The sequence below is a fragment of the Ovis canadensis genome, chromosome 18, assembly GCF_042477335.2.
Source record: "Ovis canadensis isolate MfBH-ARS-UI-01 breed Bighorn chromosome 18, ARS-UI_OviCan_v2, whole genome shotgun sequence".
Classification (NCBI taxonomy): domain Eukaryota; kingdom Metazoa; phylum Chordata; class Mammalia; order Artiodactyla; family Bovidae; genus Ovis; species Ovis canadensis.
In genome coordinates this window covers 14,513,839-14,658,017 of record NC_091262.1, presented here as the reverse complement: position 1 = coordinate 14,658,017, position 144,179 = coordinate 14,513,839, and the positions used below count along the sequence as shown (strand labels likewise).

The 144,179-nt window shown below is 39.1% G+C and overlaps 1 long non-coding RNA gene and 7 other non-coding genes across 8 annotated transcripts; all 8 read right to left on the bottom strand.

The window, feature by feature from the left end:
- Positions 1–70,833: 70,833 nt before the first annotated feature.
- LOC138423318 (uncharacterized) lies at positions 70,834–113,830 on the bottom strand. Its single transcript, XR_011250230.1, has 5 exons — positions 113,690–113,830; positions 113,274–113,318; positions 103,554–103,693; positions 72,289–72,365; positions 70,834–70,870 (listed from the first exon to the last, which is right to left on the bottom strand). It is a non-coding gene; the product is annotated as an uncharacterized lncRNA (long non-coding RNA).
- Positions 71,550–71,616, bottom strand: LOC138424037 (small nucleolar RNA SNORD109A). The gene has a single exon (XR_011250611.1). It is a non-coding gene; the product is annotated as a small nucleolar RNA SNORD109A (small nucleolar RNA).
- LOC138424075 (small nucleolar RNA SNORD115) lies at positions 101,333–101,413 on the bottom strand. The gene has a single exon (XR_011250644.1). It is a non-coding gene; the product is annotated as a small nucleolar RNA SNORD115 (small nucleolar RNA).
- On the bottom strand, positions 103,418–103,498 carry LOC138424070 (small nucleolar RNA SNORD115). The gene has a single exon (XR_011250638.1). It is a non-coding gene; the product is annotated as a small nucleolar RNA SNORD115 (small nucleolar RNA).
- Positions 105,488–105,566, bottom strand: LOC138424073 (small nucleolar RNA SNORD115). The gene has a single exon (XR_011250641.1). It is a non-coding gene; the product is annotated as a small nucleolar RNA SNORD115 (small nucleolar RNA).
- Positions 113,555–113,634, bottom strand: LOC138424074 (small nucleolar RNA SNORD115). Its single transcript, XR_011250642.1, has one exon. It is a non-coding gene; the product is annotated as a small nucleolar RNA SNORD115 (small nucleolar RNA).
- A 1,806-nt stretch (positions 113,831–115,636) lies between the features above and the next one.
- Positions 115,637–115,717, bottom strand: LOC138424071 (small nucleolar RNA SNORD115). Its single transcript, XR_011250639.1, has one exon. It is a non-coding gene; the product is annotated as a small nucleolar RNA SNORD115 (small nucleolar RNA).
- A 6,656-nt stretch (positions 115,718–122,373) lies between these two features.
- On the bottom strand, positions 122,374–122,412 carry LOC138424076 (small nucleolar RNA SNORD115). The gene has a single exon (XR_011250645.1). It is a non-coding gene; the product is annotated as a small nucleolar RNA SNORD115 (small nucleolar RNA).
- Between the last annotated feature and the right edge of the window lie 21,767 nt (positions 122,413–144,179).

The window sequence follows — 144,179 nt, the reverse complement described above, 5'->3', positions numbered from 1 at the left end:
CCGAAGGCTTGAGTTCAGTCTCTGGTCAGGGAACTAAGATCCCACAAGCTATGCATTGCTCCCTCACCCACTGCCCCTGCCCCACAGCTAAAAAGAGATTCATTTTATGTGACTCTTAACCACAGTAATAAAAATTAATACTGAAGGCATACAAAGCATGTTTCCAAGCCACAGTGGAATTAAATTTAAAAATTGGTAAATAAAAATCTCTGGAAAATCATGGATATTTGAAATTGGTTATCAAACACCCACATACACAAAAATCAAGAACAAAATTAAGATAAATTTTGAATTAGATGAAAATGAACATGTAAAAGTACATAAAAACTTTTGAAAGTCAAGTAATTATTAGGGCAAAATTTATAGCACTAAGCATCTATATTAGAAAAGGAAGGTCTCAAATGGATGACATTAGCTTCCCACCTCAACAAACTATAAAAAGAAGAACAAATTAAGTGCAAAATAAGCAGAAGAAAGGAAATAAAAAAAGAATAGAGCAGAAATAAATTAAATATAAAACAAAATAATAAAGTAAAATCAATATACTAAAAGCTAGTTCTTTGAGAAAAATCAGTAAAGTTGACAAACTTCAAGTCAGATTGATCAGGACAAAAAAAGGGAGAAGACAAAAAATAACTATTTTAAAGACTAAAAGTGTTGATCTCACTTCAGATTCTATTGATGCTGAAAGGAGAGCAAATGAATATTGTGAACATTTTGTCAGTGAGTTTGACAACTTAGATGAAATGGTCAAACTCATTCAAGAAGAAATAGATAAACTTGAAGAGCCCTATGTCTATTAAAGTAACTGAATATGTAGCTGGAAAATTATCCACAAAGAAAACTTCAGACACAGATAACTTCCTTGCTGAATTCTACTCAACATTTAAGGAAGAAGTAATACCAATTCTACACAAAAATCTTCCAGAAAATTGAAGAGGTAGAACACTTTCCAAATCATTCTGAGTCCAGTGTTAGCTTGATAGAAAATGCAGACAGATATTTTTTAAAAGAGAAAATTATAGACCTATAACCCTCATGAACATAGATACAAAAATTGTTAGCAAAATTATAGCAAATCATACCCCAACAAAATATTAAAGAGGTAATATTACAAGACCAAGTGAAGTTTATCTCAGGAAAGCAAGTTTACTTTACCATTTGAATGTCAATCAATGCTGCTGCTGCTGCTACTGCTAAGTCGCTTCAGTCCTGTCCGACTCTATGCGATCCCATAGACTGCAGCCCCCCAGGCTCCCCTGTCCCTGGGATTCTCCAGGCAAGAACACTGGAGTGGGTTGCCATTTCCTTTTCCAATGCATGAAAGTGAAAAGGGAAAGGGAAGTCGCTCAGTCGTGTCCGACTCTTAGCGACCCCATGGATTGCAGCCTACCAGGCTCCTCCACCCATGGGATTTTCCAGGCAAGAGTACTGGAGTGGGATGTCATTGCCTTCTCCTATTCACCACATTAATAAACTAAAAAGGAACCCACATATTCATTTCAGTAAATGCAGAAAAAGCATTTCAACAAAAATCCAATTTTCAATCCTCAGTAAGCTAGGAATAGAATGGAACTTCTTCAACCTGGTAAAGGTAACCTAACCTATAAAAATCCACAGCTAACATCACACTTACAAGTGAAAGATTGAATTATTTCTAAGATTGAGAATAAGGCAATTATATCCAATCTGTAAACTTTGATTTAACATTTGTACCAGATGTTCTGGCCAGTCAAATAAAGAAATCAAGCCATTTAGATAAGAAAGTAAGAAATATTATATCATTATTCACAGATGACATGATCATCTCTGTAGGTATTAATTGCTATTAGAACAAATGAGTTTAGCAAGGTTTCAGGATACAAGATCAATATAATAAAAAATTATATTTTATATACCAGCAATGAACAATCACAAATTAAAATAAAAGCTATCTTTTACAATACCATCAAAAATCTGAAATACTTACTCATAAATTTGACAAAAGTTGTGAAAAACATGTATACTAAAAGCTAAAATCACCACTGAATGAAATTTAAGAACAGCTAATATATTGGACTGAGAAGGCAATGGCACCCCACTCCAGTACTCTTGCCTGGAAAATCCCATGGATGGAGGAGCCTGGTGGGCTGAAGACCAGGGGTCGCTAAGAGTCAGAAATGACTGAGTGACTTCACTTTCACTTTTCTCTTTCATGCATTGGAGAAGGAAATGGCAACCCACTCCAGTGTTCTTGCCTGGAGAATCCCAGGGACGCGGAACCTGGTGGGCTGCCGTCTATGGGGTTGCGCAGAGTCGGACACGACTGAAGTGACTTAGCAACAGCTACAACAATACATTGGACATGGGGAGATATGCCTTGTTTATGGGTTGGAAGATTCAATATTGTTAAAATGTCAGTTCTCCCCAGACTGATCTAGAGATTCAATGAAATCCCAATAAAAATTGCTAGGAGGTTTTTTCTTGTAGATATTAATAAGGTGGTTCTAAAATTCATATAGAAGTGCAACGGACCTAGAATAGTCAAAATAGCTAAAAATAACAAAGTGAGTTAACTAAAACTGGCTTTGAGACTAACTATAAAGCTACAGGGAAGAGCCCCTGGAGAAGGGAATGGCTACCCACTCCACAAATTTGGCCTGGAGAATTACATGGACTGTATAGTCCATGGGGTCACAAAGAGTTGGACGTGACTGAGCAACTTTCACATTCACAGAAAGCTACAGTAATCAAAGATGTGCTTTCAGCATAAGCATAGCAAATATAGATAATCTAGATACAGACCTAAACTTATGTGGACAGTTGATTTTTAACAAAGATTCAGACTCTTCAATGAAGAAAGGTTAATCTTTTCAACAAATTATACTGGAACTATTGAATATCTATATGCCAAAAGAAGAAGGAAGGAGAAATATTTACAACCTGGAGCTAAGCAAAGACTTGAACACAACACCAAAACTCCATTGCATAAAAGAAAAAAACGACAAATTGGAATTCATAAAAATTAAGAACTTCTGCCCTTTGAACACACAAGAGAATGAAAAGACAAGAAATAAAGTAGAAGAAAATATTTGTGTATCATATATCTAATAAAGGGTTCTATCAAAAGTATATAAATTAAATGTCCTCCATAGGAAAACAAACAACCCAGTTGAAAAATAGGCAAAAGGTGAAAAAACACTTCACCAAAGAAGATATATGAATGGCAAATAAGCACATTTAAACCCCTCAACATTATTAATCATTCAGGAAATGTGCAATAAAGTCACAGTGAAAAACCACTGCACATCCATCCAAATACTGAAAATAAAAAGACTGACCAATAGCAAGTATTGACAAGGATGAGAGAAACTAGTTCTCTCATACACTGCTGGTGGAAATTTAAAATGATATAATTTCAGAAAACAGTTTATCAGATTCTTAAAAAATTTACTCATATAGCTACTACCATATATATAATCCAGCCATTCCCCCTCCTAGGTATTTACCTAAGAAAAGTAAAATCAGATGTCTTTACAAAATATATGAATGTACACAGCAGCTTAACTTGTATAGCTCCAAACTGAAACAAACCAGACACCCATCAACAGATGAATGAAGAAACAATCTGTGGTATATCTACACATAAAAGATGGTTGGATGGCATCACAGACTCAATGGACATGGGTTTGGGTGGAGTTCAGGAGCTGGTGATGGACAGGGAGGCCTGGCGTGCTGCAGTCCATGGGGTCGCAAAGACCGTCACAACTGAGCGACTGAACTGAACTAAACTGAGTTATGCCTCAATGTCTTAAAATGCTGAAGTGTTTCTTGGCCTGGGGTACAGCTGCATGCAAGGCTATCCCAAGGTCTTCAGAACTTTATTATTCAGGGTTTTTTCCCACATGGTGGATAGGGCTGCCAGCAGCCCAAGATTTACATCAGGAGAAAAAGGGTTTCTTCCCTGACGGTTTTTTGGAAGGAAAAAATCCCAGTGAAGACACGAGATGCTCTATGTTGTGTCCTGAGCCTGACCCTACACCAGTCCCTGGAGCAGACCTAGCAGCCTATCCACTTCCCCTGGGAAAGGCTATGAAAGCGACTTGCCTGCTTTCCTCCTGGTGCACCCCTATATCCAACAGAGTAAGTTTGGGGATCACGAAGAGGCTCAGAACACAGCATAGGCAGCAGTCTTCCCTTCATAACACTCATTCATTCAGAAGCTGTGGGCATGCTGCCACATGGCAACAAGAGTGGATTCTTTCTAGGTATTCGTTCCTGACAAAGGAACTATGCTCCGGTACTGAGTCCTGAAGGTGTACGAGAATGAGATAATCTCATGAGCCAAAAGTACCGGAAGTTCATGGTCTAGTCAGTTATAAGTGACTTTGATTAGGCCGCCATTAAAGATTGTCTGCATTCCCATCAGGGAAGCTGTCTGAATACTGACTCCACCTAGCAATTTTATGTTTATGTCCGTAACACAGTGAGGTCTGGGTCTTAATTGAGAATTGTTTTTCCTATAAATAGGCAAATAAATAGGTCTGCTCAATCAGAATTCTTGCAGTAGACTCTTAATCTTTTGCTTGCAGGTGAGTGAGATTAACATCCCTCAGTATTTACAGAACTCAGCTTGATGTCCATCTTCTCTGAATTCGGGGGTAAGGTCAGCATCTGAAAGTGAGTGAGAACGTTGTCAGTCCCCCTTCCAGGGCCGTCAGTGGCATCTCTGTTGCCAGTGGGAAGTATGAAAGCAGGGAAGAGAACTGGCAGCTCTCCTTGGAAATGGTATCCTTTTTCTCAGCTCTGCCTTGCGCCAGTGTAACTGGAGGCCCTAACCCTGAAGAGTATATCTTCAGTATGGCTCTGAAGAATATTTGCAAGATAATAGCACATGAAGGTCATATGGGCCTGGGCTGTGGGTTAAGAACTGTACATACATTTTAATTCCAGATCTACCCTTCAGATTAGCATGACTTCTACAAAGTTACTTTAACTTTTCAGAGCCTAACATATATCATCATAGATCATAGACGGATCATAGATGCATTTTATTCAGCAAATAAATTTTAGAGAATATTCACTAATGTCTTACTATGACCACACTGCACTACATGCTGGGGACATACAGATTGTATTTGCCCTCTAGGTGCCCAGAGTGAAGCTGAGGACAATGTGCCCGTTTATACTTGCACACTTGAATGTGGCAAGGGGGCCCGCCAAGTGTGCTTACATGAGGCGATGAGAGCATAAGAGGGGCGACCAAATCTGCCTCCCATAGCGGGTGCCCAGGGGAAAGCAATGTCTGCCTGAGTTGTGAGAGCAGGGAGGAGGTGCAGAAAAGTCACTCTAGGCAAGGGCTTCCCTGGTGACTCAGCGGGTAAAGAATCCACCTGCAGTGCGGGAGACCTGGGTTCAATCCCTGGGTTGGAAAGGTCCCCTGGAGAAGGGAAAGGCTACCCACTCCAGCATTCTGGTCTGGAGAATTCCATGGACTGTCTAGTCCATGGGATCACAAAGAGGTGGACATGACTGAGTGACTTTCAATTCACTCCACTTCACTTCTACTCTAGGCAAAGATCCTCATAGATGATCTTGGAAGGGCAGTTGGTTCAAGGCCTGGAAAGGACAGTGTACGTCAGGAGGTATGATATATGAAAGGTAGGCAGAAGCAGATGAGAGTTCATATATTCTGCAGGATTCAGTTTTACTTGGAAGCAATTAAAAATCACAGAACAACTGACATATATATATATGTACACACACATTACGTATAAAATAGGTAACTGATGAGAACCTGCTATATAGCACAAGGAATTGAACGCAGTGCTTTGTGGTGGGCTTTTTTGGAAGGAAATCCAGAAAAGAGATATATGTATACATATAGCTGATTCACTTTGCTGTACAACAAAAAGTAATACATTATAAAGCAAAAAAAAAAAAAAAAAAAAGCATAGAGGGTTTCATTGGTCACCCTGGTGAGAACATGTAAGACTGCAGCAGGAACGCAAGGATGGAGTCAGGGATACAGAGGAAGGAGGGGAGAATATTGAAATTCTAAAAGGTTCCTGTCAACGTGCATAAGCTATGTTTTCTGAGAGTGTCCAGAGAGTCCCTCAGATCCTGTCTGTTAATCTCCATGGGACTGGACACAAGAGACCAAAGAAAATGCTTATGCAATAATCCCAGGGGGAGATGATGAACCTGAGGCCCAAGCACTGTCAGCTCAGCTCAGCCCAGTCACTCAGGCGTGTCAGAGTAGTGTCACTAGGGGAGAAGTGTGCTCTGTGAACTGAAGAGCGTCTTGTAAACATGGTATCACAACTGAACGATCTCATTCATTCAGAATAGTTGAGGGGAAGATAAATCTAATTCTATGAAAATGTAAGATGAAAACTAATTCTTTCACCTCTGTTGCATGGCCATCCATTTAAACCTTTTAATTTTTTATAAGAGAAACTATTTTCTTGAATTTACCTTCTGCCTCAGTGAATGGGGAAGCACACAAGTTCACCCTTGATTAGCAGCAAAGAGGAGCTGTTTTTTCCCTTCTCCTCTCCTCCTCCTTCTACTACTACTACCACTTTTGCCAGCAGCATTACATTATTTGGTGCTTGCTTCATTTTGGGAAATGATAGTTAAGGAGGATTTCTTTGGAGGACACCCAGTCCAGTTGCTCTACTGGTATCTTGTTTACCCTTAGATGACACTGTATCACCAGAGAGTTTTCTGTTCAGTCCTTCACATAAGTGCCTTATTGACTGTGCTCTGGAGTTATATTGTTGCTTTGTCCTTAAAAAAAAAATGTGCACGTTGGCAGTATGTAAGTAAAGCTTTAGGAGGCAACCAGCAATTCAGCATACATGAATGAATTCATCCTCATGATTAATTGAATAAAAGAGAGTAGATACAAGAACAGAACTTGAACTAGACCTTAACCTTGGACATTGTTCTTGGACCTCAAACCTAGACAGTGATGTTGGAACCGTATCTCAGACGTAGACCTTGTCATTATATTTGCATCACAGTTCTTACCTTGGCCCTGTTCCTGCCCTTGGACCTAGACACTGTGCCTGAAGTTGGACATCTGCACCTTGGCTGTTCTCTCCTTTGCATCCCAGTTCCCCATTCTGACAGCTGTCAGTGCATCAGCATTTTCTCTCACACTCTCACCACTTCTTTCCCCTTCTTACACCTGTGATTCTCCAGAATTTTCACTACCTTCTTTTCCTCTACTCCACTTCCATTTCAGTTAAGTTCAGCCACTCTGTCATGCCAGAGTCTTTGCAACCCCATGGACTGAAGCATACATGCCAGGCTTGCCTGGACTTCACTGAATCCCGGAGCTTGCTCAAACTCATGTCTGTTGAGTCAATGATGCCATTCAACCATCTCATCCTCTGTCTCCCACTTCTCCCCCTGCCCTCATGTTTCCCAGCATCAGGAGTCAGCTCTTCACATTCAGCGGCCAAAATATTGGAGTTTCAGCTTCAGCATCAGTCCTTCCAATGAATATTCAGGACTAATTTCCTTTAGGATAGACTGGTTGGAACTCTTCTCTGTCTAAGGGACTCTCAAGAGTCTTCTCCAACACCACAGTTCAAAAGCATCAGTTCTTCAGTGCTCAGCTTTCTTTATGGTTCAACTCTCACATCTATACATGACTCCTGGAAAAACCATAGCTTTGACTCTATGGAACTTTGTCACTAAAGTAGTCTTTAGTTTTTAAAATGCTGTCTAGATTTGTAATAGCTTTTCTTCCAAGGAGCACGTGTGTTTTAATATCATGGCTGCAGTCACCATCTGCAGTGATTTTGGAGCCCAAGAAAATAAAGTCTGCCACTGTTGCTTTTGTTTCCCTCTCTATGTGCTATGAAGTGATGGGACTGGATGCCATGACCCTCACTTTTTGAATGCTAAATTTTAAGCCAGCTTTCTCACTCTCCTCTTTCACTTTCATCAGAAGCCTCTTTAGTTCTTCTTCACTTTCTGCAGTAAGGGTGGTGTCATCTGCGTATCTGAGGTGATTGATATTTTTCCCTGCAATCTTCATTCCAGCTTGTGAATCATCCAGTATGGCATTTTGCATGATGTGTTCTGCATATAACTTAAATAAGCAAGGTGACAATATACAGCCTTAATGTACTCCTTTCTCAATTTGGGACTAGCCCATTATTTCATTTCCATTTCTAACTATTGCTTCTTGACCCTCATACAGGTTTCTCAGGAGGCAGGTAAGGTGGTCTGGTCAATAAAGCAGAAGTAGATGCTTTTCTGAAACTCTTGTTTTTTTTAGATGATCCAATGGATGAAGAACTGGACATGGAACAACAGACTGGTTCCAAATAGGGAAAGTAGTACATCAAGGCTGCATATTGTCACCGTGCTTATTTAACTTATATGCAGAGTACATTATGAGAAGTTCAGGGCTGGATGAAGCACAAGCTGGAATCAAGATTGCTGGGAGAAATATCAATAACCTCAGATATGCAGATGACACCACACTTATGGCAGAAAGCAAAGAAAAACTAAAAAGTCTCCTGATGAAAGTGAAAGAGAGTGAAAAAATTGGCTTCAGACTCAGCATTCAGAAAACAAAGATCATGGCATCTGGTCCCATAACTTCATGACAAATAGATGGGGAAAAAATGGAAACGGTGACAGACTTTATTTGCGGGACTCCAAAATCACTGCAGATGGTGATGGCAGCCATGAAATTAAAAGATGCTTACTCCTTGGAAGAAAAGTTATGATCAACCTAGATGGCACATTAAAAAGCAAAGACATTACTTTGCCAACAAAGGTCCATCTAGTCAAAACTATGATTTTTCCAGTGGTCATGTACAGATGTGAGAGTTGCACTTAAAGAAAGCTGAGCTCCGAAGAACTGATGCTTTTGAACTATGGCATGGAGAACACTCTTGAGAGTCCCTTGGACTCCAAGGAGATCCAGCCAGTCAATCCTAAAGGAAATCAGTCCTGAATATTCACTGGAAGGGCGCTGAAACTTCAAAACTTTAGACACCTGATGTGAAGAGCTGACTCATTTGAAAAGACCCCTGATGTTGGGAAAGGTTGAAGGCAGGAGGAAAAGGGGATGACAGAAGATGAGATGGTTGGATGGCATGACTGACTAGACAATAATTTGAGTAAACTCAAGGAGTTGGTGATGGACAGGGAGGCCTGGTGTGCTGCAGTCCATGGGGTTGCAAAGAGTCAGACAAGACTGAGTGAGTGAACTGAACTGAACTGAAGGTGGTCTGGTATTTCTGTCTCTTTAAGAATTTTCCACAGTTTGCTGTGATCCACACAGTCAAAGGCTTTAGCATAGTAATGAAGCAGAAGTAGATGTTTTCCTGGGATTCTCTTGCTTTTCTATTATCCAACGGATGTTGAAAATTTGAACTCTGGTTTCTCTGCCTTTTCTAAATCCAGCTTGAACATCTGGAAGTTCTTGGTTCACGTACTGTTGGAACCTAGCTTGGAGAATTTTGAGCATTACTTTGCTAGCATGTGAGATGAGTGCAATTGTGTGGCAGTTTGAACACTCTTTGGCATTTCTTTTCTTCGGGACCAGAATGAAAACTGACATTCCAGTATTGTGGCCACTGCTGATTTTCCAAATATGCTGGCACATTGAGTGCAACACTTTAACAGCATCATCTTTTAGGAGTAGAAATACCTCAGCTGGAATTCCATCACCTCCACTAGCTTTCATAGTGATGCTTCCTTTCATCCTTCATAGTGATGCTTCCTAGGGCCCATGTAACTTCGTATTCCAGGATGTCTGGTTCTAGGTAGGTGAGTGATAACACCATTGTGAATATCTGGGTCATGAAGATCTTTTTTTGTGAAGATCTTAGATCTTCTGTGTATTTTCGCAACTTCTTCTTAATATCTTATTCTTCTGTTAGGTCCATACCATTTCTTTCCTTTATTGTGCCCATCTTTGAATGAAATTTTCCCTTGGTATCTCTAATTTTCTTGAAGAGATCTCCAGTCTTTCCCATTCTATTGTTTTCCTCTATTTCTTTGCATTGATCACTGAGGAAGACATTCTTATCTCTCCTCGCTATTCTTTGGAACTCTGCACTCAGATGGATAGATCTTTCCTTTGCTTCTTTGCCTTTAGCTTCTCTTCTTTTCTCAGCTATTCATAAGGCCTCCTCAGACAACCATTTTGCCTCTTTGCATTTCTTCTTCTTGGGGCTGGTTTTACTCACCACCTCCTGTACAGTGTTATGAACCTCCACCCCTAGTTTTTCAGGCACTCTGTCTATCAGATCTAATCCCTTGAATCTATTTGTCAGTTCCACTGTATAATCATAAGGGATTTGATTTAGGTCATACCTGAATAGTCTAGTGGTTTCCCCTACTTTTCTCAATTTAAATCTGAATTTTGTAATAAGGAGTTCATGATCTGAGCCACAGTCAGTTCCTGACTCTATAGACCTTTTTGCTGACTCTATAGACCTTCTCCATACTCGACTGCAAAGAATATAATCAATCTGATTTTGATACTGACCATCTGGTGATGTCCATGTGTAGAGTCATCTCTTGTGTTGTTGGAAGTGGGTGTTTGCTATGACTAGTGTGTTCTCTTGGCAAAACTCTGTTAGTCTTTGCCCTGCTTCATTTTGTACTCCAAGGCCAAACATGCCTGTTACTCTGGGCATCTCTTGACTTCCTACTTTTGCATTCCAGTCCCCTATGATGGAAAGGACATCTGTTTTTGTTGTTTTTGTTAGTTCTATAACGTTTTGTAGGTCTTCATAGAGCTGTTTAACTTCAGGTTCTTTGGCATTAGTGGGTGAGGCATAGACTTGGATTACTGTGATGTTGAATGGTTTGCCTTGGAAATGAACAGAGATCATTCTATCATTTTTGAGATTGCATCCAAGTACTGCATTTCAGACTCTTGTTGACTGTGAGATCTACTCCATCTCTTCTAAGGGATTCTTGCCCACAGTAGTAGATATCATGGTCATCTAAATTAAATTCACCCATTCTAGTCCATTTTAATTCACTGATTCCTAAAATGTCGATGTTCACTCTTGCCATCTCCTGTTTGACCACTTCCAATTTGCCTTGATTCATGGACCTTGATTCTAGGTTCCTATGCAATATTGTTCTTCACTGTATCGGACTTCACTTCGATAACCAGTCACATTCATGACTGGGTGTTTTTGCTTTGGCTCAGCCTCTTCCTTCTTTTGAACTATTTCTCCACTCTTCTCCAGTAACATATTGGTCACCTACCAACCTGGGGAGTTCATCTTTCAGTGTCATATCTTTTTGCCTTTTTATATTGTTCATGGGATTCTCAAGGCAAGAATACTGAAGTGGTTTGCCATTCCCTTCTCCAGTGGGCCATGTTTTGTCAGAACTCTCCAGCTTGACCCATCCATCTTGGGTGTCCCTGCACAGCATGGCTCAAAGTTCATTGAGTTCTACAAGGCTGTGATCCATGTTATGAGTGTGGCTAGTTTTCTGTAGTTATGGTTTTCATTCTGTCTGCCCTCTGATGGTTAAGAATAAGAGGCTTGTGCAAACTGCCCTTATGGGAGGGACTGGCTGTGGGGGAATCTGTGTCTTGCTCTGATGTTGTATTCTGTGCCTGCCAATTTTACATCACTGTCTCTAGTAGCAAGCTAATTCTCCAAGAATGTCTTGCCCCATTTTCTTAATATCATCTCCAAATTTTCCTTCCCACTTCTTCTCATCTCTACTGTTGCTTTTCCATGCCACTGTTATAAGCTTTTATCACCCGTTTTCTCATTCTCACTGTGGAAAATTCTCCATAATTTTCTCTCTCTTCCCTAGTCTTCTAATCACTGCCAGTTTTCATTATTTTCTCCCTTATGAAATAATGAAATTTTCCTTCCTTTTCTCCCTCCTCTTCCACTTATGATACTAGTTGATTCCCCAAGATTTTACTCTCTTACCTCATCTAAAGTAAAGTAAAGTAAAGTAGTCGCTCAGTTGTGTCCGACTCTGCAACCCCATGGACTGTAGCCTACCAGGCTACTCTCTGTCCATGGGATTTCCCCGGCAAGAGTACTGGAGTGGGTTGTCATTTCCTTCGCCAGGGGCTCTTCCTGACCCAGAGATCGAACCTGGGTCTCCAGCATTGCAGGCAGACACTTTACCATCTGAGTCACCAGGGAAGCTCTGCCTCATCTAACACATCGTGATGCTGCAGAATTTTTACCCTCACCTTTTATTTTCTGCTTTTGCTATTTGTCTGTTCTCCAAGATTGTCTTTTTCTTTCTCTCCTTTGTTCCTACTCCTTCTTATATTTGGGAGTTATAAATATTTTCATAAATTTTACGTTGCCAATTGAATTTTTAAAATAATCTAACATTTGCTTTCTTACTATAAGGAGATATTAAAATGAATCTAAGTGGTATTTGTGAAAATGAACTCAGAATCATACACTGTCCTCAGAAAAGTGAAAGTGAAAGTCACTCAGTCATGTCTGATTCTTTGTGGCCCCCTGGACTATACAGTCCATGGAATTTTCTAGGCCAGAATACTAGAGTGGGTAGCCTTTCCCTTCTCCAGGGGATCTTCCCAACCCAGGGATCAAACCCAGGTCCCCCACATTGCAGGTGATTCTTTCCCACCTTATTCTTTCCCACAAGGGAAGCCGATTGTCCTCAGAAGTTCCTCTTTATTGTGAGTTAGAGAAAAATGAGTCAAAATAGTATTTAAACAAACATAATTGTAAATGATATGAATATCATATGTTTCTCTCAAAGTATTTCTTATTGCTAATAGACGAAATTTGGATGAAAGAAGAAATGTTTGTGCACCAAAAGTAAACAAACAACAAAAATCCACCCCAAACCCTGAACAAAAACAACAACAAGAAGAACTGAAGCTCAGAATCAGACTTTCTTGCTAAAGAGAGAAAGGCCTCTTTAGCCATTTGGAAAAAAACTGATATGGCTATGAGCTTTACATGAGCAAAATAGCTCACAAATACAATTGTATCAAATGTGAACTTTCTACTTGTTAGAGTCGGTTAAGAAGAATCTGACAGTATGTTTGAACATCATCTCAATTCTTATATTGTGCTCAACACAAGAGTACTTCTTACTGTCGTTTACAGCAGATGCAGTGTTTGTGAAAAGAAGCACGATTAGAGCATAGAAATCACATGTTAGATAATCTTCTCAAAAGTAGCTTCTTGTTGCTTCTTAAAATAAAAGCGAACATGAATAAAGATGTTCAAATGAATAAAGATGGCCAAAAATGCATGTCAGATTGTGATAAAAGCTCTCAAAGAAAATGAGTTAAGATAAGGGACAGGAAATGCTGTGTTTTCAAATTTATGTAGCAGGAGTCAAAGAAGACTTCAATGAGAAATATATGCATATATATCCTTGTACTGAGCATCCCTGAACTGTATCCTCAGTGTCAAAACTCAAGAAAATCATGTCCATCAACCAGAAATTATAGAATTGTCTTCAGTCTTAACTATGCCATTGTAGAAAAATATAATATTAATCAATATTTTATATATAATCATAATGGTATGAGGGATAAGTTTTCAATATCTATATGAAGAGGTACTCTATGAAAGATTTTGAAATAATGGAACATTCAAGACCTACATAAGGTGAAAATTCTGCATATTTCCACATTACCCAATTACATGATGAACCAAAAAGGGAAAATTGTGAAGAGGATGTACACACAACTTTGGGAAAGCTATATACCTTCAAAGAGATGGAAGGATTCAGTATGATTTTTTAAAATTAAACTATTGTCATTCTAATAAAGCTTCTTCAATACTCAAGAAACATTTTCTCTCTAAAAGAAAATGTATTCTCTTTACCTATGATCAGCACTAATTTTGATGTGTTTCCTTCCTTGCACAATTATATAGGAGCATAATTTTGTTTCAACTGGCATACTGAATCTATCTGAAGCCACAGTAGTTTAAATTGTGTCCAAGTTTTTAGAGGAATGGATTTATTGAAGGCAGAAAGTACTGTCCAGCTGGATAATTTTGTGCCAGAGAAACTAATGATTAGTTCATCTTGACTTGAAGTAAAAAGGTAGTCATAGGCTGGAGAAATTTCCTCAAGCAAATGTGCTGCTATTCTAGAGTTAAATACATAAACAGAGTGTCTAGCTGGAGGAAGGAGATTAAAATTTAAAAATAATGCTCAGTCAGTTCAGTGCAGTCACTCAGTCATATCTGACTCTTTGCGACCCCATGGACTGCAGCACGCCAGGCTTCTCTGTTCATCACTAAAAAATAATGCCTAGGTTTGCCAAAACAAAATTCTGGAACTGCAGATTTCTCAATCTATGCAATATGATGTGCCACTGAATGTGTAGGTAGGAACTTTGGGGGCTCTGGGAGGTCAGCAGCATAATATTGGAACATCCTGTGTTGTTCCCTGCTTTGAGGGATACCTATTACTGGAGATAGTGTCTGAGTTGTTGGAATATTGTAAAACACCCATGAGCCTATTATAAATTTGAGTCAGAAAATCAATGAGTCACAGTAGTGAAGGAAGTTAGATCAGAAAAGCCAAAATGATGTCCAGTTGGATTTTACACAAAACCTCAAAACTTTTTGCTAAATCACAATAAATCATTTTAGCAATATGTGATTGTAACTTTCTGAGTTCAGGAAATTGGCATGTTAGAAAGGAGATAATTTTTAAGCTGATAAAGTAGTAAGAGAGATTTCTGGTTCAGGCCAAAAGGAAGAATCTTCATTATTCTAAGATTCTCAGCCATTCAATTAAAATTCCCTAGACATAACATAATAAGCAAGCATAAGAGGTCTCCAACAGCTACCATGTGGAAGGAAGATGGTGGATTGCCTAGGAACCTTGAGACTTGAGGAATGTTGTAGTGTGTTTCTTTAATACTTCTCATATATTCTAGGCAGAACACTGCTTCAAGCCTTCAACTTGAACTTCAAATAGTACAGACATACCAAAAAGAAAAAAAAAAATCTGTTCCCATTAGGTGAAGGACAGAATAACAGACTTATAATCTTTTGCCTGGAGTGGTGAGGGAACTATAAAGAATAATTATAAAAACTCAAAAACACTCATAAATAAATCAGGTTGGTCCTTTAAAAATATGTTCAAGTGATCCATATGAAGGCTAGAAAAGAGAGGCAGAAAATAAATAGAAAACAAATACAGTGGCACATGTAAGTGCTGATGCAACAATAGTTTCCTCAAATGTAAATGGTTTCAAACATCAATTAAAAGAAAAAAGAGCAACATCACCAGAACTGCAAGGAGGGAAAGATAGAGCTTCATCCCTTCAAAAAAGTAACTAATAAGCTTACAAAAACTTGCCTAGGAAAAACTGCCCGTATGACCCAGCAATTCCACTGCTGGGCATACATCCTGAGGAAACCAGAATTAAAAGAGATACATGTACCCCAATATTCACTGGAGCACTATTTACAATAGCTGGGACATGGAAGCAACCTAGATGTCCTTCAGCAGATGAATGGATAAGGAAGTTGAGGTATATACACACAATGGAATGTTACTCAGCTATAAAAAGAATGCATTTGAGTCAGTTCTAATGAGATGGATTAACCTGGAGCCAATTATACAGAGTGAAGTGAGTCAGAGAGAGAAAGAAAAATACTGTATATTAATGCGTATACAAGGAATTTAGAAAGATGATACCAACTATCCTACATGCAGGGCAGCAAAGAAGACACAGATATAAGGAAGAAACTTTTGGACTCAGTGGGAGAAGGCAAGGGTGGGATGATTTGAGAGAATAGCATTGAAACATGTACATTACCACATGTAGAACAGATGACTACTGCAAGTTTGATGCATGAAACAGGGCACCCAAAGCCAGTACTCTGGGACAACCCACAGGGATAGGATGGGGAGGAATGTGGGAGGTGGATTCAGGACTGGGGGGGACACATGTATACCTGTAGCTGATTCATGTTGATATATGGCAAAACCATCATAATATTGTAAGCAATTATCCTCGAATTAAAATAAATTAATTAAAGAGATTGTCTTTACTCCATTGTATATTCTTGCCTCCTTTGTCAAAGATAAGGTGTCCATATGTGTGTGGATTTATCTCTGGGCTTTCTATTTTGTTCCATTGATCTATGTGTCTGTCTTTGTGCCTGTACCATACTGTCTTGATGACTGTGGCTTTGTAGTAGAGCCTGAAGTCAGGCAAGTTGATTCCTCCAGTTCCATTCTTCTTTCTCAAGATTGCTTTGGCTATTCGAGGTTTTTTGTATTTCCATATAAATCTTGAAATTATTTGTTCTAGTTCTGTGAAAAATGTGGCTGGTAGCTTGACAGGGATTGCATTGAATTTGTAAATTGCTTTGGGTAGTATACTCATTTTCACTATATTGATTCTTCCGATCCATGAACATGGTATATTTCTCCATCTATTAGTGTCCTCTTTGATTTCTTTCATCAGTGTTTTATAGTTTTCTATATATAGGGCATACACACCGAGGAAACCAGAATTGAAAGAGACACATGTACCCCAATGTTCATCGCAGCACTGTTTATAATAGCCAGGACATGGAAACAACCTAGATGTCCATCAGCAGATGAATGGATAAGCAAGCTGTGGTACATATACACAATGGAGTATTACTCAGCCGTTTAAAAAGAATTCATTTGAATCAGTTCTGATGAGATGGATGAAACTGGAGCCAATTATACAGAGTGAAGTAAGCCAGAAAGAAAAACACCAATACAGTATACTAACACATATATATGGAATTTAGGAAGATGGCAATGACGACCCTGTATGCAAGACAGGAAAAAAGACACAGATGTGTATAACGGACATTTGGACTCAGAGGGAGAGGGGGAGGGTGGGATGATTTGGGAGAATGGGAATTCTAACATGTATACTATCATGTAAGAATTGAATCGCCAGTCCATGTCTGACGTAGGGTGCAGCATGCTTGGGGCTGGTGCATGGGGATGACCCAGAGAGATGTTGTGGGGAGGGAGGTGGGAGGGGGGGTCATGTTTGGGAACGCATGTAAGAATTAAAGATTTAAAAAATAAATAAATAAATAAATAAAAATAAAGCTGAAACTCAAAAAAAAAAAAAAAAAAAAAACAAAAAAACCAAAAGCATCAATTCTAAAGTCTAGGTGGTTACAAAAATCACATGGACAGAGGAACCTGGCAGGCTGAAGTCCAGGGGGTCGCAAAAATCAGATATGACTTAGTGACTAAACAACAACAATAAATACTTGGTAGAAATCACTGGGTTCTCTACAGTTTTGTTTGGAAGATAGAAGCAGAAGTAATACTTCCTAATTTATTCTGTGGGGAAAGCATTATCCTAGTACCAAAGCCAGACAAAGGCATTGTAAAGAAGGAAACTACAGATGAATGTCTTTCATGAAGATATATTAAAAAATCCTCAACAAAATATTCACAAGTTAAATCCAAAAGTGTATAAAAGAAATTATACATTACAATCAAGTGGTATTTATCCCATATATTGCAGGGCTTCCCTGGTGGCTCAGAGGTTAAAGCGTCTGCCTCCAATGCGAGAAACCTGGGTTCGATCCCTGGGTTAGGAAGATCCCCTGGAGAAGGAAATGGCAACCCACTCCAGTATTCTTGCCTGGAGAATCCCATGGACTGAGGAGCCTGGTGGGCTGCAGTCCACAGGGTCACAAAGAGTCGGACACGACTGAGTGACTTTACTTACTATGACATTAAAAGATTAATATATCCACCAAATTAACAGACAAAAGTCTCATGATCATACCAATAGATGCATAAAAGACATTTGACAAAAATTCAATGCTCATTCAGGATTAAAAAAATATATACTCAACGAACTAGGGATAAAGAGAACTTCCTCAACTTCATAAAAAATATATACAAAAAATCATAGCTAGCATCATACTTGATGAAAAACTCAAAGCTTTCCCATTAAGATCAGGTACAAACAAGATGTGGCCTCTTAGCATTTATCTTCAACATCATACAGAATGTTCTAAATAATGCAACAAAAAAGATAAGGAGATGATAGTTATACAGATTGTGAGGGAAGAAATAGAACTGTTTTGTTCACAGGTGACATAATTGTCTTTGTAGAAAATCTGAAGGAATTGAAAAAATTTTCTCCTGGTTTATAGGAAAATTATAGGATACAAGAGTAATATACAAAAGTCAGCCTTTTCCAGTTTGAACCATGAACTTCCAGATGTTCAAGCTGGTTTTAGAAAAGGCAGAGGAACCAGAGATCAAATTGCCAACATCCACTGGATCATCAAAAAAGCAAGAGAGTTCCAGAAAAACATCTATTTCTGCTTTATTGACTATGCCAAAGCCTTTGACTGTGTGGATCACAATAAACTGTGGAAAATTCTGAAAGAGATGGGAATAACAGACCACCTGACCTTCCTCTTGAGAAACCTATATGCAGGTCAGGAAGCAACAGTTAGAACTGGAGATGGAACAACAGACTAGTTCCAAATAGGAAAAGGAGTACATCAAGGCTGTATACTGTTACCCTGCTTATTTAATTTATATGCAGAGTACATCATGAGAAATGCTGGGCTGGAGGAAGCACAAGCTGGAATAAAGATTGCTGGGAGAAATATCAATAACCTCAGATACGCAGATGACACCACCCTTGTGGCAGAAAGTGAAGAAGAACTCAAGAATAGCCTCTTGATGAAAGTGAAAGAGGAGAGTGAAAAAGTTGGCTTAAAGCTCAACATTCAGAAAACTAAGATCATGGCATCTGGCTCCATCACTTCATGGCAAATAGATGGGGAAACAGTGGAAACAGTGGCTGACTTTATTTTTGGGGCTCCAAAATCACTGCAGATGGTGATTGCAGCCATGAAATTAAAAGACGTTTACTCCTTGGAAGAAAAGTTATGACCAACCTAGACAGCATATTAAAAAGCAGAGACATTACTTTGTCAACAAATGTCCATCTAGTCAAGCCTATGGTTTTTCCAGTGGTCATGTATCGATGTGAGAATTGGACTATAAGGAAAGCTGAGTGCCGAAGAATTGATGCTTTTGAACTCTGGTGTTGGAGAAGATTCTTGACAGCCCCTTGGACTCCAAGGGGATCCAACCAGTCCATCCTAAAGGATGTCAGTCCTGGGTGTTCATTGGAAGGACTGATGTTGAAGCTTAAACTCCAGTACTTTGGCCACCTGATGGGAAGAGCTGACTCATTGGAAAAGACCCTGATGCTGGGAAAGATTGAGTGCAGGAGGAGAAGGGGACAACAGAGGATAAGATGGTTGGATGGCATAACTGACTCAATGGACATGGATCTGGGTGGACACCGGGAATTGGTGATGGACAGGGAGGCCTGGCGTGCTGCAGTTCATGAGGTCACAAAGAGTCAGACATGACTAAGTGACTGAACCAAACTGAACTGAGCTGAGTCCTTTCCAGTATACCAGCAATAGACATGTATACTTTGAAATTAAGAACACGAAAGTGAAAGTCGCTCAGTTGTGTCCAACTCTTTTTGATCCCATGGACTACATAGTGCATGGGATTCTCCAGGCCAGAATACTGGATTGGATAGCTGTTCCCTTCTCCAGGAGATCTTCCCAACCCAGGGATTGAACCCAGGTCTCCTGCACTGCAGGCAGATTCTTTACCAGCTGAGCCTCCAGAGAAGCCCAAGAATACTGGAGTGGGTAGCCTATCCATTCTCCAGTGGATCTTCCTGACCCAGGAATTGAACCAGGGTTTCCTGCATTGCAGGAGGATTCTTTACCAGCTGAGCTACTAGGGAAGCCCAAATTTAGGACATATTATTATTTAAATTAGCATTCTCCCAAATTGAATATTTAGGTATAAAGCTAACAAAATATGAAGAAAACTATGAAACTGATGAAAGATATCAAAGACAAACCAAATAAATGGTTCGTGTTCATTGATATGAAGACTCAATGTATTATCAAAATGTCAGTTCTTCCAACCTGATCTATAGATTCAATGTCAAAAGAATTAGAGGACAATTCAGAGTGGGAAACAGTATCCCAAAACACACTTGTGGTAAAGAACTCATCCAAAATATACAAAAAGTTCTTAAAACTCAACAATAATAAGCAATTGATTATAAAAATGGACCACAGACCTTAAAAATGACCTCACTGAAGAAACATACACCTGGCAAATAAATATATGAAAAGACATTCAACATCAGGTGACTGCAAATTAAAACAGCAGTGAGACACCACCACACATCCACTAGAATGGGCAAAATCCAGAACACAGGCAATACCACATGAGATATTGTGTTGTATTGGTGATGACACGGATTCCTGGGTGCAATGCAAAATGCTACAGCCACTTTGGAAGACAGTTTGGCAGTTTTAAAAATAAAATTAAGCATACTCTTAACATATAATCCAGGTATTATACTCTGTGATATATAACCAAATAAACAGAACTTTTGTCCACATGGATGTTTAGAGAATTTTTACTCATAACCGCCAAATTTGGAGCAACCAATATGCCCTTCAGTAGGTGAATTTATAAACTGTGGTACTCCTAGACATTGGAATATTGTTCAGCAGTAAAAGATATTGGTTGTCAACCCATGAAAAGACATGGGGGGCAAATTAAATGCAATGTGAAAAGGCTATGTACTGTTTTATTCCAACTGTACGGTATTCTGGAAAAGGCAAAGCTATGGAAATACTTAAAAAAAAAAGATTAGTCAGTTGGCAGATGTTAGTAGGGAGGAAGTGATGACTAGGCAGAAAATAGATAATTTTTAGGGCAGTAAAATCTTTCTGTATTATACTACAATGGTGGATACATGTCATTATACATTTATCAAAGCCCATAGAATATACAACTTCAAGGCTGAACTGTAATATAAACTATGGTCTTTAATAATAATGATCTGTCAATATAGGTTTACTGATTGTAAAAAAAAAAAAACAACCATGCTACTCTGGTGAAAGATGCAGATAGTGAAGAAAGTGGGCATGTGTGGGAACAGGAGATATATGAGAAAACTCTACTTTTCAATTAGATTTTCTGTGAAACTAAAACTGATCTAAAAATTAAAATTTTTAATTAAAAATGTTCACCATCAACTTGACTAGAATTCTGGATTTTAGTTAAAAACTTACATAAGCCAGGGGAAGACTTGTTGAAGAGGGGAGAAAGTGCTTTGGGGTAAAAGTATTGAGGAATTTTTAATTGTCTGCCTACTATCCCACCGGATCTGTAGTGATGTTAAGGACTAAACTGTGTCCCTCTCAAATATGTTGATGCCCTCTCTGTTCCTCAGAATGTGATTCTATTTGCACAAAATCCTCAAAGAGGTAATTAAAGTTAAATAAAGTAATATGAGTGGCTCCTAATCCAGTCTGTGTGTGCATGATCAGTTGTTTCAGTCGTGTCCAACTCTTAGGAACCCCATGGACTGTAGCCCACCAGGCTCCTCTGGCATGGGATTCCCCAGGCAAGAATACTAGAGTGGATTGTTATGTCCTCCTCCAGGGAATCTTCCCAACTAGGGATCGAACCCATGTCTTTGTGTCTCCTGCATGGCAGACAGACACACTGTGGAGCCACCAGGAAAGCCCAATCCAGTCTGACTGGTTTTCCTATAATAAGAGGAAATTGAACACAAAAAGAGACACCAGGCACAGAGAAATGGCTATATGACAACACAGTAAAGGGACAGCCTGCAATTAAGGAGAAGTCTCAGAAGAAACCAAACCTACCAACACCTTGAACTTGAACTTCAACCCTCCAGAATTGTGAGAAAAAAGTTTCTGTTAAGCTACACAGTTTGGGCTCCAAAATCACTGCAGATGGTGACTGCAGCAATGAAATTAAGAAACCCTTACTCCTTGGAAGGAAAGTTATTACCAACCTACATGCCATATTGAAAAGCAGAGACATTACTTTGCCAACAAAGGTCCATCTAGTCAAAGCTATGGTTTTTCCAGTAGTCATGTATGGGTGTGAGAATTGGACTATAAAGAAGACTGAGCGCTGAAGAATTGATGCTTTTTTGGAGAAGACTCTTGGGAGTCCCTCGGACTGCAAGGGGATCCAACCAGATCATCCTAAAGGAAATCAGTCCTAAATATTCATTGGAAGGACTGATACTGAAGCTGAAGCTTCAATTCTTTGGCCACTTGATGTGAAGAGCTGACTCCTAAGAAAAGACCCTGATGCTGGGAAAGATTGAAGGCAGGAGGAGAAGGGGACAATAAAGGATGAGATGGTTGGATGGCATCACTGACCCGATAGACATGAGTTGAGTAGGCTCTGGGAGTTGGTGATGGACAGGGAAGCCTGGCATGCTGCAGTTCATGGGTTCACAAAGAGTTGGATACGACTGAGTGACTGAACTGAACTGAACCGAGATTGCTTGAAAGGACTGTTGGTAGGAATATGGATGTTAAATGTGATTCTGATAACATCTCAAATAGAAACGAAAAACGTATTATTGATTACTGGGGGAAAATTGATCTTTGGTACAAAACGGCAAAGAATTTATCTGCATTGTGTTCTAGTGTCTTGTGGAAAGTAGAAATTTTATATGATGATCTTGATCATCACATAACTGAGGAGATTTCTAAGCAAACTGTTGAAGGTATGCCTCGGTTTCTCTTGTTGTTTATAGTAAAACGTGAGAAAAGAGAGATAAATTGAAGGAATAATTAGGCAAAAAGGAAACAGAGCTTCAATATTTGGAAAATTATCAGCCAATACATACTTCAAAATACAAGAAATCATATTCTAAAGAGAACACCAAAGTGTGGCTGGAAAAAAAAAAAAAAACCCACAAAGAGACTACATGTACAACTCACTGACTAACCAGCCATCTCAGCTGAAGCCAAGAATTGAGATGGGTTCCAGCATCAGAAACACTTCCAGGTTGGACTAAAGAGGATAAAGATAGGGCAAAATGAGGGAACGCTTTTAGACTTCTGAGATTCTATTCAGTTCAGTTCAGTCACTCAGTTGTGTTCAACTCTTTGAGACCCCATGAACTGCAGTACACCAGGCCTCCCTGTCCATCACCAACTCCTGGAGTCCACCCAAACTCATATCCATTGTGTTGGTGATGCCATCCAACCATCTTATCCTCTGTCGTCCCCTTTTCCTCCTGCCCTCAATCTTTCCCAGCATCAGGGTCTTCTCAAATGAGTCAGCTCTTCATTGGCCAAATACTTCAGTGGCCAAAGTATTGGAGTGTCAGCTTCAACATCCGTCCTTCCAATGAACACCCAGGACTAATCTCCTTTAGGATGGACTGGTTGGATCTCCTCTCAGTCCAAGGGACTGTCAAGAGTCTTCTCCAATACCACAGTTCAAAAGCATCAATTCTTCAGCACTCAGCTTTCTTGATAGTCCAACTCTCATATCCATACATGACTACTGGAAAAACTATAGCCTCGACTAGACAGACCTCTGTTGGCAAAGTAATGTCTCTGCTTTTTAATATGCTGTCTAGGTTGGTCATAACTTTCCTTCTACGGAGTAAGCATCTTTTAATTTCATGGCTGCCATCACCATCTGTAGTGATTTTGGATTCTATAGGATATGACAATAGAGCTATCTCTGTAAATATGTGTTTTCCTTCAAGAAAAGGGGAAAACAACCCAAAAGGTATTCAGAGATAAGCAAGACTGCCTTCAAGGGCATAGGACCATCACACTGATAGTCCAGGAAGACAGAGCACTGAGCTAAGGAGTACAATTTTTGAGTCTTAAAATATAATGGAATTTGCCCTGCTAGGTTATGGACTTCTTGGGACTTGTGATTCCTTCTTTCTGGTAGCTCCCTTTCAGAAAGGAAATGTCTATTCTATTCCTGTCTCATCTTTGTATTTTGGAAGCAGATAACCTTTCTGATTTCAAAGATTCACAGTTGCAAAAGAAATTTTGCCTCAGGATGAATTATACCTGAAGTCTCACCCATACTTGATTTAGATGATATTTAGGTCAGATTTGGAAATTAGAGTTGATTCTGAAATGAGTTAAGACTTTTGAGTCTGTTTGGGATGGAATGAAGGTATTTACATGTTAGAAGGAGATGAATTTAGGGGCTCCAGATGGAAAAGGCTCAGATGGTAAAGCATCTGCCTGCAGTGCAGAAGACCTGGTTGAGGAGGATCCCCTGGAGAAGGGAATGGCAGCTCAATCCAGTATTCTTTCCTGGAGAATTCCATGGACAGATGATACTGGCGGGCTAAAGTCCATGGGGTCACAAAGAGTAGGACATGACTGAGCAACTAAGTACACAGCACAGATGGTGGAATGTAATAGACTGAATTGTGTACCCTCAAAATTAGTATGCTGAAATTCTAACCCCTCAGTATTTCAGAATGTGACTGTATTTATAAACAAGGTCTTTAAAGATGTAATTAGGTTAAATGAGGTCATATGAGTTGAGCCTAATCTAACCTGACTGCTATTTCTCTAAAGAAGATAAAATCTGGGCCCACCAGGGATGCACATACTCAAAGAAAAGAGAGTTGGAAGACATAGAAAGAATCTAGATATCTGAAAGTCAAACAAAGAGGCCTCAGGATAAACCAAACAGATTGACACCTTGATTTTTTATTTCTAGCCACCAGAATTGTGGGAAATAAACTGCTATTTAAACCATCCAATCTGTGGCATTTTGTTATGCAACTCTAGCAAACTAGTGTAAGTGGTCATGAGGAGGGCAGCCCCAATCTCCTACTACAGGTTATTAGGGCCAGAGAAACCAATTCACACCTTATTTTCAAAGAACTGTGGTTGTGTGCTTACTTGTATTCTGACAGCCTGAAAGTTCACTGCAGGGAACTTTTACCCGACTCAGAGCAGACCCCTGGCTGGGGAAGCTTCTAGGTGGTTTCTGCTGGAAACACTTGAAGACATAGTATTTGCTGCAGCAACCTGGGGGCAAGTAACATCAGTTGGGACAAACAGCTGGCGGACTAAATACAGTTGAAAGGGAGAGATTGGGAAAAGAGATTCATGGAAAATGAAGACTTTTAAAAGATCCTGCTTATACTGAAAAATTGAAAAAGCCAGGCACATATCCAAGGGAAAAATCATGCCCAGAAAAGACCTGAGAAAATGCTAAGCTTTTACCCCTTAAAGTACCACACAAGTAGGAAGTGAAGGCTAAGGCAGAGTTGTAAATGGCCTGGCTAAGTGTTGGAGAAAATACCACATATAGAGCCAAAACTGGGAAAGTTTTCATAAAGTTCTTTTTTTCTCCTTTTTTTTTTTTTAAATTTCCTTTAAAATTTAACTTCTTCTTTTCTACAAAGAATTTGAGGAAATTTAAAAAAAAAAAAAGACACTAGCTCACCATGGAATTAATAGAACCCAGAATTCAAGGGCCACAATTGATAAATAATATAGATTTTCAAAAATGGATCAGAAAAATCACTAGACAAGCAAACAATACACAAAAAGTAGCAAGTGCTAAGAAGGGGGTATCATATGATTGCCAGAATAAACATATTACAGGGCTAAAAATGTCCAGTTTTCAAAAAGAATTACATAGGCTATTCACAGAAAAAATTAATAGAAATTATCTTTGAAGAAGCCCAGCCATTAGACTTAGCAGACAAATTTTTTTTTAGATTTTTTAAAATCTTTTTTTAATTTAAATTATTTATTTTAATTGGAGGCTAATTACTTTACAATATTGTATTGGTTTTGCCATACATCAGCATGAATCTTCCATGGGTATACACTTTAATTGACTCCCTTAAATATGCTCAGAATTAAAGAAAATTACACACAAATAATGAAGGGAAACCAAGAGAATTAAATCTCTCCAAACAGAGAATCAATAAAACATGGATATTATAAAAAGGAGCTAAATAGTAATTCTGGAGCTTAAATGTCCAATAAATGAAATAAAAAATTCACAGGAGGAATTCGACCAGATTTGAGTACCAAAAGAAAGAACAGGTGAACTTGAAAAAATAGATCAGTTGATACTATCCAGTCTGAGAGGCAGAAAAAGAAAAGGGTGTAGAAAATAAACAGAGCCTGAGACTTGTGTATGTTATAACCAAGTGGAATTTACCCCAGGTTTGTGAAGGTGGATAAACATATGAAAATCAATCATATAATAAAGCACATTAATAAAATAAAGAAAATATATGATAATCTCAACTGACACAGAAAATAATCTCATACTATCCAATCCCTTTTTCTTGTAAAAACTGTAAAAAAAAAAAACACTTAGGAATAGAAGTAAACTTACTTAAATATTAACAAAAACCCACAGCCAACATTTTATTTAATGGTGAAAGACTGGAGGTTATTCTCAACATGAGAAAAAAAGACAAGGATGGCTGCTTTTACCATTTCTATTCTATTTTGTACTGGAAGTTCTAGGCAAGGAGAAGAAATTAAAATTTCCAAATTGGAAAGTAAGAAGTAAAAGTATCTCTATTTGTACATGGCGTAAATATATGTAGGAAATCCTAAAAAATCTTTAAAAACCTATTAGAGATAATAAATGAATTCAACAAATTTGTAAACAATTAGATCAACATACATTGTATCAGTTGTATTTATAAATCTGCAATAAACAATCTGAAAGTAAAATTAATGGAAACATTTGATTTAAATAGCACCAAATAGGATAAAATACCTTGAAATTTAATCCAGGAAGTACAAGACTGAATATTTCTAAATATTGCTTAAAGAAAGTATAGAAGACCTAAATAAAGACATGCATTGAGAGCTTTAATATTGTTTATGTGTCAGTACTACCCAAAGTGATCTATAGATTTAATGTAATTGCTCTGAAAATCCCAAATATAATTTTTTTGAATAAATTGAAATGCCAGTCTTAGAATTCACATGAAATCACAAAAGACTCCCCAATAGGAAAAATAACCTAGAAAAAAAAAATTTGGAGGATACTCACTTCCTATTTTCAAAACTTACAATAAAACTACAGTAATCAGAATAGTGTGGTACTGGAATAAAAACAGATACATTATCAATACAATGGAATTTACAGTCTGAGGTAATCCCATACACTGATTGTCAGTTGATTTTTGACAAATGTGACAGACTATTCAATTCAGAAAAACATTCTCTTCAAGAAATGATGCCACATGTAAAAGAATAAAGGTGAACCCCTTGGTTTACAGTATACACAACAATTAACTCAAAATGGATCACCAATCTAAATGTATGAACTAAAACTGTAAAATTCCCAGAAGAAAATATGGAAAATTCTTCATGACATTGACTTGGGCAGAAGCACAAGCAACAAAAGGAAAAAAAAAAGAAACTGACTCATCAAAATTAAAATTGTGTCTTAAAGGCCACTATAACAAAAATGAAAATACATTTCATAGAATGGGAGAAATAAAATGCAAATTATAGATCTAGTAAGGATTTAGTTTTCAGAATATATTTTTTAAAAAAACCTTTAAAGTTCAATGTAAAAAGGCAAACAACCTAACTTTTTATATGGGCAAAAGACTGAAAAGACATTTCTCCAAATAAGATATACATATGAACAACAAGCACATTAAAAGATGTTCAACATCATTTGCCACTGGGAAATGCAAATCAAAACCATCCCCTTCTCCAGGGGATCTTTCTGATCCCAGGGGTCGAACCATGGCTCTTTTGCATTGCTGGCAGATTCTTTACTGTCTGAGCCACCAGGGAGGCCCAGAATTACTATATAACCTGGCAATTACACTAATAGATATACACCAGAGAAAGAGAAAGTGAAAGTGAGGTCACTCAGTCGTGTCCAACTCTTTGCGACCCCATGGACTGCAGCCCACCAGGCTCCTCAGTCCGTGGAATTTTCCAGGAAGAGTACTGGAGTGGGTTGCCATTTCCTTTTCCAGGGCATCTTCCCAACCCAGGGATCGAACCAGGGTCTCCCGCACTACAGTCAGACACTTTACCGTCTGAGCCACCAGGGAAAGAGGTATTCAAACATAAGGCTAAGGCTAAGTCACTTCAGTCATGTCCAACCCTGTGCGACCCCATAGATGGCAGCCCATCAGGCTCCCCCGTCCCTGGGATTCTCCAGGCAAGAACACTGGAGTGGGTTGCCATTTCCTTCTCCAATGCATGAAAGTGAAAAGTGAAAGTGAAGTCGCTCAGTTGTGTCCGGCCCTCAGCGACCTCATGGACTGCAGCCTTCCAGGCTCCTCCGTCCATGAGATTTTCCAGGCAAGATTACTGGAGTGGGGGTGCCATTGCCTTCCCCGATTCAAACATAACTTCTACATAATTGTTTTTAACAGTAGTATTCACAACATCCAATAGGTGGCGTGCGTGCGTGCATGCTAAGTCTCTTCAGTCCTGTCCAGCTCTTTGGGACCCCATGAACTGTAGCCCACCGGGCCCCTCTGCCCAAGGGATTCTCTGGGAAAGAATACTGGAGTGGGTTGCAATGCCCTTCTCCAGGGGATCTTCCTGAGCCAGGGAATGAACCCTTGTCTTATGTTTCCTGTGCTGACAGGGAGGTTCTTTACCGCTGGTGCCACCCGGGAAACCCACCAATAGGTGGACACAACCCTAAAGCCCATCAAATGATACCTGGATAAACAAAATGTCATTCAGCCATTCAATGGCATATTTTTGAGTCATACAAAGAAATAAAAGTATTGACAAATGCTACCACATAAATGAAAATCAAAAACATTATGCTAAGTGAGTAAAGTCAAACACAAAGCTCAGATCGTGTGATTTTATTTGCATAAGATATTCAGAATAGGCGAATCCATAAAGACAGAAAGGAGACTAGTAGTTGTCAGAGGCTGGAGGAAGGAGAAAGTGAAATAGACTGTTTAATGGGTGTGAGGTTTCCTTTTTGGAGTGATGAAAATTTTTAAGATTAAGCAGAGTTATGTTGCATGCCACATGCCACATGTATACTGTTAATGCTAAATATCACTGAATTGTACCCTTTATTTTTTATTTTTATTTTTTTTTAGTTTTTTTATTTTTTAAATTTTAAAATCTTTAATTCTTACATGCATTCCCAAACATGAACCCCCCTCCCACCTCCCTCCTAAATTGTACCCTTTAAAATGGTTATTTTTATGTTATGTAAATTTCACCTCAATATAAGAAAAAGAGATTGGCAGAGAGGATTAAAAAACATGATTCAATAGAATGACCACTTTTTCTATTAAAAGACTTGTTATACTAATCATAAGTAGATTCCCTGGTGGCTCAGATGGTAAAGTGCCTTCCTGCAATGTGAGAGACCTGGGTTCGATTCCTGGGTCAGGAAGATCCCCTGGAGAAGGAAACAGCAACCCACTCCAGTACTCTTGCTTAGAAAATTCGGCGGATGGAGGAGCCTGGTGGGCTATAGTCCATGGGGTTGCAAAGAGTCAGACACGACTGAGTGTTTTCATTTCACTTCGTGAAGTGTTAGTTGCTTAGTCATATCTGACTCTTCACAGCCCCATGGACTTTAGCCCACTGGCTCCTCCGTCCATGAGATTCTCCAGACAAGAATACTGGAGTGAGTAGCTTTTCCCTCCTCCAGGGGATCTTTCCGACCCAGGGATCAAATCAGGGTCTCCTGCACTGCAAGCAGACTCTTTACCAGGGAGCCACCAGTGACGCCCACATTCCATTTAAAATTCTTGATCTGATCATTTTAATCTCTACCATTTCTGAGTATCATTCTAATACTTGCTTTGTCTCTTTAGACTGTATTGTTTCCTGTCTTTAGCATGCTTTATAATTTTTGTTGAAACAAAACATGATACATTGAATAATAGGATCTGAGAGAATAGGTCTTTGTGTGATGCTTCCTATTGATTTGATTGGGAGTTATGCTGTTTAATGTTTGCTGTAACTGTAGGTGTCAGAAGCGTCAGTCTCCTCTAGTGTCTTTGTTCTGGTCTCCCACATTGTTTGGGGGGTGGTTTCCTAGAAATTGTTTTCAGGTATAAGTCTGGGTCTTATCCCTCTCATGGTAATCCACTGTTGTTATACTAAAGACCTATTCATGCGATGGTACGGTATTAGGGATGAGTTTTCTATAACCTTATGATTAAGTTCTTTTGGACTGTAACTTTCAGAAAAGTGACTTAGAATATATTTTTCTTCCCTTATGGGAGATGGGGAACCAGAAGGGGCTCATGTCATCCAGTTGCACTTTCCCTCGTTCAGACAAGGCTTGGGTGAAGTAGTTTCCCCAGAGGGCAGACCACTGCCATATGAGGAACAGACTGTTCTAAGAATATGAGGAGGGAAATAAATGGGCCCCAGGCTAAGGAGCCAGAGTTTGTCCTCTATGGACAGACACTCCAAAACAGCAGGCATGAGAGAGGAGCTGAGCCCTGTCCAGATAAGAGTTAAAAGACCACATGTCCCTCATTCTCAAAGTCAAGGAGAACTTCCCAATTACATGTGCACAGAAAAGCTTTGGAGGTCAAAAAAAAGGGGTGGCACCTCATAGTAAGTAATGCCAACCTACCCATAGACCTCTTCACTAGAATCCATTTTGGCTGAGAGATATGCACACATGGAGGACCCTGAGCTATACCAGTAAGGGCTCAGAACCAAGCACAGCAGGATGACTGGAAAGAGAGGAGGAGGAAGAAATGCCCCTTAAAAGTGATTCCACCTTCCACAAGGGTGTGACTCCCTCTCTCTGAGCCTGCTCATGTGTCTATCCACATGTACTGTTTTTCCTCCCAATAAACATTTTACCTGTTTTACTTCTTTCTATCTCTATGTGGAAATTCATTTCTACACAGCTGACGAGCCAAGGCCTTGTCACTGGCCGCTGACCCCTGGTGGTCCAGCGGCTGTGATTCAGTGCTCTCACTGCCATGGCCTGACTTTGTTTCTGGCCCAGAATGGAAATCCTTCTTCAAGTCACTGCAGGTGAGGCCACCTGAGATCAAGTATTTCAAAATGACGGCTTTCCCCGTAGACACATGGTTGCTTTACACTTAAACACAACCAGGATGAGGGGATTTTTCTGCATCTTCATTGTAAGAATCTCTTTAGGTTTTTCCAGGAAAAGCTCACAAAAATGTGGAACTCTTCTAAGACTGGGCTTTCAGTAGTTTTTAATTCTATAACTAGTCCATACTCCAGCAATTTGTCGTTTTGTTTTTTTTTTTTTACTTTATTTTAATTTACAATACTGTATTGGTTTTGCCATACATTGACATGAATCCACCATGGGTGTACATGCGTTCCCAAACATGAAACCCCCTCCCACCTCCCTCCCCATAACATCTCTCTGGGTCATCACCGTGCACCAGCCCCAAGCATGCTGTATCCTGTGTCGGACATAGACTGGCGATTTGATTCTTACATGGTAGTATACATGTTACAATGCCATTCTCCCAAATCATCCCACCCTCTCCCTCTCCCTCTGAGTCCAAAAGTCCATTATACACATCTGTGTCTTTTTTGCTGTCTTGCATACAGGGTCGTCATTGCCATCTTTCTAAATTCCATATATATGTGTAAGTATATTGTATTGGTGTTTTTCTTTCTGGCTTACTTCACTCTGTATAATCAGCTCCAGTTTCATCCATCTCATCAGAACTGATTCAAATGTATTCTTTTCAACAGCTGAATAATACTCCATTGTGTATATGTACCACCCCAAATGCAGCAATATAATCAAGAAGAAGAGACAGAGGAATACTCAGCAGGTAAAGGAACAGGAGGGTTGCCCACCAAACCAAACAAAAGAGGAAGAGATAGGGAATCTACCTGAGAAAGAATTCCGAATATTGATAGTGAAAATGATCCAAAATCTTGAAATCAAAATGGAATCACAGATAAATAGCCTAGAGACAAGGATTGAGAAGATGCAAGAAAGGTTTAACAAGGACCTAGAAGAAATAAAAAAGAGTCAATATATAATGAATAACGCAATAAATGAGATCAGAAACACTCTGGAAGCAACAAATAGCAGAATAACGGAGGCAGAAGATAGGATTAGTGAAATAGAAGATAGAATGGTAGAAATAAATGAATCAGAGAGGAAACAAGAAAAACAAATTAAAAGAAATGAGGACAATCTCAGAAACCTCCAGGACGATATGAAATGTTCCAACATTTGAATTATAGGAGTCCCAGAAGAAGAAGACAAAAAGAAAGACCATGAGAAAATCCTTGAGGAGATAATAGTTGAAAACTTCCCTAAAATGGGGAAGGAAATAATCACCCAAGTCCAAGAAACACGGAGAGTTCCAAATAGGATAAACCCAAGGCGAAGCACCCCAAGACACATATTAATCAAATTAACAAAGATCAAACACAAAGAACAAATATTAAAAGCAGCAAGGGAAAACCAACAAACAACACACAAGGGGATTCCCATAAGGATAACAGCTGATCTTTCAATAGAAACTCTTCAGGCTAGGAGGGAATGGCAAGACATACTTAAAGTGATGAAAGAAAATAACCTACAATTTGTCGTTTGAATGTTTCTATCAGTTGCTGGCTTCAGTGGTTTCTACTCCCAGCAAGTTATGATTCTCTGTTTTTGCCTATCTCTTCAGCTTTTGCATGGTGGCTTGCCTCTTGACCTCAATCCTCTGATTAGTATAAAATAGTGACTGATTTTTTTGTTGTTGTTCACATTTTTCTCATGAAGGTGCTAATGATGACTTCTAATCTCATTATATGTCAGAAATAAAGGATTAGCATTTTTTTTAATGTTTGACAATTCAATCACATGAATTGTAAATTATCTATTCTGATTTATCTATTGCTTGAGTTTTGGCAGTGTGTGTCTCTTATGAAATTTGTCTCTATCATAAATTATCTAATTTTTCAAACTTTCACTTGCTCACAATGTCCTTATAGGCTTTATTTATTTTTTTTATTGGCGTATAGTTGATTTACAATGCTGAGTTAGTTTCAGGTGCACAGCAAAGTGAATACATATACATATACCCACTCTTTTTCAGATTTTTTTTTCCCCACATAGGTTATTACAGAGTATTGAATAGAGTTCCTTGTGCTATAGAGTAGATCCTTATTAGTTACTTCTTTTATATATCATAGGGTATATATTTTAATCCCAATTTTCCATTTCCCCTTTCCCTCCTGATAACCATCGCTGGTGGCTCAGGCAGTAAAGAGTCTGCCTGCAATGCAGGAGATGCAGGTTCAATCCCTGCACTGGGATGATCCCCTGGAGAAAGGAATGGCTACTCACTGAAGTATTCTTGCCTGAAGAATTCCATGGACAGAGGAGCATGGCGGGCTACAGTCCATGGACTTGTGAAGAATCAGACACAACTGAATGACTAACAAGGCTTCCCTGGTGGCTCAGATGGTAAAGAGTCTGCCTGCAATTCATTTACACTTAAGGTAATTATTGATATGTATGTTCCTATTGCCAATTAATTGTTTTGAGTTTGTTTTCATAGGTCTTTTTTCTTCTTTTCTTCTTTTGTTCTCTTCTCTTGTGCTGTGATCTCCATCTTTAGTGTTGTGTTTGGTTGCTTTGTCTTTTTTTGTCTGTATCTATTGCGGTTTTTTGCTTTATGGTTACTATGAGGTTTAAACATAGGAGTTTATATGTATGCAAGGTTGTTTTAAGTTGCTGGTCTGTTAATTTCAAATGCAAGTCCCATTTCCTGCATGTGCATTCACTTCACAACTGCTGGGTTTGATATCATATTTGTGTATGGATGATTTCCTACTTTTACTGTATGAAATTTCCCAGTGAACTTTCCCATTTGTGATTTTGTTATTTCTAGCTGTGGCCTCTTTTTTTCCCCCTCATAGAGAAATTCCTTTAGCATTTGATTCAAATCTGATTTAGCGGTGCTGAATTCTCTTAGCTTTTGCTTACTTGTAAAACTTTTGATTTCTCCATTGAATCTGAATGAGCTCCTTGTTGGGTAGAGTAATCTTGGTTTTTGGTTTTATTCCTTTCATCATTTTAAGTATATCCTGCTATTTCCTTCTGGCCTGCAGAGTTTCTGCTGAAAATCAGCTCATAACCTATGGGAATTCCATTATATGTTATTACTTTTCCCTTGTTGCATTTAATTTTTTTTTAATTTTTATTTTTACTTTATAATACTGTATTGGTTTTGCCATACATTGACATGAATCCACCACGAGTGTACATGCCTTCTTTATATTTAATTTTTGTGTGTCAGCTTATTTCTCTTTGGGTTTATCGTCTAAGGGAATCTCTGTGCTTCCTGGACTTGTGTGACTATTTCCTTTAACATGTTAGGGAAATTTTTCTCTTCAAATATTTTCTCTGTCCATTTCTCTTTTTTTCTTCTTCTGGGACCCCTATAATTAGAATGTTGGTTCACTTAATGTTGTCCTAATGGTCTCTTAAACTGCCCTCATTTATTTTCATTCTTTTATCTTTATTCCATTCCATGGCAGTGATTTCCATCATTCTGTCTTCCATTCTTCTGCCTTAGTTATCTTGCTATTGATGTCTTCTAGTGTTTTTTCATTTCAGTTATTGTATTGTTCACTTCTGCTTGTTCCTAAATTCTTTTAAATCTTTGTTATACATTTCTTATATCTTCTTAATCCATGCATTTGTCCTTTTTTCCAAGATTTTACATCATCTTTATTATTATTACTCTGAATTCTTTTTCAGGTAGATTGCCTATCTTTTCCTCATTTAGTTGTCCTTGCAGGTTTTTATCTTGCTCCTTCATCTGCAACATATTTCTCTGTGATCTCATTTTGCCTGAATTTCTGTGTGTGTGGTCTCCTTTCTGCAGGCTGCAGGATTGTAGTTCTTCTTGCTTTTGGTTTCTGCCCCCTCGCAGGCGAGGTTGACCTAGAGGCTTGTGTCATTATCCCTTTGATTGGTGGTGTGGTGACCAACACTTGCCCTGGATGTTGAGGGGGGCCTCCACCTTGCTCTGAGGCTGTCACTGCCTTGGCAGGAGTGGGGTCTAGTACCTCACTGTTGGTATAGAGGCCCCCAGATCTGTTTCTCAGCTGTGTTTCTGATCTAAGTTCGGGTAAGGCAGAACTGGAGCCCTCCCATTGGGAGAGAAACCATTGAGTATTCCTCCACTGGAGCTGTTTACCTGTGAGTTGCTCTGATACGTCCCTTTCACCCATTGTATTGTTGGTCTAGTGAGTCTCAGGTGTCACTTTCTCTAGGCTACTGTCACGGATACCCTGAGGTCAGGTCCAAGCACTGCCGTAGTTGTGCGCTGGACCTGCCATGGGAACTATGTTGGAAGCTCATACTCTGGCCCAGCCCCGACATGTACTTGCCCACAAAGCCCACAGCTGCAAAAGCTAAACCTGTCCCAGGGACAGAGGCTCTTGTTGTCCTCTTGGATTTGGATCTTTTTGCAGGCATTGAATTTAGTAATCCATCAGCTGAGGTGTAACTTTGTGGTTTGTACAACCATGAGGAGAGATCTTGGCTCTTTTCGTTAGTCACGTGGACACTGGGTCTCAGCTATAGTTTCAGATCTACTTTTGTATGTGTTCCTCCCACCAGAGTCTGTTCCAGAGATTGCTGAAGCACATGAGCCCCTCCAGCAGAAAGGAGCAGAGACGCAATTGGAGTGAGCAGCCGCCAAGGTGGGGGGGGAGGGCAGAGGCAGCGGTGGCAGGGGCGTGTGAGTGGGGTCCATTGGAGCCCCTCTGAGTGCCCGTGGAGGCCAGGGCCAGTGCGTGAGGAGGGAGGCTGCGATGGTGGCCCCAGAGCACTGCACATCACTCAGCAGTGGTGCTTGTCTTCTGCGGTGGCCTGAGCTTCTCCAAGGGTATTCCTGGTTGCAGAGCTCCGCGTTGCCATCCCCTCAGACTGTTTCCTCACAGCCAACAGCAGTCTCCTTCCCAGACCTGCTCCTCACCCTGCCCTTGTGCACACTGGCAGACACCCATCTCAGGCACCCCATGGGGTGTGCAGGGCTTTGGGACATCTGTGTGGGTTTCCCTCTGTCCTGCCTGCCAGTGACTGGCTGCTGCTCTCGTCCTCGGGCCCCCAAGCTTTCCTTCAGTCCCAGCTGATGGCCCTGCTGGTGAGGGGCTTCCCCAGATGCGAGACCCTTTTCTAAATTTCACTCTCCACCAGGAATGCAGCCCCATTCTGCTTGCTCTATTCTCCCTTTTCCTTTCTTTTTTCTTTCATCCTATCTGATTACACAGGAATCTGTCTTGCCCCTCCTGTATCTGAGGTCCTCTGCTAGAATTCAGCAGGTGCTCTGAGAGCACTTTTCCATTTGTAGATGTATTTTTGATTCATTGTGGGGAGAGATGAGCTCCATGTCCTCCTACTCCTCTGCTATCTTGTTAAGGAGTCAAGACAGCTGAGAAGTAGGACAATGTGGAGTTCATTTATATGTTTTTATTTCTGTAAGGTGAGTTAGTAATGTCCCTACTTTTATTTCTGATTTTAGTAACTTGAATCTTTACTCTTCTTTCTTGTTCAGTCTACCTAATGGTATAATAATTTGATATTTCCAAAGAATCAACTTTGGTTTTATTAATTTTCTGCATTGTTTTTCTTTTCACCATTTCTTTATTAACATGCTAATTTTTATTATTTCTTCCTCCTGCTTATTTTGTGTTAAATTTTCTCTTTTATTGTTTCTTATGGTGGAAAGTTAAGTTATTGATTCAAAATATAAACACTTATTGTTGTAAATTTCTTTTTAAGTACTGCTTTAGTACATCCACAAAATTTTGGCATGTTATTTCTTTAATTTTACTTATCTCAAGATATTTCTAAATTCTTGTGTGATTTGTTCTTTACTTCATTGGGTTTTTAGGAGTGTTTTTTAAAATTTTCACATCATTGTGATTTTTCTCATTCCCTTCTGTTATCGGTTTATAATATATCTTTGTGGTCATAGATTATTAGTTGTATGATTTCAATTTTTAATCATTAATTGAGGTGGTTTATATGGCTTAACATATGGTTTTTCTGGAGAATATTTGATTTGCACTTGAGAAGAATGTGTATTGTACTATTTTGGGGCGATGTATTCTGCAGCTGTCTGTTAGATGCTGTTAAGTTTTTTTATTTTTTCTTCAGTTTACCTAGTTGATCTATCATTTTTTGGGGATTTATGGAGGTATAATTGATAAAATTTTTATTTTTATATAAATTTTATATAAAACTTTATATTAATAATATATTTTATATATGAAACCAACATTTTTTCATATATGTATACAGTTTGAATTGACTACCACAATTAATTAATGCATCCATAACTTCATATTGTTATCTTTTTTTTTTTTGCTGTGGTGAATACACTTAGATCTCTTCTCCTAGCAAGTTTCAAGTATACAATAGAGTATAAACTGTCACCACATTGTGACTTAGTTTCCCAGAACTTATTCATCTTATAACTCAATAAAGTACCCTTTCAACAGCATTTTCCCATTTTATCCACCCATTAGCATTGGTAACCACCAATGCCATTCTCTGGTTCTATGACTTTGACATTTTAGAGTCCATATAAAAGTAAAATTATACAATTTTTGTCTTTCACTTTCTGGCTTATTTCATGTAACATAATGTCCTCAAGGTTTATTCATGTTGTCACAAATGACAGGGTGTCCTTTCTTTCTATGGCTGAATATACACACATATATATAATTTTCTTTATTCATGAACAATTCACCTGATGAACATTTAGATTGTTTCCATATCTTGGCTATTGTGAGTAATGCTATAGTGAACATGAGAATGCTGATATCATTTTGAAACCCTGATTTCAGTTCTTTTGGATATATGCCAAGTAGTAGGATTGCTGAATTGTATAATACTTCTATTTTTAATTTTTAAGAAGCCTCAACACCATTTTCATAATAGCTATACCAGTTCACATTTCCATCAATACCAAGAGTATAAGCATTACAATTTCCCCCACAACATCACCAAATGTATTATATTTTGTATTTTTTATGAAAGCCATCCAAACATATTACAGTGATATCGCACTGAAGTTTTTTATTTTACTTATTTGGATGCCCCAGGTCTTAGTTGGGGTATATAGGATCTAGCTCCCTGACCAGGGATTGAACTCTGGCCCCTGCATTGGGAGTGCAGAGTCTTAGCCACTAGAACACCAGGGAAATCCCTCATTGCAGTTTTAATTTGCATTTTCGTGATGATTCATGATGTGGAGCACCATTTTATGTACTTGTATATAAAAGGTGTATGTATGTCTTCTTTGAAAAAAATGAAACAAAGCAATGGACAAAGAATTAATCTCAAAAATATACAAACAACTCCTGCAGCTCAATTCCAGAAAAAAAAGTGACCCAATCAAAAAGTGAGCCAAAGAACTAAACAGGCATTTCTCCAAAGAAGACATACAGGTGGCTAACAAACACATGAAAAGATGCTCAACATCACTCATTATCAGAGAAATGCAAATCAAAACCACAATGAGGTACCATTTCATGCCACTCAGAATGGCTGCTATCCAAAAGTCTACAAACAATAAATGCTGGAGAGGGTGTGGAGAAAAGGGAACCCTCTTACACTGTTGATGGGATAGCAACCTAGTAGAGCCACTATGGAGAACAGTATGGCGATTCCTTAAAAAACTGGAAATAGAACTGCCATATGACCCAGAAATTCCACTGCTGGGCATACACACTGAGGAAACCAGAATTGAGAGACACGTGCACCCCAATGTTCATTGCAGCACTGTTTATTAGCCAGGACATGGAAGCAACCTAGATGTCCATCAGCAGATGAATGGATAAGAAAGCTGTGGTATACATACATGATGGAATATTATGCAGCCATTAAAAAGAATACATTTGAATCAGTTCTGCTGAGGTGGATGAAACTGGAGCCTATTATACAGAGTGAAGTAAGCCAGAAAGAAAAACACCAATACAGTATACTAACACATATATATGGAATTTAGAAAAATGGTAATGATAAACCCTATATGCTGTTTCACAGCAAAAGAGAGACAGATGTATAGAACAGTCTTTTGGACTCTGTGGGAGTGGGAGGGCAGGATGATATGGGAGAATGGCATTGAAACATGTAAATTATCATATGTGAAATGAATCCCCAGTCCAGGTTCAATGCATGAGACAGGGAGCTTGGGCCTGGTGAGACAAGGGTTCAGGATGGGGAACACATGTACACCAATGGCGGATTTATGTCAATGTATGGCAAAACCAATACAATATTATAAAGTAAAAACATAAATAAATAGAACTGAAAAAATTTTAAAAAAGAAAAAGATGTCTAAGCAAGTCCTTTGCTAATTTTAAAATCATATTATTATTTTCATTTTGAGTTGTATGAGTCCCTTAGATATTTTGGATGTATGAAAACTTGCCAAAAAACAAATACACAAAAACTAACAAAAATAGATAGCTTGCAATATTTACTTTCACTTTATAGGTTTTTTTTACTCTGTTATTTGTTTCCTGTGCTGTGCAGAAGATTTTAGTTTGATATAATCCCACTTAAAAACTTTTTTTCTTGTGTCTTTTGGTTTTGGAGTCATATCCAAGAAATCATTGCCAAGACCAATGTCAAAGGGCATTTTTCTGTTTTCTACTAGGAGTTTCATGGATGGAAACCTTATCTTTCAGTCTCTAGTTCATTTTGAGTGGTATTTTAAAAATACAGTATAAGAAAGCCACAGTCATCAAGACAGTATTGTAGTGGCACAAAGACAGACATATAGATCAATGGAACAAAATAGAAAGCCCAGAGATAAATCCACACACATATGGACACCTTATCTTTGACAAAGGAGGCAAGAATATACAATGGAGTAAAGACAGTCTCTTTAACAAGTGGTGCTGGGAAAACTGGTCAACCACTTGTAAAAGAATGAAACTAGATCACTTTCTAACACCGCACACAAAAATAAACTCAAAATGGATTAAAGATCTAAATGTAAGATCAGAAACTATAAAACTCCTAGAGGAGAACATAGGAAAAACACTCTCAGACATAAATCACAGCAGGATCCTCTATGATCCACCTCCCAGAATTCTGGAAATAAAAGCAAAAATAAACAAATGGGATCTAATTAAAATTAAAAGCTTCTGCACAACAAAGGAAAATATAAGCAAGGTGAAAAGACAGCCTTCTGAATGGGAGAAAATAATAGCAAATGAAGCAACTGACAAACAACTAATCTCAAAAATATACAAGCAACTTCTGCAGCTCAATTCCAGAAAAATAAACGACCCAATCAAAAAATGGGCCAAAGAACTAAATAGACATTTCTCCAAAGAAGACATACGGATGGCTAACAAACACATGAAAAGATGCTCAACATCACTCATTATTAGAGAAATGCAAATCAAAACCACAATGAGGTACCACTTCACACCAGTCAGAATGGCTGCGATCCAAAAATCTGCAAGCAATAAATGCTGGAGAGGATGTGGAGAAAAGGGAACTCTCCTACACTGTTGGTGGGAATGCAAACTAGTACAGCCACTATGGAGAACAGTGTGGAGATTCCTTAAAAAATTGCAAATAGAACTACCTTATGGCCCAGCAATCCCACTGCTGGGCATACACACCAAGGAAACCAGAGTTGAAAGAGACACATGTACCCCAATGTTCATCGCAGCACTGTTTATAATAGCCAGGACATGGAAACAACCTAGATGTCCATCAGCAGATGAATGGATAAGCAAGCTGTGGTACATATACACAATGGAGTATTACTCAGCCATTAAGAAGAATTCATTTGACTCAGTTCTGATGAGATGGATGAAACTGGAGCTGATTATACAGAGTGAAGTAAACCAGAAAGAAAAACACCAATACAGTATACTAACACATATATATGGAATTTAGGAAGATGGCAATGACGACCCTGTATGCAAGATAGGAAAAAAGACACAGATGTGTATAACGGACTTTTGGACTCAGAGGGAGAGGGAGAGGGTGGGATGATTTGGGAGAATGGCATTCTAACATGTATACTATCATATAAGAATTGAATCGCCAGTCTCTGTCTGACGCAGGATACAGCATGCTTGGGGCTGGTGCATGGGGATGACCCAGAGAGATGTTATGGGGAGGGAGGTGGGAGGGGGGTTCATGTTTGGGAACGCATGTAAGAATTAAAGATTTTAAAATTTAAAAAATAAAAAACTAATAAAAAAAAGAATTTAATTTTCTTGTTTTATATACATAGATGTCTAATTTTTTAAAACACCCTTTATTAAAGAGACAATCTTCTTTTCATCATCTATTCTTCATGCCCTGGTCATGGGTTAGCTGGTCATATGTGTGTGAATTTATTTCTTGGCTCCCCATTAGTGCTTGTTTTTATGCCAATGCCATACTATTACAGATTTGTAATATAATTTGATACCAGGAAGTGGGATATCTTCCCCTTTGTTCAGTTCAGTTCAGTTCAGTTCAGTCACTCAGTTACGTCCGACTCTTTGAGACCCCATGAATCGCAGCACGCCAGGCCTCCCTGTCCATCACCAACTCCCAGAGTTCACTCAGACTCACGTCCATCGAGTCAGTGATGCCATCCAGCCATCTCATCCTCGGTCGTCCCCTTCTCCTCCTGCCCCCAATCCCTCCCAGCATCAGAGTCTTTTCCAATGAGTCAACTCTTCACATGAGGTGGCCAAAGTATTGGAGTTTCAGCTTTAGCATCATTCCTTCCAAAGAAATCCCAGGGCTGATCTCTTTCAGAATGGACTGGTTGGATCTCCTTGCAGTCCAAGGGACTCTCAAGAGTCTTCTCCAACACAACAGTTCAAAAGCATCAACCCTTCGGCCCTCAGCCTTCTTCACAGTCCAACTCTCACATCCATACATGACCACAGGGAAAACCATAGCCTTGACTAGACGGACCTTAGTCAGCAAAGTAATGTCTCTGCTTTTCAATATGCTATCTAGGTTGGTCATAACTTTTCTTCCAAGGAGTAAGCGTCTTTTAATTTCATGGCTGCAATTACCATCTGCAGTGATTTTGGAGCCCAAAAAAATAAAGTCTGACACCGTTTCCACTGTTTCCCCATCTATTTCCCATGAAGTGATAGGACCGGATGCCATGATCTTCATTTTCTGAATGTTGAGCTTTAAGCCAACTTTTTCACTCTCCACTTTCACTTTCACAAGAGGCTTTTTAGCTCCTCTTCACTTTCTGCCATAAGGGTGGTGTCATCTGCATATCTGAGGTTATTGATATTTCTCCCAGCAATCTTGATTCCAGCTTGTGCTTCATCCAGCCTGGCATTTCTCATGATGTACTCTGCATACCAGTTAAGTAAGCAGGTGACAATATACAGCCTTGACGTACTCCTTTTCCTATTTGGAACCAGTCTGTTGTTCCATGTCCAGCTCTAACTGTTGCTTTCTAACCTGCATATAGATTTCTCAAGAGGCAGGTTAGGTGGTCTGGCATTCCCATCTCTTTCAGAATTTTCCACAGTTTATTGTGATCCAGACAGTCAAAGGCTTTGGCATAGTCAATAAAGCAGAAATAGATGTTTTTCTGGAACTCTCTTGCTTTTTCCATGATCCAGCAGATGTTGGCAATTTGATCTCTTGTTCCTCTGCCTTTTCTAAAACCAGCTTGAACATCAGGAAGTTCACGGTTCACGTATTGTTGCTCTTTATCAAATGTACTTTGGCTATTTGTGGTCTTTTGTGGATCCGTGTAAACTTTATGATTGTTGTTTCTATTTCTGTGAGAAATATTATTAGAATTTTGGTAAGAATATCATTGAATCTTCATATTGTCTTGATTAGTAATAGACATTTTAACAATATTAATTCTTCCAATCTGTGAGCATGTACATCTTTCCATTTATTTGCATCTTATTTAAAATTTTCACCAATATTTCATGCTTTTTATTGTACAGTTCCTTCTTGAATAAATTTTTTTCTGAGTAGTTTGTTGTTGTTGATGCTACTGTAAACATTATTTTCTTTTAAAACATTTTTATTGGACTATAGTTGCTTTATAATGTTGTGTTAGTTTCTACCATATAAGAAAGTGAATCAACTATATACATATATGCAATCAAATATATACATATATATTCTCTCTTTTTGGGGTTTCCTCCCCAGTTAGTTCACCAAAGAGCATTGAATGGAGTTCCCTGTGCTATTCAGTAGGTTCTCATTAGCTATCTATTGAAATTGAGTCATTTGTAGAGACATGGATGGACCTAAAGACTGTCATAGAGAGTGAAGTCAGAAAAACAAATACTAATGCTTATATGTGAAATCTGAAAATATCGATATAGACAATCTTATTTACAAAGCATAAATAGAGACACAGACATAGTCAACAAACGTATAGGATACGAAGGGGGAAAGAGGGAAGTGGCATGAATTGGGAGATGGGAATTGAAAGTATATACACTATTTGTACTCTGTAAATGTTAATTTTTGAATTTATCTTTCAAATAATTCATTGTTAGTGTGTAGAAATACAATTGATTTTGTACATTAATGTTATATTCTTCAACTTTACTGAACTTATTAGTTTAACAATCTCTTGATGGAGTCTAAGATTTTTATACAAGATCATGTCATCTGCAAAGATCGACAATCTTATTTCTTTCGAATTTGATTACCTTTTATTTATTTTTCCTGTCTATCTGCTCTGGCCAGAACTTCCAATACTATGTTGACTAGAAGTGGTGAGAATTGACATCCTTGTCTTATTCCTTATCTAAGAGGGAAAACTTTCAGCTTTTTACCATCAAGTATGATGTTAGTTGGGCTTCCCTGGTAGCTCAGCTGGTAAAGAATCCACCTGCAATGCAGGAGACCCTGGTTCAATTCCTAGGTCAGGAAGATCCTCTGGGGAAGGGGTTGGCTACCCACTCCAGTATTCTTGGGCTTCCCTCGTGGCTCTGATGGTAAAGAACCTGTCTGTAAAGCAGGAGACCTGGTTTCTATCCCTGGGTTTGGAAGATTCCCCTGGAAAAGGGAATAGCTACCCACTCCAGTATTCTTGGGCTCCCATGGTGGCTCAGTTGGTAAAGAACCTGCCTGTAATGCAGGAGACCTGGGTTCCAGCCCTGAGTAGGGAAGATCCCCTGGAGCAGGGCATGGCAACCCACTCCAGATTCTTGCCTGGAGAGTCCATGGATAGAAGAGCCTGGCAGGCTACAATCCATGGAGTCAGACACAACTGAGCAACTAAGCACAGGACACCACATGATGTTAGCTATGAAATTATTATATATGACTTTTATTATGTTGGAGTACATGTTTACTATACCTAATTTCTTTACAGTAACTATCAGGAATAGATGTTGAATTTTGTCAAATGCTTTTTATGGATCTATTGAGATGATCCTATAATCTTTATCTTCCATTTTTTAATGTGGTATATTACATTTATTGATTTGTGTATGTTGAACTATCCTTGCATCCTAGATATAAATCTCACTTGATCATGGTGTATAACAATTTCAGTGTGCTTTTCAGTTCAATTTGCTAGCATTTTTTTAGGATTTTGTATCTATATTTATTGGAGATACTGGTCAGTCATTTTTCTTTTTTCTTGTAGTGTCCTTATCTGGCTTCCTCTTAAGGATAATGCTGGCCTTACAAGATGAGTGTGGAAATCTTCCCCCTCTTCTTTATTTTTAGGTAGAGTTTGAGAAGATTTGGAATTGATCATTCTCTAAATGATGAGATTCACTCATAAAATCATCTACCTTGTTCTTTTTTAGGAGGTTTTTGATTATCGATTTAATATCCTTACTCATCATTGTTCTGTTCACACTTTTTTTTTCATGATTCTGTCTTGATAGGCTATATGTTCCTGGGAAGTTATTAATCTCTTCCAGGTTATTCAGCATGTGACACGTAATTGTTCATATTGGTCTCATATCACTTTATATTTCTGTGGCATTAATTGTAATATCTCCTTTTTCACTTATGATTTTACTTGAGTCCTCTCTTCCTGATTAGTCTAGCTAAAGGCTTCTTAAATATTTTATCTTTTCAAAAATCAGCTACTAAGTTTGTTGATTTTTTATTGTCTAATATTTATTTTTTAAAAAAATTCTGCTCTAATCTTTATTACTTCCTTTCTTCTGCTAAATTTGGGCTTAGGTATTCTTCCTGTTCTATTTATCTGAAGAATGCATTTAGGTTGCTTATTTATATATTTATTTTTATTGATATAATTTTTATATGCTAGAACTGATTCTGCTTTATCCCATAAATTTTAATTTGTTTCTTTCTTTCTTTTTTTTTTTTTTTTGGTCTCAAGATATTTTAAATTTCCCTTTTGATATCATCTTTAGTCATCTGGTTGTTCAGCAGTGTGTATTTAATTTCCACTTATTTGTGAATTTTTAAGATTTTCTCTGGTTATCGACTTCTAATTTCATGCCATTGTAGCTTGAAAAGAAGCTTACTATGATCTTAATCTTAAATTTGTTAAGACTTCCTTTATTGCACAATATATCATCTATCCTAGAGAATGTTCCATGTGCATTTAAGAAGAATGCATATTTTGGTGCACTTGGATGAAATTATGCTGTGTGTTTGGCTTATAGTGTGTTCAAGTATGGGCTTCCCCCATGGTACAAAGTAAAGAATCTGTCTGCAATGCAGGAGATGCAGGATTGATCCCTGACTTGAGGAGGTTCCCTGCAAGAGGGCATGGCAACCCACTCCAGTATTCTTGGCTGGAAAGTCCCACGGACAGAGGAGCCTGGCAGGCTACTGTCCATAGGGTTGCAGAGTTGAACACAACTGAAGCAACTGAGGACACAGGCACCTGGTCAATGTCTTGTTCCTCATTTTCGGTACACATGACCTATTTACTGTTGAAAATGTGATAGTAAGCCCCTCTTTCTATTATTGTATTGCTATCTATTTTTCCGTTAATATTTGTTTAAATATTTAGATGTTCTAAAGTTAGGTACATATATAGTTACAATTATTATATCCTCCTGATGAATTACCCCTTTATTATTATATAGTGACCTTTGTCTCTGAGCAATTTTGACTGAATGTCTATTTTATCTGATACAAGTATAGCCACTCCTCCTCTCTTTTGTTTACTATTTGATGGAATTTCTTTTCCATCCTTTTATGTTCAGCTTATGCGTGTCCTTAAAGTGAGTTTTTTACAGACAACATATTATTGGATTAAATAAATTAATTTAGCCACTCTGCCTTTTGATTGGAGAATTCAAACTGTTTGCCTTTAAATTAGTTATTCATAGGTGAGAACTTAGTCTCCCCATTTTGTTGTGTTCTGTTTTGTAGTTCCTTTTTCTCCTTTCTCTTGTTCCTTTCTTTCTCATTGTGTCTTCCTTTGGAACTTGGTGTTTGTTTTTGTGTGTGTGTTTCCATTTTTTTTGCTTGTTTGTTTGTGTGTGATGATGTGCTTTTACTTATTTCTGCATATCTACTAGCTTTTCCTTGTAGTTACCACAAGACTTATATAAAACTTCTTACAATTATAACAATCTATTTTAAGCTGATAACATCTTCCTTTCAACTGCATACAAATTGTGTGTACAAAGTATTCTATATTTTTAGTTCTTCCATTTTATGTTGTTGAAGTCACAGTTTGCATCTTTTAAAACTGTGCATCCATTTACAAATTTTTGTAGTTATAGTTATTTCTTACACTATTGTCTTTTAACTTTTATATTGGAATTAAAATTTATTGATGCTCTCACTTTACAGTATTAGAGTATTCAGAATTTGACCATATATTTACATTTACCAGTCAGTTTTATATTTTCAGATGTATTTACATTGTTTCTTAGTGTCTGTTCATTTTCATTTTTCTTAGTGTCTTTGAAGATCTCTCTTCAGGCAAGTCTAGAGGTGATAAACTCAGCTTTTTGTTGTTGTTGTTAAGAATTAAATTCATCTACTTTTCATTTCTGAAGGAAAGTTTTGCTGAGTATAGCATTCATGGTTGCCAGTGATTTTCTTTAAGCAATGTGAATATGTCACCCCACTCTCTCCTAGGGTTTCTGCTGAGAAATGAGTTTACACCTTATGGGGGTTCTTTTATAGATAATAAACCACTTTAGTTTTGTTGCTTTCAAACTTTTCTCTTTGTTTTTTATTTTTAGCTATTTGGTTTTAATATTTATCAGACTCATCTACTTTGAGCTCACTTTTCTTTGGTTCTTTTGAGTTTTACAAAACTTCATGTCCATATCTATTCCAGACTTTGGAAGTATTCAGCTATTATTTCTTTAATCTTTCTACGTATTTCTCTCTTTTCCTCGGGGATTTTGATGAGGGAAATATTTGTTTGCTTGTTGATGTCTCATAATTTGTGTAGGCTTTCACTCTTTTTTTTTTTTTGTTCTTTTTGCACTTGTTATTGGGTAATTACAAATGATTTGCCTTTGACTTTGCTAGTTTGTTTTGTTTAACCAAGATTTCTCCTGAAGCTCTCTGTTGACTTTTTTCAATTCTAACATTGTATTCTTTACTCCACAATTGTGTGATTTTTATTTGTTTATGAAACTTATCATCTACTTTATACATTTTTTTGATGTCTTGAGTTTTCTATTTGTGACATCTTGTAACTTACTGAGCATTTTTTTCTTTTTTGAAATTTATTTATTGTAATTGGAGGCTAATTACATTATAATATTGTAGTGGTTTTGCCATACATTGACATGAATCAGCCATGGGTGTACATGTGTTCCCCATCCTGAAACCACCTCCCACCTCCCCATTCCATCCCTCTGGGTCATCACAGTGCACCATCCCTGAGCACCCTGTCTCATGCATCGAACCTGGACTGGCGATCTGTTTCACATATGATAATATTCATGTTTCAATGCTATTCTCTCAAATAATCCCACCCTCACCTTCTCCCACAGAGTCCAAAAGATTTCTATACATCTGTGTCTCTTTTGCTGTCTCGCATATAGGGTGATCGTTACGACCTTTCTAAATTCCATATATATGCATTAGTATACTGTATTTGTGTTTTTCTTTCTGGCTTATTTGCTCTGTATAATAGGCTCCAGTTTCATCCACCTCATTAGAACTGATTCAAATGCATTCTTTTTAATAGCTGAGTAATAGTCCATCGTGTATATGTACCACAGCTTTCTTATCCATTCATCTGCTGATGGACCTCTAGGTTGCTTCCATGTCCTGGCTATTATAAACAGTGCTGCAATGAACATTGGGGTACACATGTCTCTTTCAATTCTGGTTTCCTCAGTGTGTATGCTCAGCAGTGGGATTGCTGGATCGTATGCCAGTTCTATTTCCAGTTTTTTAAGGAATCTCCACACTGTTCTCCATAGTGGCTGTACTAGTTTGCATTCCCACCAACAGTGTAAAAGGGTTCCCTTTCCTCCACACCTTCTCCAGCATTTATTGTTTGTAGACTTTTGAATAGCAGCCATTCTGACTGGTGTGAAATGGTACCTCATTGTGGTTTTGATTTGCATTTCTCTGATAATGAGTGATATTGAGCATCTTTTCATGTGTTTGTTAGCCACCTGTATGTCTTCTTTGGAGAAATGTCTGTTTAGTTCTTTGGCTCATTTTTTGATTGGGTCGCTTATTTTTCTGGAATTGAGCTGCAGGAGTTGCTTGTATATTTTTGAGATTAATTCTTTGTCAGTTGCTTCATTTGCTATTATTTCCTCCCATTCTGAAGGCTGTCTTTTCACCTTGCTTATAGTTTTCTCCACTGTGCAAAAGCTTTTATTCAGTGCAATCCCTATCAAACTACCAACAGTACTTTTCACAAAACCAGAACAAATAATTTCACAATTTGTATGGAAATACAAAAAACCTCGAATAGCCAAAGCAATCTTGAGAAAGAAGAATGGAACTGGAGGAATCAACCTGCCTGACTTCAGGCTATACTACAAAGCTACAGTCATCAAGACAGCATGGTACTGGCACAAAGACAGAAATATAGATCAATGGAACAAAATAGAAAGCCCAGAGATAAATCTATGCACCTATGGCCAAAGCCTTTGACTGTATGGATCACAATAAACTGTGGAAAATTCTGAAAGAGATGGGAATACCAGACCACCTAACCTGCCTCTTGAGAAATCTGTATGCAGGTCAGGAAGCAACAGTTAGAACTGGACATGGAACAACAGATTGGTTCCAAATAGGAAAAGGAGTACGTCAAGGCTGTATATTGTCACCCTGCTTATTTAACTCATTTGCAGAGTACATCATGAGAAACGCCGGACTGGAAGAAACACAAGCTGGAATCAAGATTGCTGGGAGAAATATCAAATAACCTCAGATATGCTGATGACACCACCCTTATGGCAGAAAGTGAAGAGGAGCTAAAAAGCCTCTTGATGAAAGTGAAAGAGGAGAGCGAAAAAGTTGGCTTAAAACTCAACATTCAGAAAACGAAGATCATGGCATCCGGTCCTATCACTTCATGGGAAATAGATGGGGAAACAGTGGAAACGGTGTCAGACTTTATTTTTTTGGGCTCCAAAATCACTGCAGATGGTGATTGCAGCCATGAAATTAAAAGACGCTTACTCCTTAAAGAAAAGTTATGACCAACCTAGATAGCATATTGAAAAGCAGATGCATTATTTTGCCGACTAAGGTCCGTCTAGTCAAGGCTATGGTTTTCCCTGTGGTCATGTATGGATGTGAGAGTTGGACTGTGAAGAAGGCTGAGCACCGAAGGATTGATGCTTTTGAACTATGGTGTTGGAGAAGACTTTTGAGAGTCTCTTGGACTGCAAGGAGATCCAACCAGTCCATTCTGAAGGAGATCAGCCCTGGGATTTCTTTGGAAGGAATGATGCTAAAGCTGAAACTCCAGTACTTTGGCCACCTCATGTAAAGAGTTGACTCATTGGAAAAGACTCTGATGCTGGGAGGGATTAGGGGCAGGAGGAGAAGGGGACGACAGAGGATGAGATGGCTGGATGGCATCACTGACTCGATGGACGTGAGTCTGAGTGAACTCCGGGAGATGGTGGTGAACAGGGAGGCCTGGCATGCTGCCATTCATGGGGTCGTAAAGAGTCAGACACGACTGAGCGACTGAACTGAACTGAACTGATGGACACCTTATCTTTGACAAAGGAGGCAAGAATATACAATGGAGAAAAGACAATCTCTTTAACAAGTGGTGCTGGGAAAACTGGTCAACCACTTGCAAAAGAATGAAACTAGAACACTTTTTAACACCAGACACAAAAATAAACTCAAAATGGATTAAAGATCTAAATGTAAGATCAGAAACTATAAAACTCCTAGAGTAAAACAGGCAAAACACTCTCCGACATAAATCACAGCTGGATCCTCTATGACCCACCTCCCAGAGTAATGGAAATAAAAGCAAAAATAAACAAATGGGACCTAATTAAACTTAAAAGCTTTTGCACAACGAAGGAAACTTACTGAACATTTAAAGATGATTATTTTGAATTCTTTGTCAGGCAACTCATAAATATCCAATTATTTGGAGTCTGTTACTGGAACTTTATTGGTTACCAGAGCGTTATTAGTTTCCTTGTTTGAGTCTTTATTGTGCAGCCTGCATTGGTGTGTGCATTTGAAGGAGAAAACACTTGTCTCAGTTTTTTTTCAGAGTGTTTATGGTTAGGGAAGGTCTTCTGTAGATTTCTTGAATTTATGAGATTACCCAGGGACTTGCAGGTAAATTGGGTTAGAGACAGGGTTATTTCTGAGTCTACGATAGTGTTTGTAAATAGTTGATGTGTCTTTTACCAGGTGTTCTGACAGGCATAGATCCTGTCTGACCCTTGGAAGATAGGATTACCTCTATGACCTTTTTCATAAGGTCTGGAACTGGGAAAGGGGTCCACAGTTGGATCCAGAGATGATTAGTCTGTAATCAAGTATTTGGACACGAGTGGTTCCCACCTGTTCCTTTGCAGGGCCATGTAACTGGGTCAGTCCCTGCATGAGCAGGATTGGCACTGGACCCTGCCTGAGAGGAACTGGAACTGAGTCTGAGGGCTGCTTCATCATCCACGTCTAGAACTGAGGTTTGTATGCCTGACTCTTGGAGGCATGAATGAGGCATATCTTACCAGGTCCCTGGGAAGGTAGGACTATTCCCTGACCTGATAAGAATAGGAGTCAAGTTACAGGGCCATTGCAGACCACAGTGGACTTACTTCTGAGGTCATGGATTAGTTTTCTGGTGAATCTCTGCATGCACAGGATTGCTTGTGGACTGTGGCAGGGAGGGGCTTCAGCTGGTTCACAAGGTTGTTTCAAGAATTGCTGTGGACCAAGGTTGGTTGGCCTGCCTCCAAGGGGCACTAACTGGCATGTCTTCTGGTCAGTTACTGGGCAAGTTGGACTACTTGGAGAAGGTGATCTGGTTCTGAGCCAGGGCTGTTTCTGGATCTGCTGACTAAAGTTCACTTACCTCCCTTCAATGACACTGACAGATATATCTTCCAGTGGGTCCCTGGGCATGTAGGACTGATCAGGGGCGGTGGCTGGGGGAAGAGCTGGAGTGAATTATAGGGCTGTTTCCACCTCTCCAAAAGTACAGATGGATAGGTTTCCAGTTTATTCCCTGGTAAAGCAGGACATCTCTCTGACTGCAGCTAGAAGGGACTGGAGCTGAATTATAGGACTACTTCAGTGTCTGTGGGGACAATCATGGGCATTTCCCCTGCCAGATCCCTAGGTTGTCAGTACTGCTGATTATGGTTGACAGGGCCTAGACCTGGGTCATGAGTCACTTCAGGGTCCACAGACAGGACCAAGGTCTGTGGGCTTACTGCCTGAGGCAGAGGCAAGTGTGACTCTTCCTGTGTTGCTGTGCTAAGTCACTTCAGTCATGTCTGACTCTTTGATACCCCATGGGCTGTAGCCTGCCAGGCTCCTCTGTGCATGGGATTCTCCAGGCAAAAATACTGGAGTGGGCTTCCATTTCCTACTCCAGGGGGCTCTTCTTGCATCCTCTAATATTTGGTTATTGTAAGAGGACCAAAACAAAATGAGGCTATAGCTGAGCTGACTGAGGAATGGAGATGTTCTGGACTCTGTAGCTGGGTCTATAGTTGGCAATTTAGCCTCCTGATTGAGCATAGGCTTGCCACAGTGGTGTTTAACAATATCCAACCCTGGTCCCAAAGCTCCCAAAGAAGCATTTTTGCTGTGAATAGCTACTGAGTTACTGTTCCTGAGTGATGATACAAGCAAGGGACTTTCTATTCTGCCATCTTGCTGGTATTCCTCTGTTCTATATATTGAAAGTCATTGAAAACTGGGTTTTTAGATCTCTAACTTTAATAGTTGAATCATCTATTTTTACTTTTAATTCTAGGAGGTTTTGCTCTGTGTATTTTGTGCTTTTTGTTTACTATATTCAATATATGTTAACAGTTATGTCATGCATTGCTTGTTTTAAAACAATCTTTGTTTTTAACAATCAGTTCAGTTCAGTCACTCAGTCATGTCTGATTCTTTGTGACCCCATGGACCACAGCATGCCAGGCCTCCCTGTCCATCACCAACTCCCAAACCCATGTCCATATAATTTTTGTTAAAGTCTCTTTTGTCTGAGCTGCTCCAGGTTTACTTTAGCTACAGTTTTTTTTTTTTTTACAATATATCTTGTTATTATCCTTTACTTTCAATTTATTTGTGCTTTGAATCTAATGTGTACCTCTCATACATAGCATATAGTTGACCATGCTTTTTCCTGCAATTTGGAAACCTCTGCCTTTTGATTGAAATGTTTATTCCTTTTATGTTTAATATAATAACATAATTATTTATATGGTAGGATTTATGACAGCTTAATTGCTATTAATTTTCTATATGGCTTATGTAGTTTTCCTTTGTATTTCTCCTTTTATATTAAATAAATATTTTCCAGTGTATCATTTAAATGTCATTATATATTCATATATATGGGTTTCCAAGTGGTGCCAGTGGTAAAGAACCTTTGTGCCAATGCAGAAGACATAAGAGATGCAAGTTAGATCCCAGGGTCAGGAAGATTCCCCTGGAAGAGTGCATGGCAACTCACTCTAGTATTTTTACCTGGAGAATCCCAAGACAGAGGAGGCTGGTGGGCTACAGTCCATAGGGTCACAAAGAGTTGGACATGACCAAAGTGACTTAGCATGCACATTCATATATATATATAATAGTAGTTGCTCTAGTAATTATAATTATTAGCATCAATATAGCTTCATTTCCTTCCCTTTGTTTTGTGTTATTATTGTCTATAAGTTACAAATATTATTATATAAATTACAAGACCATCAGCACAAATTTATAATTGAAATTATTGTTTTTAATCAAATAGAAGCACTGTAAAGAAATTTTTTAAATGTAAATGTTATAAAACAAAAATGTTATAAATAAAACACCTTTAGGGAATCAAATCAAGATGGTGGAGTAGAAGGACATGTGCTCATCTCCTCTTGTTAAAGAACTGAAATCAAACTAGCTGTTGAACAACCATCAACAGGAGGAAACTGGAACCCACCAGAAAACAATACCCCATGTCCAAAGACAAAGGAGAAGCCACAACAACACAGTAGGATTGACACAATCAAAATAAAATAAAATCTAATACCCACCAGGTGGGTGACCCACAAATTGGAGAACAATAATACCTAAGAAGTTATTTCACTGTTATGAAGGTTCTGAGCCATCTGTCAGGCTTCCCAGCCTGGGGATCCAGCAAAGTGACTAAGAATCCTCAGGGAATCTGACTTAGAAAGCCAGTGGGATATGTTTGAAGGACTTCCACAGGACTGGGGGAAACATAGAAGGTACACAACAAAATCTTGTGTGTACCAGGACACAGGGGAAAGGAGCAGCGACCCGACAATATATGGAACCAGATACCTGCTAGCTGGAGGGTCTCCTGTGGAGGTGGGGGTCAGCAGTAACTTCCTGTGGGGACAATGGCATTGGGAGCAGCAGTCTTGGGAGGTGCCCCTTGGCAAATGAGCCCTCTTGGAGGTCACCATGAACCCTAGCATAGAGCCTGTAGATTCCAGACCTGGATCTCCTCAGGCCAAACCACTAACTAGGAGGGAGCACAGCCCCACCCATCAGCAGATTAAAGTGTTACTGAGCATGACCCTGCCCACCAGAGCAAGGCCCAGTTTTTCCCACTGCCAGTCCCTCCCATCAGCTTCATCCACCAGAGGGCAGACAGAAGAAGCAAGAACTACAACCCCACAGCCTCCAGAACAAAAACCACAGCCACAGGATGTTAACCAAAATAAAAAGGCAGAGGATTACTCCCAGATGAAAGAACAAAACCCCAGGAAAACAACTAAATGGAGTGGAGATAGGCAACCTTCCAGAAAAAGAATTCAAAATAATGATAGTGCAGATGATCCAGGATCTTGGAAACAGAATGGAGAAGATGCTAGAAATGTTTACCAAAGACCTAGAAGAACTAAAGGACAAACAGAGATGAATAATTCACTAGAAGGAATCAATGGCAGAATAATTGAGGCAGAAGAATCAATTAGTGACCTGGAAGAAAGTATGGTGGAAATCACTGCTACAAACTAGAATACAGAAAAAAGAATGAAAAAAAAAAAATGAAGACAGCCTAAGAGACCTCTGGGACAACATTAAACACACCAACATTCATAGTATATGGGTCCCAGAAGGAGAAGAGAGAGAGGACCCAAGAAAACATTTGAAGAGAGAATAGCTGAAAGCTTCCCTAACATGGGAAGAGTCAGTCAAGTCCAAAAAGCCCAGAAAGTCCAGGCAGGATAGGCCCAAAGAAGAACGCAAGACACATAGTACTGACAAAAATTAAAGACAGAAAGAAAATACTAAAAGGAATAAAGGGAAAATGATAAATAACATACAAGGGAACTCCCATAAAATTATCAGCTGATTTCTCAACAGAAAATCTACAAGCCAGAAGGGAATAGCATGGTATATCTAAAGCAATGAGAGGGAAGAATCTACAACCAAGAATACTCTACCCAGAAAGACTCTCATTCAGATTTGATGGAGAAATCAAACGCTTTCCAGACAAGCAGAAGTTAAGAGAATTCAGCACCACCAAACCAGCTTTACACCAAATGCTAAAGAAACTTCTTAAAGGCACAAAACACAAGAGAAGGAAGATACCTATAAAGAATAAACCCAAAATGATTAATAAAATGGTAATAGAAGAGAGGGTGGGATGATTGGAGGGAGTAGCACTGAAACATTTACATTACCATATATAAGATAGATATCCAGTGGGAATTTGCTGTATGATGCGAGGAACCCAAATCTGGTGCTCTGTGACAACCTAGACAACCTAGGTTTGGAAGGGGTGGAAGGTGGGAGAGAGGTTCAAAGGGAGGAGATGTGTATGGCTGATTCATGTTGATGTATGGCAGAAACACAATATTGTAAAATAATTTTCCTTCAATTAAAAATAAATAAATTTTAAAAATTAAAATTAAAAATGGTATTAAGAGCATACATATCAATAATTACTTTAAATGTAAATGGATTAAATCCACTGACTGAAAGACATAGACTGGCTGTGTAGATAAAAACATGTGCATTCATACTCTTTCACTTACCACTGTTCTTAACCCCTCAAATTGTGTGTAATTCTTTTATATTGTTAGGTTGATCATGTTTTCATTATTGCTTGCAATTGTAATTATCTTTTATTTTTTTGTCTGGCTATTAATTGTAAAAACTGATAAACATCTTTTAAATTGTGGTTATGTAGCTAGTATTCATTTTAATATCATTGTATCATAATTGTCAACAGAAAATAATAGAAGTCTGATATAGAGTTTGATATAGACTAAAACTACCATTTAACAGAAAAACTTGTAATCACTTTTGAAAATCCAGATGCACGTTAGAATTACCCTGGAATTTTTTGAAAAACATAAATGCCTAGGTATTGTTTTTTCCTCCAAAACTCCAGAAGTGATTCTAAAGAGCAGCCATGTTTAAAAACAACTGGACTATATGATGATCTTTTACTTTTATCTAGTTTGTTTCACTTTTTATATTTTATATTCAGCACTCCCATTTCATTTAGACTATGTTTTACAATTTGTCCATCTCTTTTTTTAGTGCTCTTTCTCAAGCCTTTATCAAGTGTTATAGAAAAGCTTTTTTATATACACACATATATATAGTATAAATAATATATATATATATACTTTATAAAACTTATGAATTTTGGCTTACCTAAAAAAATTATAACAGTTTGGTTCCACTTGTTTGACTAAGTACAAATAGAATGCTACATATCTAACTTATATTCACTCAAAATTTTGATATAGTTCAGTTTATTCTGAAATCTAGTATTACTGCTAAAAGTCTAGAAAAGTGTGTGTGTGTGGGGTTCCTAAGATGATGGAGGAATAGGACAGGGAGACCATTTGCTCCCCCACGAATTCATAGAAAGATCATTTGAACACTGAGAAAATACCACAAAACAATTTCTGAACACTGGCAGAGGAAACCAGGCACCCAGAAAGGCAACCCATTGTTTTCAAAAGGAGGTAGGACAAAATATAAAAGATAAAAAGAGAGACAAGAGTTAGGATGGAGACCTGTCTTGGGGAGGGAGTCGTAGAATAGGAGAAGTTTCCAAACACCAGGAAACCTTCTCACCAGTGGGTCTGTGGGGAGTTTTGGAATTTCAGAGGGCAACATAACTGGGAGGAAAAAATAAATAAATAAAACCCGCAGATTACATGCCTAATTGCAACTCCCAGCAGAGAAGTAGCCCAGACGCTCGCGTCTGCCACCAGCAAGCAGGGGCTAAACAGGGAGGCATCGGCTGCATTGCTTGGGGTAAGGACTGGGCCTGAATGCCCTGAGGACACTCTGAGGGAGCTAACATGAGAGAGCAACCCAAACTGTGGGATAGCCAGAGAGAGAGGGGGGGGAAAAAAAAAAGGAGAGAGAGAGAGAACTTTACCATGAAAAGCTCTAACCTAAGGCACTGCCAGGCCCACTCACAGAACAAAGGACTGAGTGATCACCAGAGTAGAGCTAGCGGGCTGCGGACTGGACCATCCCCCACCAGAGGGAGGGAGGCAGGCAGGAGACAACCAGAGCAGAAATGCGAGGGGCAATCCCAGTCTCAGAGATGGCATCCCCTACCAAACTGCGAGCAGACCCCCAGTTGCTAACCAAGTCTTCCTGGGATCCTGGATGGTTGACATCTGCCAGGAGGGTGGCAGCCAGATCAGCTCCCCAGAGGAGACACATAGCATGCCTGAGATTGTGTGCCTGCTGCACACCCAGGAAATCGAGCGGCTGGGACAGGGGAAGAGATAAGACGCACACCCTCTCCCGACCTGGGGAGAGTGCACTCACCAAGCACCTGGTTTCCTGAGCTGCTTGGATCTGGGAAGGCACAAAACGCAGGCCCAACAGAGTCTGTGCCTTTGTGGAGTACCCGAGAACCTGAACCTGAGTGGCATAGACCTGGGACGTGCATGCAAACCAGGGCCCACCTTAGACAGTTCCCCGGCAGAGCAACCTAGAGCCTGAGCAGTGCAGACCGGAAATCACACATGCCATGAGCGTGGGAAAAACCCAGTGTGGCCCAGACACTGTGAGCAATCCCCACACAAGTCAGTAATATTTGTTTGCAGTGTTCCTCCCTCCCTGCAGCACAACTGAACAAGTGAGCCTAAATAAATGACCACCTTCTCCCCCTTGTGCCAGGGCAGAAGTTAGATACTGAAGAGACTTGCAAACAGAGGAAGCCAAAATAAACAAAGAAGAGGGAATGGCTTTGGAAGTAACAGGTTCAACAGATTAAAACCCTGTAGTTAGCACTGGCTAAATTGGAAGGGACCTATAGATCTTGAGAAGTATAAGTTGAAACAAGGAACTATCTGAAACTGAACTGACTCCACACTGCCCTCAACAGCTCCAGAGAAATTCCTAGATATATTTTACTATTATCATTTAAATTTTTTTAAATTTTTAAGTCCTTTATTACTACTTTAATTTTCATTTAAAAAACCTACTATTACCTTGAAAAAAAGATGCTATTTTTAAAGCAAATGTCATATTTTTTAAAATAACTTTTGTGATTTTTTAATATTGTGTTTTTGAGAGTCTAACCTTTACTCTAGATTTTTAATCTTTTTTTTTTTTTGGTGTTATCAATTTTGTACCTTTAACAATCCAATCTTCAGTACCCATTTTTACTTAGGAGTGTGATTGCTGGCTTGATTGCTCTCTCCCCTTTTGACTCTCCTTTTTCTCCCCCAGGTCACTTCTATCTCCTCCCACCCCCTTCTTTTCTCTACTTAACTCTGTGAATCTCTTTGAATGCCCCAGGCTGTGGAGAACACGTAGGAAACTGATCATAGGCTAGCCTGGTCACTCTCCTTTTGACTCTCCCTTCTCCCCTCTGTGTTACCTCTATCTCCTTCCTCCCTCTTCTCTTCTCTATGGAACTCCATGAACCTCTCTGAGTGTTCCAGACTGTGGAGAGCAAATAGGGAATTGATTACTGGCTAGATTGCTCTCTCCTCTTTTGATTCCCCCTCTTCTCATCCTGGTCACCTCTACCTCCCTCCTTCCTCTTCTCTTCTTCATGTAACTCTGTGTACCTCTCTGGGTGTCCCCAACTGTGCAGAATCTTTTCACCATTAACCTAGATATTTTATCATAAGTGCTGTATGGATGGAGAAGTCTTGAGGCTACTGTAAGAATAAGACTGAGGGCCAGAGGCAGGAGGATTACATCCAAAACTTGAGAATACAAGAAAACTCCTGACTCCAGGGAACATTAATTGACAAGAGCTCATCCCAAAGCCTCCATTCCTACACTGAAACCAAGCTCCACCCAAGAGCCAATAAGTTACAGAGCAAGATATAGCAAACTAATTTCCCAACAAAGCAAGAACATAACACTGAGCATAATAATACAGGCAGCCAAAAGTCACACCAAACCCATAGACACCTCAAAACTCACTACTGGACACTTCATTGCATTCCAGAAAGAAGAGATCCAGCTCCACCTACCAGAACACCGCTGTAAGCTTCCCTCACCAGGAAACCTTGACAAGCCACTTGTCCAACCCCACCCACAGGGAGGAACCTCCACGATAAAGAGGAACCACAAACTTCCAGCTTACAGAAAGGCCACCCAAAACACAGCAACCTAAACAAGATGAAAAGGCAGAGAAATATTCAGAAGGTAAAAGCACACCAAACCAAAAAAGCCCACCAAACAAAAAAAAAGAGGAGATAGAGAGTCTACCTGAAAAAGAATTTAGAATAATGACAGTAAAAATGATCCAAAATTTTGAAAACAAAATGGAGTTGCAGAGAAATAACTTGGAGACAAGGATTGAGAAGACGCAAGAAAAATTTAACAAGGGCCTAGAAGAAATAAAAAAGAGTCAGTCAATAATTAATAATTCAATAACTGACATCAAAAGCCCTGTGGAGGGAACCAACAGTAGAATAACTGAGGCAGAAGATAGGATAAGTGAGGTGGAAGATAGAATGTTGGAAATAAATGAAGCAGAGAGGGAAAAAAAAAAGAATTTAAAGAAATGAGGACAACCTCAGAGACCTCTGGGGCAATGTCAAATGCTCCAACATTCGAATCATAGGAGTCCCAGAAGAAGAAGACTAAAAGAAAGGCCATGAGAGAGCACTTGAGGAGATAATAGTTGAAAATGTCCCTAAAATGGGGAAGGAGATAGCCAACCAAATCCAAGAAATGCAGAGAATCCCAAACAGGATAAACCCAAGGTGAAACATCTATGACACATATTAATCAAATTAATAAAGATCAAACACAAAGAATAAATATTAAAAGCATCAAGGGGAAAAAAAATCAAATAACCCACAAGGGGATCCCCATAAAGATAACAGCTGATCTTTCAATAGACATTCTTCACGCCAGAAGGGAATGGCAGGACATACTTAAAATGATGAAAGAGAAAAACCTACAACCCAGATTACTGTACCCAGCAAGGATCTCATTGAAATATGAAGGAGAAATCCAAAGCTTTACAGAGAAGCAAAAGCTCAGAGAATTCAGCACCATCAAACCAGCGCTCCAACAAACACTAAAGGATCTTCTCCAGACAAGAAACACAGAAAAGAGTTATAAACTCTAACTCAAAACAACAAAGTAAACAGCAATGGGATCATACTTATCAATAATTACTGTAAATGTAAATGGGTTGAATGTCCCAACCAAAAGACAAAGACTGGCTGAATGGATACAAGACCCCTATATATGCTGTCTACAAGAGACCCACCTCAAACCTACACATACAGGCTGAAAGTGAAGGGCTGGAAAAATATATTTTACACAAGTGGAGACCAAAAGAAAGCAGAAGTAGCAATACTCATATCAGATAAAATAGACTTGGAAATAAAGGCTGTGAAAAGAGACAAAGAAGGACACTACATAATGATCAAAGGATCAATCCAAGAATAGGATATAACAATTATAAATATATATGCACCCAACACAGGAGTACCACAATATGTAAGCAAATGCTAATAGATATGAACGGGGAAATTAACAGTAACACAATAATAGTGGGAGACTCTAATATCCCACTTACACCTATGGATAGATCAATTAAACAGAAAATTAGCAAGGAAACACAAAATTTAAATGATACAGTGGACCAGTTAGACCTAATTGATATCTATAGGACATTTCACCCTAAAACAACGAATTTCACCTTTTTCTCAAGTGCACACGGAACCTTCTTCAGGATAGATCACATCCTGGGACATAAATCTAGCCTTGGTAAATTCAAAAAAATAGAAATCATCTCCAGCATCTTTTCTGATCACAGTGTGGTAAGATTAGATGTCAACTACAGGAAAACTAAACTAAACTAAACTAAAAACACAAACATATGAAGGCTAAACAACACATTTCTGAATAACCAACAAATCACAGAAGAAATTAAAAAAGAAGTCAAAATATGATAGAAACGAATGAAAATGAAAACACAACAACCCGAAACCTATGGGAGTCAGTAAAAGCAGTGCTAAGGGGAAAGTTCATAGCAATACAAACCTACCTCAAGAAACAGGAGAGAAATCAAATAAATAACCTAACTTTACACCTAAAGCAACTAGAAAAAGAAGAAATAAAGCACCCCAGGGTTAGTAGAGGGAAAGAAATCATAAAAATTAGGACAGAAATAAATGCAAAAGAAACAAAGGAGACCATAACAAAAATCAACAAAGCTAAAAGCTGGTTCTTTGAGAAGATAAATAAAATAGACACACCATTATCCAGACTCATCAAAAAGGAGAAGAATCGAATCAACAAAATTAGAAATGAAAATGGAGAAATCACAATGGACAACACAGAAATACAAAGGATCATAAGAGACTACTATCAGCAACTGTATGCCAATAAAATTGACAACTTGGAACAAATGGACAAATTTCCAAACTGAACCAGGAAGAAACAGAAAATCTTAACAGACCCATCACAAGCACATAAAATGAAACTGTTATCAGAATTTTTCCACAAAAAACAAAACAAAACAAAAAAAACAACAAAAGCCCAGGACCAGATGGCTTCACAGCTGAATCCTACCAAAAATTTAGAGAAGAGCTAACACCTATCCCACTCAAACTCTTCCAGAAAATTGTAGAGGAAGGTAAACTTACAAACTCATTCTATAAGGTCACTATCACCCTAATACCAAAACCAGACAAAGATGCCACAAAAAAGAAAACTACAGGCCAATATCACTGATGAACATACATGCAAAAATCCTTAACAAAATTATAGCAAACAGAATTCAACAACATATTAAAAAGATCATACATCATGACCAAGTGGGCTTTATCCCAGGGATGCAAGGATTCTTCCATATCCACAAATCAATCAATGTAATTCACCACATTAACAGATTGAAAGATAAAAATCATATGATTATCTCAATAGATGCAGAGAAAGACTTTGACAAAATTCAACATCCATTTATGATAAAAATACTCCAGAAAAGCAGGCATAGAAGGAATGTACCTCAACATAATAAAAGCCATATATGATAAACCCACAGCAGACATTACACTCAGTGGTGAAAAACTGAAAGCATTTCCCCTAGTCAGGAACAAGACAAGGGTGCCCACTATCACCACTACTATTCAACATAGTTTTGGAAGTTTTAGCCACAGCAATCAGAGAAGAAAAAGAAATAAAAGGAATCCAGACTGGAAATGAAGAAGTAAAACTCTGACTGTTTGCAGGTGATATGATCCTCTATATAGAAAATCCTAAAGACTCCACCAGAAAATTACTAGAGCTAATCAATGAATATAGTAAAACTGCAGGATATAAAATTAACACAGAGAAATCCCTTACATTCCCATACACTAATGAGAAAACAGAAAAAGAAATTAAGGAAACAATTCCATTTACCATTGCAATGAAAAGAATAAAATACTTAGGAATAAATCTACCTAAAGAACTGTGGTGTTGGAGAAGACTCTTGAGAGTCCCTTGGACTGTAAGTAGATCCAACCTGTCCATCCTAAAGGAGATCAGTCTTGGTTATTCATTGGTAGGACTGATTGGTAGGACTGAAACTCCAATACTTTGGCCACCTGATGCGAAGACCAAACTCATTTGAAAAGACCCTGATACTGGGAAAGATTGAGGGCAGGAGGAGAAGGGGATAACAGAGGATGAGATGGTTGGATGGCATCACTGACTTGATGGACGTAGGTCTGGGTGGACTCCGGGAGTTGGTGATGCAGCCTGGCATGCTGCAGTTCATGGGGTTGCAAAGAGTTGGAAACGACTGAGCAACTGAACTGAACTGAACGAAACAAAAGACCTATATATATAGAAAACCATAAAACACTGATGAAAGAAATCACAGATGACACAAATAGAAGGAGAAATATACCATGTTCATGGATTGGAAGAATCAATATAGTGAAAATGAGTATACTATCCAAGGCAATCTATAGATTCAATGCAATCCCTATCAAACTACCAACAGTATTTTTCAGAGAACTAGAATAAATAATTTCTCAATTTGCATGGAAATACAAAAAACCTCGAATAGCCAAAGCAATCTTGAGAAGGAAGACTGGAACTGGAGGGATCAACCTGCCTGACTCCAGGCTACACTTCAAAGAAACAGTCATTAGACAGTACGGTACTGGCACAAAGACAGAAACTTAGATTGGTGGAACAACATAGAAAGCCCAAAGATAAATCCACGTACCTATGGACACTTTATCTTTGACAAAGGAGGCAAGAATATGCAATGGAGAAAGGACAATATCTTTAACAAGTGGTGCTGGGAAAACTGGTCAACCACTTGTAAAAGAAGGAAACTAGAACACTAACACCATAAACAAAAATAAACTCAAAATGGATTAAAGATCTAAATGTAAGACCAGAAACTATAAAACTCCTAGAGGGAAACAAAGGCAAAATACCCTCTGACATAAATCATAGCAGGATCCTCTATGACCTACCTCCCAGAATATTGGAAATAAAAGCAAAAATAAACAAATGGGACCTAATTAAAGTTAAAAGCTTTTGCACAATGAAGGAAACGATAAGCAAGGTGAAAAGACAGCCTTCAGAATGGGAGGAAATAATAGCAAATGAAGCAACTGACAAAGAATTAATCTCAAAAATATACAAGTGACTCCTGCAGCTCAATTCCAGAAAAATAAGCGACCCAATCAAAAAATGAGCCAAAGAACTAAATAGACATTTCTCCAAACTAGACATACAGATGGCTAACAAACACCTCAAAAGATGCTCAATATCACTCATTATCAGAGAATTGCAAATCAAAACCACAATGAGGCACCATCTCATGCTGATCAGAATGGTTGCTATCCAAAAGTCTACAAGCAATAAATGCTGGAGAGGGTATGGAGAAAAGGGAATCCTCTTACACTGTTGGTGGGATAGCAAACTAGTAGAGCCACTATGGAGAACAGTGTGGAGATTCCTTAAAAAACTGGAAATAGACCTGCCATATGACCCAGAAATCCCACTGCTGGGCATACACACCGAGGAAACCAGAATTGAAAGAGGCACGTGTACCCCAATGTTCATCACAGCACCGTTTACAATAGCCAGGACATGGAAGCAACGTAGATGTCTATTGGCAGATGAATGGATAAGAAAGCTGTGCTACACATATATAATGAAATATTACTCAGCTATTAAAAAGAATGCATTTGAATCTGTTCTAATGAGGTGGATGAAACTGGAGCCTATTACACAGAGCGAAGTAAGTCAGAAAGTAAAACACCAATACAGTATACTAATGCATATATATGGAATTTAGAAAGATGGTAATAATGACCATCTATGCAAGACAGTAAAAGAGACACAGATATAAAGAAAAGACTTTTGGACTCTGTGGGAGAAGGTGAGGGTGGGATGATTTGAGAGAACAGCACTGACACATGTATATTATCATATGTGAAATAGATTGCCAGTCCAAGTTCAATGCATGAGACAAGGTGCTCAGGACTGGTGCAGTGGGATGACCCTGGGGGAGGGGATGGGGAGGGAGGTACGAGGGGGATTTAGGATGGGGAACACATGTACACCCATGGCTGATTCATGTGAATGTATGGCAAAAAACTACCACAATATTATAAAGTAATTAGCCTTCAATTAAAATTTTTAAAAAGTCTAGAAAACTTATTACTTTAGTGATTTAAAAAAATTGATTAAGGCTTGACACTTAATCCACTTCTGAAAATATAAAGAAATATTATGACTTAAAAAGAAAACAACAGGAAATTAACATGTGATACAGTATTATTTTCCTAGATGGTGCTAGCAGTAAAGAACCTGCCTGTCAATGCAGGAAGCATAAGAGATGCAGGTTTGATCCTGGGGGTTGGGAAGATCCCCTTGAGGAGAGTATGACAACCCACTCAAGTGCTCTTGCCTAGGAAATCCTATGGATAGAGGGGCCTGGCAGACTACAGTCCATAGGGTCGCAAAGAGTCAGACACCACTGAAGCAACTTGGCATGTGGAGTATTATTAACTAAAGTACAGATTTTGTTCAAAGTTCATGAAATTATGTTAGTGTTCATTATTTATTTTCATACCTTATTCAAGATTTCACATTGTATCTGAGCAACTTCAACTTTATGTAACAAATTCTGATAAATTCTCTTTTCATTTTTATTCTGTTTTAAATATTTTCTAATTTTCCTTGTTATGGCTTCTTAGATACATCCCTCATTCAAAAGTGGACATTTAATTTCACAATACACAGGGTATTAAAAGTATCTTTGATATTAATTTCTCATTTTGATGTAATTTCTCATTTAAATGTTTTCTTCTCTGCAATCACCCTCTGTGTCTTTTCAGTCTTTTTACCTTCCTGAGATTTTTGATGGCTGTCAAAGATCTCTGTTGGTAAATGTCACATTGCACTTGAAAATATGGGTTATTTTTAAGTATATTTTGATACTGATTGCTAACATAATTCTACAGTGATAAGAGAACAGACTCTATGATTTCAATACCTTTAGAACACAAACTATTTGCACCTTGTTTTATGTCCTTGAATATGTTCCAGTGTCTCCTGGTTTATAGTCTATCAAAACGTGAATAGAATTTGCACCCTGCTGTTGTGTGAAATAAAAACACATTTATATTTTATTTTTATATTTATATATGTAGTTTCAGCTAAGGTAACTAAACTACTCTTTATTTTGTCATATGGATTTCAGTTACTCTCCAGTGTCTCTATTTCAGACAGAAGAAATCTCTTTAACATTTCTTGTAGAAAATATCTTACAGAAGAAATTCTTTTTTTTTTTAAATTCTTCATCTGTGATCATCAGTTTCTCCCCTTTTAAAAGATGTTGTTTTTGTAGATACAGAATTCTTGGTTGAGATTTTTTTTCTATAATTTTGAGCATGTCATCACATGCCTTCTGGTCTGCAAGGCTTATTAGAAGTCAATTTTTAAACTTACTGAGTTATTTTTCTCTTTGTTTTTATCATTCAGCAGTTTGACTGTGATGTGTATCGGTCTGGATCTCTTAGAGTTTATTCTTACTTGGAATTTGCTGATCTTCTTGGATGTGGAGTGAGTGAAGTCGCTTAGTTGTGTCTGACTCTTTGCAACCTCATGGACTGTAGCCTACCAGGTTCCTCCATCCATGAGATTTTCTAGGCAAGAGTACTGGAGTGGCCTGGAGATTAATGTTTTTCATCAAGCTTTGAAAGATTTTAGTTATTATGTTTTCTCTTTCTTCTAATATTTCTCTTTCTTCTAATATTTCTCTTTCTTCTCCTTCTAGGGCTCTAATTTATAAGTCTATTGGTATATTTCATGATATCTCAGTTTTCTGTAGCTCAGTTTTTCTTTATTATTTTTCCTTCTACATACTGTATAATCTCAACTGAGCTATCTTTAGGTTCATTAACTTTTCTATTTACCCAGCTCTGTTGTGATAACTCTTCTTGTGCAATTTCAATTTTAATTGTTTTATTTTTTAGGTCCAGAATTTGCATGTGGGTTTTTTTTTTTTTTTTTTTTTACCAATTTCTATCTATTTATTGGTACTGTGTATTTGGTAAGACATAATTCTTATACTTCCTTTTCATTTTTAAGATATGCTTTACTTCAGCTCTTTGAATAGACTTTTACTAGCTAATTTAATGTCTTTGTCTATTAAGTCCAACATTGACCTGCCTCAGATATATTTTCTATTGAAAATAGAAAATTTTCTACTGAAATATAGAACATTTCTATGATTTTTATCTGGTGTATGGGCCATAATTTTCTTTTTTTTTTTTAATTTTAGTTTTTTATTTTTTAAATTTTAAAATCTTTAATTCTTACATGCATTCCCAAACATGAACCCCCCTCCCACCTCCCTCCCCATAACAACTTTCTGGGTCATCCCCATGCACCAGCCCCAAGCATGCTGCATCCTGCGTCAGACATAGACTGGCGATTCAATTCACATGATAGTATACATGTTAGAATGTCATTCTCCCAAATCATCCCACCCTCTCCCTCTCCCTCTGAGTCCAAAAGTCCGTTATACACATCTGTGTCTCTTTCCCTGTCTTGCATACAGGGTCATCATTGCCATCTTCCTAAATTCCATATATATGTGTTAGTATACTGTATTGGTGTTTTTCTTTCTGGCTTACTTCACTCTGTATAATCGGCTCCAGTTTCATCCATCTCATCAGAACTGATTCAAATGAATTCTTTTTAACGGCTGAGTAATACTCCATTGTGTATATGTACCACAGCTTTCTTATCCATTCATCTGCTGATGGACATCTAGGTTGTTTCCATGTCCTGGCTATTATAAACAGTGCTGCAATGAACATTGGGGTACATGTGTCTCTTTCAATTCTGGTTTCCTCGGTGTGTATGCCCAGCAGTGGGATTGCTGGGTCATAATTTTCTGTTTCTTTGAATATCTTTTATTTTTCGTTGCTGTTGTTGAAAACTGAATGTTTTATATATAACGTGGCAGCTCATTTTTCTGTTTTTCTCAATTCCAAAAGTTTATTGTTGTTTGCTGTTATTGCTGTTGTCTTAAAAATGATCTTCATGGACTAACTGTGTAAAGTCTCTATTCCCAGCAGTAGGTGGACACTGAAGTTTCTGCTTAGTTATTTTAGTGGTCAGCTATTAATTAGACCAAGATTACCTTCAATGCCTCTAATAAATACATCTCTCACCCTTTGTTAAAGGTGTGTTTGTGTGTATGTGTGTTGGGGCTTATATTTAAGCCCCAGGTAGTTCACAACACTTCCTTAGCCTTCTTCACTTTTTGATTGGACAGATCCTCAAAGAAAGCCAAAGGCAGGATTACCTGGTGATACAGTGGCTAAGAATCTGCCTGCCAATGAAGGAGACACAGGTTCAACCCCTCGTCCAGGAAGTTTCCGCATGCCATGGGTTAACTGAGCCCACGCACCACAACTACTGAGCCCACACTCTAGAGCCTATGAGCTGCAACTACTGAAGCCCATGTGCCTAGAGCCTGTGCTCTGCAAGAAGATAAGCCATGGCAGTGAGAAACTCATGCACCACAACAAACACCTGGCACAGCCAAAAATTAATTAATTAACAAAAAGAAAGCCAGAGGCAATTGATTAGGTTCTATTCAACTGTTTCACATTCAGGCAAGCAACTCTGCACAAGTATGTAACTTTCTAGATCAAAAAGAATTTTCAGAATTTTTCAAATAATACTTCGTACATCTCATTTCCAAGATTTCTTTTTTTAGTTTTTTTGCCACATTCTTTAACCCAGTTGCTATCAACACTTTAAGGACATGTCACACTAAAAAAATTCCATGGGTTCCTTTTGGTTACTCTTCTGGAATAGGGCTTACTCTACTGAGTGAGCTCGGAGTTAGCCCTGCCCCCTTGCTACAGATACACACATCACAAATACAAGTCCTGTAAACATGACTGTTTTAGGGAGCTTCCAGAGAGGTCAATGTAATAATTTTCTGAGGACAGGACTTTTGAGGGATCTCCAAACCTGTTCTTCCACTTATGGCTGCTGGTCTACTATTTTTAAGCCTGCCATAGTGCTAAGGAGAGAGGTATTGGAAGTGGCAAGTTAAAACGTTACGAAGCTTGCTGTCCTTGGTGAAAGTCAGCCAGTTTTCTTGAATAAATGTGTTTTGAAATTCTACAAATATTTGGTTAATTTCCAAAGTTCTTAAAAAGTAATTTTGACCATTTTTTGTCAGGGTTTCTGTTAATTTTATAGAGAAGCAAATTATCTGAAGGTTTTTCACTTTGACTTTCTGGAGGTGTTTTACCTACAGTCATTGATTTTTAAATGCTAACCAACCTTGCAGTTCTTGGATAAGCCTCACTTGGCCATACAGTATTTCTATATATTGTCAGATTTCATTTAGTACAATTTTGATTAGATTATTTTCCATTTATGCTCAAGAGGAATTTTTAAATATTTTTTAAATGGCATGCTTTAAAAAAAATCAAGGTAAAGCTGTTCATATAGAATGAGTAGAAAAGTATTTCTTTCTTTCAAATTTTATAGACAATTGTGTAGATTGTTTTTTTGTCTTTTGTTTTTTTCATGTGAAGCTTTATGGACCTAGAGTTTTCTTTACGGAAAGGATTTTAACCACAAGCTTAATTATTTCATTAGTAGAGTTATTCAGATTATCTACTCTTCATGATTGAATTTTTGTAGTTTGTGTCCTTCAGTAAATTTTTCCATTTTATTTTATATTTAAACAGGACTCTATGGGGCCATCCCAGGACAGGCCCCTTCCCCCATATCCTCTGTCTGCCTCTTGTTTGTAGAAAAGGTACAGTTTCTCAGGACTCCCCTGAGTCACAAAGGTCTGGCTCAAGAATTAATGATTGAAAGGATGGGAACATGAAGTGACAAAAGTAGCATTTGGGCCAGGAGAATTGGTAACAATTTAAAAAGTAAATCAGTTGTATGGCAATCACAGACTCTTTAGTTTCTCTCTGAAGTACCTAAATAACAGTATCTGATGCACATTTACTGAGTTGTTTTACAGATGCTAAAACATCCACCAAATGGAAGAAGTTAACTACTTGATGACCATGAACATGTAGCCCCCAGACTTACTAAATCCTGAGAACTAATAATGTTAACCCTTGTGGCACAACCCTGTTACCACATCATCAGCCAGTAAGAGGGTTCTGCACAAGTTGATCACACACCTTGTGACTCCTCTCCCTCACTTGCTTTTAGGTGGGGAGGGATGGGGAAGGGGGGTATGGGATGGGGGCGGACAAATGTATGCCTGTGGTCAATTCATATTTATATATGGCAAAAACCATCACAATATTGTAATTATCCTCCAATTGAAATAAATAAATTAAAAAAAATTTTCCCTAAAACCCACTGGGGAATTAGGTATTATAGTCTTTGGACTGAGACAGTATCCCTGACTTCATGGCACTGTGCATCTAGTAACAGAAATAAATATACAAATAAGGGGTTTTGAGAAGGTATTTTTAAAGTAAAAACATGTTTTGCATTGTTCCTACTATTCAGATGCTTGCTCAAAGTTTGTTAATGATTGAGGTTCTAGAGTTCATTTCAATATCTGGCTAAGCCAATTTCCTTTTTAATCCATGACTTTTTTTTAGTTATTAATCAGCTCTTTAGAATTATATTCTATAGTTTTAGAGAATATATACATAAATAAACAATACATAATAAACACAAGCATAAATACTACCTGATAGAATTTGTGACAGGTTTGTCAAGAAAAACATTTACTTATTCTTAGGGCATTAATGTCACAGTCCTAGGTAATACATAATCTTCAACATAGCTTGCCAGGAAATATATGGACTACTCTTTTTGGTGAGGCATATTTTAAGTTTTGGGAAGAAATAATGATGATGCCACATATGATATTAATATTTCATATTTATCTATTTAATATCTCTAAATAATACTCTTTTTCTAGTACAATACAATATTGAAAATTGAACTATTTTGTGTTTCAAAAGGAACAACATTTATCATATAAAAACTTCATGGTCTTGAAGAGATCTAAAAAGTTCATGTACAACTTTCCATAGTGCAAAAATGAATGACAACTAATTTATGTTAATCAAACAACTAATTTATGCTAAAGCAGAAACAAAAATATAATGCACTGAGATGACAAAACTTATGAATTACTGTGTTGGTATCCTGAAATCCCAACAACTAAAAAGATGAGGAAATCTCAAAATATTTTGGCACGTATAGAATTTTACTACAATAATTTTTTGATCCACTATGAAATTGCCAAAAATTCTCTAAAATTCGACATTTTTCCATCAAAGCAGAAAAAAGTCAAAACAAAAGAAGAAGTTATAAAGATTTAATAATGTAAGTGACCTTAGTGAGCAAAAGGACACATCACCAAAATATTCTCAAGATAAACAGAGAAACCTCAGGACCTGGTACAGAGCATATGATAAATGAATTTCAAATAGCTACTCACCCCATCCTCTGAATGGAAGACCTGATTCCAGTCCTGCTGTCTCAGCAAAACATGACAAAAAGGAAAGCAGAGTCTTAGAAGATATTCAATAGCAGAAATAATAAAGAACTAAAATTTGGTTTACCAAATTTTACTTGTTACCATTATTTACTGCATGCATGTGGTGTTCCCTTCTTTAAGTCCAACTTTAATGAGACTTTCAGTACCTATCACAGTTGCTTGTCCCCTTCTTAATTTAACCTTTTTCATTTTCTCATTCCTTAAAGTGCTTTAGTCATATCCGACTCTTTTGCAGCCCCATGGATTCTAGCCCACCTGGCTCCTCTGTAGCCCACCAGGCTCATCTGTCTGGGATTTCCCAGGCAAGAATACTGGAGTGGGTTGCAATTTCCTTCTCTAGGGGATCTTTTTGACCCAGGGATTAAGTCCACATCTCCTGTGTTGGCAGGTGGGTTCTTTAGCACTGATCCACCAGGAAAGCCACACATGTATATATAAAGTCATGTTTATGACTCTTTGTTCAAAGAGAGCAAAATAAAGCAAAATTGATCACTATATCATAATGGTATATACCGCCTTACAGGATAGGACACTAATGCCCTTTTCTTTGAGAAAGAAAAAAAACATGCTAACATTGGCATGTTGTCACTGAGGGGTCATCACATAGAGCCAGGCTCTGAGAGTCTCACTTGTTTGGTTAGAGGGGCATTCAACTGGACCTCAGATTGACATCTGGAATGAGTCCCTCAGCATCCTCAGACAGTTTTTCTCATCATCGATCCAGACAAGCACCCTCCCAACAAATAAGCATTTCCATAGCCAGGCTCATTTCCTTCAGGCTTACCTATTGCATTATGAATAAAGAACAGTACCTGGTATAGTAAACATTATATTTAGTTCCTGAATAATGAAAGAATAATGAAATTCATATATATATATATAAACCCTCATATATATATATTTATATGTATATATATGAAGAAAACTGTGACTTTGAATTTTTCTAATAAAATTAGATAAATTCTATTGGGAAAATAAAGAAAATGTAACTAAAAATTTGAAAATTTAAATAATGTAGCAAAGTTATATGTAGTATAGTTACAGTACAAATATAAGTAGAAGCATCTATGTTCTGAATGTGCCAGATAAAAATTAAAAGTAACAATGTTTAGCATATTTGTATGTAATTACAAGATTATTGTCATTCAATACAAAATGTTGAAGAAAGGAAATATGACAATGACTCTCCAAAATTATTCATGTTACTGTTTATAAAAAAGTTCCTAAAAAGGGAAGAAACAATAATCAGAATTCCTTGAACCATATAGAGACATTCACAAGAAAAGATATATCTGTCATAAAAGTATTCTCCCTTGGTTCTCTGAAGGAATGACCTCACAGACATTGACTATTGACATCATTAGTCATAAAACACATAAGAATTACAACTGTACCAGTGTAGCTGCTCACTTTCCTTCCTTGAAAATAACTTGTTCACGTGAAAAGATGGTAACTTGTTCTAGTTTTTGACCTGCAGCAAAACACCACAAAGAAAATAGATCAGATCAAACCATGAATGATTCCATTTTAATTAATCATGTAGGCATTTCTTTCCACAAACTTCACTGCTTCATGCACTGTCACCCTTCCTATTTCACTTATCCACTTGTTCCCTCTCTGAGTTTTCTCAGTTCAGTTCAGTCACTCAGTCGTGTCTGACTCTTTGCGACCCCATGAATCACAGCACGCCAGGCCTTCCTGTCCATCACCAACTCCCGGAGTTCACTCAGACTCACGTCCATCGAGTCAGTGATGCCATCCAGCCATCTCATTCTCTGCTGTCCCCTTCTCCTCCTGCCCCTAAACCCTCCCAGCATCAGAGTATTTTCCTTCGCATGAGGTGGCCAAAGCACTGGAGCTTCAGCTTCAGCATCATTCCCTCCAAGGAAATCCCAGGGCTGATCTCTTTCAGAATGGACTGGTTGGATCTCCTTGCAGTCCAAGGGACTCTCAAGAGTCTTCTTCAACACCACAGTTCAAAAGCATCAATCCTTCGGGGTTCAGCCTTCTTCACAGTCCAACTCTCACATCCATACATGACTACAGGAAAAACCATAGCCTTGACTAGACAGACCTTAGTTGGCAAAGTAATGTCTCTGCTTTTGCGTACTATCTAGGTTGGTCATAACTTTTCTTCCAAGGAGTAAGCGTCTTTTAATTTTATGGCTACAATCACCATCTGCAGTGATTTTGGAGCCCCAAAAAATGAAGTCTGACACTGCTTCCACTGTTTCCCCATCTATTTTCCATGAACAAATAGCCTATAATCCTCTCTACTGAACTATGCAAATGACAGAGCAGTTATCTGAAATGGAAAATTCTAAAGTTGTATATAATAAAGACTATATAAATACCTTATGATATAAAAATATCCTGTGATTAAAAAATGCAATGCATGTGGTAGGGGTGTTCAGAGATATTTGAGGAAGTTATCAATTAAGCCAGTTCTGGGAGTGTTACTTGTCTAAGGCCACTTGGCTGGATTTCAGTAACCCTGATACTTCTGCTCATCCTTGATCCAGACAGGACAACTACCAGCCAATAAGCATTCCTTACACCATACTAATTCTCTTGAGAGTTTACCACTTGCATCCAGCTTATAGGGAAAACAGCGCAGGTGGGGATTCGACTTGATTATAGTAACTTTGGTTATAAGGGCAACTCCAGAAGCATCTCAAGATTCCTCTGTCTAGAAAGATACATGAAGTGCTATTGCAGTGAAGTGATTTTCAGTGCTGATATGTATATTTGGTATAATAGAAACAATCGAACCCAGGTCTAAAGAAACAGTAGTTAACTGTGAACTTGGGTTATATCACCTAAAAGATTATTAAAGTATGCAAAGTGTTCAGTGTGATACTTCTTCTATCTGAAAGATTTATACTCCATAGCCACAGAATACATGTGTTCATACTGAACACATAGGATAGGATACATTTTTTAACACATAGTTGTTTTTTTTTTTTAAAGAGGAAACAATTAACAAAATGGAAATAAGTACATAATTACCACTAATTACTTTAGCTGTAATGGACTGAGTATTCCACTCAAAAGACATATAATGGTGCTAAATAAATATAAAAACAGGATATATATATATATATATATACACACACACACACTATATACTACCTATAAACTCATTTCAGATTTAAAGATATATACAGACTGAAAATAAGGAATAAAAACAGGCATTCCATGTGAATGGAAACAAAAAAAATCTTGAATAGAAATACTTATATCAGACAAAATAGACTTGAAACAGACTGTATAAGAAACAAGAAAGGATATTATATAATGATTAAGTGATCAACCTAGCAATAAGATATAACAATAGAAAAGATCTATGCATTCAACATAGGATCATCTAAAATCATAAAGCAAATAGTGACAACCATAAAGACAGAAACTGCCAGTAATAAAATAATAGTACAGGACTTTTAGGCTTCCCTGCTAGCTTAGATGGTAAAGAACCTACCTGAAACACAGGAGACCTGGGTTCAGTCCCTGGGTCTGGAAGATCACCTGGAGAAGGGAATGACTACCCACTTCAGTATCCTTACCTGGACAATTCCATGGACAGAGGAGACTGGCAGGTTGCAAAGAGTCGAACATGACTGAGCGACTAACACACACATAGGACTTTTATACCACAATTACCTCAATGGATAGATAGATCATCCATACAGAAAATCAATGAGGAAATATTGGGCTTAAGTGAAACATTAGATCATGTAGCCTTAATAGATATATGTAGAACATTCCATCCAAAAAGCAGCAAAATAAATATTATTTTCAAATACACATGGAACATTCTCCAGGATAGATCACATACTAGGCCACAAAGATGTCTCAATAAATTTAAGAAAATTGAAATCAGATCAAGCATTTTTTCTAATCACAATTATATACTAGAAATCAATTACAAGAAAAGTGGCACAGAATGCAAAAACATGGAGTCTAAACAATAAAAACAACAACCTTATCTACAAGACAACAAAAGAAACACAGATGTAATGAAAAGACTTTTGGACCCTGGGAGAAGGTAAGGGTGGAATGATTTGAGAGAATAGCATTGAAACATGTATATTACCATATGTGAAATAGATGACCAGTCCAAGTTCAAGGCGTGAAACAGGGCACTCAAATTTGGTGGGATGGGATGGGGAGGGAGGTGGAAGAGGGCTTCGGGATGGGGGGAAACATGTACACCCATGTCTGATTCATGTCAATGTATGGCAAAAACCACCAAAATATTGTAAAGTAATTAGCCTCCAACTAAAACGAATAAATTAAAAAAATAATATACCTGAAGACAAATGAAAATCTAAAGACAACATTCCAAAATATTAGCCGCAAAAGCAGCTCTAAGATGAAAGTTTATAATTACACAAACCTACTTCAGAAAACAATCACATCTCAAACAATATAAAATTACATCTAAAGGAACTAGAAAAAAGAGCAAACAAACCCAAAAGTTGTTAAAAGAAAAGAAATAATAAAGATAAAATTGGAAATAATAAGAGACTAAGAAATAGTAAAAAATTCAATGATACCAAGAATCCCCAAGAAAGAGAGCAGGTTCAAATAAAATCAGTAATAAAGATAAAATGTTACAATCAGCACCACAGAAACACAAAATATCATAACAGATTACTATGAACAATGCTGCTGCTGCTGCTAAGTCGCGTCAGTCGTGTCCAACTCTCTGTGACCCCATAGATGGCAGCCCACCAGGCTCCTCTGTCTCTGGGATTCTCCAGGCAAGAATGCTGGAGTGGGCTGCCATTTCCTTCTTCAGTGCATGAAAGTGAAAAAAAGTGAAGTCGCTCAGTCGCGTCCGACGCTTCGCGACCCCATGGACTGTAGCCTACCAGGCTCCTCCGTCCATGGGATTTCCCAGGCAAGAGTACTGGAGTGGGGTGCCATCGCCTTCTCTGACTATGAACAATATACACCAATAAAATGGAAAACCTCAAAAAAATGAATCAATTCCTAAAAATATACAATCTGCCAAGATAGAATCATAAAAAAACAGACAGTATAGACACCAAATTAGCAGTAATAAAAAAGAATCATTAGTTTTAATATTTCTAACAAAAATGTCAAGGACTAGATGGCTACCTAATTCCTAGGATTTAGCCTAGGAATGCAAGGGTGGTTCAATATTCACAATCAATCAATGTGATATTCCTATCAAATTGAGGAATAAAAATTCCAACAAATTAGGTATAGAATAAACACAACAAAATTAAGGCCATTTATGACAAGCCTACAGCTAACATCAAATCAGTGGTGAAAAATTAAATACATCTCTGAGATCAGGAGTAAGACAAGGATACCCATTCTTACCACTTTTATTTAGCATAACATTAGAAGTCCTAGCCACAAAAATCAGACAAAAAGTAGACTAAATTGGAAAGAAGTAAATCTGTCACTGTTTACAGATGACAGGCTGCTGTATATAAAAACTTCTCAAGGCATCACCAAACAACTACTGGAAATCTTCAGTGGCTTTAGTAGAGTTGCAGGACACAATATTGATGAAAAAAAATCTGTTGCATTTCTATATACTGATAGTGGAGTCTCTAACTTCACTATTGTGTCTGACTCTTTGCGACTCCATGAACTGTAGCCTACAAGGCTCTTCCATCCATGGGATTTTTCAGACAAGAGTGCTGGAGTAGGTTGCCATTTCCTTCTCTATGGGATCTTCCCAATGCAGGGATTGAACCCGGGTCTCACACATTGCAGGCAGACGCTTTACCGTCTGAGCGACTAGGGAAGCAGCATATACTAACAAAGTATCAAAAGAGAAATTAAGAAAACAATCTGATTTATAATTGCATCAAAAAGGATAGAATATCCTGGCATAACTCTAACCAAGGAGGTAAAAATCTTGCACTCAAAAAACTATAAGACACTGATGAAAGAAACTGAAGATGACACAAATAAATGGAAATACACTTCATGCTTATAGATTGGAAGAATTAGTATTTTTAAAACGATCATTGTATGCAAGCCAACCTTAGATTCAATTCAATCCCTATGAAAATACCAATCGTATTTCTTTTCTTACAGAGCTAGAACAAATAATTCTAAAATTTGGAAACTTGACTCCAACTAACCAAAACAAGCTTGGATGTACATATACAACTGTACATCAGAAAAAAACACCCAATTAAAAAATGAGCTGGGGACCTGAACAAACATTTTTCCAAAGAAGATATACAGATGGACAACAGATACATGAAAAGATGCTAACGTTAATAAACATCAGGGAAAAGCAAATAAAAACCAACATAAAATACTACCTTAGACCTATCAGAATTACATTAAATAATAAAAAACAACAACGAATAAGTGTTGCTTAGGATGTGGTGAAAAGTGCACTCATGCATTTTTGGTGGCATTGCAAATTGGTGTAGTCACTATGGAAAACAGTATAGAGCTTCCTAAGATATTTAAAATACAATTGCTATATAATCCAGCAATTTCACTGCTGGGTATTTACACAAATAAAACAAAGATACTAATTGAAAAAAAATATATTCACTCCCATGTTTATTACAGCATTATTTACATAGCCAAGATGTGGAAACAGTTTAAGTGTCCACTGATAGATGAATGAATAAAAATATATGAGATATATATATATGTAATTGAATATTACTCATCCATAAGAATACAATTTGACATTTATGAAAACATGGTGGACTTACAGAGTATTATGGTAAGTGAAGTAAGTCAAACAGATGGCAAATACCATATGATCTCATTTAACTATGGAATCAATTGTCAATACAAATAAAAGACCAAAGCAGACTCATAAATACAGAAAAAAAAATGGTGTTTTCTAGAGGGGTGGGGGCGCATAGGTAAAATAGGTGAAAGGAATTAAGAGGTACGAATTTTAAGCTATAAAATAGATAAGCCTTGGGAATGTAGTATATAGCATAAGAGATATGGTCAATAACATTGTAATGACTTTATATGAAGACAAGTGGTTACTAAATTTATTGTGGTGACTATTTCATAATGTATGTAATAAGTGTCAAATGACTGTTAGCACACCTGATACTAACATAATATTGCACATCAATTGTATTTCAATAAAAATAAATATTAATACATTAAAAGCTACAGTGACACCAATTTATGTAAGGAATTGAATACTCTAGGATTCCGGGGACACTTTAGGATTTTGGGAAACAAACTACACTCTTGGAGGGCACACACAAGGTCTTGTGTGCACCAGGACCCAGGAAGAAAAAGAGTGACTTCATAGGAGCCTCAGCCAGACCTACCACCTGGACTTGGGGGGTCTCCTGAGGAGGCAGAGGGCAACTCTACAGGGACTCACTACAGGGACAAGAATATTGGTGGTAGAAGTATTGGGGGGTACTCACTGGCATGAGCTGTTCTAGAGGCGACCAATTAGATGCCAACATCTGGCCCCACCCAAGAGCCCTTAGGCTCCAGTGCTAGGATGCCTCAGGCCAAAAAGTCCACAGAGCTGGAACACAACACATCCAACCCTCCAACAGCATATCAGCTCAGTTCAGTTCAGTCGCTCAGTCATGTCCGACTCTTTGTGACCCCATGAACTGCAGCATGGCAGGCCTCCCTGTCCATCACCACTCCCAGAGTTCACCCAAACTCATGTGCATCGAGTTGGTGATGCCATCCAGGCATCTCATCCTCTGTTGTCCACTTCTCCTGCCCCCAATCCCTTCCAGGATAAGGGTCTTTTCCAATGAATCCACTCTTCGCATGAGGTGGCCAAAGTATTGGAATTTCAGTTTCAGCGTCAGTCCCTCCAATGAACATCCAGGACTGATCTCCTTTAGGATGGACTGGTTGGATCTCCTTGCAGTCCAAGGGACTCTCAAAAGCATCAATTCTTCAGTGCTCAGCTTTCTTCACAGTCTAACTCTCACATCCATACATAACCACTGGAAAAACCATAGCCTTGACAATATGCCAGCAAATTTGGAAAACTCAGCAGTGGCCACAGGACTGGAAAAGGTCAGTTTTCATTCCAATCCCAAAGAAAGGCAATGACAAAGAATGCTCAAACTACCGCACAATTGCACTCATCTCACACACTAGTAAAGTAATGCTCAAAATTCTCCAGGGCCAGGCTTCAGCAATACATTAACTGTGAACTTCCTGATGTTCAAGCTGGCTTTAGAAAAGGCAGAGGAACCAGAGATCAAGTGGCCAACATCTGCTGGATCATCCAAAAAGCAAGAAAGTTCCAGAAGAACACCTATTTCTGCTTTATTGACTATGCCAAAGCCTTTGATTGTGTGGATCACAATAAACTTTGGAAAATCCTGAGAGAGATGGGAATACCAGACCACCTGACCTGCCTCTTGAGGAATCTGTATGCAGGTCAGGAAGCAACAGTTAGAACTGGACATGGAACAACAGATTGGTTCCAAAAAGGAAAAGGACTCTGTCAAGGCTGTATATTGTCACCCTGCTTATTAACTTGTATGCCGAGTACATCATGAGAAATGCTGGACTGGAAGAAACATAAGCTGGAATCAAGATTGCTGGGAGAAATATCAATAACCTCAGATATGCAGATGACACCACCCTTATGGCAGAAAGTGAAGAGGAACTAAAAAGCCTCTTGATGAAAGTGAAAGTGGTGAGTGAAAAAGCTGGCTTAAAGAGCAACATTCAGAAAACGAAGATCATGGCATCCAGTCCTATCACTTCATGGGAAATAGATGGGGAAACAGTGGAAACAGTGTCAGATTTTTTTGGGGGGTTTCAAAATCACTGCAGATGGTGATTGCAGCCATAAAATTAAAAGACGCTTACTCCTTGGAAGAAAAGTTATGACCAACCTAGATAGCATGTTGAAAAGCAGAGGCATTACTTTGCCGACTAAGGTCCGTCTAGTCAAAGCTATGGTTTTCCTGTGGTCATGTATGGATGTGAGAGTTGGACTGTGAAGAAGGCTGAGTGCCGAAGGATTGATGCTTTTGAACTGTGGTGTTGGAGAAGACTCTTGAGAGTCCCTTGGACTGCAAGGAGATCCAACCAGTCCATTCTGAAGGAGATCAGCCCTGGGATTTCTTTGGAAGGAATGATGCTAAAGCTGAAACTCCAGTACTTTGGTCACCTCATGCGAAGTGTTGACTCATTGGAAAAGACTCTGATGCTGGGAGGGATTGCGGGCAGGAGGAGAAGGGGATAGCAGAGGATGAGATGGCTGGATGGCATCACTGACTCGATGGACGTGAGTCTGAGTGAACTCTGGGAGTTGGTGATGGACAGGGAGGGCTAGCATGCTGCAATTCATGGGGTCGCAGTTGGACACGACTGAGCAACTGAACTGAACTGAACTGACTAGATGGACCTTTGTTGGCAAAGTAATGTCTCTGCTTTTTAATATGCTATCTAGGTTGGTCATAACTTTTCTTCCAAGGAGTAAGTGTCTTTTAATTTCATGGCTGCAATCATTATCTGCAGTGATTTTGGAGCCCAGAAAAATAAAGTCTGACACGGTTTCCACTGTTTCCCCATCTATTTGCCATGAAGTGATGGGACCAGAGGCCATGATCTTAGTTTTCTGAATGTTGAGCTTTAAGCCAACTTTTTCTCTCTCTTCTTTCACTTTCTTTTTTTTTTCTTTATTTACTTTTTTTTTAACTTTTATTTTTACTTTATTTTACTTTACAATACTGTATTGGTTTTGCCATACATTGACATGAATCCACCACGGGTGTACATGCGTTCTCAAACATGAACCCTCTCCTATCTCCCTCCCCATAACATCCCTCTGGGTCATCCCTGTGCACCAGCCCCAAGCATGCTGTATCCTGCATTGGACATAGACTGGCAACTCGATTCTTACATGATAGTATACATGTTTCAATGCCATTCTCCCAAATCATCCCACCCTCTCCCTCTCCCTCTGAGTCCAAAAGTCCACTATACACATCTGTGTCTTTTTTGCTGTCTTGCATACAAGGTCATCATTGTCATCTTTCTAAATTCCATATATATGTGTTAGTATACTGTATTGGTGTTTTTCTTTCTGGCTTACTTCACTCTGTATAATTGGCTCCAGTTTCATCCATCTCATCAGAACTGATTCAAATGTATTCTTTTTAACGGCTGAGTAATACTCCATTGTGTATATGCACCACAGCTTTGTTATCCATTCATCTGCTGATGGACATCTAGGTTGTTTCCATGTCCTGGCTATTATTCTTCTCTCACTTTCATCAAGAGGCTTTTTAGTTCCTCTTCACTTTCTGCCATAAGGGTGGTGTCATCTGCATATCTGAGGTTATTGACATTTCTCCCAGCAATCTTGATTCCAGCTTGTGCTTCCTCCAGCCTAGCATTTCTCATGATGTACTCTGCATATAAGTTAAATAAGCAGGGTGACAATATACAGCCTTGACATACTCCTTTTCCTTTTTGGAACCAGTCTGTTGTTCCATGTCCAGTTCTAACTGTTGCTTCCTGACCTGCATACAGATTTCTCAAGAGGCAGGTCAGGTGGTCTGGTATTGCCATCTCTTTCAGAATTTTCCACAGTTTATTGTGACCCACACAGTCAAAGGCTTTGGCATAGTCAATAAAGCATAGATGTTTTTCTGGAACTCTTTTGCTTTTTCGATGATCCAGCAGATGTTGGCAATTTGATCTCTGGTTCCTCTGCCTTTTCTAAAACCAGCTTGAACATCTGGAAGTTCACAGTTCACGTATTGCTGAAGCCTGGCTTGGAGAATTTTGAGCATTACTTTACTAGTGTGTGAGATGAGTGCAATTGTGTGGTAGTTTGAGCATTCCTTGACATTGCCTTTCTTTGGGATTGCCTTTCTTTGGGATTGGAATGAAAACTGACCTTTTCCAGTCCTGTGGCCACTGCTGAGTTTTCCAACTTTGCTGGCATATTGAGTGCAGCACTTTCACAGCATCATCTTTCAGGATTTGGAATAGCTCAAGTGAAATTCCATCACCTCCACTAGCTTTGTTCGTAGTGATGCTTTCTAAGGCACACTTGACTTCCATTCCAGGATGTCTGGCTCTAGGTGAGTGATCACACCATTGGATTCTCTGGGTCATGAAGATCTTTTTTGTACAGTTCTTCTGTGTATTCTTGCCACCTCTTCTTAATATCTTCTGCTTCTGTTAGGTCCCTACTATTTCTGTCCATTATCAAGCCTACCCTTGCTTGAAATGTTCCCTTGGTATAGGCCACTTAAAGTCTTTCTGAGCCCACAGCTACCACTAAATACACCACTAGACAGGGCCCTGTCCACCAGAGGGTCAGGACCCAGCTTCACCCACTGGTGGGCAGCCACCAGTACTTCCCACAAGGAATCCTGAGCAAGTCTCTTGGATCAGCCTCACCCCCAAGGGGGAAGATACCAGAACCAAGGGAAACTTTGATCCTGTAGCCTGTGGATTGCTTAGACAAAATAAGGTGGCTGAAGAATATGTTCCAGATGAAGGAACAAGACAAACTCCAGAGGAAAACTATGTGAAGTGGAAACAGGCAATGTATTTGAAAAAGAATTTAGAGTAATGATAGTAAGATGATCCAAGATCTTATAAAAAGAATGGAGGAACAGACTAAAAAGATACAAGAAATGTTTAACAACAAGCTAGAAGATATAAGGAAAAACAGAGATAAACAATACAACTACTGAAATTAAAAATACATTAGAAGAAATCGGTAGAAGAGTAAATGAGGCAGAAGAGCAGATAAATGTGTAGGAAGACAAAATGGTGGAAATCACTGCTGAAGAACAAAATAAAGAAAAAAGAACATAAATGAATGAGGACAGTTTTAGAGACCTCGGGACAACATTAATTTCACCAACATTTGCATTATAGATGTTCCAGAAGAAGAGAGAAAGGGCTTGAGAAAATATTTGAAGAGATCATAGCTCAAAATTTCCCTGACATGAAAAAGGAAACAGTCTCCCAAGTCCAGGAATTGCAGAGTCCCAGGCAAGATAATGGGCTTCCCTCCTAGCTCAGTCAGTAAAGAATCTGCCTGCAATGCAGGAGACATGGGTTCGATTCCAGGTTTGGGAAGATCCCCTGGAGAAGGAAATGGCAGCCCACTCCAGTATTCTTCTGGGGAATCCCATGGAGAGAGGAAACTTGCAGGCTACAGTCCAATGGGTCACAAGAGTTGGACACGACTGAGTGTCTTTCACTTCACCAGGCAGGATAAATCCAAGAAGGAACATGCAGAGATGCATACTGATAAAACTGGGGAAAAAGAAAAAAATACTAAAACTAACAAGCAAAAAATAATATACAAGGAAATCCCCAGAAGGTTATCAGCTGATTTTTTAGTAGAAACTCTGCAGGCCAGAAGGGAGTGGCATGATATAGTTAAAGTGATGAAAGGGAAAAACCTATAACTAAGAATACTATACCCACCAAGGCCCTCATTCAGAATCAACAAAGAAATCAGAAGCTTTACAGACAAGCAAAAACCCATAGAATTCAGCACTACAAAACTAACTTTACAAGGAATGCTAAAGAACTTCTGTAGGTGGAAACAAAAAGGCCATAACTAGAAACAAACAAAAACAACAACAAAAATTACAAATGGGATCACTCACTGGTAAAGGCAAAGATAAAATAGAAGTGGGAAATCATCTGCACACAAATACAGCATCAAATCTAGCAATTGTGAGGAGTATAAAAAGGCAAGTTACTGGAAATGCATTGGAAATTAAGAGACTAGCAACTTAATCTTATATTTATATAAACTGCTATATCAAAACTGCATGGTAATCACAAACCAAAAAACTTCAATAGATACATACAAACAAAAGAAAAAACAACACCAACACAACACTAAATTTGTTCCTCACACCACGAGAAAAGAAAACAAAAGAGAAAGAAAAAAGACCTACAGAAAATATTCAGAAAAATAAACAAAATGGCATTAAGTACAAACATTGGGAATTTGCTTAAATGTAAATGGATTAAATGCTCCAATCAAAAGACACAGAGTGACTGAATGGATACAAGAACAAGACTTGTATAGGTGCTGTCTACAAGCAACCCACTTTAGATCTAGGGACACAGACAGATCTCAAGTAAGAGAATGGAAAAAGATATTTCATGCAAATGGAATCAAAACAAAGCTGGAGTATCAATACTCATAGCAGACAAAATAGACTTTAAAATAAAGGCTGTTACAAGATGCAAAGAAGGACACTACAGAATGATCAAGGGATTACCCAATAAGAAGATATAACAGTTGTATATATACACTCAACATAGGAGCAGATCAATATGTAAGACAAATACTAACAGCCATAAAAAGAGGAATTGACAGTAACATAATAATAGTAGAGAACTTTAACATTCCCCTTACATCAATGGACAAACATATCATCCAGAAAGAAAATCAATAAGGAAACATAGGCATTAAATCACACATTACACCAGATAGACTTAACTGATATATATACAGAGCTGCTGCTGCTAAGTCGCTTCAGTCATGTCTGACTCTGTGCAACCCCATAGACGGCAGCCCACCAGGCTCCCCCGTCCCTGGGATTCTCCAGGCAAGAACACTGGAGTGGGTTGCCATTTCCTTCTCCAATGCATGAAAGTGAAAGTGAAGTTGCTCAGTCGTGTCTGACTTAGCAACCCCATGGACTGCAGCCTACCAGGCTCCTCCGGCTGTGGGATTTTCCAGGCAAGAGTACTGGAGTGGGTTGCCATTGCCTTCTCCAATATACAGAGCATTCCATCCAAAAGCAGCAGAATACCCGTTCTTTTCAAGTGTACATGGAACATTTTCCAGGATAGATCACCCTGGGTCAAAAATTGAGCCTCAGTAAATTTTTAAAGATTAAAATTATATCAAGCATCTTTTGTGACCACAATACTGTGAGATTAGAAATCAACTATATATATATTAAAAAAAAAACTATAAAAACCAGAAACACATAGAGGTTAAATAGTATGCTACTAAATAACTAATGTATCACTAAAGAAACCAAAGAGGAAATAAAAAAAATATATAGAGGCAAATGTAAAAGAAAACATGATGATCCAAAACTTATGGAACACAGCAAAAGCAGTTCTAATATAGAAATTTAAAGCAATACAATCTTACCTCAGGAAACAAGAAAAATCCCAAGTAAAACAATGTAACCTTACACCCAAAGCAACTAGAGATACAATTAAAACTCAAAGTTACTAGAAGGAAAGAAATCATAAAGACCAGAGCAGAAATAATTGAAATAGAGACAAAAAGAACAATAACAAAGATCAATGAAACTAAAAGCTGGTTCTTTAAGAAGGTAAAATTGATAAATCTTTAGCCAGGTTCATTAAGAAAAAAGGGAGAGGACTCAAATCAATAAAATTAGAAATGAAAAACGAGAAGTTACAACTGGCATCACAGAAATACAAAGGATTGTGAGAGACCACCACCAGGAACTATATGCCAATAAACTGAACAACCTAGGAGAAATAAATTCTTAGAAAGGTACAACCTTCCAAAATTGAATCAAGAAGAAATAGAAAGTATAAACAGACCAACCACAAGTACTGAAATTGAAACTGTGATGGAAAAAACTCTCACAACAAACATCTATGAGCAGATGACTTCACAGGTAAATTCAATCAAACTTTTGGAGAAGAGTTAACATCTATCCTTCTGAAACTCTTCCAAAAAATTTCAGAGAAAGGAACACTGCAAAACTCATTCAAGAGGTCCCCATCACTTTGATATCAAACCACACAAAGACATCACAAAAAGGAAAATTACAGGGCAATAGCACTGAGGAACATAGATGCAAAAATCCTCAACAAAATTCTAGCAAAACAAATCCAACAATATATTAAAATACATTAAAAGGACCATATACCATGATCAAGTGGGATTCAAGAATTTTTCAATATCTGTAAATGACTGTGATGCACCACATTAACAAACTGAAGAATAAAAACCATATGATCATGTCAATAGAAGCAGAAAATTATTTTAATAAAATTAAATACCCATTTATGATACTTTCCAGAAAATGGGCACAGAGGGAACCTAGTGCAACATAATAAAGGCCATATGTGACAAAACCATAGATGACATCACACTCAATGGTGAAAATCTGAAAGCCTTTCCTGAAATCTGAAAGCTAAGACCAGGAACAAGACAAGGTGTCCACTCTCACCACCTTATTCAACATAGTTTTGGAAGCCCTAGCTATGGCAGTGAGAGAATAAAAAGAAAGGAAGCCAAATTGGACAAGAAAAAGTAAAACTGTCACTCTTTGCAGATGACATAATACTATACATAGAAAATCCTAAGGATGCTACCAGTAAAATTCTAGAGCTCATCAATGAAATGACAAATCTGCTTTCCATTTGTCTTCTTTGGAAAAAATATATTCATGTCTTTTGCCTGTTTTTAATTGATGATGAAGATGATGAACTATAAAACTACCTAGAGATTTAACCGTTCTTTCCTGAAAATTCTTACCAGATATAGTATCTTTAAATCCTGGTGTCAGGGTGACAGGGTAACAGGCAGGAAGGCTAGGGGTCTCCAAACAGAGGCAATAGGCTGCAAGTGTCAGGCATTTTTTCTCTCTCTCTCTTAAGCATCAGGAAAAAACAATCTACAAGTGTCAGATTTTTTCCCTCCTCTATACAAAATTAAAAGTTTTCTCTTATAATTCTGTGCTGCTATGATGACACCTGATTCCACCTGAACTTAACTTTTCTCAGATCTTGAGCTAACCAATCCATTTTTCTTATGGAAATGTTTTTCTTAAGTTATGCTAATGAATTATGTTTTTACCCTAGACTCTGTCTTTCTTCAAGTCAATTCGTTCAGTTTAAGACTCAGAACCGATAAGGGCTCAACAAACCAGTATGTTTTACTCATAAAATTGTTCTCCTAATCTATGTTAATGAAACTATATATTTGCTTGGAAACCTGCCTTTCTTTAAGATTCATGTCAGTTGTTTTATGGCCTGGGATGACTCATCTTGTGCCAACGTTATCTCAAAATGCATGTGGATGAGGGTGCCACTCTGAGTTTTGAGACATTTCCTTTCTCTAATTAGCAGCCTGCTGATAGATATGTAACATACTGCTAAAGGATAGCAGGGGGGCACTCTTTCTGCCCCCTTCTGATGTCTATGTCAGAAGCTTTATCTATCTCTTTTATACATTAATAAAACTTTATCACATAAAAGCTCTGAGCAATCATGCCTCATCATTTGAATTCCTCTCCTCTGGGGGCCAAGAATCCTGGAGTCTTTCAGGGCTCAGCAACAACCTTTCATCTTGGGGGCTTGTCCCGGATCTGAACCTGGGACCTCTTGTGCCTGAGGCAAGAACCGTAACCTGTAGACCAAAACAACCTTTCAAGGGTAAACTGGAGACAGAGGGAAAGATGGTGGAGGAATAGGACGGGAAGACCACTTTCTCCCTCACAAATTCCTCAAAAGAACATTTCAACGCTGAGCAAACTCCACAAAACAACTTCTGTAGGCTGGCAGAGGACATCAGGCAACCAAAAAAGCAGACCATTGTCTCCAAAAACAGGTAGGAAAAAATATAAAAGACGAAAAAGGAGACAAAGGAGGTGGGGAGGGAGCTCCGTCCCGGGAAGGGAATTTTAAGAAGAGAGGTTTCCAAACACCAGGAAACACTCTCCCTGCCGAGTCTGTGGTGAGCCTTGGAAACACAGAGGGCAACATAACAGGAAGGAAAAATAGATAAATAATTAAAACCAACAGATTACAAGCCCAACAGTAACTCCCCCAGCGGAAAAGCAGCACAGACGCCTGCATCCGCCATTGGGAAGTGGGGGCAGGGCTGGGACGCTTGGGAGGCACGGGCTGCAGAGCTTTGTAAGAATCAGGCAGGAATGTGCCACGCGCAACCAGAACGATCTAACTTGGGCTAGCAAACCAGACTGTGGGATAGCTACCACGCGAAAAGCTCAAACATAAGACACCGCCAGGACCGAGCACAGAACAAAGGACGGAACGCAATAAGCTGGCTGCAGACCATCCCCTGCCGGGGACAGGCAGCCAGAGCCGTAAGGACTGGAAAGGGGCAATTGCAGACCCGGAGAGACTTTACTTACCTAACTGCAAGCAGGCTCCTTTGCTAAGACTTCTGGGGGTGCTGGACAGTCACATCTGCCTCACGGGGTGCGCCAGCGGTCCACCCAGAAAGCTGAGCACCAGCGGCAGAAAAGGTGACAAGCCGCGGCGATCGCGCTCGCCAAACTCCTGAGCTACTCGGACCTGGGAAGGGCACAAAGCGCAGTCCCAGCCGAATCTGTGCCTCTGAGGGCTGCCTGAGCGCCGAACCTGAGCAGCTTGGACCAGGGAAGTGCACGCAGCCTAGGGCCGGCCCCAGACGGTTCCCGGCTGAGCATCGTAGAGCCGGAGCGGTTTGTGCGCCTCGAGAAGGGACAGGTCAGGCGGGGCAAAGATACTGTGTGCACACGACAGTGCTATTTGTTTGCAGCATCCCCCCTCCCCACAGCACGACTGAACTAGTGAGCCTAAAAAACCAGCAAACAGAAGAAGTTAAACAGAGGGAACCACCTTGGAAGTGATCCCACACGGCCCATAACACCAAAGAAGGGCCAGAAATATTTTTACTATTTTTAAAATCATTCCTTTTTTTTGTTGTTGTTTTGTTTTTTTGTTTTCTTTTTTTTCTAACTTTTTTTTAATTGTTAAGTCTTCTATTTCTCCTCTAATTTTTATTTCTATAACCTATTATTACTATTTAAAAAAAAGACTTTTTTTTTTTTAAGGCAAACACCATATATAGTCTTTGGATGGTTGTTGGTGGTTTTTGTTTGTTTGTTTGTTTGTTTTTTAATAATTCTTTTTTTTCCTTTCTTCCTTTTTCCTTCTGCTTTTCTTTAATATTTTATCTTTGAAAATCCAATCTCTACTCTAGATTTTTAATCTTTGCTCTTAGGTTTTTGTTGTCAATTTTGTACATTTAAAAACCCAAACTTCACTACCCAAGTTTACCTGAGAGCGAGATTACTGGCTTGACCACTCTCTCCTCCTCTAGACTCTCCTTTTTCTCCACCAGGTGGCCTCTGTCTCTTTTCTCCCCCATCTCTTCTCTATCCAACTCTGTGAATCTCTGTGTGTTCCAGACGGTGGAGAACACCTAAGGAACTGGTTACTGGCAGGATTTGTCTCTCTCCTACTCATTCCTCTCTCTTATCCTCCTGGTCACCTCTGTCTACTTCCTCCCTCTCCTCTTCCCCGTTTAACTCTGTAAATACCTCTGAGTGGTCCAGACTATAGAGCGCACGTAAGGAAGTGACTACTGGCTAGCTTGCTCTCTCCTCTTTTGATCTCACCGCATCTCACTCCAGTTACCTCTCTTCTCTTCTCCTTGTAACTCAGTGAACCTCTCTGAGTGTCCCTCAATGTGGAGAAACTTTTCATCTTTAACCTAGATGTTTTATCATAGGTGCTGTATAGATGGAGAAGTCTAGAGGCTACTGTAAAAATAAAACTGAAAACCAGAAGCAGGAGGCTTAAATCCAAAGCCTGAAAACATTAGAAAACTCTTGAATTCAGGGAACATTAAGCAATAGGAGCTCATCAAATGCCTTCATACCTACACCGAAACCAAGCTCCACCCAAGGGCCAACAAGTTCCAAAACAAGACATACCACTCAAATTCTCCAGCAACACAGGAACACTCCCCTGAGCTTCAATATACAGGCAGCTCAAAATTATCCCAAAACCTTTGCTGTCTCATAACCAATTACGGGTCACTCCACTGCACTCCAGAGAGAAGAAACCCAGCTCCACCCACCAAAACTCCAACACAAGCCTCCCTAACCAGGAAACCTTGACAAGCCACTGATAGAACCCTACCCAAAATGAGGAAGCCCCATAATAAAGAGAACTCCACAAATTACCAGAATATAAAAAGGCCACCCCAAATGCAGCAATATAACCAAGATGAAGAGACAGAGGAATACTCAGCAGGTAAAGGAACAGGAGAGTTGCCCACCAAACCAAACAAAAGAGGAAGAAGTAGGGAATCTACCGGAGAAGGAATTCCGAATATTGATAGTGAAAATGATCCAAAATCTTGAAATCAAAATGGAATCACAGATAAATAGCCTAGAGACAAGGATTGAGAAGATGCAAGAAAGGTTTAACAAGGACATAGAAGAAATAAAAAAGAGTCAAAATATAATGAATAATGCAATAAATGAGATCAGAAACACTCTGGAGGCAACAAATAGTAGAATAACGGAGGCAGAAGACAGGATTAGTGAAATAGAAGATAGAATAGTAGAAATAATTGAATCAGAGAGGACACAAGAAAAACGAATTAAAAGAAATGAGGACAATCTCAGAGACCTCCAGGACAATATGAAACGCTCCAACATTCGAATTATAGGAGTCCCAGAAGAAGACGACAGAAAGAAAGATCATGAGAAAACCCTTCAGGAGATAATAGTTGAAAACTTCCCTAAAATGGGGAAGGAAATAATCACCCAAGTCCAAGAAACACGGAGAGTTCCAAATAGGATAAACCCAAGGCGAAACACCCCAAGACACATATTAATCAAATTAACAAAGATCAAACACAAAGAACAAATATTAAAAGCAGCAAGGGAAAAACAACAAATAACACACAAGGGGATTCCCATAAGGATAACAGCTGATCTGTCAATAGAAACTCTTCAGGCCAGGAGGGAATGGCAAGACATACTTAAAGTGATGAAAGACAATAACCTACAGCCCAGATTACTGTACCCAGCAAGGATCTCATTCAAATACGAAGGAGAAATCAAAAGCTTTACAGACAAGCAAAAGCTGAGAGAATTCAGCACCACCAAACCAGCTCTCCAACAAATTCTAAAGGATATCCTCTAGACAGGAAACACGAAAAGGGTGTATAAACCCGAACCCAAAACAATAAAGTAAATGGTAACGGGATCATACTTATCAATAATTACCTTAAACATAAATGGGTTGAACGCCCCAACCAAAAGACAAAGACTGGCTGAATGGATACAAAAACAAGACCCCTCTATATGCTGCTTACAAGAGACACAACTCAAAACAAGGGACACATACAGACTGAAAGTGAAGGGCTGGAAAAAGATATACCACGCAAATAGAGACCAAAAGAAAGCAGGAGTGGCAATACTCATATCCGATAAAATAGACTTTAAAACAAAGGCTGTGAAAAGAGACAAAGAAGGCCACTACATAATGATCAAAGGAACAATCCAAGAAGAAGATATAACAATTATAAATATATATGCACCCAATATAGGAGCACCGCAATATGTAAGACAAATGCTAACAAGTATGAAAGGGAAAATCAACAATAACACAATAATAGTGGGAGACTTTAATACCCCACTCACACCTATGGACAGATCAACTAAACAGAAAATTAACAAAGAAACGCAAACTTTAAATGATACATTAGATCAGTTAGACCTAATTGATATCTATAGGACATTTCACCCCAAAACAACGAATTTCACCTTTTTTTCAAGTGCTCATGGAACCTTCTCCAGGATAGATCACATCCTGGGCCATAAATCTAAACTTGATAAATTCAAAAAAATCAAAATCATTCCAAGCATCTTTTCTGACCATAATGCATTAAGATTAGATCTCAATTACAGGAGAAAAACTATTAAAAATGCCAACATATGGAGGTTGAACAACACACTTCTGAATAACCAACAAATCACAGAAGAAATCAAAAAAGAAATCAAAATATGCATAGAAACTAATGAAAATGAAAACACAACAACCCAAAACCTGTGGGACACTATAAAAGCAATGCTAAGAGGAAAGTTCATATTAATACAGGCATACCTCAATAAACAAGAAAAAAGTCAAATAAATAACCTAACTCTACAACTAAAGCAACTAGAAAAGGAAGAGTTGGAGAACCCCAGAGTTAGTAGAAGGAAAGAAATCTTAAAAATTAGGGCAGAAATAAATGCAAAAGAAACAAAAGAGACCATAGCAAAAATCAACAAAGCCAAAAGCTGGTTCTTTGAAAGGATAAATAAAATTGACAAACCATTAGCCAGACTCATCAAGAAGCAAAGAGAGAAAAATCAAATCAATAAAATTAGAAATGAAAATGGAGAGATCACAACAGACAACACAGAAATACAAAGGATCATAAGAGACTACTATCAGCAATTGTATGCCAATAAAATGGACAACGTGGAAGAAATGGACAAATTCTTAGAAAAGTACAATTTTCCGAAACTGAACCAGAAAGAAATAGAAAATCTTAACAGACCCATCACAAGCACGGAAATTGAAACTGTAATCAGAAATCTTCCAGCAAACAAAAGCCCAGGTCCAGAAGGCTTCACAGCTGAATTCTACCAACAATTTCGAGAAGAGCTAACACCTATCCTACTCAAACTCTTCCAGAAAATTGCAGAGGAAGGTAAACTTCCAAACTCATTCTATGAGGCCACCATCACCCTAATACCAAAACCTGACAAAGATGTCACAAAAAAAGAAAACTACAGGCCAATATCACTGATGAACATAGATGCAAAAATCCTTAACAAAATTCTAGCAATCAGAATCCAACAACACATTAAAAAGATCATACACCATGACCAAGTGGGCTTTATCCCAGGGATGCAATTTTCTTCAATATCCGCAAATCAATCAATGTAATTCACCACATTAACAAATTGAAAAATAAAAACCATATGATTATCTCAATAGATGCAGAGAAGGTCTTTGACAAAATTCAACATCCATTTATGATAAAAACTCTCCAGAAAGCAGGAATAGAAGGAACATACCTCAACATAATAAAAGCTATCTATGACAAACCCACAGCAAACATTATCCTCAATGGTGAAAAATTGAAAGCATTTCCCCTAAAGTCAGGAACAAGACAAGGGTGTCCACTTTCACCGCTACTATTCAACATAGTTCTGGAAGTTTTGGCCACAGCAATCAGAGCAGAAAAAGAAATAAAAGGAATCCAAATTGGAACAGAAGAAGTAAAACTCTCACTGTTTGCAGATGACATGATCCTCTACATGGAAAACCCTGAAGACTCCACCAGAAAATTACTAGAGCTCATCAATGAATATAGTAAAGTTGCAGGATATAAAATCAACACACAGAAATCCCTTGCATTCCTATACACGAATAATGAGAAAGTAGAAAAAGAAATTAAGGAAACAATTCCATTCACCATTGCAACGAAAAGAATAAAATACTTAGGAATATATCTACCTAAAGAAACTAAAGACCTATATATAGAAAACTATAAAACACTGATGAAAGAAGTCAAAGAGGACACTAATAGATGGAGAAATATACCATGTTCATGGATCGGAAGAATCAATATAGTGAAAATGAGTATACTACCCAAAGCAATTTACAAATTCAATGCAATCCCTATCAAGCTACCAGCCACATTTTTCACAGAACTAGAACAAATAATTTCAAGATTTGTATGGAAATACAAAAAACCTCGAATAGCCAAAGCAATCTTGAGAAAGAAGAATGGAGCTGGAGGAATCAACTTGCCTGACTTCAGGCTCTACTACAAAGCCACAGTCATCAAGACAGTATGGTACTGGCACAAAGACAGACATATAGATCAATGGAACAAAATAGAAAGCCCAGAGATAAATCCACACACATATGGACACCTTATCTTTGACAAAGGAGGCAAGAATATACAATGGAGTAAAGACAATCTCTTTAACAAGTGGTGCTGGGAAAACTGGTCAACCACTTGTAAAAGAATGAAACTAGATCACTTTCTAACACCACACAGAAAAATAAACTCAAAATGGATTAAAGATCTAAATGTAAGATCAGAAACTGTAAAACTTCTAGAGGAGAACATAGGCAAAACACTCTCAGACATAAATCACAGCAGGATCCTCTATGATCCACCTCCCAGAATTCTGGAAATAAAAGCAAAAATAAACAAATGGGATCTAATTAAAATTAAAAGCTTCTGCACAACAAAGGAAAATATAAGCAAGGTGAAAAGACAGCCTTCTGAATGGGAGAAAATAATAGCAAATGAAGCAACTGACAAACAACTAATCTCAAAAATATACAAGCAACTCATGCAGCTCAATTCCAGAAAAATAAACGACCCAATCAAAAAATGGGCCAAAGAACTAAATAGACATTTCTCCAAAGAAGACATACGGATGGCTAACAAACACATGAAAAGATGCTCAACATCACTCATTATTAGAGAAATGCAAATCAAAACCACAATGAGGTACCACTTCACACCAGTCAGAATGGCTGCGATCCAAAAATCTGCAAGCAATAAATGCTGGAGAGGGTGTGGAGAAAAGGGAACCCTCCTACACTGTTGGTGGGAATGCAAACTAGTACAGCCACTATGGAGAACAGTGTGGAGATTCCTTAAAAAATTGCAAATAGAACTACCTTATGACCCAGCAATCCCACTGCTGGGCATACACACCAAGGAAACCAGAATGGAAAGAGACACATGTACCCCAATGTTCATCGCAGCACTGTTTATAATAGCCAGGACATGGAAACAACCTAGATGTCCATCAGCAGATGAATGGATAAGCAAGCTGTGGTACATATACACAATGGAGTATTACTCAGCCGTTAAAAAGAATTCATTTGAATCAGTTCTGATGAGATGGATGAAACTGGAGCCAATTATACAGAGTGAAGTAAGCCAGAAAGAAAAACACCAATACAATATACTAACACATATATATGGAATTTAGGAAGATGGCAATGATGACCCTGTATGCAAGACAGGAAAAAAGACACAGATGTGTAAAACGGACTTTTGGACTCAGAGAGGGTGGGATGATTTGGGAGAATGGCATTCTAACATGTATACTATCATGTAAGAATTGAATCGCCAGTCTATGTCTGACACAGGGTGCAGCATGCTTGGGGCTGGTGCATGGGGATGACCCAGAGAGACGTTGTGGGGAGGGAGGTGGGAGGGGGGTTCATGTTTGGGAACGCATGTAAGAATTAAAGATTTTAAAATTTAAAAAATAAAAAACTAAAAAATAAAAATAAAAATAAAATCTTATAAACAAACCAAAAAAAAGGGTAAACTGGAACAATTACTACAACATTTCTGGGGATCTACCAGGTGCTTTAGGAGATTGAGATTTCATTTTTTCATTATTATTATTGAGAACTACATCTCTCATGTATATATTATTCATGTGGGCTATGCTATAATTTCTACACAAGGAATATGATTCTTACTCTAAAATATCCAAAATGCTTACATTGTTGACTACAGGTTTATCAATCAAGGACATAAACAAGCAAGTCCTTAGGTGTATTATCAGGATGCAATATCAAGAACAATAATAATTAATTACACTATGTACTTCCTTTCTAAAGTGAAAGTGAAGTTGCTCAGTCATGTCTGACTCTTTGTGACCCCAAGAACTGTAGCCTAATAGGCTCCTCCATCCATGGGATTTTCCAGGCAAGAATACTGGAGTGGGTGGCCATTTCCTTCTCCAGGGGATCTTCCCAACCCAGGGGTTGAACCAAGGTCTCCCACACTGTAGACAGATGCTTTAACATCTGAGCCACCAGGGAAGCCCACATCCTTTCTAAGGAAAGAAGTAAAGCAATGGAAATATCAGAAATGTTAGAAGATATATCAGTTTGCATATATTATATTCAAGACCACATATCATAGGCAAAACATATATATGAATCTCAAATATGAGGCCACATTTGCCTAGGTCTCTTAATTGTGAGTAGTCCACAAATGCTTAAAACATATCACAACACTATAACCACCCTAAAAAATACAATGAAAATGAACTGTTTAATAAATATTCACCATAGAATAATAAAACTTCTGAAGTTTCAATTAAAGGAAATTCAGAAGATAGAGGAAAGTTTCTCAAAAAGATCTTGGAAATTATGCCAGTCATTTATGAGACAAAAATCTATTATAATCTTCATGTTCCCCAATTGAATGAAACTTTCATAGAACACTGTTTTCACTAATCCAATGCTTTATTTGGAGTTTGAGTCACTACATGCTACACTGGTGGTGTCACTCACATAAAATCATAGACTTGTATACCACCTATCAATCAGACATGCAGAAAGAAAAAAAGAATAAAAAGTACCCCAAAACTGGTATCAAAATGCTTGAAAAATAAAAACTGAAGAGTATTAAAATATTTGGAAAATTCCTGCCAATTAGGATCAGATATTAAGAAGGCATTCAATAAATAACTAATTTATTTAGGAAATATGCATATTCACAAATATATATAACAGTTCCAGAAAGCACCTAGTGGGAATAAAGTATAAATTTCAGTGTACAAGTGGCTAGATTGAATGCAGGAAGATATGATGGCAAAAGTAGAGTCAAAAATGACCAAAAAGTCATCTTACTAAGTAGTCTGTAATGAAGGACAAAAAAATGGACAATATTCAATGATGAGAAATAAAAATTTTAATGGTAAATAATTTATTTGACATGTCTTTATATCAAAAACAAATATAGAATGCAATCAAAAGCACCATTAATTATGCAATAGTTGATTCACATAACATGGAATGATTAAAGAAAGAAGAAATTCCTACCGGTTCTTCAATGTCTGTTAAAACTATAGATGACAAACAGGACACTGCTGCTGTTGCTGTTCAATCTCTTAGTCCTGTCTGATTCTTAGAGTCCCCATGGACTGTAGCATGGCAGGCTTCTCTGTCCTCTACTATCCCCCAGAGTTTGCTCAGATTCATGTCCTTTGAGTCGGTGATGCTATCTTTCCATCTTAACTTCTGCTGCCCCCTTCTCCTTTTGCCTTCAATCATTCCCATCATTGAGGTCTTTTCCAATGAGTTGGTTCTTCACATCAGGTGGCCGAAGTATTGGAGCTTCAGCTTCAGAAACAGTCCTTCCAATGACTATTTAAGATCGATTTCCTTTTTGATTGGTTTCGTCTCCTTGAAGTTCAAGGGACTCTAAAGAGTCTTCCCCAGCACAACAGTTTGAAAGCATCAATTCTGCGCTTAGCCTTTTTTGTAGTCCAACTCTCATGTAAATACATGACTACTGGAAAAAACCATAGCTTTGACTATATGGACCTTTGCTGGCAAAGTGATGTCTCTGCTTTTTAATATGCTGTCTAGGTTTGTCATAGCTTTCCCTCCTTACTTTCATGTCTTTAGTCACTGTCAACAGTGATTTTGGAGCCCAAGAAAATAAACTTTTTCATTACTTCCACTTTATTTCCTTTTATTTGCCATACAGTGGTGGTACTGGATGCCATAATCTTAGTTTTTCTTAAAGTTGCGTTTCAAGCCAGCTTTTTCACTCTCCTCTTTGACCCTCATTAAGAGGCTCTTTAGTTTCTCTTTATTTTCTGCCATTAAAGTGCTATCATCTGCATATGTGAGGTTGTTGATAATTATCCTGGCAATCTTGATTTTAGATGTGCTTCATCCAGGTCAGCATTTCACATGATATACTCTACAAATAAGTTAAATAAGCAGGGTGATGATATACATCCTTGCACTCCTTTCCAAATTTGAACCTGTCCATTGTTCCATGTCTGACTCTAATTATTGCTTTTTGATCCACATACAGGTTTCTCACGAGAGAGGTAAGGTGGTCTGGTACTCTCATCTTTAAGAAGTTTCCAGTTTGTTGTGATCAGCACAAAGGCTTTAGTGAAGTCAATGAAGCAAACATAAATGTTTTCCGGAAACTACCTTGCTTTCACCACCATCCAGTGAATGCTGGCAATTTGATCTCTGGTTCCTCTACCTCTTTGAAACCCAGGTTGTGCAAGACACTAGGCTTCTATTTTTCTTGGTAAAAATACACAATGTGGCTATCTGACCACATGAATTTATGCTCAAGAAATCAGATATACTGAGAAAGGCCCATGGGCTTAGCACCAGTCAACCTTGCAATGCCCCGCATGGGAATATTCAGGCTGTGCAAAAGAGCCATCACTGTCTGCTGCAGCATCCTCTCCAATGACCTGACCAAACTCCCCAAACAGTAATGCAACTACTCCCTACTCAGTCCATGTCATGGGGCCAACCTTTTACTTTGGGCAAACAAGGCCTCATGTTGCACATGATACCAGGTTTCCAAATGGCTCTCAAAGGCCTTATTAGGAAGGTAATCTCAGAGGGATTTCTCCTCTAGGGGGAGACATCTTTAAAAGTTGTGGCCCCCAGAGAGGAAGAATGCCCTAGGAGATACAAGAGGCCTGAGTTGGTCAGTGAAGCAAAACCCACTCTAGGGTCCATCAGAAACAACTGGCCTCACAGTTGTTTGCCATGCCTGAACATGACCTGGTCAAGTCTTATGGTATCCCAGGGACTGTGCTTCATCTTTCGACAGCAAGCAGCACCTACCTGCCAAGATCTGGTGGATGGGTTCCTGCCAGCCTCTTAACATTGCCAGGCCTGGGGATGATCCCTCTTCTTGGGAGACTGCAAAACACACATCACAGGTGACTGACCCCCAGTGGATCAGTGTGCTCTGCATGGAGGTATGCAGAAACCTGCGTGTGGATGTTCTCCAGGGACCAGGGAAGCAAACATTGCCTCTGTGACCATATGACTAGAATTCAAGCCTAACAAAAGGTTCTGCAGTGTTCAAGATCTTAACCCATCAACATGGTGCCACCATCTTGACAGAAATCAAGAAGTCCTACTCTGTGAGGAATGAAATTACAGAAAAGACTCGGCCCTCTGACTGCTTTGAGGAAGGCCTTCTCTGCAGTCCAGCACTTCTGGAGCCTGTGTCTAGAACCAAAGAGAGTCACTCACCTTAAATAATTCAAGCTATTGCAAGATCCTCACCAGAATATCTGACAGAAAGACACAATTTGAGAGAAGGAGCTAAATAGGGCCCGCCAACATCCTCTGGGTGGGCAGTGGAGGCTCAATTCAGTTCAGTTGCTCAGTCGGGTCTGACTCTTTGAAAACTCATGAACTGCAGCACGCCAGGCCTCCCTGTCCATAACCTACTCCCAGAGTTTACTCAAACTCATGTCCATCGAGACGGTGATGCCATCCAGCCATCTCATCCTTGGTCGTCCCCTTCTCCAAATGCCTTCAATCTTTCCCAGCATCAGGGTCTTTTCAAATGACTCAGTTGTTTCCATCAGGTGGCCAAAGTACTGGAGTTTCAGCCTCAACATCAGTCCTTCCAATGAACACTCAGGACTGATCTCCTTTAGGATGGACTGTTTGGATATCCTTGCAGTCCAAGGGACTCACAAGAGTCTTCTCCAACACCACAGTTCAAAAGCATCAATTCTTCGACGCTCTGCTTTTTTTATAGTCCAACTCTCACATCCATACATGACCACTGGAAAAAATATAGCCTTGACTAGACGGGCCTTTGTTGGCAAAGTAATGTCTCTGCTTTTTAATATGTTGTCTAGGTTGGTTATAACTTTCCCTCCAAGGAGCAAGCATCTTTTAATTTCATGGCTGCAGTCACCATCTGCAGAGATTTTGGAGCCAAGAAAAATAAAGTCAGCCACTGTTTCCACTGTATCCCCTTCTATTTGCCACAAAGTGATGGGATGAGATGCCATGATCTTAGTTTTCTGCATGTTGAATTTTAAGCCAACTTTTTCACTCTCCTCTTTCACTTTCATCAAGAGGTTCTTTAGTTTTTCTTTACTTTCTGCCATAAGGGTGGTGATATCTTTATATTTGAGGGTTTTGATATTTATCCTGGCAGTCCTGATTCTAGCTTTTGCTTCCTCCAGCCCAGCGTTTCTCATGATGTATGTTAAATAAGCAGGGTGACATATACAGCCTTGATGTGCTCCTTTTCCTATTTGGAACCAGCCTGTTGTTCCATGTCCAGTTCTAACTGTTCCTTCCTGACTTGCATACAGATTTCTCAAGAGGCAGGTCAGGTATTCCCATCTCTTTCAGAATTTTCCACAGTTTATTGTGATCCACACAGTCAAAGGCTTTGGCATAGTCAATAAAGCAGAAAGAGATGTTTTTCTGGAACTCTCTTGAGTTTTCAATGATCCAACAGATGTTGGCAATTTGATCCCTGGTTTCTCTGCCTTTTCTAAAACCATCCTGAACATCTGGAAGTTCATGATTCATATATTGCTGAAACCTGGCTTGGAGAATTTTAAGCATTACTTTGCGTCATGTGAGATGAGTGCAATTGTGCAGTAATTTGATTATTCTTTGGTGTTGCCTTTCTTTGGAATTGGAATGAAAACTGACCTTTTCCAGGCCTGTGGCCACTGCTGAGTTTTCCAAATTTGCTGGCATATTGAGTGCAGCACTTTCACAGCATCATATTTCAGGATTTAAAATAGCTCAAGTGAAATTCCATCACCTCCACTAGCTTTGTTTGTAGTGATGCTTTCTAAGGCCCACTTGACTTCGCACTCCAGGATGTCTGGCTCCTGGTGAATTATCACACCATCATGAGTATCTGGATCATGAAGATCTTTTTTGTATAGTTCTTCTGTGTATTCTTGCCACCTCTTCTTAGTATCTTCTGCTTCTGTTAGGTCCATACCATTTCTGTCCTTTATTGAGTCCATCTTTGCATGAAATATTTCCTTGGTATCTCTAATTTTTTTGAAGAGATCTCTAGCTTTTCCCATTCTATTGTTTTCTTCTATTTCTTTGCACTGATCACTGAGGAAGGCTTTCTTATCTCTCCTTGCTATTCTTTGGAACTCTACATTCAGATGCTTATATGTTCCTTTTCTCCTTTGCTTTTTGCTTCTCTTCTTTTCACAGCTATTTGTAAGGCCTCCTCAGATAGCCATTTGGCTTTTTTGCATTTCTTTTTCCTTGGGGATGGTCTTGATCCCTGTCTCCTGTACAATGTCACGAACCTCCATCCATAGTTCATCAGGCACTCTGTCTATCAGATCTAGTCCCTTAAATCTATTTCTCACTTCAGTGAATAATCATAGGAATTTTATTTAGGTCATACCTGAATGGTCAAGTGGTTGTCCCTACTTTCTTCAATTTAAGTCTGAATTTGGTAATAAGGAGTTCATGATCTGAGCTACAGTCAGCTCCCAGTCTTGTTTTTGCTGACTGTATAGAGCTTCTACATTTTTGGCTGCAAAGATTATTCAACCTGATTTTGGTGTTGGCTACCTGGTGATGTCCATGTGTAGAGTCTTTTCTTGTGTTGTTGGAAGAGGATGTTTGCTATGACCAGTGCGTTCTCTTGGCAAAACTCTGGAGGTAGGGAACAGGAATGAAAGCCAAAGGCAGGACCAGGCCTTGGCCACATGGAAGGCCTTAGGCACTGTAGAGACATAAGGGCTTTCTTTGAGGGATAGGGTATCTTGGCAGTCAAATCCCAGGGCTCCAGAAAGGACAGAAAGATCCCTGACATCCTGTCCCTGGACTGCCGTGTCCATTGGTCCTCAGTGCAATTGTACTGAGCATGACTTTTGGGTCATCATCTCTCTTCAGGACTATATGCATTCTATTCATCACGCCAAACAATGCAGTTCCCACTCATTGCATCTACGCATAGGGGCTTGAGATGGCTTATCTCTGAGGATTTCTGGAAATGAGTATGTCCCATGGGACAAGAGACTGCCTACCCCAGATTCTAGACCAAGACACATTGATTGGCCTGGGGACAGCAGGCCACACTCAGATCTTCCTTCCTCTCTGATATTGTCTGTCTAGAGAGAAGCATGACTGCTGTGAGAACACCTAGTATGTCCATGAAGGATTTGGTGGTCACATGGTCTATACCTTCATGCAACAAATATGCTACAAGACACACCTACAGTGACATATCCAGGATCAAGAGAAAATGACAAAATTCATCTATACACAAATCCCTGGCTGAAATGCATACCTACCACCAACCTTCCTCGCTACCTCTCCAGCTTCCTATCTCCCTACTTTTCTAGCTCTTTCCCTCCCCACCACCTTACTTTTCTCCCTTACAACCTCCCACTCATCTTACCTACTGCCAAATGTGAGGGAAAGAGTGAAAAAGTGGATCAGTGCATGAGTGAGTAGATGAATAACTAGTCCAGGGAGGAAGAAATGGTGAATCAATAAAGGAGTACTGAGAGAAAGCAGAGCTTCATGGGCTCTCCACCTGGCAGAAGGTCCGGCGAGAGGGCCTCTTGGTTACCAAGATTCTATGGTTGTGTCTTGGGGGACAAGATGTTCCTCTGAGTTATAATCTGGCCTTTGTGAGCAAGGAGTGGGTGAAAAGACATGGAGCTTGGCCGCTTGCCACCAACATACAGAAAAATGAAGCAACAAGCATGAAATGATGCTTCAGGAAGCAGATATATGGATTTGGGGCATGTGGGCTCAGCACCAGTCAACCTGGCAATGCCCTACACAGGAGCATTCAGGCTGGGGACAGGAGACATTGTCATCTGGTGCAGCCTCACCTCCAATGGCTTGCCAAAGGTCCTGCAACAACAGTGCAACTACTTCCTGTTTGGTTCACATCATGAAGCCACTCCTCTACTTCAGGCAAATGGGACCTCACGATGAACATGATAACTGGGGCTCTGAAGGGCTCTCAGCAGCCTTACTAAGAAGGTAAGTTTGGAAGGGTTTCTTTTCCGGGGTTGCTATCATTGAAGGCTATGGCCCCCAGAGAGGAAGAACACTGCAGGAGATTCAAGGGGACTGAGTGGATGAACAGGACAAAATATGTTAAAGGGCCCATCAGAATAATTGGTCTCATGAGAACTCGCCATGCCTGAAAATGACCTGGCCAAGTGCCATGGAATCTCAGGGCTACCCTTCAGCTCTCTCAACAGCCAGCAGTGTCTATGTGCCTAGACAGGTTCATACCTGCCTCTCACCGTTGCCAGGCCTGAGGCAGGATCCTTCCCTACAAAAAATTACTGGGAAACTGAAAAGGACACACCATAGGTGACCATCCTCTCAGCAGATCAGTGTGCTCTGGACAAAGATGTGCAGAGACCTGTGTGTGGATGGATGTTCCCCAGGGGGCAAGGGAAGCAAACATTGCCTCCGTGTACAATATGACAAGAATTTAGGTTTAACGAAAGGCTTTTCAGTGCCCGAGTTCCTAGCCTGTTGTGATGGTGCCACAGCAGTAGTTCCCCTTTTGTGAGAACTGAGGCTCTCCACTGCCTTGACGCTCACCTCCCCCATAGTCCGTCTTCCTCTGGGGCCTGTGTTGAGGACAAAAGAGAGCCATTAACCTTGAATCATTCAGGCCGTGGCAAGATCCTTGCCAGAATGTCTGACCAAAAGACACAATTCAAAAAGAAGGTGCTAAGGAAAGACCCAGTGTATGTCCTCTGGGTGAGTGGTGAAAGCAGGGATTAGGAAAGAAAGCCAAAGGCAGGGCCAGTCCCTGGCCACATGGAAGCCCCTAGACACTGCAGAGAGTACTTAAGTACACTCTCCGTGGGATAGGGTGCCTCCACAGCCAAATCCCAGGGCTCCAGAAGGGACAGAGAGACTTCCTGCTTTTGCATGGACATGTCCATTGGGTCTCAGCATAATATTTTTGAGAATGATTTTTAGGTCATCATCTTTCTTCAGGACCATATGAATTCTAAACATTGACACAACTGAGGCACTTCCCTCATATCACATTCAGGCACAGGCACCTGAGTAGGCTTACCTCTGAAGCTTTCTGGAAATGAGTATGTCCCAAAGACTGTGAGTTTTTGGCTACCCTAGGTGTTGCACCAAGGCTGACATTTATTTCCCATGGGCAGCAAGCCACATTCAGATCTTCCTTCCTCTGGGGATGTTGTCTGTCTATAGAGCAAAAAGATACTTGTGAGAATTCCTTGTTATTTCTTGTAGGCTTTGATGGTCACATGTGCTACATCTTCATGCAGTGACTAATGCTACAAGACATATCTAGAACAAGACATACAGGAACCCAAGAAAGTGACAAAATGCACTTACACACAGAGACACAAACCCCTGGCTAAAATGCATGACTACCACCCATCTCCCTCCCTACCTCTCTAGTTCTCTACCTCCTCACCTCCTTACTTTTATTCATCCTTCCCTCTCACCTTACGTATGGGCAAACATTAGGGAATGAGTGGATGAGTGGATAAGTGCATGAGTGAGTACATGAATAACGTGACCAGGAGGAAAGAAATGGTAATTCCATAAAGGAATTGAGAGAGAAGGCAGACCCTCATGGGTTCTCCACCTGACAGAACCTCTTGGCTGCCAAGATTCTACAGATGTGTCTTGTGGGATGGAAACATTCCTCTGAGCTCAATTCTTGTCTGTTCAAGCAAGGGGTGGTGGAGGGGACATTGGGTCTGGTCACTTGCTGCCAACACATAGAGAATGAGGCCACAATGTCCCATGGAATTGATTCTGAAGGAAGCAGCTATCTGGTGACAGGGCACTAGTCAACCTGGCAACACTCTACATAGGAATGTTCAGGCTGGAGCAGGAGCCACTGTTGCCTGGAGCAGCGTCCCCTCTTGTGCCCCACCAAAGGCCCCAAACAACACCAACGCAAGTACTCCTCACTTGACCCTCGTGACCGTGTCACAGCTCTCCTTCAGGCAAACGGGGCCGCATGCTGGGGCTGATATAGAGGCTCCAAAGGGCTCTCAACAGCCTTACCAAAAAGGTATATTTGGGAGGGGTTTCTCTTCTGGGGGGTGCTATCATTGAAGGCTGTGGCCCCAGAGTGGAAGAGCACCCCAGGAGATGCAAGGTGCCTGAGTGGGTGAACAAAACAAACACATCAAAGGGCCCATCAGGAACAAATGACCACACTGAGAACTCACTATGCCTGAAAGTGATCTGGCCAAGCTCCATCGGGCTGCCCTTCAGCTCTCTCAACAGCAACAGAGTCCACTCGCCAAGACCCAGTGGACAAGTTACTACTTGCTTATCACCATTGCCAGGCCTGGGGCATGATCCTTCCCTACCAACCATTCTTGGGAGATTGGAAAGCACACACCATAGGTGACCATCCCCTCAGGTGATCGATGTGCTCTGCATGGAAGTTTGCAGAGATATTTGTGTGGATGTTCCCCAGGGGGCCAGGGAAGCGAACACTGTCTTGATGTCCAGTCTGACTAGAATTCAGGTTTAACAAAAGGCCTTTTAATGTCAGACATCCTAGCCTGTCTAGATGGCATTGTAGAATACGTTCACCCTTTGTGAAGACTGAGGTTCCCGCAAGGACTCCTCACTTTGGACTGCCTTGAGGTGTGCCTCCCTCATAGCTCTTCGTCCTCTGGTGTTCATGTCCAGGAAAAAAGGGGACCATTCACTTTGAATCATCCAGGTTGTAGTGAGACCCTCACCAGAGCATCTTACTGAAAGACAAGATGCAAAGAGAAGGAGCTAAGGAAAGGCCTTGCCTATGGCCTCCAGGTAGGCGGTAGAAGCAGGGATCAGCAAAGAAAGTCAAAGGCAGGACTAGGAATTAGCCTATGTAAAAGACTGTAGACAAGGGAGAGACACAGGGGCTCTCCTTGTGGGATCAGTTGCCTACCCACCCAAATTCTAATGCTCCAAAAGGGACAGAAGGAACTAGGACCTTTTGCCCTTGGACTGCCACTTCCATTCAGCTCAGCACAATCCTATTGAGGATAATTTTTATGTCATTTTCTCTCTTTAGAACCATATGACTTCTCATCATTAAGCCAAACAAGGCATGCTCCACACATTGTATCTATACCAAGAGTCTGAGTAGGCTTGCCTTCAATGCATTCTGGAAATGATGAAGCCCCAAAGTATGTGAGTTTCTGTCTACCCTAGGTGCTGCACCAAGGCTGACATCGATGGCCCTGGAAGCAACAGGTATGAGTCAGATCTTCCTTCCTTTGGGGCATTGTCTGTCTAGAGAGGAGCACAACAGCTGTGCCAACATCTAGTTTGGCCCTGTAGGCTTTGGTAGTCATGTATGCTACACCTTCACGCAGTGAATGATGCTACAAGACCTATCTAGAGTGATAAATCCAAGAACCCAAAACAGCAACAAAATGCATCTATCTATACACAGTGACACAAACCCCTGGGTAAAATGTACTCCTACCACCAACCTTCCTTGCTACCTCTCTAGCTTTCTATGTTCCCTGTCTCTAGTTATCTACCTCCTCACTTTTCTTCATCTATCCTTACCGCCCAACAAACCTACTGCCAAACCTGAGGAAACAAGTGACTAGCATATCAGTGCTTGAGTGAATACATAAGTAATGTGTCCAGAGAGGGAAAAATGGCAGCTCCACAAAGGTGCCCCAAGAGAAGGGAGAGCCTCATGGGCTCTATACCCAGAAGAAGGCCTACTGCAACGGTCTCTCAGTCAATAAAATTCTATAAATGTGTTTTGGAAAACAGAGATGCACCTCTCAGTTCGATCTTGGTCTGTGCAAGCAAGGGGTGGAATTGAAGACATGAGGCTAACGGTAGAGAACACCTAAGGAACTGGTTACTGGCAGGATTTGTCTCTCTCCTACTCATTCCTCTCTCTTATCCTCCTGGTCACCTCTGTCTACTTCCTCCCTCTCCTCTTCCCCGTATAACTCTGTAAATACCTCTGAGCGGTCCAGACTATAGAGCGCACATAAGGAAGTGACTACTGGCTAGCCTGCTCTCTCCTCTCTTGATCTCACCGCATCTCATTCCAGTTACCTCTAACTACCCCCTCCATCTTCTCTTCTCCTTGTAACTCAGTGAACCTCTCTGAGTGTCCCTCAAGGTGGAGAAACTTTTCATCTTTAACCTAGATGTTTTATCATCGGTGCTGTATAGATGGAGAAGTCTAGAGGCTACTGTGAAAATAAAACTGAAAACCAGAAGCAGGAGGCTTAAACCCAAAGCCTGAAAACATTAGAGAACTCTTGAATTCAGGGAACATTAAGCAATAGGAGCTCATCAAATGCCTTCATACCTACACTGAAACCAAGCTCCACCCAAGGGCCAACAAGTTCCAAAACAAGACATACCATGCAAATTCTCCAGCAACACAGGAACACTCCCCTGAGCCTCAATATACAGGCAGCTCAAAATTATCCCAAAACCTTTGATGTCTCATAACCCATTACGGGTCACTCCATTGCACTCCAGAGAGAAGAAACCCAGCTCCACCCACCAAAACTCCAACACAAGCCTCCCTAACCAGGAAACCTTGACAAGCCACTGATAGAACCCCACCCAAAGTGAGGAAGCTCCATAATAAAGAGAACTCCACAAATTATCAGAATATAAAAAGGCCACCCCAAACGCAGCAATATAACCAAGATGAAGAGACAGAGGAATACTCAGCAGGTAAAGGAACAGGAGAGTTGCCCACCAAACCAAACAAAAGAGGAAGAAGTAGGGAATCTACCGGAGAAGGAATTCCGAATATTGATAGTGAAAATGATCCAAAATCTTGAAATCAAAATGGAAACACAGATAAATAGCCTAGAGACAAGGATTGAGAAGATGCAAGAAAGGTTTAACAAGGACATAGAAGAAATAAAAAAGAGTCAAAATATAATGAATAACACAATAAATGAGATCAGAAACACTCTGGAGGCAACAAATAGTAGAATAACGGAGGCAGAAGATAGGATTAGTGAAATAGAAGATAGAATGGTAGAAATAAATGAATCAGAGAGGAAACAAGAAAAACGAATTAAAAGAAATGAGGACAATCTCAGAGACCTCCAGGACAATATGAAACGCTCCAACATTCGAATTATAGGAGTCCCAGAAGAAGAAGACAGAAAGAAAGATCATGAGAAAATCCTTGAGGAGATAATAGTTGAAAACTTCCCTAAAATGGGGAAGGAAATAATCACCCAAGTCCAAGAAACACAGAGAGTCCCAAATAGGATAAACCCAAGGCGAAACACCCCAAGACATATATTAATCAAATTAACAAAGATCAAACACAAAGAACAAATATTAAAAGCAGCAAGGGAAAAACAACAAATAACACACAAGGGGATTCCCATAAGGATAACAGCTGATCTGTCAATAGAAACTCTTCAGGCCAGGAGGGAATGGCAAGACATACTTAAAGTGATGAAAGACAATAACCTACAGCCCAGATTACTGTACCCAGCAAGGATCTCATTCAAATACGAAGGAGAAATCAAAAGCTTTACAGACAAGCAAAAGCTGAGAGAATTCAGCACCACCAAACCAGCTCTCCAACAAATTCTAAAGGATATCCTCTAGACAGGAAACACGAAAAGGGTGTATAAACCCGAACCCAAAACAATAAAGTAAATGGCAACGGGATCATACTTATCAATAATTACCTTAAACATAAATGGGTTGAACGCCCCAACCAAAAGACAAAGACTGGCCGAATGGATACAAAAACAAGACCCCTCTATATGCTGCTTACAAGAGACCCACCTCAAAACAAGGGACACATACAGACTGAAAGTGAAGGGCTGGAAAAAGATATACCACGCGAATAGAGACCAAAAGAAAGCAGGAGTGGCAATACTCATATCCGATAAAATAGACTTTAAAACAAAGGCTGTGAAAAGAGACAAAGAAGGCCACTACATAATGATCAAAGGAACAATCCAAGAAGAAGATATAACAATTATAAATATATATGCACCCAATATAGGAGCACCGCAATATGTAAGACAAATGCTAACAAGTATGAAAGGGGAAATCAACAATAACACAATAATAGTGGGAGACTTTAATACCCCACTCACACCTATGGACAGATCAACTAAACAGAAAATTAACAAAGAAACGCAAACTTTAAATGATACATTAGATCAGTTAGACCTAATTGATATCTATAGGACATTTCACCCCAAAACAACGAATTTCACCTTTTTTTCAAGTGCTCATGGAACCTTCTCCAGGATAGATCACATCCTGGGCCATAAATCTAAACTTGATAAATTCAAAAAAATCGAAATCATTCCAAGCATCTTTTCTGACCATAATGCATTAAGATTAGATCTCAATTACAGGAGAAAAACTATTAAAAATTCTAACATATGGAGGTTGAACAACACACTTCTGAATAACCAACAAATCACAGAAGAAATCAAAAAAGAAATCAAAATATGCATAGAAACTAATGAAAATGAAAACACAACAACCCAAAACCTGTGGGACACTATAAAAGCAGTGCTAAGAGGAAAGTTCATAGCAATACAGGCATACCTCAAGAAACAAGAAAAAAGTCAAATAAATAACCTAACTCTACAACTAAATCAACTAGAAAAGGAAGAGTTGGAGAACCCCAGAGTTAGTAGAAGGAAAGAAATCTTAAAAATTAGGGCAGAAATAAATGCAAAAGAAACAAAAGAGACCATAGCAAAAATCAACAAAGCCAAAAGCTGGTTCTTTGAAAGGATAAATAAAATTGACAAACCATTAGCCAGACTCATCAAGAAGCAAAGAGAGAAAAATCAAATCAATAAAATTAGAAATGAAAATGGAGAGATCACAACAGACAACACAGAAATACAAAGGATCATAAGAGACTACTATCAGCAGTTGTATGCCAATAAAATGGACAACGTGGAAGAAATGGACAAATTCTTAGAAAAGTACAATTTTCCAAAACTGAACCAGGAAGAAATAGAAAATCTTAACAGACCCATCACAAGCACGGAAATTGATACTGTAATCAGAAATCTTCCAGCAAACAAAAGCCCAGGTCCAGATGGCTTCACAGCGGAATTATACCAAAAATTTCGAGAAGAGCTAACACCTATCCTCCTCAAACTCTTCCAGAAAATTGCAGAGGAAGGTAAACTTCCAAACTCATTCTATGAGGCCACCATCACCCTAATACCAAAACCTGACAAAGATGTCACAAAAAAAGAAAACTACAGGCCAATATCTCTGATGAACATAGATGCAAAAATCCTCAACAAAATTCTAGCAATCAGAATCCAACAACACATTAAAAAGATCATACATCATGACCAAGTGGGCTTTATCCCAGGGATGCAAGGATTCTTCAATATCCGCAAATCAATCAATGTAATTCACCACATTAACAAATTGAAAAATAAAAACCATATGATTATCTCAATAGATGCAGAGAAGGCCTTTGACAAAATTCAACATCCATTTATGATAAAAACTCTCCAGAAAGCAGGAATAGAAGGAACATATCTCAACATAATAAAAGCTATCTATGACAAACCCACAGCAAACATTATCCTCAATGGTGAAAAATTGAAAGCATTTCCCCTAAAGTCAGGAACAAGACAAGGGTGTCCACTTTCACCGCTACTATTCAACATAGTTCTGGAAGTTTTGGCCACAGCAATCAGAGCAGAAAAAGAAATAAAAGGAATCCAAATTGGAAAAGAAGAAGTAAAACTCTCACTGTTTGCAGATGACATGATCCTCTACATGGAAAACCCTAAAGACTCCACCAGAAAATTACTAGAGCTCATCAATGAATATAGTAAAGTTGCAGGATATAAAATCAACACACAGAAATCCCTTGCATTCCTATACACGAATAATGAGAAAGTGGAAAAAGAAATTAAGGAAACAATTCCATTCACCATTGCAACGAAAAGAATAAAATACTTAGGAATATATCTACCTAAAGAAACTAAAGACCTATATATAGAAAACTATAAAACACTGATGAAAGAAATCAAAGAGGACACTAATAGATGGAGAAATATACCATGTTCATGGATTGGAAGAATCAATATAGTGAAAATGAGTATACTACCCAAAGCAATTTACAAATTCAATGCAATCCCTATCAAGCTACCAGCCACATTTTTCACAGAACTAGAACAAATAATTTCAAGCTTTGTATGGAAATACAAAAAACCTCGAATAGCCAAAGCAATCTTGAGAAAGAAGAATGGAGCTGGAGGAATCAACTTGCCTGACTTCAGGCTCTACTACAAAGCCACAGTCATCAAGACAGTATGGTACTGGCACAAAGACAGACATATAGATCAATGGAACAAAATAGAAAGCCCAGAGATAAATCCACACACATATGGACACCTTATCTTTGACAAAGGAGGCAAGAATATACAATGGAGTAAAGACAATCTCTTTAACAAGTGGTGCTGGGAAAACTGGTCAACCACTTGTAAAAGAATGAAACTAGATCACTTTCTAACACCGCACACAAAAATAAACTCAAAATGGATTAAAGATCTAAATGTAAGATCAGAAACTATAAAACTCCTAGAGGAGAACATAGGCAAAACACTCTCAGACATAAATCACAGCAGGATCCTCTATGATCCACCTCCCAGAATTCTGGAAATAAAAGCAAAAATAAACAAATGGGATCTAATTAAAATTAAAAGCTTCTGCACAACAAAGGAAACTATAAGCAAGGTGAAAAGACAGCCATCTGAATGGGAGAAAATAATAGCAAATGAAGCAACTGACAAACAACTAATCTCAAACATATACAAGCAACTTCTGCAGCTCAACTCCAGAAAAATAAACGACCCAATCAAAAAATGGGCCAAAGAACTAAATAGACATTTCTCCAAAGAAGACATACGGATGGCTAACAAACACATGAAAAGATGCTCAACATCACTCATTATTAGAGAAATGCAAATCAAAACCACAATGAGGTACCACTTCACACCAGTCAGAATGGCTGCGATCCAAAAATCTGCAAGCAATAAATGCTGGAGAGGGTGTGGAGAAAAGGGAACCCTCCTACACTGTTGGTGGGAATGCAAACTAGTACAGCCACTATGGAGAACAGTGTGGAGATTCCTTAAAAAATTGCAAATAGAACTACCTTATGACCCAGCAATCCCACTTCTGGGCATACACACCGAGGAAACCAGAATTGAAAGAGACACATGTACCCCAATGTTCATCGCAGCACTGTTTATAATAGCCAGGACATGGAAACAACCTAGATGTCCATCAGCAGATGAATGGATAAGAAAGCTGTGGTACATATACACAATGGAGTATTACTCAGCCGTTAAAAAGAATTCATTTGAATCAGTTCTGATGAGATGGATGAAAATGGAGCCGATTATACAGAGTGAAGTAAGCCAGAAAGAAAAACACCAATACAGTATACTAACACATATATATGGAATTTAGGAAGATGGCAATGATGACCCTGTATGCAAGACAGGGAAAGAGACACAGATGTGTATAATGGACTTTTGGACTCAGAGGGAGAGGGAGAGGGTGGGATGATTTGGGAGAATGACATTCTAACATGTATACTATCATGTGAATTGAATCGCCAGTCTATGTCTGACGCAGGATGCAGCATGCTTGGGGCTGGTGCATGGGGATGACCCAGAAAGATGTTCTGGGGAGGGAGGTGGGAGGGGGGTTCATGTTTGGGAATGCATGTAAGAATTAAAGATTTTAAAATTTAAAAAATAAAAAACTAAAAATTAAAAAAAAAAAAAAGACATGAGGCTAGGCCATTTGCAGCCAACACACAGAAAATGAGCCCACAAAGTCCCACGGAATAGATTCTTGAGGAAGCAGGTATCTGGTGACAGGGCACAAAGGCTCAGAACCAGTCAACCTGGTAATGCCTTGCATGGGAACATTCAGGCTGGGAACAAGAGGCCTCATCACCTGGCGCGTGTCCTCTCCCATGGCCTGCTGAAGGCCCCCAAACAAAAACAAGGCAACTGTTCCTGGACTGACCCACATCTTGAGGCCATTGTTCTACTCCAGGTAAATACAGCCTCATAATGGAGATGCTACCAGGGCTCTGAAGGGCTTGCAACAGCCTTACTAGAAAGTTAAGCTCCAAAAGGTTTCTTTTCTGGGGGTGTGATCATTGAAGGCCATGCCCCCGAGAGGGAGAACGCTTCAAGATATGCCTAGGGCCCAAGTGGAAAAATGAAAAATCCATCAAAGGGCCCATCAGGAACAAGGGGTCTCACTAAGACCCTGCCATGCCTGTAAGTTAATTAGCCACACCCCATGGAATCTCAGGGGCTACTCTTTAGCTCTCTTAACAGCCAGAACTGTCTAACTTCCATGACCCACTGGACAGTTTCCTGCCTCTCACCATTGTCCAGTCTAGGGCATAATCTTTTTCTATCTGCTTGTTCTTCAGAGACTGCGAAGCACACAAACAGGAGACCATCCTCTTAGATGTTCAGCAAGCTCTGCACAAAAGTGTGCAGAGACCTGTGTGTGGATATTCCTCAGGGAGCCAGGAAACAAACACTGCCTCCATGATCAATCTGATTAGAATGTAGGACCAATAGAAAGCATTTCAGTCTCCAAGATAATAGAGGGTCTTGAAGGCACTGCAGCAGAAGTTCCCCTTTGAGAGGACTACGGACCACAAACAACTCCCCACTCTTGATTGCCTTGAGGTGGGCCTACTCCATAGCCCAATGTCCTCTGGGGCCCATGTTCAGGACCAAAGAGAGTCACTTACCTCGAATTGTTCAGGTCACAGTGAGGCCTTCTCCAGAATGTTTGACTGAAAGACACAATTTGAAGAGAAGTAGCTACAGAAAGGTCCCGGCTATGTCCTCTGGGTGGGTGGTAGAAGCAGGGATTAGGAAAGAAAGCCAAAGGCATGACAGGCTTTGGTCACATGGAAGCTCCTGAGCACTGTAGAGACTCAGGGATAGGGTGCCTCCACACTCAAATCCCAGGGCTCTAGAAAGAACAGAAGAAACCACAACCTCTGGGCCCTGTAATGTCACTTCCATTGAGCCTCACCACAGTCCTATTGAGCATGATTTTAGATCACCATCTCTCTTCAGGACCGTAGGAATTCTCATCACCAACCCAAACGAGGCATGCCCCACGCATTGTATGCATGCACAGGCACCTGAGTAGGCTTACTTCTGATGCTTTCTGGAAAGGAGGATGCCCCAGAGGATGTGAGTTTCTGTCCACACCAAAGGCTGGATCAAGGCTGATACCAATTGCCCTAGGGGCAGCAGGCCATGCTCTGATCTTCCTTCCTCTGGGGTTGTTGTCTGTCTAGAAGGAGAACAACAGCTATGAGGATACCTACTCCATCCTTGCAGGCTTTGGTGGTTACGCATGCTGCACCTTCATGCAGTGAATGACGCTGCAAGACAACTATAGAGACACATCCAGGAACACTAGAAAGCAACTAAATACACCTATATGCAGAGACAAAAATCCCTGGCTGAAATGCATAACTACTACCAATCTTCCTCCCTGCTAGGTCTCTACCTCTCTAGTTCCTTACCTCTTTACTTTTTAACAAATACTCCTTCCTTCCCACCATACTTACTGCCAAATGTGAGGGAATGAGTGGACAAGTGATTAAGGCATGAGTGAATATAACAATAACGTGTACAAGCAGCCTGAAATGGCATATTCAAAGAGGAGTTCCAAGAGAAGGCAGAGCCTCATGGACTTTCCACCCAGCAGAGGCTTGGCACAAGGGCCTCTCAACCTCCAAGAGTTTATGGATCTGTTTTGGGAATGGAGACTTCCTCCATGGTCAAACCTGGTCTTTGCAAGCAAGGGATCACAGAGGGGACACGGGGCTGGCCACTTACTGCAAACATGCAGAAAACAAGGTCATGAAATCCCTCAGAAGAGGTGGTCGAGGATGCAGATATTTGGAGACGGGACCTGAGGGCTCAGCACCAGTTAACACATCAGTGCCCTACATGGGAACCTTCAGGATGGGGACAGGAACCATTGCTGGCTGGTTCAGCACTCCCTCCCATGGGCTTGCCCAAGCCCCTCAAACAGCAGCAGTGCATCTAGTCCTTTCTCAGTCCATATCATGGGACTGACTCTCTACTTCAGGCAAATGGTGCCTCTCGATGGAGGTGATACTGTGACCCTGAAAGGTTCTCAACAACCTTATTATGAAAGTAAGCATGGCAGGAACTTCTCCTCTGGAAGGTGCTATCATTGGCCCCCAGAGAGGAAGAATGCCACATGAAACACAAGCGGCCCGAGTTACTGAATAAATGAAACAAAACCCATCATAGGGCCCCTTAGGAACAAGTGGCCACATTGAGAACTTACCATGCCTGAAAGTGAGCTGGCCATGCCCTATGAAATCTCATGGGCTGACCTTCAGCTTTCTCAATAGCCAGCAGGGTTTATCTGCCAAGATTGCCCGCCTCTTACCATCACTGGTCCTGGGGCACCATCTTTCTCTGCTTATGGTTCTTGGGAGACTGAAAAGAACACACCACAGCTGACCATTCTCTCAGTCAATCAGCATGCTCTGCATGGAGGTGTGCAGAGACCTTTGTGTGGATGACTCCAGTTGGCCAGGGATGCAAACATTGCCTCCATGTCTAATCTAATTAGAATTCAGGTTTAATGAAAGGCTTTTCAGTACCTGAGTTACTAGCCCCTGGAAATGCCACTGTAGCATAAGTTCCACCGTGGTGATGACTGAGGTTCCCAAAAGGATTCCCACCTCTGGAAAGCCTAAAGGGGTGCCTCCTCCATGGTCCACCTCCCTCTGGGGCCCATGTGCAGGACCAAAGAAAGCCACTCACCTCAAGTTATTTAGCATATGGCAAGAATCTCTATAGAACATCTGCCTAAAAGAAACAATTTGAAGAGAAGGAACTATGGAAAGGCCCCACCTAATGCCTCCAGGTGGGCTGTGGAAATTGGGATCACCAAAGGCAGGACCAGGCCTTTGCCCTGTGGAAGCCCCTAGATACTGTAGGCTTTCCTCAAGGGCTTTCCTCAAGGGGTAAGGTGCCTCCACACCTAAATCCCATGGTTTCAGAGAAAAAAGAAAGGTCCCTGACCTCTAGCTTCTGGACAGCAACCTCCAATAGGCCTCAGCATACTTCTATTGAACATGATTTTTAGGTGATCATTTCTCTTCAGAACTATATGAATTCTTCTCATCAACCCAAATGAGCCATGCCCCATGAAGTGCATCTATGCACAGGAACCTAAGTGGTCTTACCTCCAAAGCTTTCTGGAAATAAGGAAGCTGTAAAGGACTTGAGTTTCTGTCTAGCCAGCTGTGGCACCAAGGCTGAGACAGTTGCACGAAGGGCAGCAAGCCACACTCAGATAATCCTTCCTTTGCAGATGTTATCTATCTAGGGAGCAGAAAGACTCCTGTGAGAGCTCCTAGTCTGTCTCTGTAGGCTTTGCTACAAAGTGCGCTACACTTTGATGTAGCAAATGTTGCTATAAGACATACCTAGAACAATAAGTCCAGGGACACAAGAAAGCAATGAAATGCACCTATATGCAGAGACACAAACCCCTGGCTGAAATTCTTGTCTACCTTCCTCCTTACCTCTCTAAGTTCCAACCTCCCATCCTCTCTGGTTCGCTACCTCCCTACATCCTCACTTTTGTCCATCTTTGCCTCCCACCCTACATACTGACAAACATGAAGAAACAAGTGGATGAATGAATCAATATTTGAGTGAGTATATGAATAACAATACATCCAGGGAGATAGAAATGGTGACTCTAAGAAAGAGTCCTGAGAGAAGACAGAGCCTCATAGGCTCTGAGAGGCTCACAAGGACCTCTCAGCTGCCAAGATTCCATGGACATGTCTTGGGGAATGGAGATGCTCCTCCAAGCTCAGTCTGGGTCTGTGCTAGCAAGGGGTGGCTGAGCGGACATGAAGTTTGGCCATTTGCCACAATCACACGAAAAAAGAGGCCAAGAAGTTCCACAGAATGGATGCTCAAGGAAGCAGGTACCTGTGGCCAGGCCCATGGGCTCATCACGAGTCAACCTGGCAATGCCCTGCAAGGGAACATTCAAGCTGGAAACAAGAGCCATCATTGCCTGCTAGGGCATCCCCTCCATGGCCTGCTGAAGGCCTACAAACAACAAGAAGGCAACTACTCCTTGTTTGGCCCATGTCATGGAACCACCCCTCTACTTCAGGTAAACAGTGCCCTATGATGGAAAGAGCTGCAAAGAGCTCTAAACTGCCTCACTAGGAAGTAAGCTCAAAAGAGGTTTCTCCTTGTCTTGTTCCTGACTTTAGGGGAAATGCTTTCAATTTTTCACCATTGAGGATAATGTTTGCTGTGGGTTTGTCATAGATAGCTTTTATTATGTTGAGGTATGTTCCTTCTATTCCTGCTTTCTGGAGAGTTTTTATCATAAATGGATGTTGAATTTTGTCAAAGGCCTTCTCTGCATCTATTGAGATAATCATATGGTTTTTATTTTTCAATTTGTTAATGTGGTGAATTACATTGATTGATTTGCGGATATTGAAGAATCCTTGCATCCCTGGGATAAAGCCCACTTGGTCATGGTGTATGATCTTTTTAATGTGTTGTTGGATTCTGATTGCTAGAATTTTGTTGAGGATTTTTGCATCTATGTTCATCAGAGATATTGGCCTGTAGTTTTCCTTTTTTGTGACATCTTTGTCAGGTTTTGGTATTAGGGTGATGGTGGCCTCATAGAATGAGTTTGGAAGTTTACCTTCCTCTGCAATTTTCTGGAAGAGTTTGAGGAGGATAGGTGTTAGCTCTTCTCGAAATTTTTGGTAGAATTCAGCTGTGAAGCCATCTGGACCTGGGCTTTTGTTTGCTGGAAGATTTCTGATTACAGTATCAATTTCCGTGCTTGTGATGGGTCTGTTAAGATTTTCTATTTCTTCCTGGTTCAGTTTTGGAAAATTGTACTTTTCTAAGAATTTGTCCATTTCTTCCACGTTGTCCATTTTATTGGCATACAACTGCTGATAGTAGTCTCTTATGATCCTTTGTATTTCTGTGTTGTCTGTTGTGATCTCTCCATTTTCATTTCTAATTTTCCACCGCTACTATTCAACATAGTTCTGGAAGTTTTGGCCACAGCAATCAGAGCAGAAAAAGAAATAAAAGGAATCCAAATCGGAAAAGAAGAAGTAAAACTCTCACTGTTTGCAGATGACATGATCCTCTACATGGAAAACCCTAAAGACTCCACCAGAAATTTACTAGAGCTAATCAATGAATATAGTAAAGTTGCAGGATATAAAATCAACACACAGAAATCCCTTGCATTCCTATACACGAATAATGAGAAAGTAGAAAAAGAAATTAAGGAAACAATTCCATTCACCATTGCAACGAAAAGAATAAAATACTTAGGAATATATCTACCTAAAGAAACTAAAGACCTGTATATAGAAAACTATAAAACACTGATGAAAGAAATCAAAGAGGACACTAATAGATGGAGAAATATACCATGTTCATAGATTGGAAGAATCAATATAGTGAAAATGAGTATACTACCCAAAGCAATTTACAAATTCAATGCAATCCCTATCAAGCTACCAGCCACATTTTTCACAGAACTAGAACAAATAATTTCAAGCTTTGTATGGAAATACAAAAAACCTCGAATAGCCAAAGCAATCTTGAGAAAGAAGAATGGAGCTGGAGGAATCAACTTGCCTGACTTCAGGCTCTACTACAAAGCCACAGTCATCAAGACAGTATGGTACTGGCACAAAGACAGACATGTAGATCAATGGAACAAAATAGAAAGCCCAGAGATAAATCCACACACATATGGACACCTTATCTTTGACAAAGGAGGCAAGAATATACAATGGAGTAAAGACAATCTCTTTAACAAGTGGTGCTGGGAAAACTGGTCAACCACTTGTAAAAGAATGAAACTAGATCACTTTCTAACACCACACACAAAAATAAACTCAAAATGGATTAAAGATCTAAATGTAAGATCAGAAACTATAAAACTCCTAGAGGAGAACATAGGCAAAACACTCTCAGACATAAATCACAGCAGGATCCTCTATGATCCACCTCCCAGAATTCTGGAAATAAAAGCAAAAATAAACAAATGGGATCTAATTAAAATTAAAAGCTTCTGCACAACAAAGGAAACTATAAGCAAGGTGAAAAGACAGCCTTCTGAATGGGAGAAAATAATAGCAAATGAAGCAACTGACAAACAACTAATCTCAAAAATATACAAGCAACTCATGCAGCTCAATTCCAGAAAAATAAACGACCCAATCAAAAAATGGGCCAAAGAACTAAATAGACATTTCTCCAAAGAAGACATACGGATGGCTAACAAACACATGAAAAGATGCTCAACATCACTCATTATTAGAGAAATGCAAATCAAAACCACAATGAGGTACCACTTCACACCAGTCAGAATGGCTGCGATCCAAAAATCTGCAAGCAATAAATGCTGGAGAGGGTGTGGAGAAAAGGGAACCCTCCTACACTGTTGGTGGGAATGCAAACTAGTACAGCCACTATGGAGAACGGTGTGGAGATTCCTTAAAAAATTGCAAATAGAACTACCTTATGACCCAGCAATCCCACTGCTGGGCATACACACCGAGGAAACCAGAACTGAAAGAGACACATGTACCCCAATGTTCATTGCAGCACTGTTTATAATAGCCAGGACATGGAAACAACCTAGATGTCCATCAGCAGATGAATGGATAAGAAAGCTGTGGTACATATACACAATGGAGTATTACTCAGCCGTTAAAAAGAATTCATTTGAATCAGTTCTGATGAGATGGATGAAAATGGAGCCGATTATACAGAGTGAAGTAAGCCAGAAAGAAAAACACCAATACAGTATACTAACACATATATATGGAATTTAGGAAGATGGCAATGACGACCCTGTATGCAAGACAGGGAAAGAGACACAGATGTGTATAACGGACTTTTGGACTCAGAGGGAGAGGGAGAGGGTGGGATGATTTGGGAGAATGACATTCTAACATGTATACTATCATGTGAATTGAATCGCCAGTCTATGTCTGACGCAGGATGCAGCATGCTTGGGGCTGGTGCATGGGGATGACCCAGAAAGTTGTTATGGGGAGGGAGGTGGGAGGGGGGTTCATGTTTGGGAATGCATGTAAGAATTAAAGATTTTAAAATTTAAAAAATAAAAAACTAAAATTAAAAAAAAATAAAAAAAAATTTAAAAAAAAAAAAAAGAGGTTTCTCCTCTGGAGGTGTTATTTTTAAAGGCCATGGTCCCCAGGAGGCGCATGGTGCCTGAGTACAAATGAAACAAAACTCAGCAAAGGGCCCATCAGGAATAACTGGCTTTACAGAGACCCTGCCATGCCCAAAAGTGACCTGGCCTAGCCTCATGGAATCTCAGAGGCTGCCCTTCAGCTCTCTTAACAGCCAACAGCAAACACCCTGCATGGGAATGCTCATACCAGGGACAATAGCGACTGTCAGCTGGTGGGGTGTCTGTTCCCATGCCTACCCAAGGCCCCCAGACAAAGCAATGCAATGCTCCCTGCTTGGCCCATGTCATGGGGCCACCCCTCTACTTCAGGCAATTAGGGCCTCACTATGGAGTTGATACCGGGGCTCCTATGGGCTCTCAACTTTCTTTCTAGGAAGGAGTGCTTGGAAGGGATTTCTCCTCTGGGGCTGCTATTGTTGAAGATTGTGGCTCCTGGAGAGGAAGAATGCCCCAGGAGAAACAAGGGGCCCCAGTGGGCGATCAAAACAAAGCCCATCAAACAGCCCATCAGGAATCACTTGTGTCACCCAGACCCTGGCATGCCTGAAAGTGACCTGGCCAAGCCCCATGGAAACTCAGGGGCTGCACTTCAGCTCTCTCAACAGCAAATAACATCTACCTGCCAAAACCTGGTTGACAGGTTTCTGCCTGCCTCTCACTGTTGCCAGGCCAGGGGCATGATATTTTCCTACCAATAGTTCTTGGGAGACTGAAAAGCACACACCTGGTGATTGTCCCTTCAGTAGCTCAGTGTGTGCTATGTGGAGGTGTATAGAGACATGTATATGTGAATGTTCCCCAGGGTGCAGGGAAGCAAACATTGCCTCCACGTACTATCTGACTAGAATTCTGGTCTCAGGAAAGGCTTTTCAGGGCCAAGGGCTTGGAGCCTAGCAAGATGGTGTGGCAGCCAGATTCCTTCCTTTGTAAAGACTGAGGTTCTCGAAAGGACTCCCTCTTCTGGACTGCGTTGAGGTCCAACAGCCTCTGTGTCTGGTGTCCAGAACCAAAGAGAACCACTGATCTCAAATTATTCAAGTCAGAATGGCAAGATCCGGACCATTTTTGGTCAGAATGAAAGTGAAAGTGAAGTCATTCAGTCCTTCCTGACTTTTTGTGATTCTATGGACTGTAGCCCACCATTCTGCTTCATCTATGGGATTTTCCAGGCAGGAATACTGGAGTGGGTTGCCATTTCCTTCTCCAGGGGATCTTCCTGACCCAGGAATCAAACCAGGGTCTCCTGCATTGCAGGCAGATTCTTTACCAACTGAGCTATCAGGGAAGCCCTAATAATGGCTGCTACCAACAAGTCTACAAGCAATAAACGCTGGAGAGGGTGTGGGGAAAAGCGAACACTCTTATGCTGTTGGTGGGAATGAAAACTAGTACAGCCACAATGGAGAACAGTGTGGAGACTCCTTAAAAAAACTGGAAATAGAACTGCCATACAACCCAGCAATCCTACTGCTGGGCATACACACTGAGAAAACCAGAACCGAAAGAGACATGTGTACCTCAGTGTTCATCACAGCACTGTTTACAATAGCCAGGACATGGAAGTAACCTAGATGTCTATCAGCAGACGAATGGATAAGAAAGCTGTGGTACATATACACAATGGAATATTATTATTCAGCTATTAAAAAGAACGCATTTGAATTAGTTCTAATGACATGGATGAAACTGGATCTTATTATATAGAGTGAAGTAAGTCAGGAAGAAAAACACTTGAGAAAACACCAATACAGTATATTAATGCATGTATATGGAATTTAGAATTCCATGTATATGGAATTTAGAAAGATGGTAACAATGACCCTATATGTGAGACAGCAAAAGAGATACAGAGATAAAGAACAGACTTTTGGACCCTGTGGAAGAAGTGGGATTATTTGAGAGAATAGCATGGAAACATGTATATTATCATATATGAAATAGATCACCAGTCCAGGTTTGATGTATGAAACAGGGTGCTCAGGGCTGGTGCATGGGATGACCCTGAGGGATGGGATAGGGAGGGAGGTGGGAGGGCAGTTCAGGATGGGGGACACATGTACACCCATGGCTGATTCATGTCAATGTTTTGAAAAAGTATATAATGATCACACACAAAACATGTATTTAACAAGACTTTAAAAAAACAGACACAACTACGACAATCCTAAGTTGAAAAAATAAACAAGGAAAAAATAACTATACTTAGTAAAACTACCTCTAAAAATATTTCTGATGAATTTTGAAAAGTATTCATTTGGTCTCTGGTGAGACTCTCACCAGAATATCTGATGGAAAGGCACAATTTGAAGGAGTTAAGGAAAAGCCTCATCTATGATCTCTGGGTGATTGGTGGAAGTAGTGATCAGGAAAGAAAGCTGAAGGCAGGACCACACCTTGGCCATGTGGAAGCCCCTAGAAAAAGTGGAGTCTCAAGGGCTTTCCTTGAGGGATTGGGTGCCTCCACACCCAAATCCCAGGGCTCTGAAGGGGACAGAATCACACTCGACATCTTGCCCCTAGACTGCCACCTCCATTGGGCCTCAGTATAATCCTATTGAACATGATTTTTAGGTCATCATCTCTCTAACAGGAGAGTTAATAGGAGTTAATATGTTTTATTTTCAGGAATTTTTTTTTAAATTTTCATGTATTGTTTTCCTCTTTCTTCAACATGCTTAGTATAAAATGTTAACATTAATATTTTATGACTATTTAACTCTATAATATTTTTGATATTCATTAGAAATATTTTTAGGAATTTTTTTTACTAAGCATAGTTGCTTTTTCCTTGTTATTTTCTCAATTTTAGGATTTTCATAGTTGAAAATATACTTTTTTAGTGATAATTATATGTTTTTTCAAAAGTAATTGTTATAGTTTTGTTAACCCCATTATTTCCCACAGAAATGGACTGTTTGTACATTTTGTTACTTTTTTTTCATGTTTAATTATGATATATGAGATAGTTTCATTGATGAGTTTTATCAGTTATGATTTATATTGATACCTGTTTTTTATTGCATAAAAACTTTTTCAAATATTTTGAAGCTACATGTGTCTTTTTTTTTTTTTTACTTTACAATATTATATTGGTTTTGCCATACATCAACATGAATCTACCACAGGTATACACGTGTTCCCCATCCTGAATGCCCCTCCCACTTCCCTCCCCATACCATCCCTCTGGGTCGTCTCAGTACAGCAGCCCCAAGCATCCAGTATCATGCATCGAACCTGGACTGGCGATTCGTTTCATATATGATATTATACATGTTTCAATGCCATTCTCCCAAATCATCCCACTCTCCCACAGAGTCCAAAAGACTGTTATATACATCTGTGTCTCTTTTGCTATCTCACATACAGGGTAATCGTTATCATCTTTCTAAATTCCATATATATGTGTTAGTATACTGTATTGGTGTTTTTCTTTCTGGCTTACTTCACTCTGTATAATCAGCTCCAGTTTCATCCACCTCATTAGAACTGATTCAAATGTATTCTTTCTAATGGCTGAGTAATATTCCATTGTGTATATGTACCACGGCTTTCTTATCCATTCATCTGCTGATGGACATCTAGGTTGTCTCCATGTCCTGGCTATTATAAACAGTGCTGCGATGAACATTGGGGTACATGTGTCTCTTTCATTTCTGGTTTCCTCAGTGTGTATGCCCAGCAGTGGGATCGCTGGGTCATAAGGCAGTTCTATTTCCAGTTTTTTAAGGAATCTCCACACTGTTTTCCATAGTGGCTGTACTAGTTTGCATTCCCACCAACAGTGTAAGAGGGTTCCCTTTTCTCCACACCCTCTCCAGCATTTAATGCAATCCCTATCAAGCTACACAGTATTTTTCACTGAGCTAGAACAAATAATTTCACTATTTCTATGGAAAATTAGCCAAAAGCAATCTTATGAAAGAAGAGTGGAAATGGAGGAATCAACCTGACTGACTTCAGGCTCTACTACAAAGCCACAGTCATCAAGACAGTATGGTACTGGCACAAAGACAGAAATATAGATCAATGGAACAAAATAGAAAGCCCAGAGATAAATCCATGCACCTATGGACACCTTATCTTTGACAAAGGAGGCAAGAATGCACATGTGTCTTTTGATTATAAATAAAATATACACCTATTTGTAATTTTGATTTTTTAGCTCGAAATTAATTTATGGCCTTTTTTGAACCATGTTAATAAGGTTTTGTTATGTCATTTGTTTTCTTTAATATCTTGCTAACTTGATACAGCCTCTTGAGGGGTTCACCCTCAAGCAGAGTGAAAAGGCTGGCTTAAAACTCAAACATTCAAAAAACTAAGATCACGACATCTGGTCCCATCACTTCATGGCAAATAAATGGGGGAAAAGTGGAAGCAGTGACAGATTTTGTTTCCTTGAGCTCCAAAATCACTGTGGATGGTGACTGCAGCCATGAAATTAAAAGATGCTTGCCCCTTGGAAGGAAAGCTATGACAAATCTGCTGTACTTACTCAGTCGTGTCTGACTGTTTGTGACCCCATGGACTGTAGCCTACCAAGCTCCTTTGTCTGTGGGGATTCTCCAAGCAAGAATACTGGAATGGGTTGCCATGCCCTCCTCCAGGGGATATTCCCAACCTAGGGATAGAACTGGGTTCCCCTGCATTACAGGCAGATTCTTTACCAGCTGAACTACCAGGGAAGCCCATGACAACATTTTAAAAAGCAAATATATCACTTTGCCAACAAAGGTCAGTATGGTCAAAGCTATGGTTTTTCCAGTAGTCATGTATGGATGTGAGAGTTGGACCATAAAAAAGACTGAATTCTGAAGAATTAACGCCTTCAAATTGTGGTGCTAGAGAGGACTCTTGAAAGTCCCTCAGAGAGCAAGAAGATCAAACCAGTCAATCCTAAAGGAAATCAATCTTGAATACAAATTGGAAGGACTAATGATAAACCAGTCCATTCTGAAGGAGATCAGCCCTGGGATTTCTTTGGAAGGAATGATGCTAAAGCTGAAACTTCAGTACTTTGGCCACCTCATGTAAAGAGTTGATTCATTGGAAAAGACTTTGATGCTGGGAGGGATTGGGGGCAGGAGAAGAAGGGGACGACAGAGGATAAGATAGCTGGATGGCATCACTGACTCGATGGACGTGAGTCTGAGTGAACTCCGGTAGTTGGTGACGGACAGGGAGGCCTGGCATGCTGCGATTCATGGGGTCAGAAAGAGTCGGACATGACTGAGCGACTGAACTGAACTGAATGCTAAAGCTGAAGCTCCAGTACTTTGGCCACATGATACAAAGAGCTGATTCATTGAAAAAGATGCTGATGCTGGGAAAGATTGAAGGCAAAAGGAGAAGGGGGCAGCAGAGGATAAGGGGGAAGATTCAGAGGACATGAATCTGAGCAAACTCTGGCAGATAATGAAGGATAGGGAAGCCTGGTGTGCTGCAGGTCATGGGGTCACAAAGAATTGGATATGATTTAAAGACTGACTAACAACTTGATACAGAGGAACTCATTTCATAATGCATGTAAATACATCTTCTTATATATTTAGGTAAAAATAAATTACACCAACCTGCAGCAAACATGGATCAGAAAGTGTCTCAGACTATTTCAGTACAGCGTCATTCAAAATACTGGATTTGCCCTTAATGTTATCTGGTTGCTCACTGAGAAAAAAAAAAAAAAAGACTATTTCTAATTTGGTGACTTATGTTCAGTTGTAAACGATAATCTATTGACATCATTTATAGCATATTCTTTATTATATTATATAGTTAGTCCATATTAGGATCTATAATTTTTTATGTTTCTTAGTGTATATACTAAATATTAGGTAAGAATTTGGGTTCTGTGACAGTACTACTGTATCTCTAACCTTTTTAATGTCTTTTTCCTTCAGTATAGGACATTCTTTAGTACTTCAAATAGAATCCTGTGAAAATAAAAATATTTTCATCATTTGTTGAATTAGATTAACCACTATGCTGGGGACCAGTGAAACAAAATTTCTCAACTTCAGTATTATTAATTTCATGTTCAAATGAAAGTTATAAGCTTATATCAAGTAAGTCAGTCACTCAGTCAAAAGGAAATCCCATATCCCTATTCAGTTTGTCTTCTGCTTAAACCTATTATGCTTAGGAGTGCATCTTCCTCAGTCAATTTTCTATTTGGAATATAAATATGACCAAACTGGACACCTATCATTAATGCAGTGTTGCATTTCTTGGTTGAATGTCTTACTCAAAGATGCATTGAGATAAAAGCAGTGGACTAGGTTCTGAATGTAGTATAAAAAACATAAATCTCTGAAACAAAGCTTATAGGATGAGGTTTTTTTTTTTTTTAAATCTTTGAGTTAGATAGACAGGATCGGTTCACAAGAGTTTCTTTCAAGGTTTCACTGTCTCAAATCCCAAATAGAGTGTCTAAAAAGGACATAATGATTTCCTATATTAACATATTTCCCTGTATTGTTAACTAGGTTTATCTCCATTTTAATTATATTTATCATACTTTTCATGATCAGTAAGGTCTTCATCTTACTTTAAGACTACAAGTTCTCATCATTGTTCCAAGACATGGCACTTGATACACATTCATACACTTGGACCTGAATGTACATACCAGACAATTGTGGTACCAATTTGCACTGGCATTTGATATATTCAGTAGTGGGCACCTGAATCACATTAATTTTCAAAGGTTGCAAGCCAAACCATGTTCCTTCTTTGTACTCATTATTTAAGGGTACAGGAGTAGGACATGTATTAAAACAGAGAACTAAGTCTTGTGAAACATGACCCTTGAATGCTTGAATGATGGAACAATATGGTCAACACTCAGAAAATTACCTAGTGCAGAGGTTGTAGACTATTGATAATCCTACACAAGAATGACACAAAATACAGGTTTCTTTGGAGAACCACTCAGAAGATGTCAGGAGAACACAAGAGGGTCTCAACTATTATCCTTTATTTATTTATCAAAAGATGTGTATATACAGTCACTCAGTCGTGTCTGACTCTTTGTGACTGCATAGACTGTAGGCCACCAAACTCCTCTGTCCATGGGATTTCCCAGGCAAGAACAATGAAGTGGGCTGCCGTTTCTTACTCTAATATCAAAAGATGCCATACCAGTAACGCCTGGCATTGTCTACCGCCAAATATGAACTCTCCTAAAATGATGCATATGAAATGACATGAAACAAATCAATTATCAGGCTACTAGAAATAGTATTCATTTCCAAGCATCCTCCAACATTCATAGGACAAACATCATTACACTGAAAATAATGTATTAACATGATATACAGGCACTGAAGTTTATATATGGGTTTCCTCATTAATATAATCAACTTTAGGTTTAATAAGAATAGAAAATTACTGAATCTCATATTTTAATCTATGGTGGCAGAGTCTTTCACTTGTTAAAATTTTTTCAGTGACCCTAAGGCAGCATGACACTATTATGATCCCACAGGTGGGCTTCCCTGGTGGCTCAGATGGTAAAGTGTCTGCCTGCAATGTGGGAGAACCAGGTTCAATCCCCGGGTTGGAAAGATCCCTGGAGAAGGAAATGGCAACCCACTCCAGTACTCTTGCCTGGATAATTCCATGGATGGAGGAGCCTGGTAGGTTACAGTCTATGGGATCGCAAACAGTCAGACATGACTGAGCGATTTCACTTTCACTTTTTTCTTTGATATTATATAAATATTGGTCTTAGTCATGTATAGAGACCTGAATGAGTAGTAAACATTCTTCTATATACCGGTTAATAAAAATTTTCTTAACAATTATCATGTGGAATTCAAATAATAAGCAATGATTTTTTTGTCATAAGATGACATCAAGTAGATCAGTCAATCAATAAGGTTATCCCATGTCAATATTCAGGCTTCCCTGGTAGCTCAGCTGTTAAAGAATCCGCCTGCAATGAGGAAGATCTGGGTTCCATCCCTGGGTTGGGAAGATTCCTTGAAGGAGGGCATGACAACCCACTCCAGTATTCTTGCCTGGAGAATCCCCATGGGGATTGTAGCCTGGTAGGCTACAGTCCACGGGGTGGCACAGACATGACTGAGCGACCTTCACTTTCATATCAATATTCAGGCTGATTAAAAGAATAAACCTAACTGCCTTGGCCAGTGATACCTTTGGAATGAATTTATGGATAAGGCTGCCACTTGCCACTTAATGTGAAGGTGTAATTCCTAGCAGTACATCTTACTGTAATATGTAAAGAGAGAGAGAGAGAGAGAGAAAAAAAAAAAAAGCCAAGGATAGAACCCAAATCTGCAACACTATTAGGAATTATAAATCATTGAACAAAGCTTAATGGATGAACTTTTTCTTCACTTATAAGCACATTAATTGGTATAGACACAAATGTTTTTCTTAAGGTTTTATTGTCTCAATTCAAATATATTTCCTTGAAGGACAGGTACCCATCTAACATATTAGTTTCAAATATGTACAGGAGGAAACTTGTATCTTTTAGTTAAGTTAGCTTTTGTAGTTTTCAGAAGTTTCAATCTGTGATTGCTAAGTTTCAGCTCTTCCATCTTTAATTAATCTTTTTATATTAATCTCTTCATATATGGTAACATGCCCAAATCTAACTATTGCCCTAAATAGGTGAAAATTTGTATTTCAGTTCTGCAGTTGTTGAATAACTAATTGTTATTCAGTTATATGAGTGAATGTTTGTGAAAAATATTTGGCTACATGTTTTTTTTTCCAGCAGGTTTCATTCCCAGATGTCCAATTACAAGTTATTCCTCTATTCTATTTTCACTTTTCTCTATTGCTGTATTCTGTATTAGGTTTTGATTCCACCCTGTTTGCATTTGAATTACATCTTTCTGCAATTGTTCCAAGACAGTAAGTATGTTTGTCTCTATTTCTATATCAGCAGAGTTTGTAATTGTGGCCTCAGTTTCTATTTATCTATAAACATATTATTTAGTAAATCTATTTAGTTTGATCAAGATGCCATTTTAATATTCATGTAAAAACTTTTCATAATGATAAAGCCTATTGCATACAAGTAGAATTGAACTGACTCAAATTAGAAGTAGTAATATTAAAAGAAATAATTCATTTGATGATCCTAGAAACCTTAAGTATGGGGAATGGAGATGGTCAAGTTCTAAACAGGGTAGGCTTATTTTTTAATGGGACAATACATTTTGGGACTTTGCAAGGAACTACCTTTTATAATTTGGGCTGGGGATATTTCTTTCTCATTGACATTAATTTCAGTTATGTTAAACTGGACTCCAGTGGCAATGTAAAACAGAGAGCGGTTGGAGTTTTGTGTTATTGTTCAGGGACTTTCAGTTTGAATATATTTGTATTTTTGATGGGTTAAAAAATTCTTCCCATTGGTATATTCAATAACACAAAGGGTGACGCTTAAGATTGCTTTATTTGGGTAATATTGATGATAGTTGATGGGACTTGGATATTTTCCATTCTTCTAAATTTAAACTATCCAATTGAAGTATATGAAGTGTTATGACAAAATAGATGTTTCTATAGTTCCCACTCCATTTTCAGAACATTTGTAATCAATTCAAAATTCCTTGAGGTTAATATACTCATTTTTAAAGGAAGAATGACTAACATCATAAGCTTCATGCTTAACTAACATGAAATAGGATAAATATCAAAATTATAAATGGTGAAGATAATTAAGTAACACAGCAATCTATCTCTCCTGCTGTTTGTCCACCAGAGAAACTTTTTAGTTACTATCTAGAGGATTTAACAAAGTTCTTAATGGGCTTCCCTGGTGGCTCAGAAAGTAAAGAATCTGCCTGCAATGCGGGAGACCTGGGGTTCTATCCTGGGTTGGGAAGATCCCCTGGAGAAGTGAACAGCTATCCACTCCAGTATTCTGGCCTGAAGAAGTCCATGGACTGTATAGTCCATGGAGTCGCAAAGAGCTGGACATGACTGAGCGACTTTCACTTTCACTTTCTTCTTTTTCTTAATGGGAATTGAGGTCCAGTCAACCATAGGTAGGCTTCCCTGGTGGCTCAGATGGTAAAGCATCTGCCTACAACATGTGGGAGACCCGGGTTCGATCCCTGGGTTGGGAAGATCCTCCGGAGAAGGAAATGGCAACCCACTCCAGTACTCTTGCCTGGAAAATCCCATGGACAGAGGAGCCTGGTAGGCTACAATCTATGGGGTCGCAAAGAGTCGGACATGACTGAGCAACTTCACCTCACCTCAACCTCAACCATAGGTGTTAATCTCACAAAAGAAATATGCCTCTACTTGGGTTTCTTCTTTACCTTGATGGCAGGGTGAATTATCAATAAGCCTCTCTGGTGAGATATTGGAACAATTCGATATATACCAGATCTCCTGTTCAGTATTGATGACACACATCCTCAGTGGAATTTTTATAGCATCTGGCTATAATGATGGTAACATAAGTCCAGGAAGGCCACAAAATCTTTAAGTATTATATTTGATCATGACTACTTTTTATTGCATCAGAAAATGGATTAGACTTAATCTCTAAATTCAAACATCTTCTAAATGATATTTGATAAATACCATGCTTACTAGAGAGAGTTAATCTAATTTCAGTGAAACCAGTGGTAAGGCTTTGGGCCACCATGAGTGGTTTAATGTAACTGAGACAAATAAATTTTAGGATATGGTTCATTTATTCCACTCTTGAGGAACTGGAAATGGTAAGAAGTAGGCAAATTTTGAGTATTTGAAGAATGTTACAAAGCTACTAAATTACAAAAAATATAGATACAATTTATTGGATTCTAGATATTTAGGAATTCCAAAAGTTGAGATGATATACTTTAGATGTTATAGATCTACATAGATCTTATTTAGTGATATAGATAATATACTTGGGCATCAGTTTTAGCCTATGGAAACTTGTCTGGCCATCTAAACGTCATACTCAGCATTACTAAAAATATTTGATACCTTCTAAAGGTCTAATCTTGATCAAGTCCATTTGCCACCATATTCCAGGTAACACTGGATGTAGATGGCTTTCTTAGGAGTTAGTAGTAAAGAATTTTTTCAAGCAACATATCTTTGTATTATCTTCTAGATTATTTAGCCCTGTATAAGTGTTGCAAGATTACAAAATAATTAGCATATTCCCTCTGTTTGAATGAGTTGGTCAGCAGCATGAAAAAGCCACACAATTATACAACTGAAAAACTGTAAGGAAAAATTCCCATCATGTAATTTCCATTTTCCCATGTTGTTCTTATTTACCCTTAATTTATAATTTTTAAATTCTTATAGAGTTAGATATTTATGAAATTATGAATCGGAGTTTCTGAGTAGAAGTAACAGGAATTTAATTTTTCTAGTCCAAAACTTTGTAGCTCTTTTCACAATTTGGTCTGAAATTTCTTTTTTAAGATAACTTATTCCCAATATGGGTTTTTAAAAGAGTAATATAAATTTGTTAGAGAATTTTCAATGACTCTAATACATTGGTAATTCATATCTCATGTAATATTTCAGTTCTATCAACATTTGAAAGCCTCCATTCTTCCAAAGTTGGCTGGTGGCATAATAGAACATATTTATTATCAGCATAGATATTCATTTTAAGGCTGAAGGATAATCTAAGGTAACATTGGCAACATGGCAAAAGAGGCATCTTGGGCCTAGTTCCCTCAAAGAAGAACAATTTAGCAACTATACACAAATGAGAAGAGAGTCTGACACCTCAAGTGCAAGGCTATAGTACACTGCTGCTGCTGCTAAGTCACTTCAGTCATGTCCGACTCTGTGCGACCCCATAGACGGCAGCCCACCAGGCTCCCCCATCCCTGGGATTCTCCAGGCAAGAACACTGGAGTGGGTTGCCATTTCCTTCTCCAATGCATGAAAGTGAAAGTGAAAGTGAAGTTGCCCAGTCATGAACGACTCTTCACGACCCCACGGACTGCAGCCTACCAGGCTCCCCCATCTATGGGATTTTCCAGGCAAGAGTACTGGAATGGGTTGCCATTGCCTTCTCTGATAGTACACTGGTGGGGGCACAAAAGGACAAGAAAAACATATCAAGAAGGGTTAGAGTAAACGTTTCATTTTGTACACTCTCATCCCTTCCCTGAGCTGAAACAGCAATATGCTGAGAAGGATCTCTTTGGCTATGATTTCTCCAGCTTAGGAAATAGAAAGTAAGACATACGTCCACTTCCCCAGGGTTTCAGGACATTGTTTGAGAGGTATGCTTCTCTCTTATCCCACATGGAACACTGAGGGAACTGTCTTTGATGTACCACCCATGGATAGTAGGAACAAGGAAAAGGGTTATGGGCTCACTGAAACTGATGCTGCAAATCTTGACAGAAGTCCTGTACCCTTAACAGCAACCTTGTCCATCAAGGGCCCTTGCTAGGAGCATTGCTAGAACAAGGAGCCCTTCATGAGTTTCGCCCAGCCAGAGAGGCCAGATTACAGCCCTGCCCAACTATAAGGCCAGACCCATCCCTCCCCCAACTCAGAGGCCAGCCAAGTGTCCTCACTCAACATCAGAGTATTGGCAGTTTGCTTCAACCGTCCATGGATGCTAAGAACTGGCCTTTCCACAATCCCAGGATGAACTGGCTGATGAATGAGTTTTTCTTCCAAGCCAAGCTCTAATGACTTGAAGTGACAACTTCCTCAAATGTGGAGGTATCAATATGAGGCTATGAGGATCACAAATAATCAGAGATATTGAACACTATCAAAGGAAATGAACAAAGTCATAATAACTAACCGTAAAGAAATGGAGCCCTAACAACAACTTGATAAAGAACTCAAAATATATTAAAGAAACTCAGGGAACTAAAAGAGAAGACGCATAAACAACTGAATAAAACCCCAAAATAGTACATGAACAAAATGAAGTTCAACAACAACAACAACAACAAAAAGAAATGGAAATAAGAAAAAATCAAATAGAAACTTTAGAGCTAAAGAATACAACTATTACACTAAAATTTTCAGTAGGGAACTTCACCAATGCACTCAGTCAAAGAGAAGAAAGAGTTGGTGGCTTTGAAGATAAGTCATTTAAAAGTATTCAGTCAGAGGAACAAAAAAAGAAAAAAAAATTTAAAAAGATGAAAGTCTACAGGAGAATGGACCACCATCACATGGGACAATATTTGCATTATGGGAATTCCACAAAGGGAAGGGAAAAAGAAAGAGAAATTGTTTGAAAATATAATGGCTAAAATAAATGTAGGGATACCTGTGGTTTTTTTTTTTTTATGGTTTACTCAGGGTATATGGCTAGTAGTGGGATTGCTGGGTGATATGGTAGTTTTATTCCTAGATTTTAAGGAGTCTCCATACTGTTCTCCACAGTGGCTATATCAATTTGAGTTCCCACCAACAGAAAAAGAGGTTTTCCTTTTCTCCACACCCTCTCCAATATTTATTGTTTGCAGACTTTTTGATGATGCACTATTTAGCTAGAACATGGAAGCAAACTAGATGTCCATTGACAAGTGAATGGATAAAGAAGTTGTGGTACATATATACAATGGAATATTACTCATCTATAAAAAGGAGTGCATTTGAGTCACTTTTAAAGAGGTGGGCGAACCTAGAACCTATTAAACAAAGTGAAGTAAGTCAGAAAAAGAAAGACTAACATATATTAACTTGTATATATGGAATCTAGAAAGATAGTACTGACAAACCTATCTACAGGGCAGTAATGGAAATGCAGACATAGAGAATGGACTTTTGGCAACAGTAGGGGAGAGAGAAGGTGGAATGATTTAAGAGTAGCACTGAAACATTCATTACAATATGTAAAGAAGATAAACCAGTTGGAATTGAGTGTATGACACAAGGAACCCAAACCTGAAGTGCTATGGCAATCTAGAGGGGTGGGATGGTGAGGAGAGGGGAGGGAGATTAAGAGGAAAGGGGACATACATGTATCTATGGCTGATTCATGTTGATATATGGCAGACCATCATAATATTATATGCTTATTTAACTTATATGCAGAGTACATCGTGAGAAATGCTGGGCTGGATAAAGCACAACCTGGAATCAAGATTGCTGGGAGAAATATCAATAATTACATATATACAGATTACACCACCCTTATGGCAGAAAGGGAAGAAAACTAAAGAGCCTCTTGATGAAAGTGAAAGAGGAGAGTGAAAAAGTTGGCCTAAAACTCAACATTCAGAAAATTAAGATCATGGCATCTAGTCCCATAACTTGTGGCAAACAGATGGGGAAACAGTGAAAACAGTGACAGGCTTTATTTTTCTTGGCTCGAAAATCACTACAGATGGTAATTGTAGCCATGAAATGAAATGACGCTTGCTCCTTGGAAGGAAAGTTATGACCAACCTAGATAGCATATTGAAAAGCAGAGACATTACTTTGCCAACAAAGGTCCATCTAGTCAAGGCTATGGTTTTTCCAGTGGTCATGTATGGGTGTGAGAGTTGGACTGTGAAGAAAGCTGAGCACCGAAGAATTGATGCTTTTGAACTGTGGCATTGGAGAAGACTCTTGCGAGTCCCTTCGACTGCAAGGAGATCAAACAAGTCTATCCTAACGGAGATCAGTCCTGAATATTCATTGGAAGGACTGATGCTGAAGCTGAAACTCCAGTACTTTGGCCACCTGATGTGAAGTGCTGACTCATTTGAAAAGACCCTGATGCTGGGAAAGATTGAAGACAGGAGAAGAAGGGGACGACAGAGGACAAGATGGTTGGGTGCCATCACCGACTTAATGGACATGAGTTTGAGTAAACTCTGGGAGTTGTCAATGGACAGGAAGGCCTAGCGTGCTGCAGTCCATGGGGTCACAAAGAGTTGGACGCGTACTTTGGCCACCTCATGCGAAGAGCTGACTCATTGGAAAAGACTTTGATGCTGGGAGGGATTGGGGGCAGGAGAAGAAGGGGACGACTGAGGATGAGATGGCTGGATGGCATCACTGACTCGATGGACACAAGTCTGAGTGAACTCCAGGAGTTGGTCATGGACAGGGAGGCCTGGCATGCTGTGATTCACGGGGTCACAAAGAGTCGGACACGACTGAGCGACTGAGCTGAACTGAACTGAGCGACTGAACTGAACTGAATGATCCTCCAATTAAAAATTAAATTAACAACCTAGATGTCCATCAGCAGATGAATGGATAAGAAAGCTGTGGTACAGATACACAATGGAGTATTACTCAGCCATTAAAAAGAATACATTTGAATCAGTTCTAATGAGATGGATGAAACTGGAGCCGACTATACAGAGTGAAGTAAGCCAGAAAGAAAAACACCAATACAGTATACTAACACATATATATGGAATTTAGAAAGATGGTAATGATAACCCTGTATGTGAGACAGCAAAAGAGACACAGATGTGTAGAATGGACTTTTGGACTCTGAGGGAGAGGAAGAGGGTGGGATGATTTGGGAGAACCTCACTGAAACATGTATACTATCATGTAAGAAATGAATCGCCAGCATATGTTCGATACAGGATACAGGATGCTTGGGGGGGGTGCACGGAGATGATCCAGAAAGATGATATGGGGTGAGAGGTGGGAGGGGGGTTCAGGATTGGGAACTCATGTACACCCGTGGTGGATTCAGGTCAATGTATGGCAAAACCAATACAGTATTGTAAAGTAAAATAAAATTAAAATTAAAATTAAAAAAAAATTAAAAAATTAATGTCAGCCAACTTGCCAAATTTGCAGAGCGAAATGGAATTCATGAAGCTCAAGAGTCACCAAATAGATTGAACCCAAAAAGGTCTAAACCAAGGCCCATTACAATTAAATTGGCAAAGACAAAGTGAGAACGATAAAATCAGCAAAAGATAAGTGAATCTTCACATATATGGGAATTCACAAAAGACTACAAGTGGATTTATCAGCAGGTATCTTGTAGTCTAGGAGAGAAACAAAAGATATATTTAAAATACTATAAAACTACCTTGCCAATCAAGAATATTAAACTGGTTGAAAGTGTCCTTTAAAAATAGAGATGAGATTAAGACTTTCCCAGTTAAATAAAAAAAATTGAGAGAGTTTGTCAGCACTAGACCTAACTTACAAGAAATTCTTAAGGGTGCACTTCAAGTTGAAAAGAAAAAAACACTAAAAAGAAACACAAAAGTATATAAAAGCACAAATCTCACTTGTAAAAGTAAATATATAGACAAAGACAAAATAGTGTTAATGGTTTTAATAGTGTACGGTGGCATATAAATTAGTTTAACTCAGCTACATAGTTTAAAAATTAAAAAAAATATTATGAATAGCTTTAACCATAAGAAATTTTTAATAGATTCACAATTTATAGGTAGAAATAAAATCTGACATCAACAATATAAAGAGTGCATATGGGGGGGATGGGTGAATTTAACTGGAATAGGTGAATTTAACTCAGATGACCATTATATCTATTACTGTAGGAAGGAGTCACTTAGAAGAAATGGAGTAGCCATCATAGTCAACAAAAGAGTCTGAAATGTCATACTTGGAAGCAATCTCTAAAACGACAGAATGATCTCTGTTTGTTTCCAAGGAAAATCATTTAATATCACAGTAATCCAAGTCTACGCCCCGACCAGTAATGCTGAAGAAGCTTAAGTTGAACAGTTCTATGAAGACCTACAAGACCTTCTAGAACTAACACCCAAAATAGATATCCTTTTCCTTATAGGGGACTGGAATACAAAAGTAGGAAGTCAAGAAACACCTGGAGTAACAGGAAAATTTGGCCTTAGAGTACAGAATGAAGCAGGGCAAAGACTAATAGAGTTCAGCCAAGAAAATGCAGTGGTCATAGAAAACACCCTCTTCCAACAACACAAGAGAAGACTCTACACATGGATGTCACCAGATGGTCGACACTGAAATCACATTGATTATATTCTTTGCAGCCAAAGAGGAAGAAGCTCTATACAGTCAGCAAAAACAAGACTGGGAGCTGACTGTGGCTCAGATCATGAACACCTTATTGACAAATTCGGACTGAAATTGAAGAAAGTGGAGAAAACCACTAGACCATTCAGGTATGACCTAAATCAAGTTCCTTATGACTATACAGTGGAAGTGAGAAATAGATTTAAGGGACTAGATCTGATAGAGTGCTTGATGAACTATGGACGGAGGTTCATGACATTGTACAGGAGACAGGAATCAAGACCATACCAGAGAAAAAAATGCAAAAAAGCAAAATGGCTGTCTGAGGAGGCCTTATAAATAGCTGTGAAAAGAAGGGAAGCAAAAGCAAAGGAGAAAATGAAAGATACATCCATTTGAATGCAGAGTTCCAAGAATAGCAAGGATAGATAAGAAAGCCTTCCTCAGCGATCAGTGCAAAGAAATAGAGGAAAACAATAGAAAGGGAAAGACTAGAGATCTCTTCAAGACAATTAGAGATACCAAGGGAACATTTCATGCGATGATGGCCTCAATAAAGGACAGAAAAAGTATGGACCTAACAGAAGCAGAAGATATTAAGATGAGGTGGCAAGAATACACAGAAGAACTGTACAAAAAAAAAGATCTTCATGACCCAGAGAATCATGATGGTGTGATCACTCACCTAGAGCCAGACATCCTGGAATGTGAAGTCAAGTGGGCCTTAGGAAGCATCACTACGAACAAAGCTAGTGGAGGTGATGGAATTCTAGTTGAGCTATTTCAAATCCTGTAAAAGTGCCAGCCAATTTGGAAAACTCAGCTGTGGCCACAGCACTGGAAATGGTCAGTTTTCATTCCAGTCCCAGAGAAAGGCAATGCCAAAGAATGCTCTAACTAGTGCACAATTGCACAGTTGCACTCATCTCACATGCTAGTAAAGTAATGCTTAAATTCTCCAAGCTAGGCTTCAGTTCAGGTTCAGCTTCATGTGAATCGTGAACTTCCAGATGTTCAAGATGTATTTAGAAAAGGCAGAGGAACCAGAGATCAAATTATCAACATCTGCTGGATCATGGAAAAAAGCAAGAGAATTCCAGAAAAACATCTATTTTTGCTTTACTGACTATGCCAAAACCTTTGGCTTGTGGATCACAATAAACTGTGGAAAATTCTGAAAGAGATGGGAATACCAGACCACCTGACCTGCCTCTTGAGAAATCTGCATGCAGGTCAGGAAGCAATAGTTAGAACTGGACATGGAACAACAGACTGGTTCCAAATAGGAAAGGGAGTACGTCAAAGCTGTATATTGTCACCCTGCTTATTTAACTTATATGTAGAGTACATCATGAGAAACGCTGGGCTGGAAGAAGCACAAGCTGGAATCAAGATTGCTGGGAGAAATATTAAGAACCTCAGATATGCAGATGACACCACTCTTATGGCAGACAGTGAAGAGGAACTAAAGAGCTTCTTGATGAAAGTGAAAGAGGAGAGTGAAAAAGTTGGCTTAAATCTCAACATTCAGAGAACTAAGATCATGGCATCTGGTCCCATCACTTCATGGCAAATAGATGGGGAAACCGTGGAAACAGTGGCTGACTTTATTTTTCTGAGCTCCAGAATCACTGCAGCCCATGAAACTGAAAGACACTTACTCCTTGGAAGGAAAGTTATGACCAACCTAGATAGCATATTAAAAAGCAGAGACATTACTTTGTCAACAAAGGTCCGTCCAGTCAAGACTATGGTTTTTCCAGTGGTCATGTATGGATATGAGCATTGTACTATAAGGAAGCTGAGCACTGAAGAATTGATGCTTTTGAACTGTGGTGTTGGAGAAGACTCTTGTGAGTCCCTTGGACTGCAAGGAGATCCAATCAGTCCATCCTAAACGAGATCAGTCCTGGGTGTTCATTGGAAGGACTGATGTTGAAGCTGAAACTCCAATACTTTGGCCACCAGATGTGAAGAGCTGACTCATTGGAAAAGACTCTGATGCTGGGAAAAATTGAGGGCAGGAGGAGAAGGGGACAACAGAGGATAAGATGGTTAGATGGCATCACCAAGTCAACGGGCATGGGTTTGGCTGGACTCTGGGAGTTCGTGATAGACCGGGGGGCCTGGTGTGCTGCGGTTCATGGGGTCACAAAGAGTTGGACACGACTGAGCAAATGAATTGAATTGAACTAAACTGAATTGATGCTGCCTAAGGAAGAAAAGTTATGCCCAACCTACATAGCATATTCAAAAGCAGAGATATTACTTTGCCGACTAAGGTCCGTCTAGTCAAGGCTATGGTTTTTCCTGTGGTCATGTATGGATGTGAGAGTTGGACTGTGAAGAAGGCTGAGCACTGCTTTTGAACTGTGGTGTTGGAGAAGACTCTTGAGAGTCCCTTGGACTGCAAGGAGATCCAACCAGTCCATTCTGAAGGAGATCAGCCCTGGGATTTCTTTGAAAGGAATGATGCTAAAGCTGAAACTCCAGTACTTTGGCCACCTCATGAGAAGAGTTGACTCATTGGAAAATACTCTGATGCTGGGAGGGATTGGGAGCAGGAGGAGAAGGGGACAACAGAGGATGAGATGGCTGGATGGCATCACTGACTTGATGGATGTGATCTGAGTGAACTCTGGGAGTTGGTGATGGACAGGGAGGCCTGGCATGCTGCGATTCATAGGGTTGCAAAGAGTCGGACACAACTGAGCGAGTGAACTGAACTGAGCTGAACTGAAGGCCCACTTTTTTTCGCATACCAGGATGTCTGGCTCTAAGTTGATGATCATACCATCGTGATTATCTGGACCATGATGATCTTTTTTATATAGTTCTTCTGTGTATTATGGCCACCTTTTAAAAATATCTTCTGTTTCTGTTAGGTCCATACCATTTCTATCTTTTATTGAGCCCATCTTTGCATGAAATGTTCCCTTGGTATCTCTAATTTTCTTCAAGAAATCTCTCATCTTTCCCATTCTATTGTTTTCCTCTATTTCTTTGCATTGATCACTTATCTCTCTTTGCTATTCTTTGGAACTCTACTTTCAAATGGTTATATCTTTCCTTTTCTCCTTTGCTTTTCACTTCTCTTATATTCACAGCTATTTGTAAGGCCTCCTCAGACAGCCATTTTGCCTTTTTGCCGAAATGCAGTACTTGGGTGCAGTCTCAAAATCTACAGAATTATCAGTTTGTTTCCAAGGCAAACCGTTCAATATCACCTTAATGACCCAACCACTGATGCTCAAGAAGCTGAAGTTTACCAGCTCTATGGAGACCTACAATACCTTCTAGAACTAACATCAAAAAAGATGTCATTATATGTATATTAGAATGCAAAAATAGAAAGTCAAGAGATGCCCAATATAACAAGCACGTTTGTCCTTGATGTACAAGATGAAGCAGGGTAAGGGCTAACAGTTTTGTCAAGAGAGCACACTGGTCATAGCAAACACCCTTTTCCAACAACCCAAAAGATGATTCTACACATGGACATCACAAAGATGGTCAATACTGAAATCAAATTGACTATATTCTTTGAAGCCAAAGATGAAGAAGCTCTACTGTCAGCTAAACAAGACTGGGAGATGATTGTGGCTCATATCATGCATTGAGAAATTCAGGCTTAAATACTTTTTTCCATACTTTGAAGAAAGTATGGAAAACCACTAGGCCATTCAAGTTTGACTTGAATATAATCCCTTATGATTATACAGTGGAGGTGACAAATAGATTCAAGGGACTAGATCTGATAGAAAGAGTGATTAATTATGGATGGAAATTCATAACATTGCACAGGAAGCAAAACCAAAACCATTCCAAAGAAAAAGAAATGCAAGAAGGCAAAGTGGTTGTCTGAGGAGGCTTTACAAATAACTGAGAAAAGAAGAGACATGAAACGCAAAAGAGAAAGGGAAAGATATATCCAAATGATTGTAGAGTTCCAGAGAATGGCAAGGAGAAATAAGGCCTTAAATGAACCATGAAAAGAAATAGAGGAAAAAATACAATGGGAAAGACTAAAGATCTCTTTAAGATAGTTGGAGATATCAAGGCAACATTTTATGTAAGATGGGCACAATAAAGGATGCTAAGGACCTAACAGAAGCAGAAGAGATTAAGAAGAGGTGACAAGAATACACAGAGAATACAAGAAAAGTCTAAATGACTTGGATAACCACAACTGCGTGGTCACTAACCTAGAGCCAGACATCCTGAAGTATGAAATCAAGTAGGCCTTAGGAAGGATTATGATGAACAAAGCTAGAGGTGGTGATGAAATTCCAACTGATCTATTTAAAGTCCTAAAAGATAATGCTGTTAAAGTACTCCATCCAACATGTCAGTGAACATGGAAAACTCAGCAGTGGCTACAGGACTAGAAAAGGTTATTTTTCATTCCAATCCCAAAGAAGGGCAATGCCAAAGAATGTTCCAACTACCATACAAGTATGCTCATTTTGACTTGCTAGCAAGGTTATGCTCAAAATCCTTCAAGTTAGCTTCAGCAATACATGAACTGAGAACTTCCAGATACAAAAGCTGGGTTTCAAGGAGCAGAGGAACCAGAGATCAAATTGCCAATATTTGTTAGATCATAGAGTAAGCAAGGGCGTTCCAGAAAAACATCTACTTCTGCATGATTGACTATGTTAAAGCATTTGACTGTGTGATTACAACAAACTGTGGAAAATACGTAAAGAGATGGGAGTACCAGGCCACCTTACCTGCCTCCTGAGAAACCTGTACATGGGTCAAGCAGCAACAGTTAGAGTCAGACATAGACCTCTGACTGGTTGAAAATTGGGAAAGAAGTATAATAGGGCTGTATATTGCCATCCTGATCATTTAACTTACAGAATACGTCATGTGAAATGTCAGGATGGATGAATCAAGATTGCTGGGAGAAATATCAGCAATCTCAGATATGCAGATGCTATCACTGTAATGGCAGAAAGTCAAGAGGTACTAAAGAGCCTTTTGCTTAGGGTGAAAAGAGAGAGTGAAAAAAACTGGCTTGAAACTCAATATTAAAAAAAAAAACACTAAGATCATGGCATTCAGTCCCATCACCTTATGGCAAATAGAAGGGAAAAAAGTGGAAGCAGTGATAGATTTTATTTTCTTGGGTTCCAAAATCACTGCAGATGATGACTGCAGTCATGAAACTAAAAGATGCATGCTCCTTGGAAGAAAAGCTATGACATACTTAGACAACGTATTGAAAAGCAGAGACATCACTTTATCAACAAAGGTCCATATAGTCAAAGCTATGGTTTTTCACTGGAAAAACCACATCATGCGCAGATGTGAGAGTTGGACCATAAAGAAGGCTGAGTTCCAAAGTATTGATACTTTCAAACTGTGGTGCTCGAGGAGGCTCTTGAGAGTCCCTTCAAGTGCAAGGAGATCAAATCAATCAATCCTAAAGGAAATCAACCTTGAATTTTCATTGGAAGGACTGTTGATGAAGCTAAGCTCCAATATTTTGGCAACCTGATTTGACGTCAAAGCAGACTCATTGGAAAAGACCATGATGTTGAGAAAGATTGAAAGCAGAAGAAGTGGCTGGCAGAGGATGAGATGGTTAGATAGCATCACCAGTTTAATGGACATGAATTTGAGCAAACTCTGGGAAATAGTGGAGGAGAGAGAAGCTTGGTGTGCTGCAGTCCATGGGTCACAAAGAGTTGGATACAACTTAGTGACTGAATAACCACACAGCTGACTTTAATAATCCATTTTTCAATTAGATAAATAATCCAGACAAAACATCGGATTTAACATTACAGACCAGAAAGACCTAATAAATATATACAGGACATTCTATCCAACAGCTTCAGAATATACATTCTTTTAAGCACACATGAAATATTCTCCAGGATAAATTATGTGTGAGGCCACAAAACATGTCTTAACAAAAAAATGAGATTATTAAGTTTATCATGTGTCTTTTCCAACTACAGTAGTATGAAACTAGAAATCAATGACAGAAAAATGTTGGAAAATTCACAAATATGTGGAAATTAAACAACATACTCTTGAACAACTAATGGGTTGAAAAGGAAATAAAAATTCATAAAAGAAATAAAATTAAAATAATCAAGGGAAATGAAAATGGAAACACAACATATCCAAACTTATGTGGTGAAGCAACAGATGTTCTAAGACTGAATAGCAACAAGTGCCTATATTAAGAAAAAAGAAAGATCTCAAGTAATCTAACTTTACAGGTCAAAAAAACTAGAAAAATAACAAACTAAGCTCCAAGTTATCTGAAGTCAGCAAATAGATCAGAGAAGAAATAAATGAAATAGAGACTAGACAAAACAATATAAATATTTTTAAGTTGGTGTTTGGAAAAGATAAATACTGTTGACAAACCTGTAGCTAGACTACATAAGGAAAAAAGAAACAAATAAAATTATAAATGAACGAGCAGACATTGCTGCTTGAGCTAACTTTTTGTTTGAGGGAACAGAAACCTCTAAAATCTCAAGAGGATTGACTACTGCATAACATACTATTATAGTCCCCTATGGTTCAGTGGACAATATTAAGTCAGCTTTGGGAATAGGAATATTATGTAAACCAGACCAAGGTCCAATATCCATATCAATGGCCGTGAGACAGTCATATTCAACCTGTTTTGTCAGGATAAGGCAACATTGTAGCTGGGTTAATGAGGCTACACTTGCAAAGAATCGTATTTGAATTAGATGATAAGACTTGTTCATAACTAGACTGGCAGCAAATTGAGAAATGAATCTTAAAAACTTGTAAAATAGTAACATCATGAGGTATCTATAAGTAAATTAAGTGCTCTGAGGTTAAAGCCTAAGTCTTTTAATTGGGGAGTTCTTGCTATAATGCCTTGTAAATACCTTTACATTCCCAGAGCAACAAAATCCAATAACACAGAAAAGTAAGCAATATGCCTAAAACCAAGGCCTAATTTTTAATAAGTGCACTATTAGAAGCACCCTCAATCTTATTACAGAGAATGTAGAAGGTCTTATTAAAGTTAAAAACTAACACAGAAAGAGAAACATCTATTCTAAGAATGTGAAAGACTTCTTTATTTGTACTACAATTTTGTTATTTCATATAACATACCATGAGAGGCTTAGGCTTAAAAGGCAAGGATCCATAAACAACTCTCAAAATCAATGGAGGTGTGTGTGTGTGTGTGTGTGTGTGTGTGTGTGTGACATTGTTGTTTCATTTGTATATTTAGGCTGAGTTCAGGATGTAACTATCTTCTGTCTGCTGGCCTATTGCATATATGCAATGCAATTGGAGCTATATACATGTCAAATGACTTCAGTTTGATAATGTGACATATTCAGGAAGATGTTGTGTCTTGGGAGACTAAGAAATTTAGTAAAGCTAAAGTATCTTCTTTGTTAGCATGTAAGCAGCTATCAGTAAATCA